Raw genomic sequence first — 135,083 nt, 5'->3', positions numbered from 1 at the left:
TCGAGCAGGGGGTGGGGTTAGTACAGAAAGAACTGATAGATCAGCCATAAGTACGAATAGCAACAAAACAAATTTAAAAAACAAAAAAAATGATATAAATTATATGACCACGAATGCAAGAAGTCTGATTGGTAAAGTGGGTGAGCTTGAAGCGAGAATGACTGATGAAAACTATGATATAGTCGGAATTACGGAAACATGGCTTGATGATAAGTGCGATTGGGCGGTGAATTTGCAGGGGTACAATCTCTTCAGAAGAGACCGAAGGAACCAGAAAGGGGGAGGGGTATGTCTGTACGTCAAATCGAACTTGAAGCCGAGGCTACGGGAGGATATAGGGGTAGGAGACGAACAGGTGGAATCTCTATGGGTAGAAATACAGGGAGGAAAAAATAACAAAATCCTGATAGGGGTCTTCTATAGAGCACCAAAAGCAACAGAAGAAACTGAAAACTTACTACTAAGGCAGATAGAAGAGGTGTCAAAGCGAAACAAAGTAATTATCATGGGGGACTTTAATTATCCAGATATAACACGGGAGAACGAAACCTGCAAATCTCACAGGGGTGATAAATTCTTGAGAGTAACTAAAGACAATTACCTGAACCAACTTGTGCAGGAACCAACAAGAAGGAGGGCCATTCTGGACCTAGTACTAACCAACAAACCGGACCGTATAAAGGGGGTGCAGGTTGAGGGGCACTTGGGGAACAGTGACCACAATATAATCAACTTCCAGCTGTCAATCAATAGGAAGCCTTATCAGGGAGTGACAAAGAAACTAAACTTTAGTAAAGCAAAATTTGATGAGCTTAGAACTATCGGTAACATTAATTGGGACAGCATCCTCAAAAATATCAGTACGGAGGACAAATGGGAAAAGTTCAAAAGAATCCTAATCGCCTCATGTGAACAGTGCATTCCCTTTAAAAATAAAAGAAACTCAACTAAAAGGAAACCAATGTGGCTCGACAAGACGGTAAGCGGGGCAATAAACGAAAAAAAGAAAGCGTTCAAACTACTAAAGCAACAAGGCAGCGAAGAAGCGCTAAAAACATACAGGGAAAAAAACAAAATATGCAAAGATACGATCAAAACTGCCAAGGAGGAAGCAGAAAGACGGATCGCCAAAGAGAGCAAAAACAACCCGAAGCTATTTTTCAACTACATTAACAGCAAAAAGATTTGCAGGGAGAGCGCTGGCCCTTTAAAAAACAATGCAGGAGAAATCATTGATGATGACGAAGGGAAAGCAAATCTACTAAACAGTTTCTTCTCAAGTGTATTCACAAAAGAAAAGGAAATGCCACACGAGATGCAGGGGAATAAAATGAACCCCTCACAAAAGATCTCATACCTAACGCAGGAGGAGGTGCGGAAGCGGCTAAAGAAAACTAAAATTGATAAATCGCCGAGCCCAGATGGATTACACCCAAGGATACTAAGGGAACTAAGTGACGAGATAGCTAGGTCACTATATCTCATATTTCTAGACACTATCAAGATCGGTGTAGTACCATTGGATTGGCGCATTGCCAACGTGGTTCCAATTTACAAAAAAGGGAGCAAAAGTGAGCCTGGTAACTACAGGCCAGTAAGTCTCACTTCAGTAATGGGAAAAATTTTCTAGGGGATTCTGAGAGACGCCATCGATGAGTACCTCAAGGAGAATAAGGGAATAACTCCTCACCAGCATGGATTCATGAAGGGTCGCTCATGTCAGACAAATCTGATCAGTTTCTACGATGAAGTAAGCTCTAAGCTGGACCAGGGAGAATCTATTGATCTTGTATATCTGGACTTCTCTAAAGCCTTTGACACCGTGCCACATAATAGGCTAATATACAAAATGAGGCAGCTCGGACTAGGCGAAAACGTGTGTAAGTGGGTAAAAAATTGGCTCAATGATAGAAAGCAGAGGGTGGTAATAAATGGTGCGTACTTTGATTGGACCACAGTCGCTAGCGGGGTGCCACAGGGTTCAGTATTAGGCCCCACTCTGTTCAACATATTTATCAATGACCTGATAGAGGGGCTGCACAGCAAAATATCAATATTTGCAGATGACACAAAATTATACAACATAATTAATGCAACGGAGGACAATGTGCGGCTACAAATGGACCTGGATAAGCTAGGGGCTTGGGCAGAAAAATGGCAAATGAAGTTCAATGTTGAAAAATGTAAGACTATGCACATGGGCAGGAGAAACGGATGTCACAAATATTCACTTAATGGGGTACCACTAGGGAAAAGTGATATGGAAAAGGATCTGGGGGTATTAGTGGATAATAGACTAAACTGGAGTAACCAATGCCAGTCAGCTGCTGCAAAGGCAAATAAAGTCTTGGGGTGCATTAAAAGAGGTATAGAGGCGAAGGACGAGAACATTATCCTTCCATTATATAAGGCACTTGTCAGGCCTCACATGGAATACTGCGTACAATTCTGGTCACCGGTGCTCAGGAAAGATGTCACAGTGCTTGAAGGGGTTCAAAGAAGGGCAACTAAACTAATACATGGAATGACGGGACTGGAATACCCAGAGAGGCTATCCAAATTGGGACTATTTACTCTAGAAAAAAGAAGGTTAAGAGGCGACCAAATAACCATGTATAAGTACATGAGGGGACAACACATGGATCTCTCCCGCAATCTGTTTACACCCAGGACCACGACGGTAAGAAGAGGACATCCGCTACGATTAGAGGAAAGTAGGTTTCATCACCAACATAGAAGGGGATTCTTTACTGTAAGAGCAGTTAGACTGTGGAACTCTCTACCGGAGGAAGTGGTGATAGCAAAATCCATAGAGGAGTTTAAAAGGGGACTTGATGTCTTTCTGGAGAAGAAGGATATTACAGGATATAAATATTAGGTTAAGTGTCAATCCGGGTATACAGGCAGGTAGGAACTATTAGGGGTTGATCCAGGGAACAGTCTGATTGCCATTAGGGAGTCGGGAAGGAATTTTTTCCCCAAAAGGGCTAATTGGCTTCTGGCCTTGGGGTTTTTTGCCTTCCTCTGGATCAACACAGTAGGATAGACAGGCTGGACTAGATGGACATTGTCTTCATTCAGCCATACATACTATGTTACTGTGGAGAACACGGACTACTGGGGCCACTGTGGAGAACACGGACTACTGGGGCCACTGTGGAGAATACTTACTACTGGGGCCACTGTGGAGAACACTTACTACTGGGGCCACTGTGGGGAACACTTACTACTTAGGGCCACTGTGGGGAACACTTACTACTTAGGGCCACTGTGGGGAACACTTACTACTTAGGGCCACTGTGGGGAACACTTACTACTTAGGGCCACTGTGGGGAACACTTACTACTTAGGGCCACTGTGGGGAATACTTACTACTTAGGGCCACTGTGGGGAACACTTACTACTTAGGGCCACTGTGGTGAACACTTACTACTGGGGCCACTGTGGGGGGGGGGGGGGGGTCACTATTACTGCAGAAGCCACTATGGGGGGTCACTATTACTGCAGAAGCCACTGTGGGGAGGGCACTATTACTGCAGAGGCCACTGTGGGGGACACTATTACTGCAGAGGCCACTGTGGGGGGGAGGGGGGGGTCACTATTACTGCAGAGGCCACTGTGGGGGGGGGGGGGGGAGGGTCACCATTACTGCAGAGGCCACTGTGGGGGGGTCACTATTACTGCAGAGGCCACTGTGGGGGTCCCTTTGGGGGAACACTACTACTGCAGAGGCCATTGTGGGGGTCCTTTTGGGGGAACACTTACTACTGGGGCCACTGTGGGGAACACTTACTACTGGGGCCACTGTGGGGAACACTTACTACTTGGGGCCACTGTGGGGAACACTTACTACTTGGGGCCACTGTGGGGGGGGGGGGTCACTATTACTGCAGAGGCCACCTCTTTAAGACTCATCACATCCCCCATGTACTGTCTGCTGCTCCTCATCACATCCCCCATATAATGTCCTCTCACCTTATCCCATCCCCAATATACTGTCCTCTTCCTTCATCACATCCCCCATATACTGTCCTCTCCCCTCATCACAGCCCGCATATACTGTCCTCTCCCACTCATCACATCCCCCAAATACTGTCATCTCCCCCTCATCACATCCCTCATATACTGTCCTCTCCCCTCATCACATCCCCCATATACTGTCCTCTCCCCTCATCACATCCCCCATATACTGTCCTCTCCCCTCATTACAGCCCCCCATATACTGTCCTCTCCCTCATCACATCCCCCATATACTGTCCTCTCCCCTCATCACAGCCCGCATATACTGTCCTCTCCCACTCATCACATCCCCCAAATACTGTCATCTCCCCCTCATCACATCCCTCATATACTGTCCTCTCCCCTCATCACATCCCCCATATACTGTCCTCTCCCCTCATCACATCCCCCATATACTGTCCTCTCCCCTCATTACAGCCCCCCATATACTGTCCTCTCCCTCATCACATCCCCCATATACTGTCCTCTCTCTCATCACATCCCCATATATTGCCCTCTCTCTCATCACATCCCCCCATATACTGTCCTCTTCCCCTCATCACATCCCGAATATGCTGCCCTTTCCTCATCACATCCCCCATATACTGTGCTCTCCCTGATCACATCCCCCATATACTGTCCTCTCCTCCTCAACACATCCGCCATATACTGTCCCATTCCCCCCATCACATCCCCCCATATACTGTCCTCTTCCCCTCATCACATCCCGCATATGCTGCCCTCTCCTCATCACATCCCCCATATAGTGTCCTCTCCCTCATCACATCCCCCATATACTGTCCTCTCCTCCTCAAGACATCCGCCATATACTGTCCTCTCTCATCACATCCCCCATATACAGCCCTCTCCTCCATCACAGCCCCCATATACTATCCTGTCCCCCACATCACATCCCCCATATACTGTCCTCTCCCCTCATCACATCTCCCATATACTGTCCTCTCCCCTCATCACATCCCCCATATACTGTCCTCTCCCCTCATTACAGCCCCCCATATACTGTCCTCTCCCTCATCACATCCCCCATATACTGTCCTCTCTCTCATCACATCCCCATATATTGCCCTCTCTCTCATCACATCCCCCCATATACTGTCCTCTTCCCCTCATCATATCCCGCATATGCTGCCCTTTCCTCATCACATCCCCCATATACTGTGCTCTCCCTGATCACATCCCCCATATACTGTCCTCTCCTCCTCAACACATCCGCCATATACTGTCCCATTCCCATCACATCCCCCCATATACTGTCCTCTTCCCCTCATCACATCCCGCATATGCTGCCCTCTCCTCATCACATCCCCCATATAGTGTCCTCTCCCTCATCACATCCCCCATATACTGTCCTCTCCTCCTCAAGACATCCGCCATATACTGTCCTCTCTCATCACATCCCCCATATACAGCCCTCTCCTCCATCACAGCCCCCATATACTATCCTGTCCCCCACATCACATCCCCCATATACTGTCCTCTTCCCCATCACAGCCCTGTGTACTTCCTCCTCCCGCGCTCCACCGCCCTGCGCTCTTGTTCTCTGCGGGCCTGATAAAGAGGGTAAACACCACAAGAACAAGCAATGCACCAATTACAGAGCCTCCAGTCAGCGCTCCCCATGTACTGAAGGAGCTAAGCAGTGATTGGCTAGCCTCCTGTCAGCTCTCCCCCATGTACTGTACGAGCTGTGCAGTGATTGGCCAGCCTCCAGTCAGCGCTCCCCTTGTACTGCGGGAGTTGAGCAGTGATTGGCTACGGCTCGGCCTGTCAGCGCACGGCTTATTTCCCGCTCCTCAGCGGCCAGTGCTCTCCGGGCCTCAGCAGAAGAGAGCCTGCGGAGGAGATAGTTGGCTGCTGTAGGCGGAGCCTCGGGGCTGGACGCCCTGGTGCTTAGTCCCCCTTCTCTGTCCCTGCTGCGTGCTGTGCAGTTACTGAGTGCCCTCTATTCACTGATATACTCATGCTGGGCAGTAATCACACAGGGCAAACAGATCCAGGACCGCCTAAAATGCACCAGATGTCTCCCAGTGAGGGCGGTGTCACATCTGAGCTAAGGGCAGTGGCGTAGCAAGCTGGGTGCAGGATGCCCCTGGTGCTATCAGTGAGGGGGTGACAGCTCAGCCATTTGGCGGGTGAAGGAGCTACTATTGGAGCTGCTGCAGGAGAACCAGCGCCTACTGGCCGTCCTGTCCTCCCTCTGCCCGATGCGACGTGTGACTGACTGGCTGCAGATTAGCTTCCCGCACAGCCCAGTCTGCCATAAGCCTCTCACAGAGCCCACACTACCCCCTAGCGCCGACTAATCTTTTCTATTCAGTCCTGACATGAGGGAAGGGGGGGGGGCAGAATCATGTGATACCCTGTGTGGGAGGAGTGAGGGATCACATGACCATGGAGATCAGTGGATTCAGGACTATGGTGTGTGTGTTGGAGCTGTGGGGGTCGGGATGGATGGAGTGGGTGGAGCTGTGTGTGTGATGTCTGGGGATCAGGATGGATGTAAGCTGTGTGTGTAATGTCTGGGGATCAGTATGGATGTAGCTGAGCTGTATGTGTGTGATGTCTGGGTATCAGGATGGATGTAGCGGAGCTGTGCGTGTGTGATGTCTGGGGATCAGTATGGATGTAGCTGAGCTGTATGTGTGTGATGTCTGGGTATCAGGATGGATGTAGCGGAGCTGTGTGTGTGATGTCTGGGGATCAGGATGGATGCAGCGGAGCTGTGTGTGATGTCATTGGACATCACACACACAGCTCTTTCCTCCATGTCACACAGTATGCCCCTAATAGTTCTTCCCCTCTTATCATACAGTGTTCCCTTGACACTCCCCCTGCCTTATCCTACAGTATGCCCCTAATATTGAAAAAGGGCCAATGCTGTCCCTATCTTCAAAAGGGGAAGAAGGTAGATCCAGGAAACTACAGGCTTGTGAGCCTAACATTTATAATTATTACACAGCATGTATGCAAGTACTTGGATAAAAATAGAGTAATTAACCAGAGCCAGCATGGATTTGTAACAAACAAGTCATGCCAGAAAAATCTAATTTCCTTCTATGACAGAATAACCAAGTGGGTTGATCAGGGAAATGCGCTGGATATAGTATATCTTGACTTTAGTAAAGCATTTCTCATACCATACTTATTGAAAAAATGACCAAGTATGGGATTGATAAGGCAACTGGTAGGTGGATTCACAACTGGCTGAGTGATCGTACTCAAAGAGTGGTCATAAATGGCTGCACATCCAAGTGGAAGAATGTATCAAGTGGGGTACCACAAGGCTCTGTCCTAGGCCCAGTGTTGTTCAACATTTTTATAAATGATCTGGAGAAGGGAAATAATGGTAAACTGATCAAATTTGTTGACGACACAAAGCTAGGAGGGATAGCTAACATTGGGGAAGAGAGAGAGAGTATTCAAAAAGATCTAGAATAGCTTGAACAGTGGGTGGCGACTAACACAATGATATTTAACGAGGAGAAATGCAAAGTCCTGCATCTGGGCAAGAAAAATAAAAATAGCACATAAAGAAGGGGAGGAATTGGGCTAAGCAGCAGCACATGCCGATATTCACTCAGCTGCGGTGCTAATCCCGGCGCACACTGTGACGTTAATGTGCAGCCGGGATCCTCCTCTCACCTCCCCTGACGTTTCCTCTTAGGTTCCGCGAGAGCAGGGAAAGGAGGCTTCCGGCAGCGTACACTGAGGTCAGACTGTGCACCTGGGATCAGCGCCGCTAGCAGTGCCAAGCAGAGGAGCAGCAGCGCCTCATGAGGAGGAAGGGGTAAGTATATGGGTCTCAGGAGGGTGCTATAACTACTGGGGTCGCTGTGGGATGTCACTATTACTTCTTGGGGCGCTGTGGGATGCCACTATTACTACTGTGGGCCGCTGTGGGATGTCACTATTACTACTGAGGACTGCTGTGGAATGTCACTATTACTCTTGGGGCCACTGTGGGGTGTCATTATTACTACTGGGGCCGCTGTGGGGTGTCAATATTACTACTGGGGCTGCTGTGGGGTGTCACTATTACTGCTTGGGGCCGCTGTGCGATGTCACTATTACTACTGGGGCCGCTGTGGGGTGTCAATATTACTACTGGGGCTGCTGTGGGATGTCACTATTACTACTGAGGCCACTGTGGCATATCACTATTACTACTGGGGGCCGCTGTGGGATGTCACTATTACTGCTACTGGCTGCAGTGGCATGTCACTATTACTACTGAGGCCACTGTGGGATATCACTACTACTGCTGGGGACTGCTGTGGGATGCCACTATTCCCAATGCCGGACTATCACAAGTCTTTGTGATTGAGTGAACCCACCGGGTGCCCATGAAGCCGCCCATACCAGGCGCACCACCTAGACCCTTGCTGGTTAAACTACTCAACTCTCGTGATAGAGATATAATTTTACAAGCTGCTAGAAAAAGAGGACCTCTGCGATATGACAACGCCACAGTTTCCATATTCCCAGATTTCTCAGCGGACCTCCAAAAACAGCGAGCATCGTTCTTGGGAATTAAAAGGCAACTTCGAGACCTGCAGCTCCCGTACTCCATGATGTACCCGGCACAACTATGAGTGACAAACGGAGACCGTGCCCGCTTCTTCTCTACCCCATCCGAAGCAGAAGAGTGACTGGCTACCAGACGTCGTTCAGAAGGGCCGTAATGTATACATAACCCCACTCATTTCTTCCTCCAGGTGCCAGGACTCCCGTGTAAACACACGAACATACCTTTAAAAGCCACATGATTGCGCATCAGAAACTGTGCCCCAGACATACCGAGACCATATCTGAGACTGAGACACAGGACTGAGACTCCTGCAAACTATTGTGGCTGCTCGACTTGCTCCCCCCCCAAGGATGGCGGTGAGCCGTCCTCTCCCTTGGTACCATTAATCCCCCCCCCCCCCTTCCTTCTGACCTATCATATACCTCCTCCCCCCCCCCCCTTCTCCCCCTCCTGTCTTCTGCTCCGGGCATAGCAAAATTTATCATTTATATAGAGAAAGGTAACATGGAAGTGCCCAAAGAGGAGAGATCCCCCCCCCCCCCCGCAAGGGGGCCCACCTAGATGATGCCCACCAGGCTAAAGTCGGCCTCTATTATTGATCTATATAACAGTATCTCAAGTATAGCCCATATTAAAGCTATGCTAAGTAGGTTCCCCCTAATACCAGTTCGCCACGCATACTATCTCAACAGAAAAAGCATTTAAAGTTTGTTCCAAAATAAGCTGTTTAAGTGTTAAGTTGGTAGTATACTACCGTAATGTTAACAAATTGTACGCATCAAGAGCTCCATGATGATCTTAAAAATGCACTGAAATACTGCTGCATGATGTATAATAAGAATGTAACCGAGTGTCGGGGTGGGACTCCTGACGGTCGGAACAATATAAAGAAATTCATCCGGACCCGATCGACTCTCCCCAGACTATGGCGGGGATAGTTTTTGTGTCCTGGAATGTCAGGGGCATGGGATCAGCCAGAAAGCGATCAGCAATAAATTCTTTAGTACGCTCCTGGCAACCACATGTGCTGTGCCTGCAGGAGACCCACCTGACACCTGAAACTACAAAAGTCCTGTCGAAACCGTGGATACAGTGGTCTGCCCATTCATGCCACACATCCTACTCCAGAGGGGTGTCTCTATTAATAGGAAGGTCGCTCAGATGGGAGATGGAACAACTTAGGAGAGACCCGGAGGGTAGATACGTCTTTGTGAGAGCCAGAATCAATAACGACCCATACGTCCTTTTGTGCTGCTATAACCCACCTCCGGCGACAACAGCCATCTTAGCAGACGGCATCCAATGCGCATCATTCTCGCCAGACGCAACGATCGTCTGTATGGGAGATATGAACATAGTAATGAATCCCACTATTGATAGATTCGAAAGTGGTGCTCGGAGGGAGGGAGACACAATATGACCCGCGTAGCCTCTATTATATCAGTGACGGGCTGGCTAGATCTATGGCGCATATTCCACCCACAACAAAATGAGTTTACTTGCCACGCAGCCCACAACCATGCACTTAGTCGAATAGACTATATATTTGGGTCCCCCTCACTATTTCCCAAAATTGAATCCATAGAGTTCCTCCCTCGAGGGATCTCAGACCCCTCACCAATCCGCATGGCTCTTAAAAACCCAGGCCCGGCCACAATTACGAGACTAAAGGTGCATCCATTCTGGCTCTCGCTATTTGGCCCCAAAGACTGCATACCGGACCAGATCCAGATATACTACGAAGCGCACTAGGCACACACGGATATAATGCTAGTGTGGGAGGCATTCAAACCGTACCTTAGAGGTTGCTTTAGATCCTCAATCTCCTTTATTAAAAAAGCCACCGCAAGGAAAGGAGAACTCCTAGCAGAGCAATGTCAACAACTAGAAAAGGAATTTGTCGCTGACCCTACAGATACCAAAAGAGGTAGATGGCTACAGACAGGTAGAGATTACTTAATATATCTAAAAGAAAAAGCCCAGAGAAACCTCGTCTTTACTCGGCAATCCTTTTTTGAATTAGGAAACCAGTCCAGCAAATTACTAGCCTACATGGCAAGACAGGAGACCGCCCCACCGTCTGTTCTAAGAATTAAATCAGCTGAAGGAATAACGCTCACAGACCCAAAAGACATCCTAGACAGGTTTCAGCAGTTCTATGATGACCTCTACCAATCGCGAACAGACTACTCACCTGCAGAACTAGAGTCTTACCTAGCCGACATAACATTCCCAGTATTGCAAGATACCTCTAAGACCCTATTAGACTCCCCCATTACAGAGGAAGAGATAGAGGAGGCAATAAATGATATGGCAAAAAATAAGACACCGGGTCCAGATGGACTCCCAGTGGAGGTCTACCTACACTACAAAAAGGAAATAATGCCGCACCTGCTCTCCCTATACACATATATATTCGACAAAAACCAACTCCCAGAATCAATGTTAGAAGCCAATATAGTCCTTATTTTAAAACCAGATAAAAACCCAGAAGATTGTGGTTCATATAGACCAATTTCCTTATTAAATACAGACTACAAAATCCTCACTAAAATATTGGCCTCTCATTTAAACCAAGCCATTAAGGAAATTATACACCCTGATCAATCTGGCTTTATCCCAGGAATGTCTACATCAGACAACATCAGAAGGACGCAGGTGATTACACAGGTGGGATGGAGGTGGAGGTCAGATTGGGCCTTGGCCTCACTAGATGCGGCTAAGGCATTCGATTCAGTTGAATGGCCATATTTTTTTTTTTTTTTAAACTTTGTCTTTATTAAGCGGGTCTGGACAAACATGTAACATTACAGTATTTTTGCAGGTTCTTTTTTCCGTATCAGTCTTGGTTGTCCCAGCCTGCATTTTTTATATTATTTATATTAAACTAAACAAAATAAAACAAAACATTGAAACAGACAGATTATATACATGAAATCTAACCTTTGACCCATTTTGACCACGGATATTTTTGGTCTACTGACCTGTATGTTGAGGATCTTCAAAGTTTTCGGAGGCCCCGCAGGCTATGGCACGATTTGTAGATCACCCTAAATTAGTGTGTCTCCCATTGCTATCTGTTCCTGGAACCAGCAGGTGTAGTAGAAGCAGTTTCTTAATTTGTCTTTTACCCTTTGTGGTAATAATTGAATGAAGCTCCACCAGGTTTCAAAGAAGGTTTGTACCTTCTTTTCTTTGAAAAGTGAAGTTTCCGCCCAATCCATCTGGAACAGGAACGCTAGCTTGTCCAGGAACAGTCTGAATGGGGGCCCTGATGGTTGTATCCATGTTTGTAAAATGGCTTTTAATCCCGCTGCTGCTATGAAGTGCAGTAGTTTTCTAACGCCTCTCGAGCAGTGGTAGACTTCAGAGTCTAAGTAGCCAAATATTGCCCATGTTGGTTCTTGTGGGCAGAAGTTCGTCAGGTGTGTTTTTGTGTACTCTCCTATCCGTGTCCAGAAGTCCTGTATTGGGGGGCATGTCCATAGGTTGTGATATAAGTTTGCATATGGCGCCTGGCATTTGAGGCAATTTGGGGTGTCGTAAGTTCCTATTTGAAATCCCCTACTTGGGGTTATGTATGATCTGTGGGCATTTTGCAGTCTCATCTCCAGAAATCTGGCTGATGGTAAGTATCTGTGTGCTGAGGTCAGAGACTTCATTATCAAGGTTGGTGTGAAATCAGGATTGTCCCTGGCCCACTTACCAACCCCCGAGTCAATGTCATCTTGCTCCCTCATATTTCTTATTATCCTGTACAGCTTGGAGATCATTCCCTGTGGGCCTGTTTTCCTAGCCGTCCATATGTCATTTGCTTGTACCCAGTCAGGTTCTCGAAGTCGTGGTATGAGTTCTGTGATATAGTGTCTGACTTGAAGGTATGAAAATAGTGGGATTTGGATCTCAGGGTATTTTTGTTTCGTTTCGTCATATGTTAGGATTCGTTTTTCCTCTGTGTGCAGCAGTCTGTCTATTGTGTGTATTCCTTTGGTCTCCCATTCCGCGAATATATTATGGGGATTACCGTCTTGAAAGTTGGGGTTGTTCATTATCGACAGGTATGGCGATACTTGGGGTGATGTTTGGTTATCTTTGCGCAGTTTATTCCATGTTTTCCAGGCCGTTAATATCAGGGGGTTCTTTTTGATTTTTCCTGGGAGTTCTGCGTATGAGCAGTGGAGGATATTCTGGAGTCGTGTTGGGCCGGCCATTTCTTGTTCGAGTGGTTTGTTTGTGAAGTGTGACTTGGAATGAATCCAGTCATGAATGATTCGTGTTTGTGCCGCTAGGTTGTAGTCTCGTATGCTGGGTAAGTTGGTTCCTCCGTTCTCTCTGTGCTTATGTAATATTTTGAGCGCGATGCGTGGTCTTTTCCCTCCCCATATGAATCTCCTGTACAGATAGTTTATTTTCTTTATGTCTTTTAATTTTAGGAATATGGGTAGTGAGTGTAGGATGTATAATAGACGTGGAAATTCTATCATTTTTAATAGGCTCACCCTTCCCAGAAAAGAAATCGTGAAGTTTTTCCATGTGCTTAGGGTCGCTTCTAATTTTTTGATATGGGGATCTATGTTTGTGTTATATAATTTGGAAGGGTTTCTTGTGATTTGTACTCCCAAGTATTGTATTGCGTGTTTTTCCCACTTAAATGGATACTGCATTGCCCATGGGGGTTTGGCCTGTCCCCTAAGAAGTAAAGCCTCTGTTTTGTCTAGGTTTAAAGTGTAACCCGAGAGTTTGCCGATTTTTTCCACGTCCTGTAATAGGGGTGTTAGTGTTTCCCTAGGGTTGTCTATCACCAGTAAAAGATCGTCTGCAAATGCTTCTACTTTTATCTTTGTCCCTCCGCATGTGGCTCCTGTAAATAGCGTTGTTTGTGTCAAGTATCTAAGCAGTGGATCTATTGATAGATTAAACAACAGTGGTGAAAGGGGGCAGCCTTGTCTAGCCCCTCTAAAGAAGTCTATGTTGGGAGTATTAAGGCCGTTGACTGTGAGAGTCGTGGTGGCCCTTGTGTGCATGGTGTCTATATAGTTCATAAAAATCTGTCCAAAGCCTCTTTTTTCCAGCAGTCTGTTTAAATATGGCCAGGCCATTTTATCAAAAGCTTTTTCTGCGTCCAGACTCAGCAGCATTGTAGTCTGGCTCTCGGGGTTTTGTGCTATGACCGTCGCCGCTATGGCGGCTCTGATGTTTTTTAAAGCACTTCTCCCTTGTGTAAAGCCTTTCTGTGCTGGATCTAGTATGGACGGGAGGATTAGCTGGAGTCTGTCGGCTAGTATTTTGGACAGGAATTTATAATCGCAGTTTAACAGCGCTATTGGTCTGTAGGATTTTGGTTCTGTCTGGTCTTTGCCCGGTTTGGGGAGTAGTATCGTTCTTGATACTCCAAAGTCCTCTGCTTGTGTGTCGTTTTTGTATATTGTGTTGTACAGTTGGGTCAGTACTGGCACCATATCTGTTATTAGTATTTTATAATATTCCGTCGAGAATCCGTCGGGGCCTGGTGTTTTTCCCCCTAGTGCCCTCGAGATCGCCCCTCTTACTTCTTCCTCCCGTATGTCAGCGTCTAGTAAAGATGTTTGTTCTTCTGTTAGTTTTGGTAGGTTCACAGATTCTAGGAAACTGTTTATGTCCTGCATGTTTGTTGGTTCATTTTTGACACCTCTTGTTCCACCAGTGTTCCACCATTTTTCATGTTGGTGCATTTTTGACACCTCTTGTGCCACCAGTGTTGCCTGGGTTATGTCCATGTTGTTATTCATTGGTTGGTCATTAGTTTGTATGGCGGAAGTGTCCATTGTCTCGTGGTCGGTGTCTGGTAAGACCGTGGTACATGGTGGGGGGGGTTCTTCGAAGGGGATGTAGGTTGGTGTGTGCTTTTGCTTTCTCTTTCTTTGATGTTTTTGGCAGCTTTGTTCTTTTGTTGTCCTCCCATAGATGTTTTGTCTGTGTTTGGCTGGCGTGTTGCCCTTGTTGAGGTGCCCGCGTTTTTTTCGTTTAGATATTTGTCCATGTTTTTTTTTTTTGTTTTTTTTTAAGTCGAGTGGTTATGCGGGTTGATTTGCTGAGATGTCTTCCCTGTTCTTGAGGTTTTTCTGGTTTTATTGCAGTTTAATTTTGTTGTGGATGTGGCTTATCTTTCATTATCTATTGCTCCATCTCTGTTTGTCTGGGGTCTTTGGTTCGCTCCGCGACTAATGTTCCTGCTGGTTTCGTTTTGTCGCTTTTATCTCCCCCACTCCTGTTTTTGGTGTACTTTAATTATTCTGTTTTGTGCTGTCTGTGCTTTCTCTCCCCTCTTTTCCTTATTTCCCCCCCCCCCCCCTGTTGCTGTTTTGTTCTTTAGGGATTTGTCAGGGGTTAAATTCGAATGATAGTCCCTTGGGATCTTTTCTGTGGTATGTACTGGGTTTTGTGTTTTTCTTGAGGTTGGGATGGGGCTCGTGTGGTAGTTATGGTTGGCCACTGTTCTTGGGCTGTTCCCCCCCCCCTCTCTCTCTTTGAAGGGGATCTCTGTGCCTCTGTTGCGTTCTGGGGCCCTCTCTGCAGCGTTGGTGTGGCTGTGTGGTGTCTTCACACTTCTTTGCTGCCTCTCGGCTCCTTCCCCTGCCTGGTGTAATGGGCGGGGCTTATTGTGGGCGTCGCTGTCGAAATTTAGGCCGTGGCTTCTGCTGCCGCTAGGCCGCTGCGTCCCCACAGGTTTTCGGGGGGGGGGGGGGGGGGGGGGGGTCGCCGGTTCAGGGGGGGGGTTTCTCCTTACCAAAGTATTATTCTTTGCCCGCAAAGCAATAGCCCTACGTTGGATGGACAGACGTCCTCCGACACTCTCGAAATGGCAGAATATTATTAACACCATTTTGCCATACGAAAAATAGTATATAAAATAGAAAATGCCCTGAAAAATTCAATAAGGTTTGGGAAAGATGGTGCGGATCAACGTACACAGTATTCACGCAAGATCGATTACAGGACCTGCTGAGGGCAACGATACCTAGGAATGCTCGGTAAAACGAACGAATGTTACCGCCTTCCACTGATACCATGAGAAAATGTACTGACGCACTGTATTCAACTACTGCATATATCAATGTAACGTATTCAAGTTTTGATGACATGAGCACAAGGAGCCTATGATGTATTCAAAGTTATTTATTCATGTATTGTACAAAATACATACTGTTCAATAAAACGAGTTTAAAAAAAATATATATATCACAATGCCGCTTATATTTAGATATGGATTGCCTGCAGTAGTGCTGCAGCCGCTTGTATCGTCGCAGCCATGGCATAATATATTGATTGCCTGCAGTAGTGCTGCAGCTGCTTTTATTTGCTTAATAATATATGTAATTAGTTGTGTAGTTTTCATATTCAAAAATACTATATGTTACAACTATTTATATTTAATGTTTCCCAAATCCGCAACATTTTAACAACCTTATACATTAGACCAGGGATGGACCATATTAAACACACTGCTTTAATCATTAATGCTGTACAAACAACAACACTACATTTTTTCACTCTCAGGATGGCTACCTAGCTAAGAGATATACACACCCCGCTGGAACGCACCCTTTGGAGCACATGACACTCGAGGGAGGCCATCCAATGTCCAGTGGAACGGGCGCTGGAACGCAGCGCCCGTTCGGGATAACGTTTCACATAGCTAATATCCCTAGTTACATCACAACTAGGTGCCGTGACAGCACCCGGGCGAGCGAGCTCAGGGAGACACCACGTTACTATAAAGCTGGCAGTGACGGACGCCAGCGTTATGACGTGTGATGTCATCGATGTGGGCCTTACTGTGAGAACAGCGCCAGTACACTGCTCCTCTATGAAGGGAATACCACCTAGTATAAAAGGAAGTCCTGATACCCTGTTTACTATGCTTTATAAAAGGCCACATACCGTCCTGAAACACGTTGCACCATCTGTTTTATTACCTGTGCCCAGTGATTTGTCTACCTACCTGTATTTATTGCTATTTGGTCAATTAAAATCCCCCCTTTTTGGACGACAACTGTTTTGGATAAACTTACCCAGCCTGGAATCCATTTGGGGAGGTCTCAAGGACATGAGAGCTCCCATCTAAGTAAGTTTTCCATTTATCAGATTGTTTTTATGTAATCCTTATGAGCGCAGGACAAAAACCTATTCTTGAATCTGTATAAACTAAATTATAGTGCTCACAGGGCAGGTTCCAAGGAGTCCGGGGATGTAGTTTTTAAGCTCACCCGGCTCATTCCCACACCATCACATGTGAAAGGATGCGCAAGTGGACTCACGTCTGCAGGCTGTGCAGGAAAATACATATTGCGCTCTATGGAAGCGGACACACAGCTGTAGAGATGAGTCCTCTGCTGCCGACCTCCGTGGGTGACCGCGCGGGAATAGAGAGACAGGTAATCATAATAACATTCCTGAACCCCTCAGAACCTGCCCTATGAGCAGTAGAGCTTAGTTTATGGTGCTCTCAGGTGGTGACAGGTTCCCTTTAAAATGCGCCCATACACATTAGATCAACAGCAGCTGAACACACTGATTTTGGTAGGACCAGATTACCATTTCATGTGTACAGGGATGTTCCAACTGTGTCAAAAGGAATAGCTGTCACCCAAATAACTATTTGGCCGACTGCTATCTAATGTGTGAGACCAGCAATAGACTTTCTTATAAAGACATGCAATGCACATAATTGATTTGCAGACATGAAGAATATGCAAACTTTCCACAAGAAATTAAAGAACTCACCAGCCACCGAAATCCGGGGATCCAGATAGTTCAGCTTGAAGGAACTCAAGGCCATCTGTTTCTTGTCTTCTCAGTCAGTCTCCTGCACCTCCAAGTTCAGTTGCCGTTCTTCTGTTCTTATGACAGCTTTCTTCTTGCTTTCCACAAGTCTAAGACAAAAGGAAGACATCATATACCACATCCATAGAAAGAGTTCCCCAAGTGACTGTTACGGTAAAGCCGTACGTTGTTACAGATCTGACACTAATTTTTTGCAGTGGCAAAATCTGCCCCAAGTGGTGCGAAGGTTACGTGAAGTCGCATCTGCATTGCTTGTACTGTGACACATCGCTGATTTACCGCACACAATTCTGCGGCGGTAGATGCGTATTCTACATCTGGCCTTACGCTAAAGGTGGTTTCCCACACAGCGCTTTTTGGAATAACTCCACTGCAGTTCTTTGAGCCAAACCCAGGAGTTGATTCCAGCAGAAAGGAGGAGTTTAAAACCTTTGTTTAAAGGAATTGTACCAAGAACTAAAATTATCCCGTATCCACCAGATAGGGAATAACCTTATGATCAGTGGTGATCCAAACGCTGGGACTCCCACCAATCCTGAGAAAAGAGTTCCTGAAAGTGCCTAGATAAATGGAGAGGAGAATGCGCATGTGACCGTCGCTCTATTCATTCAATCACAATGCTGAAATTGTACAAACTCCCAGCAATCTCCAGTGCTGTCATTTAATTGATTTGAGTGGCAGTAGGCATGCGTTATGTCTGCTCCATTCATGGGGAACATCTCAGAATATCACTTCACCTACAGTAGTCTACTCGCAAAGGGAGAATTTCAATAAACTTTGTGCAAGGAAAACTGGCGCAGTTACCCAAAGCAAATAGATTTCCACTGACCATTTTTCACCTGCACCAGTTTTGATGAATTTTCCTGCCAGCATCACATCGTCATTACACCTCATATGAACTGACCATAGTGGTAGCTGATATATGGAATCCGAAGGATTAATACACAGGGGGATCTGGAAGGAAAAAGTCCCCCAGCAATAGCTGCACGCTCATTTACATGGTGCACACCACAATGCTAGTCCTATTAAGATGACATTTAGGGCATCCTACATACTACACCAGCTTCTCCGGGTTGTTTTCTTTAGCTTCTTTCTTCTCTTCATTCAGCTTCTTCTTTATGAAATCTGCTCTTTATTGGCCTCAATCTGGAGAGAAATAAGAGAAGACAAAGGGGTTGTCCAGTTATAAACCATTGATGACCTGTCCTTAGAATAGATGATCAATAGGAGATCAGTGGGGTCTGCTTTCCAGGACCCCCAACACTCTGCTGTTCGCTGGGCCGCTGCACTTGCACACTAGCTAATCTCTACAAGAAGCAGACAGCTCTGTTCCCACAGCAGTGGTCCGGTCTCATATTGCAGGGTAACTTTCCATTGAAGTGAATGGCCTGTAATACCAAGCCTCACCAGTGCGGGAACAGAGCTGCGTGCTTCCTGCAGAAGTTATATAAGTGAAGGTGTGCACCGACCGCTGAACAGCTGATCGGTTGTAGTAGTGCAAGTATATTGTTAGGGTTTTATATAAATTAAGCTTCAATTATATAAAACACTAACAAAATACTTGTACTACTACATAAAGTGGTCTGTGATATGTAACTCCCATCACACTGCGGTCACAGAACAGCTGGAGAGCCGTCGGCTGCAAATCACTGATCCACCATCTTATTGGTGACTGCGAGTGACATTATATTTCTTGCCCACCTCTGATCTCAGATTAGCCATGGATGATTGAATGTTTAGGGGTTCCTGCTGATGCAAAGTATAGCAACCGCACTGTTAGCTCTGTTATAGGACAGGATCGTACCTGGGCCGTGTCCTCCGCTGGGAAAGAAAAAGCTGAAATTTACAAGTATTCAGAATTAATGAAGGAAAGGAAGTAAACGAAAGGGGGAAGAAGAACCCATCATCTGACAGTACGTCTCCTTGATCACACATATATATATAGTCACATGTATGATATACAATATATACGATTCAACAACCTATCTACTATATACTCTCCTTAAGAAGAGCCTCATGTCAGTCAGGCAGTGAATGAGAAGACATTCCTTACTTCAGGTGCTGCAGATCCTCTTTAAGACTCATCACATCCCCCATATACTGTCTACTGCTCCTCATCACATCCCCCATATAATGTCCTCTCACCTCATCCCATCCCCATACGCGTCTGGTCCAGAGATGTGTATACCTGGCAAATTTTAAATATGTCTAAATAAAGGAAGATTATACATTTTATTCTGCAAGCAAGCGTGGATGACACTTTTTCCTGCATGGAATTTTCTGCTGTTTAAGCCCAGGACCGGGGGCAGGTGAAACCGCTTGAGCAAGCAGTGGATCGTGAGACATATGAAGTGAGCAAGCTGACAGCACAGCACACTATTTTCAAGTGTCTTTTTCTTTGGAATTACCTGGCCGCTGTTGCTATGAATAACTTGTTCTGAGGAGACTATGCACAGCACCAAATGCAAGTATACAAGGATTGAGGTAAATTCTACCCATATTTATAAGTGCAGTATCTCCATTATTTTTGGACATTTGCTCACGATACTCACACTATTTGTAAATGAAAATTTAGCCACTAAGGTATACCATCTATTATTAGTACGTTTTATGGGACTCTAATGTACCTATGTTAATTTTTATTGGTGTTTTCAACAAAGTATGATGGCTGAACAAGAAACAGTTGTCCGGGCCAAGATGCAAAAATTATCCAGTCTGTTTCAGGACAATATACAAAGTATGCATCCTGACACAAAGGGGTTAATCCAATCATTAACCAAATATAAGAAATCAGAATTACAGACTTGGTGGGACCAACACTCCCTGAATAAATATTTGGATCTTACAATGATCCCAAGAGGATTGTGTTTGAAAAAATACCAACAACAATTTATGATGATGATTTTCTGTCCAGTTGGAATGATATCTTCTCCGATTGCTCTGATGAGATTGATAGTTGATAATGAGCAATTAAAATTAAATAAATTGCAGAAAGACATACAAGACATTGAACATAAATTGAGAGCAACTTAGAATTCCACAGAATGGGATAATCTAATACAAAAAGAGGATATGGAACTACATAAAATGGAAGAAAAGATAATTCACATAAAAAAAACCAAACTGGAAAGAGACAGACGCGATTACCAAGATGACAAAGTTTACAACTGGAGTTCCAAAAGGATTCAAAAACCCAAATCAATTCTCAAGAAACAATCAATGAGAAGTCATACAGGCAATTTGAATAGTGTCACATTCTCCTCCTCAGAGTGGGAAGGGGACACATCCCATGTATCATCAGATGTCTCCAGTGGTGACCCTCAGGTATTTGAAGAACCAACACAAAGAATGCAGACTATGGGGAGACTGTCAAAAAACAAGGCACCGAGAGGGGGCCATATGCCAAGAAGGAGATACCCCAGCCGCAGACCAACCATTCGGAATTAGCGGACAATATAATTTTTTTCACACCCCGTATTCTCTCTAACCAGCAATTGGAAATTATCAATAAGGGTAGGAATTTTGTACCTGACTGCACGTTTGACCCTTTCAATACTATGCTGGACCTAAACAAATTTGTTCGGGACCTCATTGTAAAGAAGTATTTCTGCGAACAAACCAGAATCAATGGGGCAAACAGAACAGCTTCTTAGGAGTCTGCAAAACAAGACGACAAACATGGAGACCTAACAACAAGGGACACTGCCTTTCTCTGGGATTTAGAACAACTAGAAAAAGAACAGATGGACACTGATATGGCACCAGATTCAATTCCAATGCCATCAGATATGAGGATTCCCAATCCCTCTTTTTACCCCAAACATCTCAGAACTAGATGGCTGGATGATTTTCAAAACAGTATGGAAAGAGATCTTAATGACCTATATAGATCCAGTCAGAAGAAAGATGCATCCAAATATTAAAATGTTAACATCTCAGTGTCCCAGAGACGTGACTTACAGAATCTCATTAACGATACTGATTTAATAATTCAGCAATCGGACAAAGGGGGCACCATTGCCATAATGGATAATGCATTATACAGTTTATGTGTTGAAAAAATACTCAATGATGATAAAACTTATAGAAAATTAGAGATTGATCCCACCGTAACATTCACCCATTCATTGTCTGATTTGATTACCAGAGGGGGCTCAATGGGGGTATTAAGTGACAAAGAAATGGCTTATCTAGTTCCCAAAAATCCTATTCTTGCAAATTTTTATGGGATTCCCAAGTCTCACAAAAATGTATTTCCACCTCCCATGCGCCCAATAGTTTCGGGACGAGGATCCCTATGTGAGAGACTCAGGCTGTAATTTTCTACCTACCCAATTGCTGTGGTAGTTCAAATCCCCGGATATATTCCTAATAGCAATAGTGTCATTCAAATATTAGCAGGACACAAATGGGGGGCAGATAAAACCTGGGTAACTTGCGATGTCAAAGCATTGTATTCCTCTATCCCTCACCATTTGGCGCTACAGGCACTTGCATTTCACCTTAGGTCTCATGCACAATATAATGATTCTCTAAGAGCCTTTTTGATGGAAGCAACATTATAATGAATGCAAACTTGGGACAACCCCTTTTAAGATCAGGCTTCATAGGCAATCTGCAATGGAAGCCCTGGGAGTGTGCAGAAGGCCCCCAGCTGCCATTGTAACCGTTAGGGACCTCCAAACTTCGATCGGAGCATTTAAAGGGTTAATATGTTGCAGGCGGGTGTCAGCTATACCAGACAGCATTGTATAGAGTAGGATCGGCCCAGAACCCATTCCATACAAAGCCCAAACCTCCATGACTTAACAGTACATCATGGAGCATTAAGGGGTTAATGTTGTGCATAATTTATATGCGACCTTTATGGTCCCATCCACTTTGCATGTAGTGATGCGACCGCTTTCATCATCATTTGCGATATAACAAGATGGCGGCCTGTGGAGCACTTATTGTGACATCATAGGATGAGAGAATTCTAAACATTGTGACATCACCGCATTCCAAGCTAACCCTGCAGCGTGGAAAGCCTGGAGCTCTGATCACGAGGCGAGGACGAAGAGAGAGGATCCAGCGCAGGTAACACCATCACTTTCCGGAAGTCGCAGAGCTGCTGGCTACCAGGCAATGTGCGTGAGGAACGGGCCAACCTAGACGGACGGGAAGCAAGACCCGAGTTCATGGCATCCAGTGAAAGATTAAGGAAGATACTGAGGAACTACCCAACACCACACGCTACCAACCCGCCAAGCATGGACGATCTGTGAGTAGCCCAGCCCATGCCCAGCCTGCGCGCCACCACACAGCGCCCTCACCCTGCAGGCAGCCTCACAGCGCCCTCACCCTGCAGGCAGCCTCACAGCGCCCTCACCCTGCAGGCAGCCTCACAGCGCCCTCACCCCGCAGGCAGCCTCACAGCGCCCTCACCCCGCAGGCAGCCGCACAGCGCCCTCACCCCGCAGGCAGCCGCACAGCGCCCTCACCCCGCAGGCAGCCGCACAGCGCCCTCACCCCGCAGGCAGCCGCACAGCGCCCTCACCCCGCAGGCAGCCGCACAGCGCCCTCACCCCGCAGGCAGCCGCACAGCTCCCTCACCCCGCACGCAGCCGCACAGCGCCCTCACCCCGCAGGCAGCCGCACAGCGCCCTCACCCCGCACGCAGCCTCACAGCGCCCTCACCCCGCAGGCAGCCGCACAGCGCCCTCACCCCGCAGGGAGCCGCACAGCGCCCTCACCCCGCAGGGAGCCGCACAGCGCCCTCACCCCGCACGCAGCCTCACAGCGCCCTCACCCCGCACGCAGCCGCACAGCGCCCTCACCCCGCACGCAGCCGCACAGCGCCCTCACCCCGCACGCAGCCGCACAGCGCCCTCACCCCGCACGCAGCCGCACAGCGCCCTCACCCCGCACGCAGCCGCACAGCGCCCTCACCCCGCACATCGCCCTCACCCCGCACGCAGCCGCACAGCGCACACACCCCGTATGCGGCCACGCAGCGCCCCCCAGCTCTACAGAGAGATGCTGCAATAAAGCAAGCATTATCCTCCATTTGCTGTGACAACAATTCTGAATGAATGAAGGCTGTAATTCTGGAAGTACTGATCATGCGACCATGACCTGACAACCAGGATCGCTCATTCATCCACTGGAACAGCAAATGATTCTTCCCTTGGACGGGTGCAGTCACACAGCGTCCCACCCTGCGCCCCGTCACACAGCGCCCTCACCCAACAGGCAGCCGCACAGCGCATTCACCCTGCACGCAGCCACACAGCGCCCCCCGGCTCTAAGGAGAGATGCTGCAATGAAGCAAGCATTATCCTCCATTTGCTGTGACAACAATTCTGAATGAATGAAGGCTGTAATTCTGGAAGTACTGATCATGTGACCATGACCTGACAACCAGGATCGCTCATTCATCCACTGGAACAGCAAATGATTCTTCCCTTGGACGGGTGCAGTCACACAGCGTCCCACCCTGCGCCCCGCCACACAGCGCCCTCACCCAACAGGCAGTCGCACATCGCATTTACCCTGCACGCAGCCACATAGCGCCCCCCAGCTCTACAGAGAGATGCTGCAATAAAGCAAGCATTATCCTCCATTTGCTGTGACAACAATTCTGAATGAATGAAGGCTGTAATTCTGGAAGTACTGATCATGTGACCATGACCTGACAACCAGGATCGCTCATTCATCCACTGGAACAGCAAATGATTCTTCCCTTGGACGGGTGCAGTCACACAGCGTCCCACCCTGCGCCCCGCCACACAGCGCATTCACCCTGCATGCAGCCACACAGCGCCCCCCCAGCTCTACAGAGAGATGCTGCAATGAAGCAAGCATTATCCTCCATTTGCTGAGACAACAATTCTGAATGAATGAAGGCTGTAATTCTGGAAGTACTGATCATGTGACCATGACCTGACAACCAGGATCGCTCATTCATCCACTGGAACAGCAAATGATTCTTCCCTTGGACGGGTGCAGTCACACAGCGTCCCACCCTGCGCCCCGCCACACAGCGCATTCACCCTGCATGCAGCCACACAGCGCCCCCCCAGCTCTACAGAGAGATGCTGCAATGAAGCAAGCATTATCCTCCATTTGCTGTGACAACAATTCTGAATGAATGAAGGCTGTAATTCTGGAAGTACTTATCATGTGACCATGACCAGACAACCAGGATCGCTCATTCATCCACTGGAACAGCAAATGATTCTTCCCTTGGATGGGTGCAGTCACACAGCGTCCCACCCTGCGCCCTGCCACACAGCGCCCTCACCCAACAGGCAGTCGCACAGCGCATTCACCCTGCACGCAGCCACACAGCGCCCCCCAGCTCTACAGAGAGATGCTGCAATGAAGCAAGCATTATCCTCCATTTGCTGTGACAACAATTCTGAATGAATGAAGGCTGTAATTCTGGAAGTACTGATCATGTGACCATGACCTGACAACCAGGATCGCTCATTCATCCACTGGAACAGCAAATGATTCTTCCCTTGGACGGGTGCAGTCACACAGCGTCCCACCCTGCGCCCCGCCACACAGCGCCCTCACCCAACAGGCAGCCGCACAGCGCATTCACCCTGCACGCAGCCACACAGCGCCCCCTAGCTCTATAGAGAGATGCTGCAATGAAGCAAGCATTATCCTCCATTTGCTGTGACAACAATTCTGAATGAATGAAGGCTGTAATTCTGGAAGTACTGATCATGTGACCATGACCTGACAACCAGGATCGCTCATTCATCCACTGGAACAGCAAATGATTCTTCCCTTGGACGGGTGCAGTCACACAGCGTCCCACCCTGCGCCCCGCCACACAGCGCCCTCACCCTGCAGGCAGCCGCACAGTGCATTCACCCTGCACGCAGCCACACAGCGCCCCCCAGCTCTACAGAGAGATGCTGCAATAACGCAAGCATTATCCTCCATTTGCTGTGACAACAATTCTGAATGAATGAAGGCTGTAATTCTGGAAGTACTGATCATGTGACCATGACCTGACAACCAGGATCGCTCATTCATCCACTGGAACAGCAAATGATTCTTCTCTTGGACGGGTGCAGTCACACAGCGTCCCACCCTGCGCCCCGCCACACAGCGCCCTCACCCAACAGGCAGCCGCACAGCGCATTCACCCTGCACGCAGCCACACAGCGCCCCCCAGCTCTACAGAGAGATGCTGCAATGAAGCAAGCATTATCCTCCATTTGCTGTGACAACAATTCTGAATGAATGAAGGCTGTAATTCTGGAAGTACTGATCATGTGACCATGACCTGACAACCAGGATCGCTCATTCATCCACTGGAACAGCAAATGATTCTTCCCTTGGATGGGTGCAGTCACACAGCGTCCCACCCTGCGCCCCGCCACACAGCGCACTCACCCAACAGGCAGTCGCACAGCGCATTCACCCTGCACGCAGCCACACAGCGCCCCCTAGCTCTACAGAGAGATGCTGCAATGAAGCAAGCATTATCCTCCATTTGCTGTGACAACAATTCTGAATGAATGAAGGCTGTAATTCTGGAAGTACTGATCATGTGACCATGACCTGACAACCAGGATCGCTCATTCATCCACTGGAACAGGAAATGATTCTTCCCTTGGATGGGTGCAGTCACACAGCGTCCCACCCTGCGCCCTGCCACACAGCGCCCTCACCCAACAGGCAGTCGCACAGCGCATTCACCCTGCACGCAGCCACACAGCGCCCCCCAGCTCTACAGAGAGATGCTGCAATGAAGCAAGCATTATCCTCCATTTGCTGTGACAACAATTCTGAATGAATGAAGGCTGTAATTCTGGAAGTACTGATCATGTGACCATGACCTGACAACCAGGATCGCTCATTCATCCACTGGAACAGCAAATGATTCTTCCCTTGGACGGGTGCAGTCACACAGCGTCCCACCCTGCGCCCCGCCACACAGCGCCCTCACCCAACAGGCAGCCGCACAGCGCATTCACCCTGCACGCAGCCACACAGCGCCCCCTAGCTCTACAGAGAGATGCTGCAATGAAGCAAGCATTATCCTCCATTTACTGTGACAACAATTCTGAATGAATGAAGGCTGTAATTCTGGAAGTACTGATCATGTGACCATGACCTGACAACCAGGATCGCTCATTTATCCACTGGAACAGCAAATGATTCTTCCCTTGCACGGGTGCAGTCACACAGCGTCCCACCCTGCGCCCCGCCACACAGCGCCCTCACCCAACAGGCAGTCGCACAGCGCATTCACCCTGCACGCAGCCACACAGCGCCCCCCAGCTCTACAGAGAGATGCTGCAATGAAGCAAGCATTATCCTCCATTTGCTGTGACAACAATTCTGAATGAATGAAGGCTGTAATTCTGGAAGTACTGATCATGTGACCATGACCTGACAACCAGGATCGCTCATTCATCCACTGGAACAGCAAATGATTCTTCCCTTGGACGGGTGCAGTCACACAGCGTCCCACCCTGCGCCCCGCCACACAGCGCCCTCACCCAACAGGCAGCCGCACAGCGCATTCACCCTGCACGCAGCCACACAGCGCCCCCCAGCTCTACAGAGAGATGCTGCAATGAAGCAAGCATTATCCTCCATTTGCTGTGACAACAATTCTGAATGAATGAAGGCTGTAATTCTGGAAGTACTGATCATGTGACCATGACCTGACAACCAGGATCGCTCATTCATCCACTGGAACAGCAAATGATTCTTCTCTTGGACGGGTGCAGTCACACAGCGTCCCACCCTGCGCCCCGCCACACAGCGCCCTCACCCAACAGGCAGCCGCACAGCGCATTCACCCTGCACGCAGCCACACAGTGCCCCCCAGCTCTACAGAGAGATGCTGCAATGAAGCAAGCATTATCCTCCATTTGCTGTGACAACAATTCTGAATGAATGAAGGCTGTAATTCTGGAAGTACTGATCATGTGACCATGACCTGACAACCAGGATCGCTCATTCATCCACTGGAACAGCAAATGATTCTTCCCTTGGACGGGTGCAGTCACACAGCGTCCCACACTGCGCCCCGCCACACAGCGCCCTCACCCAACAGGCAGCCGCACAGCGCATTCACCCTGCACGCAGCCACACAGCGCCCCCCAGCTCTACAGAGAGATGCTGCAATGAAGCAAGCATTATCCTCCATTTGCTGTGACAACAATTCTGAATGAATGAAGGCTGTAATTCTGGAAGTACTGATCATGTGACCATGACCTGACAACCAGGATCGCTCATTCATCCACTGGAACAGCAAATGATTCTTCCCTTGGACGGGTGCAGTCACACAGCGTCCCACACTGCGCCCCGCCACACAGCGCCCTCACCCAACAGGCAGCCGCACAGCGCATTCACCCTGCACGCAGCCACACAGCGCCCCCCAGCTCTACAGAGAGATGCTGCAATGAAGCAAGCATTATCCTCCATTTGCTGTGACAACAATTCTGAATGAATGAAGGCTGTAATTCTGGAAGTACTGATCATGTGACCATGACCTGACAACCAGGATCGCTCATTCATCCACTGAAACAGCAAATGATTCTTCCCTCGGACTATAAGGGGGGTGCAGTCACACAGCGTCCCACCCTGTACCCTGCTGTACAGCGCCCTCACCCTGCACCCCGCCACACAACACCCTCACCCTGAACCCCGCCATACAGCGCCGTCACCATGCACCCCGCCACACAGCGTCTACTAGCTGTACACCCAGCCAGCAACTTCATTTGGACACCCACACAGCGCCCCACCCCAGCTCTACATGTACAATGCCCACCACCATCACACTATCATCAGCGGCTCTGATCCAGGGTTCTAGGACTGATCGCCTTTTCCCGGGGTCAAGAAGGAATTTTTTCCCTGTGACACAAATTGGCTAAAAGTGTCGAGGGATTTTTCGCTTTCTTCTGGATCTGCAGCCTTAGGGAAGCCATAACACTAAAATGTTGAAAACCTTAAATAAATAAAGTCTTTTATAATTGACACTTCTCTTAAGTTTTTATTTTGGAGCATGCGAGAATTTATTTTCTGGTGTCTAATTTCTGGTGAAGGCTGATTTTAGACAATACTTTCTAAATAAACCATTTCTTAAATTTATGGAATTGAATCCAAATACATATGGGTGAGAAAATGGTTGTTTGCAGCAAAGTTGTAGCTAGACGGAGGTCAGGGAGGGATCAGAGGGGGCATGTGCCCCAGGTGCCAGGGGGGGGGGGCCTTGGTGAGGTATGTAAATGAGGGATGAGAAAGGGCATGTGCCCCAGGTGCCAGGGGGGCCTTGATGAGGTATGTAAATGACGGATGAGAGGGAGCACGTGCCCCAGGTGCCGGGGGAAGCCTTGGTGAGGTATGTAAATGAGGGATGAGAGGGAGCACGTGCCCCAGGTGCCAGGGGGAGGCCTTGGTAAGGTATGTAAATGCAGGGCAAGTGCAACAAACTGAATATTTGCCCCATGTGAAGGCAATTACAGCTCTGGTTTCCACAAAGATATGAATATTAACACGTAAGCCACAAACTGCAGTGCAGCCTGTACGGCAAGCCCAAGGGAAGATATTGTATGTGTAAACCCAGGATCAGAGACACTTGAGATGATCACAGATCCTGGGCATAACTAGACAACCAACCCATCATGTCCTCCTTCCTGATGTGAAGCGATACACTGATTAGTAACATGTAGGGTGGTGAATCCCAAGTGGTTCCCCATTAAGAAAACAACTGCAACCACATTTAGTGTAAACAACGCAACTTTACTAAATGCAACCGCCAACAAGTGGTACAGAAACCTAAAGAAAAGCTTAAACGTTGCAAGCTTATAATACGAGAAAGACTGTTTGTTCTCCTCTACTCTGTTCCTGCTTACTTCACAGGAGCCCCCGTAGAGCATGTTGCTTCATAGAGGCCTGATTGTCCTATAATCCCCAATAGTGTCCACATCCCTAAATTAGGCCACTCCCACTAGCCAATCAATCCCATGATACAGCTCTTCCCCAGCACGCATGCTCGCTATCTCTGGCAGTTCCATAGGGATGTAGAAGAAGCAATGTGTATGCTTTACCGCCACTCCATTCATCCATGAAAAACAAAGGACCCCAATTCTTTTCATTGGTAGGTGTACTAGCAACTGGACCTTCACTGATTAAACACTTATTCCCTCATCCTGTGTATAGGGGATAAGTTATAATCTTGGTAGAACCCCTTTAAGGCCCTGGGACCAGAACTGAACTTCATGTGTAGCAGTAAGGAGAGCTCTAAGGCCTCATGTCCACTAGCTAAATGGAATTGCGGAATCCGCAGCGGATTTTGCCCATAGGGAATCATTGGCCATCCACGGTCCGTTAAATTGAATTTTGCACCTGCGGATGGCATTTTAAAAGAATTGCATTTTTCATGCGCGGGAGAAAAAAAGCGGCATGCTCGATTCTGCCGCGCATTCCGCACGGATCGGCAACATTGCTATCACATTGATAGCAATGTGTGCGGATATCTGCATGCAAAAAAAATACCACTTAAAGCAAATCCGCGGCAGATTCTGCGCGGATTGTATTTTTCAAGTGGACATGAGGCCTTAGGGCTCATGTCCACGGGCAAAATGTGATTTAAAATCCGCAGCGGATCTCCCGCGCGCGGATCCGCACCCCATAGGGATGCATTGACCACCCGCGGGTAGATAAATACCCGCGGATCGTCAATAAAAGGCATTTAAAAAAAAATGGAGCATGAAAAAATCTGGACCATGCTCCATTTTCCTAAAATAGGAATTAAAAGCATTTACTCACCCGCAGCGGGCCGCGAAGCTCTGCTCTTCCTCACGGCCGCATCTCCCTTGCTTCGGCTCGGCGGATGTGCCCGGCGCATGCGCGCGGCACGTCGAAGACGTGCCGGCGACAGGAATTCATCCGCCGGCCGAAAATGAAGATCCGGCCGTGAGGAACAGCTGACCTTCGCCGCCCGCTACGGATAGGTAAATGCTTTTAAATTTCTATTTTCAGCGCTCATGTCCGCGGGGCAGGAGGGACCCGCTGCAGATTCTCCATGTAGAATCTGCAGCGGATCTGATTTTCCCCGTGGACATGAGGCCTTAGGCTTTGTCCGACACTTCTATGTACCCAGTTGTGTGTCCGCATGGCCTCAGCTGGGGTGGTAGAGATGGCCATAAACATTATATATAAGACGTTTAGTTCAAATTAGTTTTCCATACTAAAGCATTTCAACCTTTTTAAAAGTTACCTTATCTTAACATTTCTCACCTGAACCCATAAAAACATTAAAAGAAGTGCAGGGTAGTTCTGTTGCTGAACTGGAAATAGCTGAACCCACAGAAGCCCTGTGCAACATATAATCACTTTGGTCAAAACTCCCTAAACCACTTAGGGGCACCTCACAGTGTGAAGTGAAATACATTTGAACCCGTTCTTCTACCCTAAACCACCAGGAAAACTAGGAGATAAATGTACGAGGCTGGGAGACCGACCACCGGGACCTCCAGTGATCACGAGAATGGCAGTACCCTAGCCCCCTTGTGAATGGAGTTATACTGCTAATGTGTGAGCACGGCTCTATTTCCATGGAACTGATAGATAGCCAACCATTTACTACCTTGTTCAAGCTGCAATTGATAAAATATCAATATATATAGAATATATACATCAAAAGTATATGTAAGGAATATGTTGGCAATTAAAGGGTTATTCCGTGCTTTTACCATTGATGACCTATCCCCAGGATAGAGCACCAACAGTCAACCAGCGGGGATCCGCCGCTCAGGATCCCCGCTACATTAGTTTATCCTCTGGCTCACTGTCAGTACAGCGGGCTGGATATAGTCATTGGTAGTCAAGGCTAGAAATGCAATAGATGGCTTCCCCCCTCACCAAAACCAACAGGAGCGATGCCTCCCATTTCACCTTTGGCTCTGACTGCAATGAGAATCCGGAAGTGTAATTGAAAGCATCACTCCCACTGGTCTCAATGGGAATGAAGCCACCCACCACACTCCTGACCCAGACCACCAATGACAATGTCCAGCCTGCTGCACTGACAAGCCGGACAATCAGCTGATCGGCGGCGAATCAAAGTGGCGGACCCCAGCTGGTCAACCACTGACAACCCATCCCGAGGACATCACATCCTCAGCATTAGCCTGCAATACCCCCTTATAGTGGAAGGATTGATTTTGGGACCCACTGACACAAGAGAAAGGACAATAAAGAAGACCGAAGTATTAAAAACAAATAAAAAGGTCCCTTCCATTTCTGGTCTATAGCGGTCCCCAAAAACTGCCATCGCTCTAGAGACCCAGAGCCCATTGTAAATGAAGCCCTGGATTTCTATCGAGGCAGGAGTCACGTCAAATCAGGGTAAAGGTCCCAGGCATCTCATCAGATCCATAGGCGAGCCTGCTGCCCATATACTCTCAGCCCGTCTTATATACTATTTACAAAAATGGTCTACACGCTCGTGTGCACATAGACATTTTATTGTTCATCGTGCTGACTCATCTTAATTCACTATTACCACTGGGGCCGCTATGGGGGGTTGGGGGGCACTATTACTACTTGGGCAATTGTGGGGGTCGCAGTTACTGCAGAGGCCACTGTGTGGGGGGTCACTATTACTGCAGAGGCCACTGTGGGGGGGGGTCACTATTACTGCAGAGGCCACTGTGGGGGGGGGGGTCACTATTACTGCAGAGGCCACTGTGGGGGGGGGGGGGGGTCACTATTACAGCAGAGGCCACTGTGGGGGGGGGTCACTATTACTGCAGAGGCCACTGTGGGGGGGGGGTCACTATTACTGCAGAGGCCACTGTGGGGGGGGGGGGGTCACTATTACTGCAGAGGCCACTGTGGGGGGGGGGCACTATTACTGCAGAGGCCACTGTGGGGGGTCACTAAACTGCAGAGGCCACTGTGGGGGGTCACTAAACTGCAGAGACCACTGTGGGGGGAACACTTACTGCAGAAGCCACTGTGGGGGTCCCTTTGGGGGAACACCATTACTGCAGAGGCCACTGTGGGGAACACTATTACTGCAGAGGCCACGGTGGGGAACACTATTACTGCAGAGGCCACTGTGGGGTACACTACTACTGCAGAGGCCACTGTGGGGAACACTATTACTGCAGAGGCCACTGTGGGGGGGGGGGGTCACTATTACTGCAGAGGCCACTGTGGGGGGGGGGGTCACTATTACTGCAGAGGCCACTGTGGGGGGTCACTAAACTGCAGAGGCCACTGTGGGGGGTCACTAAACTGCAGAGACCACTGTGGGGGGAACACTTACTGCAGAGGCCACTGTGGGGGTCCCTTTGGGGGAACACCATTACTGCAGAGGCCACTGTGGGGAACACTATTACTGCAGAGGCCACTGTGGGGAACACTATTACTGCAGAGGCCACTGTGGGGAACGCTATTACTGCAGAGGCCACTGTGGGGAACGCTATTACTGCAGAGGCCACTGTGGGGAACACTATTACTGCAGAGGCCACTGTGGGGAACACTATTACTGCAGAGGCCACTGTGGGGAACGCTATTACTGCAGAGGCCACTGTGGGGAACACTATTACTGCAGAGGCCACTGTGGGGAACGCTATTACTGCAGAGGCCACTGTGGGGAACGCTATTACTGCAGAGGCCACTGTGGGGAACGCTATTACTGCAGAGGCCACTGTGGGGAACGCTATTACTGCAGAGGCCACTGCGGGGAACGCTATTACTGCAGAGGCCACTGCGGGGAACACTATTACTGCAGAGGCCACTGCGGGGAACACTATTACTGCAGAGGCCACTGCGGGGAACACTATTACTGCAGAGGCCACTGCGGGGAACACTATTACTACTGGGGCCACTGCGGGGAACACTATTACTACTGGGGCCACTGCGGGGAACACTATTACTACTGGGGCCACTGTGGGGAACACTATTACTACTGGGGCCACTGTGGGGAACACTATTACTACTGGGGCCACTGTGGGGAACACTATTACTACTGGGGCCACTGTGGGGAACACTATTACTACTGGGGCCACTGTGGGGAACACTATTACTACTGGGGCCACTGTGGGGAACACTATTACTACTGGGGCCACTGTGGGGAACACTATTACTACTGGGGCCACTGTGGGGAACACTATTACTACTGGGGCCACAGTGGGGAACACTATTACTACTGGGGCCACAGTGGGGAACACTTACTACTGGGGCCACTGTGGGGAACACTTACTACTGGGGCCACTGTGGGGAACACTTACTACTGGGGCCACTGTGGGGAACACTTACTACTGGGGCCACTGTGGGGAACACTATTACTACTGGGGCCACTGTGGGGAACACTATTACTACTGGAGCCACTGTGGGGAACACTATTACTACTGGGGCCACTGTGGGGAACACTATTACTACTGGGGCCACTGTGGGGAACACTATTACTACTGGGGCCACTGTGGGGAACACTATTACTACTGGGGCCACTGTGGGGAACACTATTACTACTGGGGCCACTGTGGGGAACACTATTACTACTGGGGCCACTGTGGGGAACACTATTACTACTGGGGCCACTGTGGGGAACACTATTACTACTGGGGCCACTGTGGGGAACACTATTACTACTGGGGCCACTGTGGGGAACACTATTACTACTGGGGCCACTGTGGGGAACACTATTACTACTGGGGCCACTGTGGGGAACACTATTACTACTGGGGCCACTGTGGGGAACACTATTACTACTGGGGCCACTGTGGGGAACACTTACTACTGGAGCCACTGTGGGGAACACTTACTACTGGGGCCACTGTGGGGAACACTTACTACTGGGGCCACTGTGGGGAACACTTACTACTGGGGCCACTGTGGGGAACACTTACTACTGGGGCCACTGTGGGGAACACTTACTACTGGGGCCACTGTGGGGAACACTTACTACTGGGGCCACTGTGGGGAACACTTACTACTGGGGCCACTGTGGGGAACACTTACTACTGGGGCCACTGTGGGGAACACTTACTACTGGGGCCACTGTGGGGAACACTTACTACTGGGGCCACTGTGGGGAACACTTACTACTGGGGCCACTGTGGGGAACACTTACTACTGGGGCCACTGTGGGGAACACTTACTACTGGGGCCACTGTGGGGAACACTTACTACTGGGGCCACTGTGGGGAACACTTACTACTGGGGCCACTGTGGGGAACACTTACTACTGGGGCCACTGTGGGGAACACTTACTACTGGGGCCACTGTGGGGAACACTTACTACTGGGGCCACTGTGGGGAACACTTACTACTGGGGCCACTGTGGGGAACACGTACTACTGGGGCCACTGTGGGGAACACGTACTACTGGGGCTGACGCCAGGAGCAGCGGCACGAGACGGAGGTACGAGCGGGGGGCTGAAGGGGACAGCGGAGCAGCTCAGCAGCCGATACCAGCGCCGAAGCAGGTGCGGGGGCAGCAAGGAGAAGACCGGAGCGCAGTAGCCGGCGCCAAGAGGCCACCAGGAGTCCAGCGCCAGCAGCAGCGGAGGGGACCAGAACGGAGCAGCTGAGACAGGAGGGCAGAGTGAGCGGCCGCCGGGACAGCGGGTGACGTCACCAGGAGGAGTGGAGGAGCTGATAAGTATCTTCTGTGTGTGTTTGTGAGCTAAGTGTGTGTCTTCTGTGTATCTGGTTATTTGTGTCTTCTGTGTGTGTGTGTGTCTGGGGGTCTAAGTGTTTGTGAGGGGGGTAAAAAAAAATAAATTTTGTGACCGGTTGTGCATAAGTCTCAGCGGGTAAGAGGTTGCGTGAGAGCGGCAGCGTGAGTAGTTGCACAGAGGCAGCAGCGTGTGAGCGGTTGCAGCAGCGGGTGAGCGGTTGCAGCAGCGGGTGAGGGGTTGCAGCAGCGGGTGAGGGGTTGCAGCAGCGGGTGAGGGGTTGCAGCAGCGGGTGAGGGGTTGCAGCAGCGGGTGAGCGGTTGCAGCAGCGGGTGAGCGGTTGCAGCAGCGGGTGAGCGGTTGCAGCAGCGGGTGAGCGGTTGCAGCAGCGGGTGAGCGGTTGCAGCAGCGGGTGAGCGGTTGCAGCAGCGGGTCAGCGGTTGCAGCAGCGGGTCAGCGGTTGCAGCAGCGGGTCAGCGGTTGCAGCAGCGGGTCAGCGGTTGCAGCAGCGGGTCAGCGGTTGCAGCAGCGGGTCAGCGGTTGCAGCAGCGGGTCAGCAGTTGAGCGGTTGCAGCAGCGTGTGAGCAGTTGTAGCAGCGTGTGAGCGGAGAGTGATCAAGTCTATCTTCACTACTTCCACAAGTAAATTGTAGATCCCCATTAGGATGAGCTCCATGTCTGGCAATGTCATCCAGTGTGCTACTTGTGCAATGTATGCGGTCCTTGATCAGCCGATCGAGGGGGGCATACTGTTGCGCAAGATGCGTGCACGTCGCACATTTAGAAGCCCAAATTCTGGATCTAAACGGGCAACTGGCAACACTGAGAGCCATTGACATCCTGGAAAGGAGTTTGGTGCTCACTGAGCAGACACTCGCTGGGGTAGAGGCGGGGGCAGATGGTAGTACGGAAGTGCAGGGGGAGCAGGCAGTCAGCTGGGTGTCAGATAGAAGGAGGCGTAGAGGGAATAGATCCAGGGAGGCTGGTCCTGAACTGGCACAACCCAACATGTCTGCAACGTTGGCAGATGAGGGCGATGCCATTACAGAGCCAGCACCGCTGCAGCACGACATGCCCTCTGAACGCCAGGGGGATGACTGCTCCAGTGAGACGGGGATGGGGAGCGCAGGGCAGGCTAGACAGGTTCTAGTGGTGGGGGACTCAATTAGGGGGACAGAGAGGGCAATCTGCCATAAAGACCGGGATCGTCGAACGGTGTGTTGTCTTCCTTGCGCTCGAGTTCGACACATCGCGGATCGGATTGACAGATTACTGGGAGGGGCTGGTGAGGATCCAGCGGTCATGGTGCACGTTGGCACCAATGAACAAGTTAGAGGTCAATGGAGGGCCCTCAAAAATGATTTCAGGGACTTCGGGTCCAAGCTTAGGGCGAGGACCTCCAGGGTACTTTTCTCGGAAATACTACCTGTACCTAAAGCCACACTAGAAAGGCAGCAGGATCTTAGGGAGGTAAACAAGTGGCTCCGGAGTTGGTGTAAGAAGGAGGGATTTGTGTTCCTGGAGAACTGGGCTGACTTTGCTGTCGGCTACAGGCTCTACCGTAGGGACGGGCTGCATCTTAATGGGGAGGGTGCAGCTGTGCTGGGGGATAAGATGGCTAGAAGGCTGGAGGAGTGTTTAAACTAGGGACTGGGGGGGGGGTAAAATGAGAAATAGTGGGGTAGCCAGTGTAACTAGCGATCCGGGTCCAAGCAAAGGGAATGGGGGGGGTCGAGCAGGGGGTGGGGTTAGTACAGATAGAATTGATAGATCAGCCATAAGTACGAATAGCAACAAAACAAATTTAAAAAACAAAAAAAATTATATAAATTGTATGACCACGAATGCAAGAAGTCTGATTGGTAAAGTGGGTGAGCTTGAAGCGAGAATGACTGATGAAAACTATGATATAGTCGGAATTACGGAAACATGGCTTGATGATAAGTGCGATTGGGCGGTGAATTTGCAGGGGTACAATCTCTTCAGAAGAGACTGAAGGAACCAGAAAGGGGGAGGGGTATGTCTGTACGTCAAATCGAACTTGAAGCCGAGGCTACGGGAGGATATAGGGGTAGGAGACGAACAGGTGGAATCTCTGTGGGTAGAAATACAGGGAGGAAAAAATAACAAAATCCTGATAGGGGTCTTCTATAGAGCACCAAAAGCAACAGAAGAAACTGAAAACTTACTACTAAGGCAGATAGAAGAGGTGTCAAAGCGAAACAAAGTAATTATCATGGGGGACTTTAATTATCCAGATATAACACGGGAGAACGAAACCTGCAAATCTCACAGGGGTGATAAATTCTTGAGAGTAATTAAAGACAATTACCTGAACCAACTTGTGCAGGAACCAACAAGAAGGAGGGCCATTCTGGACCTAGTACTAACCAACAAACCGGACCGTATAAAGGGGGTGCAGGTTGAGGGGCACTTGGGGAACAGTGACCACAATATAATCAACTTCCAGCTGTCAATCAATAGGAAGCCTTATCAGGGAGTGACAAAGAAACTAAACTTTAGTAAAGCAAAATTTGATGAGCTTAGAACTATCGGTAACATTAATTGGGACAACATCCTCAAAAATATCAGTACGGAGGACAAATGGGAAAAGTTCAAAAGAATCCTAATCGCCTCATGTGAACAGTTCATTCCCTTTAAAAATAAAAGAAACTCAACTAAAAGGAAACCAATGTGGCTCGACAAGACGGTAAGCGGGGCAATAAACGAAAAAAAGAAAGCGTTCAAACTACTAAAGCAACAAGGCAGCGAAGAAGCGCTAAAAACATACAGGGAAAAAAACAAAATATGCAAAGATACGATCAAAACTGCCAAGGAGGAAGCAGAAAGACGGATCGCCAAAGAGAGCAAAAACAACCCGAAGCTATTTTTCAACTACATTAACAGCAAAAGGATTTGCAGGGAGAGCGCTGGCCCTTTAAAAAACAATGCAGGAGAAATCATTGATGATGACGAAGGGAAAGCAAATCTACTAAACAGTTTCTTCTCAAGTGTATTCACAAAAGAAAAGGAAATGCCACACGAGATGCAGGGGAATAAAATGAACCCCTCACAAAAGATCTCATACCTAACGCAGGAGGAGGTGCGGAAGCGGCTAAAGAAAATTAAAATTGATAAATCGCCGGGCCCAGATGGATTACACCCAAGGATACTAAGGGAACTAAGTGACGAGATAGCTAGGCCACTATACCTAATATTTCTAGACACTATCAAGACCGGTGTAGTACCATTGGATTGGCGCATTGCCAACGTGGTTCCAATTTACAAAAAAGGGAGCAAAAGTGAGCCTGGTAACTACAGGCCAGTAAGTCTCACTTCAGTAATGGGAAAAATTTTCTAGGGGATTCTGAGAGACGCCATCGATGAGTACCTCAAGGAGAATAAGGGAATAACTCCTCACCAGCATGGATTCATGAAGGGTCGCTCATGTCAGACAAATCTGATCAGTTTCTACGATGAAGTAAGCTCTTAGCTGTACCAGGGAGAATCTATTGATTTTGTATATCTGGACTTCTCTAAAGCCTTTGACACCGTGCCACATAATAGGCTAATATACAAAATGAGGCAGCTCGGACTAGGCGAAAACGTGTGTAAGTGGGTAAAAAATTGGCTCAATGATAGAAAGCAGAGGGTGGTAATAAATGGTGCGTACTTTGATTGGACCACAGTCGCTAGCGGGGTGCCACAGGGTTCAGTATTAGTCCCCACTCTGTTCAACATATTTATCAATGACCTGATAGAGGGGCTGCACAGCAAAATATCAATATTTGCAGATGACACAAAATTATACAACATAATTAATGCAACGGAGGACAATGTGCGGCTACAAATGGACCTGGATAAGCTAGGGGCTTGGGCAGAAAAATGGCAAATGAAGTTCAATGTTGAAAAATGTAAGACTATGCACATGGGCAGGAGAAACGGATGTCACAAATATTCACTTAATGGGGTACCACTAGGGAAAAGTGATATGGAAAAGGATCTGGGGGTATTAGTGGATAATAGACTAAACTGGAGTAACCAATGCCAGTCAGCTGCTGCAAAGGCAAATAAAGTCTTGGGGTGCATTAAAAGAGGTATAGGGGCGAAGGACGAGAACATTATCCTTCCATTATATAAGGCACTTGTCAGGCCTCACATGGAATACTGCGTACAATTCTGGTCACCGGTGCTCAGGAAAGATGTCACAGTGCTTGAGGGGGTTCAAAGAAGGGCAACTAAACTAATACATGGAATGACGGGACTGGAATACCCAGAGAGGCTATCCAAATTGGGACTATTTACTCTAGAAAAAAGAAGGTTAAGAGGCGACCAAATAACCATGTATAAGTACATGAGGGGACAACACATGGATCTCTCCAGCAATCTGTTTACACCCAGGACCACGACGGTAAGAAGAGGACATCCGCTACGATTAGAGGAAAGTAGGTTTCATCACCAACATAGAAGGGGATTCTTTACTGTAAGAGCAGTTAGACTGTGGAACTCTCTACCGGAGGAAGTGGTGATGGCAAAATCCATAGAGGAGTTTAAAAGGGGACTTGATGTCTTTCTGGAGAAGAAGGATATTACAGGATATAAATATTAGGTTAAGTGTCAATCCGGGGATACAGGCAGGTAGGAACTATTAGGGGTTGATCCAGGGAACAGTCTGATTGCCATTAGGGAGTCGGGAAGGAATTTTTTCCCCAAAAGGGCTAATTGGCTTCTGGCCTTGGTTTTTTTTGCCTTCCTCTGGATCAACACAGTAGGATAGACAGGCTGGACTAGATGGACATTGTCTTCATTCAGCCTTACATACTATGTTACTATGTTACTGTGGAGAACACGGACTACTGGGGCCACTGTGGAGAACACGGACTACTGGGGCCACTGTGGAGAACACGGACTACTGGGGCCACTGTGGAGAACACTTACTACTGGGGCCACTGTGGGGAACACTTACTACTGGGGCCACTGTGGGGAACACTTACTACTGGGGCCACTGTGGGGAACACTTACTACTGGGGCCACTGTGGGGAACACTTACTACTGGGGCCACTGTGGAAAACACTTACTACTGGGGCCACTGTGGAAAACACTTACTACTGGGGCCACTGTGGAAAACACTTACTACTGGGGCCACTGTGGAAAACACTTACTACTGGGGCCACTGTGGAAAACACTTACTACTGGGGCCACTGTGGAAAACACTTACTACTGGGGCCACTGTGGAAAACACTTACTACTGGGGCCACTGTGGAAAACACTTACTACTGGGGCCACTGTGGAAAACACTTACTACTGGGGCCACTGTGGGGAACACTTACTACTGGGGCCACTGTAGGGAACACTTACTACTGGGGCCACTGTGGGGAACACTTACTACTGGGGCCACTGTGGGGAACACTTACTACTGGGGCCACTGTGGGGAACACTTACTACTGGGGCCACTGTGGGGAACACTTACTACTGGGGCCACTGTGGGGAACACTTACTACTGGGGCCACTGTGGGGAACACTTACTACTGGGGCCACTGTGGGGAACACTTACTACTGGGGCCACTGTGGGGAACACTTACTACTGGGGCCACTGTGGGGAACACTTACTACTGGGGCCACTGTGGGGAACACTTACTACTGGGGCCACTGTGGGGAACACTTACTACTGGGGCCACTGTGGGGAACACTTACTACTGGGGCCACTGTGGGGAACACTTACTACTGGGGCCACTGTGGGGAACACTTACTACTGGGGCCACTGTGGGGAACACTTACTACTGGGGCCACTGTGGGGAACACTTACTACTGGGGCCACTGTGGGGAACACTTACTACTGGGGCCACTGTGGGGAACACTTACTACTGGGGCCACTGTGGGGAACACTTACTACTGGGGCCACTGTGGGGAACACTTACTACTGGGGCCACTGTGGGGAACACTTACTACTGGGGCCACTGTGGAGAACACTTACTACTGGGGCCACTGTGGAGAACACTTACTACTGGGGCCACTGTGGAAAACACTTACTACTGGGGCCACTGTGGAAAACACTTACTACTGGGGCCACTGTGGAAAACACTTACTACTGGGGCCACTGTGGGGAACACTTACTACTGGGGCCACTGTGGGGAACACTTACTACTGGGGCCACTGTGGGGAACACTTACTACTGGGGCCACTGTGGGGAACACTTACTACTGGGGCCACTGTGGGGAACACTTACTACTGGGGCCACTGTGGGGAACACTTACTACTGGGGCCACTGTGGGGAACACTTACTACTGGGGCCACTGTGGGGAACACTTACTACTGGGGCCACTGTGGGGAACACTTACTACTGGGGCCACTGTGGGGAACACTTACTACTGGGGCCACTGTGGGGAACACTTACTACTGGGGCCACTGTGGGGAACACTTACTACTGGGGCCACTGTGGGGAACACTTACTACTGGGGCCACTGTGGGGAACACTTACTACTGGGGCCACTGTGGGGAACACTTACTACTGGGGCCACTGTGGGGAACACTTACTACTGGGGCCACTGTGGGGAACACTTACTACTGGGGCCACTGTGGGGAACACTTACTACTGGGGCCACTGTGGGGAACACTTACTACTGGGGCCACTGTGGGGAACACTTACTACTGGGGCCACTGTGGAGAACACTTACTACTGGGGCCACTGTGGGGAACACTTACTACTGGGGCCACTGTGGGGAACACTTACTACTGGGGCCACTGTGGGGAACACTTACTACTGGGGCCACTGTGGAGAACACTTACTACTGGGGCCACTGTGGGGAACACTTACTACTGGGGCCACTGTGGGGAACACTTACTACTGGGGCCACTGTGGGGAACACTTACTACTGGGGCCACTGTGGGGAACACTTACTACTGGGGCCACTGTGGGGAACACTTACTACTGGGGCCACTGTGGGGAACACTTACTACTGGGGCCACTGTGGGGAACACTTACTACTGGGGCCACTGTGGGGAACACTTACTACTGGGGCCACTGTGGAAAACACTTACTACTGGGGCCACTGTGGAAAACACTTACTACTGGGGCCACTGTGGAAAACACTTACTACTGGGGCAACTGTGGGGAACACTTACTACTGGGGCCACTGTGGAGAACACTTACTACTGGGGCCACTGTGGAAAACACTTACTACTGGGGCCACTGTGGAAAACACTTACTACTGGGGCCACTGTGGGGAACACTTACTACTGGGGCCACTGTGGGGAACACTTACTACTTGGGGCCGCTGTGGGGAACACTTACTACTTGGGGCCACTGTGGGGAACACTTACTACTGGGGCCACTGTGGGGAACACTTACTACTGGGGCCACTGTGGGGAACACTTACTACTGGGGCCACTGTGGGGAACACCTACTACTGGGGCCACTGTGGGGAACACCTACTACTGGGGCCACTGTGGGGGTGGGGTCACTATTACTGCAGAAGCCACTATGGAGGGGTCACTATTACAGCAGAAGCCACTGTGGGGGGGGGTCACTATTACTGCAGAAGCCACAGTGGGGGGGGGGGTCACTATTACTGTAGAGGCCACTGTGGGGGGTCACTATTACTGCAGAGGCCACTGTGGGGGGTCACTATTACTGCAGAGGCCACTGTGGGGGGTCACTATTACTGCAGAGGCCACTGTGGGGGGTCACTATTACTGCAGAGGCCACTGTGGGGGGTCACTATTACTGCAGAGGCCACTGTGGGGGGTCACTATTACTGCAGAGGCCAATGTGGGGGGCCACTATTACTACAGAAGCCACTGTGGGGGTCCCTTTGGGGGAACACTATTACTGCAGAGGCCACTGTGGGGGTCCCTTTGGGGGAACACTATTACTGCAGAGGCCACTGTGGGGGTCCTTTTGGGGGAACACTTACTACTTGGGGCCACTGTGGGGAACACTTACTACTGGGGCCACTGTGGGGAACACTTACTACTGGGGCCACTGTGGGGGGGGGGGTCACTATTACTGCAGAAGCCACTATGGGGGGTCACTATTACTGCAGAAGCCACTGTGGGGGGTCACTATTACTGCAGAGGCCACTGTGGGGGGTCACTATTACTGCAGAGGCCACCTCTTTAAGACTCATCACATCCCCCATGTACTGTCTGCTGCTCCTCATCACATCCCCCATATAATGTCCTCACACCTTATCCCATCCCCAATATACTGTCCTCTTCCTTCATCACATTCCCCATATACTGTCCTCTCCCCTCATCACAGCCCGCATATACTGTCCTCTCCCCCTCATCACATCCCCCAAATACTGTCCTCTCCTCCTCATCACATCCCTCATATACTGTCCTCTCCCTCATCACATCCCCCATATACTGTCCTCTCCCCTCATCACATCCCCCATAACCTGTCCTCTCCCCTCATCACATACCCCATATACTGTCCTCTCTCTCATCACATCCCCATATATTGCCCTCTCCCTCATCCCATCCCCCCATATACTGTCTTCTTCCCCTCATCACATCCCGCATATGCTGCCCTCTCCTCATCACATCCCCCATATAGTGTCCTCTCCCTCATCACATCCCCCATATACTGTCCTCTTCCCCTCATCACATCCCCCATATACTGTCCTCTTCCCCTCATCACATACCCCATATACTGTCCTCTCCCCCTCATCACATCTCCCATATACTGTCCTCTCCCCTCATCACATCCTTCAAATACTGTCCTTTCCCCCTCATCACATCCCCCATATACTGTCCTCTCCCCTCATCACATCCCCCATATACTGTCCTCTCCCCTCATCACATCCCCCATATACTGTCCTCTCCCCTCATCCCATCCCCCATATACTGTCCTCTCCCTTCATCCCATCCCCCATATACTGTCCTCTCCCCTCATCAACCCCCCTATATACTGTCCTCTCCCCTCATCAAATCCTTCAAATACTGTCCTCTCCCCCTCATCCCATCCCCCATATACCTTCCTCTCCCCTCATCACATCCCCCATATACTGTACTCTTCCCTCATCACATCCTTCAAATACTGTCCTCTCCCCCTCATCACATCCCCCATATACTGTCCTCTCCCCTCATCACATCCCCCATATACTGTCCTCTCCCCTCATCACATTCCCCATATACTGTGCTCTCCCCTCATCACACCCCCTATATACTGTCCTTTCCCCTCATCACATCCTTCAAATACTGTCTGCTCCCCCTCACCACATCCCCCATATACTGTCCTCTCCCCTCATCACATCCCCATATACGTCCTCTCCCCTCATAACATCCCCCATATACTGTCCCCTCCCGAATCACATCCCCCATATACTGTCCCCTCCCCTCAGCACATCCCCAATATACTGCCCCCCTCTCATAACAACCCCCATATATTGTTCTGTCTCCCCCTCATAACATCCTTCATATACTGCCCTCTCCCTCCTCATCATAGCCCTCATATACTGTCCTCTCCCTCCTTATCATAGCCCCCATGTACTGTCCTCTCCGCTCATTAGAGACCCCATATACTGTCCTCTCCCCCCTTATCACATTCCCCATAATCTGTCCTCACTCTCATCACATTCCTCATATACTGTCCTCTCCCCCTCATCACATCCCCCATATGCTGTCCTCTCCCCTCATCACATCCCCCATATCCTGTCCCCTCCCCTCATCACATCCCCCATATACTGTTCCCTCCCCTCATCCCATCCCCCATATGCTGTCCTCTCCCTCATAACATCCTCCATAGACCGTCCTCCCCCTCATCACATCCCCCAACTACTGTCCTCACCCCCCTCATCACATCCCCCATACACTGTCCTCTCCTACCCTTATCACAACCCCCATATACTGTTCTCTCTCACCTTATCACATCCGCCATATACCATAATCTCCATTCATAATATCCCCTATACTGTCCTCTCTCCCCTTATCACATCCCCCATATACTTTACTTTCTTTCTTATCACATCCCCACATACTAACCTCTTCCTTCATCACATCCCCCATATAGTATGCTCTCTCCCCTTATCACATCCCCTATATACTGTCCCCTCCCCTTATCACATCCCCCATATACTATCCTCTCCCCTCATCATATCCCTTATAAATCACAATTATCATATACTGTATTTTCCTTTCTCATCACATTTCGCATATACTGTCCTCTCCCCTCAATTACAGACCTCTCTCCCCTTATCACATCCCCTATATACTGTCCCCTCCCCTTATCACATCCCCCATATACTATCCTCTCCCCTCATCATATCCCTTATAAATCACAATTATCATATACTGTATTTTCCTTTCTCATCACATTTCGCATATACTGTCCTCTCCCCTCAATTACAGACCCCATGTTGTCCTCTCTCCCCTTATCACATCCTGCATATACTTTCTGGTACTGATTTACTTTGAGCCACTGGAAGTGGTGGATGTACACCACTGCTAGGCTGCTTGACAGCCTCATCACATCTCCCATATACTGTCGTCTCCCCTCATCACAGCCCCCATATACTGTCCTCTCCCCCTCATCACATCCCCCAAATACTGTCCTCTCCCCCTCATCACATCCCCCAAATACTGTCCTCTCCCCCTCATCACATCCCCCATATACTGTCCTCTCCCCCTTATCACATCCCCCATATACTGTCCTCTCCCCTCATCATATCCCCCATATACTCTCCTCTCCCATCATCACATTCCCCATATACCGTCCTCTCCCCTCATCACATCCCCATATACCGTCCTCTCCCCTCATCACATCCCCCATATACTGTCCTCTCCCATCATCACATCGCTCATATACCTTCCTCTCCCTCATCACATCCCCCATATACTGTCCTCCCTCATCACATCCCCCCCATATACTGTCCTCCCTCATCACATCCCCCCATATACTGTCCTGCCTCATCACATCCCCCATATACTGTCCTCTTCCTTCATCACATCCCCCATATACTGTCCTCTCCACTCATAATATCCCTTATACTGTCCTCTCTCCCTTTATCACATCCCCCATATACTGTCCTCTCCACTCATAATATCCCTTATACTGTCCTCTCTCCCCTTATCACATCCCCCATATACTTTACTTTCTTTCTCATCACATCCCCACATACTAACCTTTTCCTTCATCACATCCCCCATATAGTATCCTCTCTCCCCTTATCACATCCCCTATATGCTGTCCCCTCCCCTTATCATATCCCCTGTATACTATCCTATTCGCTCATCATATCCCCTATACATCACAATTATCATATACTGTCTTCTCCTTTCTCATCACATTTCACATATACTGTCCTCTCCCCCCAATCACAGACCCCATGTTGTCCTCTCTCCCTTTATCACATCCTGCATATACTGTCTGGTAATGCTTTACCTTGACGCCACTGGAAGTGGTGAATTTACACCACTGCTAGGCTGCTTGACAGCCTCATCACATCTCCCATATACTGTCCTCTCCCATCATCACAGCCCCCATATACTGTCCTCTCCCCTTCATCACATCCCCCAAATACTGTTTTCTCCCCCTCATCACATCCCCCATATACTGTCCTCTCCCCTCATTACATCCCCCATATTCTGTCCTCTCCCCTCATCAGTGAACAACTGGACGATTCTGATCCAGTCGTTCATTTTCTGCTTGCTTTTACATGGAACGATTATCGTTCAAAACCCCGCGGGAGAAAGCAAGCTACTTCCTAGTTGTAAGAGGCACAAGCTACTTACTATTGACATCGTGTGACATTAGGCCAGTCTGTTGGTTGAACGCAGATCTTAGGAGCGAAAATGTCCAAGTCACCTAAAAATAAAAATAAAAAGTGTTAGAATGGGAGTACACAGCTTTATTTTTGTGTATTGGATGTGGATTTGGAGCCTTCCTTAGCAGCTCCTACCATTAACAATGGTTTACTGTCTTTTGCAGGTCACTTGGAATACCATTCACTGATCATACCTATGAAGACTGCAGACTAATGCTAACAGCTAGAGACCTGACTTTACCCATGGAGGCTGGGCTTGTGGAGTTCACAAAAATCAGCCGGAAGTTAAAGTGAGAAGCAGTTGTTCCCTTTTTTTTGTATAAAAGTTGAATTTGAGTTCTCATTACTTGACTCAATTTGAGCTAGATGATGAGCGCAGGTCATCAAGATCTGCGCTCATTTAAATAGTCTTTACACAGGCCAATGCAGATTGTATGGGAGATGAGTAATCCTTAATACTACCATTCGACCCAAACACACTTTCATCATTGTCGCCACCTATTGATGCATGGAGGTGTGTTGCTGATTGATTTTTGTTAAAGGCTTCTGCAGGCGAGCGCAAGCGCAAATATGCATGCTCCTGCGCAACGTATTCGGGCAATGAAAGGCTTACATATATTTTTTTTGTTCATGCGCTAGCAATACTTCATGCTGTCATCAGTCACCCAGCCCCCAGTAATCATCCATAAATAGTCCATATGTGTGGCCAACAAAATTGCACGACATCTGTGCACTGCGAGACACACCAATCTCACAAGAATATGAATTGCAGTGTGGGAAAAAAATCGTGGCATGCTCTAACTCCTCACACTCCTCAGAATGCATCGTCACAGCTTTAATGCCTCGCATTGCTCTTGCATTACATGCAATGTGCATGCGAGTGCGATGCAAGGTTGCCATTTAAATCAATGGAAAACGCTTCCGATCCTCTATCGCACCTGAAATTCGTGCAAGAGGATCGGAACTTCACCAATGTATTTATGCCTGAGCAATGCCTCATGAGCGCGGTATCGGGCAGCTTCATGGCCCGACGTCTCACTCGTCCTTGTGTAGGAAGTCTAATGCAAAAAAATAACATGGAAGTTTAAGCAAAGCCACAGGTTTCTGAAAAAGTTTTTTTTTGTGCCGCTTGACTTTTCTTTTCAGTGTACAGATGCCTTGGTCTTAAGCTTGACTCTTAGCGCGGCACACCGTCATCACGTTGCATTATCAGGGTGGTTTACTGACACTTGGAATTGATTCTAATGGGTTTTGTTGTGTTAAGATAAGAGAACAATAGGTTTGTCATGGGCAAAAACTTCCCAAATCTTTGAATAAGCTCTTTGCTTTAGACCGCCTTCACACTGGCGAGAAAATCATGCGAGACGCACAAATATAAATCCCGTTCTTTTGAATTGAGTCCTACACATGAAGGATGTTTTCCCGCATGGCACCACAATGCACTGCAGGTAACCAACTGCAGCATGTTCTATCTTGCTGCATAAACTTACATAGCAGTCCCATTGTTTTCTATGGGGCCGGCGGCAGCATCGCACCACATGCTAGGCGCACACGATGCAATGCGAGGTCTCCCATTGAAAACAATGAGAGAAACTCTGCGATCCTCTGCCACGGCTATTAGCTATCCTCCGGCACGGCTACTTACCCGAAGTGATGCGAGGCGGTTTTGAGATAAAAATGCCTCACATCCGCGGGGAAATCGCATGTCGGTGAGCGAGTGATTCACGGCCCGATATCGCACTCGTCCGTGTGTTGTTAGCTTTTTTTTTTTTTTTAAACTTTGTCTTTATTAAGCGGGTCTGGACAAACATGTAACATTACAGTATTTTTGCAGGTTCTTTTTTCCGTATCAGTCTTGGTTGTCCCAGCCTGCATTTTTTATATTATTTATATTAAACTAAACAAAATAAAACAAAACATTGAAACAGACAGATTATATACATGAAATCTAACCTTTGACCCATTTTGACCACGGATATTTTTGGTCTACTGACCTGTATGTTGAGGATCTTCAAAGTTTTCGGAGGCCCCGCAGGCTATGGCACGATTTGTAGATCACCCTAAATTAGTGTGTCTCCCATTGCTATCTGTTCCTGGAACCAGCAGGTGTAGTAGAAGCAGTTTCTTAATTTGTCTTTTACCCTTTGTGGTAATAATTGAATGAAGCTCCCCCAGGTTTCAAAGAAGGTTTGTACCTTCTTTTCTTTGAAAAGTGAAGTTTCCGCCCAATCCATCTGGAACAGGAACGCTAGCTTGTCCAGGAACAGTCTGAATGGGGGCCCTGATGGTTGTATCCATGTTTGTAAAATGGCTTTTAATCCCGCTGCTGCTATGAAGTGCAGTAGTTTTCTAACGCCTCTCGAGCAGTGGTAGACTTCAGAGTCTAAGTAGCCAAATATTGCCCATGTTGGTTCTTGTGGGCAGAAGTTCGTCAGGTGTGTTTTTGTGTACTCTCCTATCCGTGTCCAGAAGTCCTGTATTGGGGGGCATGTCCATAGGTTGTGATATAAGTTTGCATATGGCGCCTGGCATTTGAGGCAATTTGGGGTGTCGTAAGTTCCTATTTGAAATCCCCTACTTGGGGTTATGTATGATCTGTGGGCAATTTGCTGTCTCATCTCCAGAAATCTGGCTGATGGTAAGTATCTGTGTGCTGAGGTCAGAGACTTCATTATCAATGTTGGTGTGAAATCAGGATTGTCCCTGGCCCACTTACCAACCCCCGAGTCAATGTCATCTTGCTCCCTCATATTTCTTATTATCCTGTACAGCTTGGAGATCATTCCCTGTGGGCCTGTTTTCCTAGCCGTCCATATGTCATTTGCTTGTACCCAGTCAGGTTCTCGAAGTCGTGGTATGAGTTCTGTGATATAGTGTCTGACCTGAAGGTATGAAAATAGTGGGATTTGGATCTCAGGGTATTTTTGTTTCGTTTCGTCATATGTTAGGATTCGTTTTTCCTCTGTGTGCAGCAGTCTGTCTATTGTGTGTATTCCTTTGGTCTCCCATTCCGCGAAGCGAATATATTATGGGGATTACCGTCTTGAAAGTTGGGGTTGTTCATTATCGACAGGTATGGCGATACTTGGGGTGATGTTTGGTTATCTTTGCGCAGTTTATTCCATGTTTTCCAGGCCGTTAATATCAGGGGGTTCTTTTTGATTTTTCCTGGGAGTTCTGCGTATGAGCAGTGGAGGATATTCTGGAGTCGTGTTGGGCCGGCCATTTCTTGTTCGAGTGGTTTGTTTGTGAAGTGTGACTTGGAATGAATCCAGTCATGAATGATTCGTGTTTGTGCCGCTAGGTTGTAGTCTCGTATGCTGGGTAAGTTGGTTCCTCCGTTCTCTCTGTGCTTATGTAATATTTTGAGCGCGATGCGTGGTCTTTTCCCTCCCCATATGAATCTCCTGTACAGATAGTTTATTTTCTTTATGTCTTTTAATTTTAGGAATATGGGTAGTGAGTGTAGGATGTATAATAGACGTGGAAATTCTATCATTTTTAATAGGCTCACCCTTCCCAGAAAAGAAATCGTGAAGTTTTTCCATGTGCTTAGGGTCGCTTCTAATTTTTTGATATGGGGATCTATGTTTGTGTTATATAATTTGGAAGGGTTTCTTGTGAGTTGTACTCCCAAGTATTGTATTGCGTGTTTTTCCCACTTAAATGGATACTGCATTGCCCATGGGGGTTTGGCCTGTCCCCTAAGAAGTAAAGCCTCTGTTTTGTCTAGGTTTAAAGTGTAACCCGAGAGTTTGCCGATTTTTTCCACGTCCTGTAATAGGGGTGTTAGTGTTTCCCTAGGGTTGTCTATCACCAGTAAAAGATCGTCTGCAAATGCTTCTACTTTTATCTTTGTCCCTCCGCATGTGGCTCCTGTAAATAGCGTTGTTTGTGTCAAGTATCTAAGCAGTGGATCTATTGATAGATTAAACAACAGTGGTGAAAGGGGGCAGCCTTGTCTAGCCCCTCTAAATAAGTCTATGTTGGGAGTATTAAGGCCGTTGACTGTGAGAGTCGTGGTGGCCCTTGTGTGCATTGTGTCTATATAGTTCATAAAAATCTGTCCAAAGCCTCTTTTTTCCAGCAGTCTGTTTAAATATGGCCAGGCCATTTTATCAAAAGCTTTTTCTGCGTCCAGACTCAGCAGCATTGTAGTCTGGCTCTCGGGGTTTTGTGCTATGACCGTCGCCGCTATGGCGGCTCTGATGTTTTTTAAAGCACTTCTCCCTTGTGTAAAGCCTTTCTGTGCTGGATCTAGTATGGACGGGAGGATTAGCTGGAGTCTGTCGGCTAGTATTTTGGACAGGAATTTATAATCGCAGTTTAACAGCGCTATTGGTCTGTAGGATTTTGGTTCTGTCTGGTCTTTGCCCGGTTTGGGGAGTAGTATCGTTCTTGATACTCCAAAGTCCTCTGCTTGTGTGTCGTTTTTGTATATTGTGTTGTACAGTTGGGTCAGTACTGGCACCATATCTGTTATTAGTATTTTATAATATTCCGTCGAGAATCCGTCGGGGCCTGGTGTTTTTCCCCCTAGTGCCCTCGAGATCGCCCCTCTTACTTCTTCCTCCCGTATGTCAGCGTCTAGTAAAGATGTTTGTTCTTCTGTTAGTTTTGGTAGGTTCACAGATTCTAGGAAACTGTTTATGTCCGGCATGTTTGTTGGTTCTGCCCTGTATAGGTTTTCAAAGTATTCGTGTAGTATTTGAGTCACTTCTTCTTGTTTTGTTGTGAGGTTATCTCCATTGGCGTGTCTTAGTGCCAATATTGGTTTGTGTGGTTGTTTTTGTTTAGCCAGGTTGGCTAGCAAGCGACCTGTCTTGTTGCCCCACCTGTAGAACTTGTTTTTTGTTAGTTGTGTTTGCCAGTGTGCGTGTGTATGTACGAATGTGTTTAGTAAATGTTTTGCTGTGAGGAAGGTTTGATATGAATTATCGTCATGGGAGTTCATATGTTCTTTTTGTGCCTCCAGGAGGGAGTGATGTAATGTCTCGAATTCTGTTTGGAATTTTTTCCTCCTATGGGACAGGTAGCTTATGATATGGCCCCTCATCACTGCCTTCGAAGCTTGCCAAAATAGGTTTATGTCCTCTATATGGGCCCTATTGTCGTCTGCGTAATTATTCCAGTTTATTTTCAGGTATGCCCTGAAATCCTCTGATTCCCACAAAAATGAGGGGAATCTCCATATTTTGGTTAGCCTTCGCGGGGCTATCAGTTGTAGTTTCATTGTTATCGGTGCATGGTCACTGAGGGATATTGGGTGGATTATTGATTGGTGGTGATATTCAAAAGTGCTGTTTGATATCAGGAGAAAGTCTATGCGTGAAAATGAATGGTGTGCATTGGAGCAGCACGTGTATTCTTTATTGGTGGGGTTCAGGAGTCGCCACGGATCACATAAGCTGAGTTGTTCTTTTAGCGTTAGTAATGCATGTGTGATTGAGGTTGTTTGGGTGGATGGCCCTGTTCTGTCCAGTATTTCGTCTTGTACGCTGTTAAAGTCTCCTCCCATGATTATTCTATCGTTTAGATACGGTTGTAGTTTTTCTATTAGCGTGGCACAGAATGCCGGTTGATTTGTGTTGGGGCCATATACGTTCACCAAGGTATATATTTGTTCTTCCATTTTGATTCTCATTATTAGATATCTGCCCTGCGGGTCGGCTATATTTTGTAGTATTACATGTGGTGTGTTTTTCCTAATCAAAATGGCTACTCCTCGTGATGCTGATGTATGGGAGGCTGTATAACATGCGTCTATCCATGGTGCTTTTAGTTCCCCTTTTCCCTCTTTTTTCCAGTGTGTTTCCTGTAAAAACACTATATCTGGTTTATATCTTTTTAAATGTGTGAGTACTTTTTTTCGTTTAATGGGTGTGTTTAGTCCGTCTACATTCCAGGACAGTATTTGTATCGTGGAGGGTGTTTGATATTCAGTTGTCTCTAAGTCTGTGGGCATATTGGTATGTGTCGGTTATAATTACCGTGGTTTTTGCCTCTTTGTTGTCGTCACATCCTTCGGTCCCAGCGAGCCGTGGATGCAACTGGGTGTTGATTGTGCCATGCCTGCGGGGCTCTCCGATCCTCCTTTCGGTCCGTTTTCTAAAGGTCAAATGGGTCAGAAAAAAAATAGAAAACATAAAAAACATGAAAAACATAGTTATAAACATATAAACTTTCAGTATTGAATTATTTTTCTTTTGCATAACGGGTGCCACATCCACGATGTTTCGAACAGGGTCATAATAAAGAGCAACTATGCAGTTCCTTTTTTCCCCATCTTTCTCATCCCTGTTCTCCGTCTTCTTCCATGCGCAGATGTCTTCTGGCTTCCTCCGGGGTGTTGAATATTAGAGATTTATTGCCATCTTGGATTCGGAGCTTTGCCGGATATAGCAATTGGAAGCGTGTGTTTTGTTCATGTAAGGCCTGGCAGATTGGGGTAAATAGTTTGCGTTTTTGTGATACTGCCACTGAAAAGTCCTGGAACAGTAAGATCTTTGATCCTTGTATTATTAGTTCTCCTTGTCGTCTGTAAGCTTGTAAGATTGTTTCTTTTGTTGCCCAATGCATGTATTTTGCTATCACTGGGCGAGGTCTATTTCTGTTGTTACGCCCCTCCCCCGGGGGGCCAATTCTGTGAGCTCTTTCTATTGTTAGAGGGTCTTTAGGTATGTCGAGCTGGAGTACTTGTGGTAGCTCAGTAGTTAGGTAGGTTATAAGCTGGTTATTGGTTACTGTCTCAGGTATTCCCACAAAGCGAAGATTATTACGGCGATGTCTATTTTCTAGGTCGTCGATTTTCTCCCGAAGCATTTCGGTTTCTGACTGATTTCTTTGTAGCGAGGCTTCCAAGCTTGCTATGGTTTGTTCTGTATTCTGGGTTTTCGCTTCTAATTCCGTCAGCCTTTGGGTGTTGTCCGTGATTTGGGATAATGCTGAATTTATGGATTTATGCAATGCCTCTAATCTGTTATCAAATAGGGGGAGAAGCATTTTTGACACCTCTTGTGCCACCAGTGTTGCCTGGGTTATGTCCATGTTGTTATTCATTGGTTGGTCATTAGTTTGTATGGCGGAAGTGTCCATTGTCTCGTGGTCGGTGTCTGGTAAGACCGTGGTACATGGTGGGGGGTTCTTCAAAGGGGATGTAGGTTGGTGTGTGCTTTTGCTTTCTCTTTCTTTGATGTTTTTGGCAGCTTTGTTCTTTTGTTGTCCTCCCATAGATGTTTTGTCTGTGTTTGGCTGGCGTGTTGCCCTTGTTGAGGTGCCCGCGTTTTTTTCGTTTAGATATTTGTCCATGTTTTTTTTTTTTGTTTTTTTTTAAGTCGAGTGGTTATGCGGGTTGATTTGCTGAGATGTCTTCCCTGTTCTTGAGGTTTTTCTGGTTTTATTGCAGTTTAATTTTGTTGTGGATGTGGCTTATCTTTCATTATCTATTGCTCCATCTCTGTTTGTCTGGGGTCTTTGGTTCGCTCCGCGACTAATGTTCCTGCTGGTTTCGTTTTGTCGCTTTTATCTCCCCCACTCCTGTTTTTGGTGTACTTTAATTATTCTGTTTTGTGCTGTCTGGGCTTTCTCTCCCCTCTTTTCCTTATTTCCCCCCCCCCCCTGTTGCTGTTTTGTTCTTTAGGGATTTGTCAGGGGTTAAATTCGAATGATAGTCCCTTGGGATCTTTTCTGTGGTATGTACTGGGTTTTGTGTTTTTCTTGAGGTTGGGATGGGGCTCGTGTGGTAGTTATGGTTGCCCACTGTTCTTGGGCTGTTTCCCCCCCCCCCCTCTCTCTCTTTGAAGGGGATCTCTGTGCCTCTGTTGCGTTCTGGGGCCCTCTCTGCAGCGTTGGTGTGGCTGTGTGGTGTCTTCACACTTCTTTGCTGCCTCTCGGCTCCTTCCCCTGCCTGGTGTAATGGGCGGGGCTTATTGTGGGCATCGCTGTCGAAATTTAGGCTGTGGCTTCTGCTTCCGCTAGGCCGCTGCGTCCCCACAGGTTTTCGGGGGGTCGCCGGTTCAGGGGGGGGGTTTCTCCGGTTGTCCGGGTGCTCTCCCGGGCTATTCTCCCCGTGCGGAGCTGGGCTATGTCTGTCACGGCCCGGGTGTTGTGGCGCGATGCCCGCTGCTGCCCGCTTTGGTGTTCCGGTGGGGTATCTACTCTCGGGGGGTCTCCCCTAGTCCTCTATGGCTTCCCGAGGTCTTCCCCCCTCTCGCGGCTCTTACCGGGCTTGGTCGCGGTTCTCGCGGCCGGAAATTTAGTCCGCGGCTTTGGGCGCGTCCAGGCCGCAGTGTCCCCGACGCTCCCGGTATGTCTTGGGCGGGGGCCGATGGGTCTGCAGACCTTACCGGAGATCTTCGGCGGAGGTAAGGTCCCGGCTGGCTATGGGTTGGGCGTCCCGTTTCCTCGCCTCTGTGCCCCGGTTCTCCTTTCCCGCGGTCCGCGTTTGGAGGTTCACGGAGGATCTTCCGGGCCCCTTGCCGGTGTTGGGACTTCTGCCTAGCAAGCAGGGGAGATGTCCGTCCCTGCAGCTGCTTTTTTGTGGGTCACTAGAGGGTCCCGGTGTCTCTGGGAGTTGTGTCACGCAGGAGCTCTGAGAGACACGTCCTGCTTCCTCTGTGTCCTGGGCGGAAGTCCGTGTTGTTAGCTTTTATAGTCGGGGGATAGTTCTGGTATACACGCTGACTTTTATAGTCGGAGGGATAGTTCTGGTATACACGCTGACTTTTATACTCGGAGGGATAGTTCTGGTATACACGCTGACTTTTATACTCGGAGGGATAGTTCTGGTATACACGCTGACTTTTATAGTCGGAGGGATAGTTCTGGTATACACACTGACTTTTATAGTCGGAGGGATAGTTCTGGTATACACACTGGCTTTTATAGTCGGGGGATAGTTCTGGTATACACGCTGACTTTTATAGTCGGAGGGATAGTTCTGGTATACACGCTGATTTTGTAGCCTAGATGAGCTGTGAATTGAGGTGAATATATATTTTGGCAAGTAAGTCAATGGACCTAAAAGAGGAGTCAAGGCAGGAATTACCTACTTGGGGCTAATGCCCACGGATGGATTTCTGCCGCGTTTCATGAACCCAATAGCTTACTGCCTTTAAATGTTCACGCAGCATGAAAGAAATCGTGGCATGTTCTAATTGCGGAAAAACGCGCAGCCGGCGTCCATTGCAGTCAATGGAAGCCATGCATCACGTGATACTTCCGCTGTGAGCACAGCGGAAGTATCGCATGATTACGCGGTTTGTTTTTTTTTCAGCCTCACTGCGGCTGTAGATCGCTGCGCCTATGTGAGTCCTAAAGAATATTTAACATTAAGCAAAAACTAGTGCCAGATTCTTGACAAGCACACACGCCAGCGCTAATCTCTGCGCCAAAACTATCCCAAATGATTGTGCCCCAATACGTTTACCTTACTTATATTTGTTACTGTATTACTTACTTTCAGCAATTTGTTTTCAGCCTAAAATGGAACAATTTTGAGAAACAGCTGGAAGTGTACGCATCTATTGCCGACTTGTCAAAGGGAGGAAGGATTGGAATAGAAGAGTTTGCCAATCATCTCAAGCTGCCGGTGTCGGATCTACTAAGAGAGCTGTTCGCACTGTTTGACCGGGTAAGTCTTATATTATAAGGCTTACTATAAGATGTCACAACTTGAGACGTGTAACTTTTGGGAACTTGGTAGCATATAGTGTTAGGCTGAAAAATGACTTGTGTCCATCTAGTTCAGCCTGCTATCCTGCAATGTTGATCCAGAGGAAGGAGAAAAACCTAATGAGGCCGAAGCCAATTATACTCACTTTAGGAAAAATATTCCTTCCCAACTCCAATCTGGCAATCAGAATAATCCCCGGGTCACCGACCCTTCTGAAGTAATCAGTGACTATAACATATTATATTGTAACACCCAAGAAAGGCGTCCAGGCCTCTCTTGTACGCTTATCATGTTCACCATCACTACATGCTCAGGCAGAGAGTTCCATAGTCTCACTGCTCTTACAGTAAAGAACCCCCTTCTATGTCGGTGTAGAAACCTTCTTTCCTCTAGACGTAGAGGGCGCTCTGTTGGCACAGTCCTGGGTATAAACAGATGATGGGAGCGATCTCGGTATTGTCCCCCGATATATTTATACATAATTATTAGGTCGCCCCCCCCCCCCCCCCCCCAACCGTCTTTTTTGCTAAACTAAATAACCCCAATAATAAAACTTCAGTCTTGTGCAAAACTCCACACTGATCATGATCATATTATATCTGTTTAATGGCCGAAGCTCATTTTTCCTGATATAATGCTCCAGTCCCCCTCTATAGACAGACATTGTCCTTGTATTCGGTAATTTCGGTGTTGTCATTGAAATGAATGGAATGCATGCATGTCCTCCATTTCTGTGGGGACAGTCAGGACCGCCATACTCAGGACTCGTGGGAACCCCAGTGGTTACACCCCACTGATCATAGAGTTACTCCCCATCTTCTGAGTAACTTTAGATCTCTTTATATCTTGGTACAACCCCTTAAAGCACATCCTCTGGTACTGGCCAAACAATGATGGCTGGACCGCTTTTTCGACTACCTGATGCATACTGTGTGCATGCAGATCTCACTGGCCAGAGCCGCTCATGTGGGCAGCACTAGTCAATCACAGCAGGCGTAGTGTCTTAGGGATCCGGCACACGGACGTATTAACACGTGTGGATAAAATGTACATGTGCAAAATGCAGAGACGCATGGGTTCGTACACATTATCCTTTTTTGCGTGAGCAGAAGTCTATGCGGGGTGGACAAATGTACAATGGGATCCGTGAAAGAATGCGCATTTAAATCAGGGCGGGCGTGTATCTTGTGCCCATGTGAAGATGCTCTGTGCATGCAAACACGCTCACAAATGCCTTGTGCTAGCAAAAACGCATACGCCCGTGTGAAGCCACCCTTAGACTCAGGCCTCATTCACACGGGTGTATTTGCGCTCCAGATTACGCGCTTAAGGGTGCCCACCCACTAGCGTTTTTTTACTGCGAAATTCGTAGCGTTTTTTTTTTTTCTGCAGGGGTCTTTGGGCTATGGGACATGCAAAGCTAAAATCGCAATCGCGATATCGCGGTAAATCGCGATTTTTACATTACAAGTCCCATAAACCCCCTGCAGAAAAAAAAAACCTGCGAATTTCGCAGTGAAAAAAAACGCCAGTGGGTGGGCACCCTTATACGGATAGCATAAACGCCATTGATTTGTATTAGGGCAATCAGACTTGTGTTTTTCACACGTGTATTTTACATGCGTGAAAAAAAAAAAACGCAGTACGTCCGGTTATGGTCTGTATTACTGATCGAAATTGTTCATTCAAATCAATTAAATTCAGTGAATCTGTGTGAGATTTTTGCGCTTTTTTTTTTTTGTGTGTGTGTGAAAAATTGTAGTTTTATACACCTGCAAAGAAAACCACAAGAAAGACCAAATACAGAGTGAGGGCGGTTCCAGATGAGTGCGGGCACAACTACACTCGGCAGTACGGAGCTGCGGTGCGCCTGAACGAGGGGAATTTCTTCCCATTCGTTGGGTTTTCAAACTCCGCATCCGAGTGCAGGAGTTTGAAAATAATCACGAGAAGTCTGATGATGGTTTTGTGGTGCGACTAGCTTCCCCCCTCATGTGAAAGCTCCCTAAGGGCTCCTGCACACTGGCGATCGCGATATCGTGGCAAAATCGCTACTTTTTTCCCCGCAATTTTTTTGAGCATCAGCGCTGCTTTTTTTCCCAAAAACATGGCTGCCGTTCGCGATTTATGAGTCAATTGGACTTTCTAATGTTAAAAAGTCATCGCATGGAAATCACAAGTTGGTGCTTTGCAATGTGATAAAAAGGAGGCGCCATAGGGAAACATGGGAGATAAAGCGCAGAAAGATAGAACACGCCGCTATTTTTTTTTCTTGCAACATCGAATGAGTGAAAACATTGAAAATGTTCTAATTTTGACGCCACATAGACTTTTATGGGAGACTATGCGAGCCAACCGGCAAAGGGAGGGGGGACGGTGTTTAACATCCCTGTGGGGATAAAGGGAGTCCCTACGGGGATGTTAATCTTTCCCCCTTCCTTTGCCGATGAAGGTCGTCCCAAGCTGCAGGGATTCCCTTCATCCCTGCGGGGATTCCTTTCAGTGAGGTAGATGGGAGATGCGATGCGAGAGCTCACCCAAAGATAGGACGTGCCGCGATGCGGGAAAACATCGCTCATGTGTATGAGCCCATTCAAAAGAATGGACTTCACATCCGTGCGTGTTTTGTGCGCATTGCATCACACAGAAATTGCACAAGTTTCTCGTTCGTGTGAATAAAGCCTTAGGCCTCATGTCCACGGGGAAAATCAGGCCCGCTACGGATTCTCCATGTAGAATCTGCAGCGGGTCCCTCCTGCCCCGCGGACATGAGGGCTGAAAATAAGAATAAATGAGAATTAACTCACCTCCCATCCGCTCCGTTTCTTCTCTTCGCCGCGGTGTCATCTTCTCTGCGTCGCGGCCGGATCTTCTTTCTTCGGCTCGGCGGATGCGCATGATGACGTCGGTGACGTGCCCCGCGCATGCGCCGTCCCGAAGAAAAAAGATCCGGCCGCGACGGAGAGAAGATGGCGCCGCCGCGAAGAGAAGAAACGGAGGGTGTGAGTAAATTCCGAATTTTGTCTCCCGCGGATCCGGACGGCTTCCATAGGCTTCAATAGAAGACCCGCATGAAAATGGAGCATGGTCCAGATTTTTTCATGCTCCATTTTTTTTTTAATCACTTTGATTGACGATCCGCGGGTATTTATCTACCCCGCGGGTGGTCAATGCATCCCTATGGGGTGCGGATCCGCGGGCAGGAGAAGAGTTAAAATCCGCTGCGGATTTTAATTCTTATTTTGCCCGTGGACATGAGCCCTTAGAGATCAGTGAGGGCTCTTTCACACGAGTGCTTTTGCGCGCTGAGAATCGGCCGTGGGAACTGCAACCACTGGTCAATTTTCACCGCTGGTTGTGTCCCTCTCAGGTGTGAACAGGGCCGCCAGTGCAGAAAAGGACACTTACCTGCGCAGGAACGCTCACAAGACGAAGTGATTGCGCTCCATTTTAGAGTGAAAATGCGTCACACACTCGCGTGATTGCGTCACGCGCGTGTGAAGGAGTGCTAAGGGCTTTACATGGGCGTATGCGTTTTTGCACGCAGTGAACAATTTTTTTTTTACGTGTATTTTACTGTCATTTCTGTGTCACAGGGCCTATTCATTTGCGTGCTGCAAACGAGCCCTCCCCGACTTAAATGGTTATTTACCCTAGTGAGTTCCAGGTGTGTTATTTTTCTCGTGGAATTGAACAGCGTATTGCACGCACATTTGCGCACTCCCTATAGACTTTAAATGCACACAAAAGTAGAGCATGCAGCGGTTTTTTCGCATTTGGGCAAAAAAAAAAAGGAAATGAAAACCAATCCATTGAAATCAATGGGTTTTATTCTCTGCGTATTGTGCTCAGAAATTTTGCGCATGCTAACACACGCGTGTAAATGTCCATGTGCAGGAACTCCTGGCTTCACATGGGTGTGTTTGCGTGTGCATTTACGCAGCGAATAGAACCCTGTAGATTTCAATGGGTTTGTTCACAAATGCGCGTTTTCACAATTCACGCAAAAAAATATGCAACATACTCTATTTTGCGGCATTTTTGCACACCAAAAGTCCCCATAGAAGTCAATGGGGATACACAAATATGCATGTGATATGCCAGGAGGTGCGTGATACGCTGCGTAATTGCGCAGGAAAGGAACGCATCCAGAACTCGTTAGACTAATTTCAATAGCTGGGAGCAGCGGTGGGTATTTTTCTGAATGCACAAAAGCCAGCAAAATATCTGCAGATGCGAATACACATACGCGGGCAAGCGCAATATCGCTATTAGAAAATCGGACTGATATCGCACTCATAAAGCTGCTTTCATACAAATGTTTTCTCGCAGATAAACGTCGCCCACAAATCGCCGCCATGTGAAGCATTGGACTGCAATGCATTCATTCACACGGGCGATTATTACCTCCCCTCCTCCCCCTCCCGCACAGCATCAAAATATGGGCCATGACCTATCTTTTGCCGAAAATCGCAGAGAGGGGGAAGGAGTTTACCGCCGCTTGTTGCAGAAGACGGCTGGTTTCTATTTAGCTATTAAGGCTTAATAGAAGCCATTCTGCCGAGCGCGGCAGCGGAGTCCATTTACGCGATGCAGCCCTGTGAATGGACGAGACAGCGCTAATTCCAAAAGGGATTAGATTGCAGCAATGCTGCGCTGCCGCATTTCTTCCACGCGATGCTTTTGCGTATAAATGCAACCCTTGTGTGAAAGAGGCCTAAAGCTGCGCTTTTTCAGCTATTTTGTATATACTGTGCACGCTACTTTCACGCGAGTGAAAAAAAATCATATATTGCTCCAATATGACAGAAAAAACGCATCGCATATAAATCACTTGCCAAGCCAGTGAGACACAATTTTTCTTTTCATGCACACAGAATTGAAGGCTTATTCACACGGGCGGATTTTTTATCAGTATTTTGTGAGCCAAAACCAGAAGTGGAGAGAAAGTCTAATTGGGAAGAGTTTCATTTCTTCCGTATTTTGGGCCGTTCCTGGTTTGGCTCACAAAATACTGATGTAAAATTCGTTGTGTGAATAAGGCCTAAGGCTTATTCAGACTGGCACAGGCGAAACTACGCTCGGCGGCACGGGCAAATCATGCGTACAAATCACGGGCAGGAAAGGAGGTGGTGAAAACAAAACCACTGAAATCCCATAGAGATCCGCGGTTTTGTTTTTTCCCTTTATACGGTTGTGATTATAAGGGGACTAAAGTACATTCGTGTGAAGGAGCCGTCGGCGCAATTTTATGCATATGAGAGCGCATTTGCTTACCCCCCTAGACTCTAATAGAATATCAGGAGCACAAATGCACGTAAAAATCATTGCGGTTTCTGTGACCGCTTTTCTGCACAGAAATCAGCGTGCTAAATCGCCGTGTGAAAGAGGCCCTAGGGCTTCGGCAGACGAATGTACGCGACAAGACGATTGTCGCAGTGGAGCGTATTTGTGCATAAACAAGGTTTACAGTAATCGGGTTGCACTCACAATGCCAGTTCACACGCACGATACCTCCTTTCCGTGGCATACAGTGGCGATGGTCATCTTCTCGCTGCGACGTCCGCTGGGTCACAACCCTTCCCTGTCATGCAGAAAGATGAGGTGAGAAACACGCTTATGAGAATGAACCTATGGAGATCACAGGGAGCCGTGCGGGTGTCATGGCAGCCAGGGGCCTTCTGAAAGGCCCCAGGACTGTCAAAGCAGAATGCTTATCCAGGCATTCTCGTGGGGTGGCTTGGTAGACTGCCTGTCAATTCGCAGTATGATGTAAGGCTATGGCATTTCATCATATTGCAAGAGCGATCAGAGCATCACACGCTCATGTTCACTCTGGGACAAAAAAAAGTGAAAATAAGTTTTAAAAAGTCTTACTAATTATATAAAAAAATAAAAGGTTATTTTAATTATTAAATAGAAAAAAAACAACTGTGCTTCCGTAAATGACCAACCTATCAAAGTAGCACATTATTTACCCCGCACAGTGAACGTCATCAGGAAAGAAAAAAAAACAACACCAGAATTTTGCTTTTTGGACACCCCGTCTTTAAGAAAAAAATGTAATAAAAAGGGATGAAAAAGTCACATGTGCTCCAGAATGGTACCAACGGAAAACTACAGGATATCCTGCAAAAACAGAGCCCTCACACAGCTGCGTCAACGAAAAAATAAAGAAGTTATGGCCGTCAGAAAATGGCGGCAGAAGATAATTAAAAAAAATTAAATATCTTGGAAAAAATAAAAGTAGTACGGCGAAAAAAGAAAAAAAACTACATAAATTTGGTAACATAGTATTCGTACTGACCCATAGATTAAAGCTATCATGTCATTTCCGTTGCAGTGTGTACACCGTAGAAACAAGACGCACCAAAAGATGGCGGAATTTCATTTTTTTTTCCACTTACAATTTTTTTTCAGCCTGCAAAAAACGAGCCCTCAGACAGCGACGGCGACGGAGAAATACAAGTTATGATTTATTAGAACGGGGGAGCAAAAAACAAAAGGGCCCGGTTAAGGGCTCATTCACACGAGGACCTACGTGTGCAAAAATCACGCACGTAAAAAAACCTGCAGCTATTGGAACCGACGGTTTTCTATGCGAACGTTCAGATAAAGAAATGTTACATGCGCAAAAAACATCTGAACGATCCCGTAGGAAACCATTCCTCCTAATAGTCGCGTGATTTTTCTGCGGTGATTTTTGCACGCGTAGGTCCGCATGTGAAAGAGGCCGTAGCCTTTACTGTGTCATGAAGCCCATTGTTCTCTATGGCCACGTAATTTACGCTATAAATACACAATTACACTGCGCATGTGCGGCGTTTATACGCGCCATTGCAAAGCGACAGAGCTTGAAAATTAAACAAAACCAGGAAGTCTGCGCACGACAGTGTGAGCGAGATACATCGTCATGCGCAGTGCAAAACCGCTGCCATACGCAGCGATAGGCCGGCTCCACAGCGGCAACGTGCAGCGTTTTACGTTTACGGTCGTGTACGCCGGACTTATAAATCAGATCATATACAGGCCGATTCCCTTCCTGCAAAACCCACACGTGATAAAATCATGCAATTTTTGCGCCATGCAGGAGCTAGTAAAAATGCAGAATTATGATTTTTAATGCTTTCCTTCACATCTGCAATGTTTTTACTCATGCGATGTTGCGTGAAAAAAAAAAATCACGGGATGCCCTATCTTTCTGCGTTTTGCGTTTTTTCCCTATACTGGCTCCCTTTTACCGCATCGCAAAGCACGACCGTGCAATGCATTTTTAACATTACAAAGTCTTATTGACTTTTACGCAAAAATTACTACAAAATTGCGTGAAGAAAAAAAAAAAATCACACGAGAAAATCTTAAGCGACATTGATCTTTTTGTGAGAGAAAGCAGCACTGACGCTCAAATTGTGGGAAAAAAGACGCGATTTTGCCGCAATTGCCAGTGTAAAGAAGCCCTAAGACCACCTTCACACGACCGTATGTGTTTAACGGTCGCCCCAGATGAATGAATCAAGTCCTGATCTGTATTCGCTGCCGTTTGAATGTAAAAAAAGCACGCAGAAGCGATGAAACCAGCGATCGCTGTAGAATCCTCAGAAGGTCGATAAACGCCTAGTTGGGGTGAGCCTCCTTCTTTTCCCTGCGTTGTACGCCAGTAACTCCCTGAAGACCTGTCTTTTCACGTGACATATAAAATGCACGACTGAAAACGGGCGCGTATGTCCTATTTTTCAAGGCGCAATATTTTAAGCGTCAAAAAATTGTTCGTCAGACCGAACACCTTGGAATCCAGCGCTTCGCGGGGTCGCGTTTCATGTTTTTTTTTCTTTTCTAACAGCACTAAAGGTCGTCTAAATAAGCCCGTAAACAGATGAACGCGGTTGTGGAGCTTTTTGCGCACGCACAACATGATGAAGCATAGTTATTGATCTTAATGGTTTAATTCTGACGACCGTGTTTCTCGCGTGCGAGAAAAGATAGGCCTTGTCCGCTTTCTTTTTTTTTTTTAACGCACGCGATTACACGGGTTTGAACAGTAAACAAGACTTCTAACGTGTTCATGCACCAACACCCTCCATTGCGGTGAGCATATTTGTGCATCCGCTTGTCTGTTTAAGCCCTAACTTTGTACTCTTTTGCCTCATTCCCTCTGAAGAGTGCAGAAAATGGCGCCTGCAGCATCCATGACCTTTTGTATGTGAATCTGCATATAGCCGGCCATCTGCTAGTGTGACACCAGTGATGGCGGCAGCCTCCCGCCATATCACGTCTCTGAGGCTAGTTACACACAGGCGGGCGCAATTTTTGGCCCGATATCACGCTTATCAACTTTTTACTCCGCGGCTGCGAGGCGACTTTCAGCCAAAAACGCTTCATATTGCTTCTGTGAAATTCCGATCCTCTGGTGCGAGTCTCACACATAAGAGCGGATCAGAAGTGTTTCTGGTTGATTCCAATGGGAATCATCGCATCGCACGAGAGCCATGCAACGTATTTAAGGTCCCATTGAAATCAATGGGCGAGGCAGACTGAGGAACGCGGGAAAAAAATACGACCTGCTGCGTTTTTGTTTTGTTTTTTCCCCCTCACAGCATCGCTCGTGTGTATGGACATAATACATAATTCATATTCACACAAGTTTTGCGCGTCTCGCAGCCTTCATAGATATATTCTGACACTGATTAAATGGAGCCGTTTGCCACGAGATGCTCACCGGAGTACATGTCTGTGGCGCACACCTGTCTAGCGGTCGTGTCACGACGTCAGGGGAATGGCGCACGTTGCTGAGAGTTGATGGTCTGACAGACATGGCGGGAGATTTATGAAGGGGGCTAAAACAAAAACTGTCCTAAACCAGAGCTGAGGGAAAGCGAAAGCTGCTCTGTGATTGGTTGCCGGGGGCAACAGCCTGCGGGCCGCCTCAGGCATCAGCATCTTCCTCATGAGGAGCCAGACAAAAATGGAGAAGTTACTGAGGAACATTCGGGTTTCCTAGCGAGTGAATCGCTCTGTAGTTCTTAATAGTTCACAGTACAGAAGGCCGGCAGACGCCATCTTGTTATATAGACCCTTCTATTCCACTGATTATGGCGATCGGCGGCCATTGTCTGACAACAGGGGAGAAGCAGTGTTAGGGCCGCTCCCTCACAAGCGGTTTTATACCATGTATTACGCACGTTTTTCATGCCCGCGTACTACTCTGCACTGAAGCTCTACATATTTCATGGGGCCTCACATTAGCGTTTTTGCACCATATTTTACACGCAGCGTGTCCCATTTTCGGCGTTTCGGCACATATTTCGCCCACTAAATCGCCCTTTGAAATGAATAGGGGGTGTAAAAAACGTGGCGACAACATCCTATTGTTACTGTACAAAATGCGTCGTAAAAACGCGGGCAAACGCGCACAAAAACAAAATGCATAAAAACGCAGCTCTGCGAGCAAAACACTTGATAAAAGACGCTCCGTTTTTACAGACACTTGTGTGCGCCCCCGAGGGCTCCGTCACATAACGTGTTCACGCCTGCGAGAGCTTGACGTCATTGCGCTCTGAATAGAGTGCTACCACATCCTCTCGCGAGTGTAACCGCGCTCCTATCCGGTACTGTTGTGTGAATGGCATGAAATACGCAAATAACGTCCGAGTCTCAATCGTGGCAAATCTGCGATAATACGGTGCGTACGGGCGAACGTAAAAATGCATACGGTCGCGTGAAGGCGGCCTAATTAGACATTTCAATAAGTGTGAATTTTTTTGCAGATGGGGGGGAAGCATAATTTGTTCCACAAATACACGGCGCTAATGCGTGCACAAATACGATCCGTAAACGATGTGGGCTGTTGTGCGAAAATGTGCACATTCTAATGTACTTTCCACATTGCCTTTCCAGTTCACATTGGCGCGGGATACACCCGTGATGGTATTGAGCTGGCTGGGCAGCCTAATTAGTCTCCGATGTTCTCGTATAACACCGCAAAAATCGCACGATTTTCGCATGAGGCATTAAAGGAGATGTCCCGCGCCGAAACGGGTTTTTTTTTTTTTCAACCCCCCCCCCCCGTTCAGCGCGAGACAACCCCGATGCAGGGGTTAAAAAAACCACCCGCACAGCGCTTACCTGAATCCCGGCGGTCCGGCGTCTTCATACTCACCTGCTGAAGATGGCCGCCGGGATCCTCTGTCTTCGTGGACCGCAGCTCTTCTGTGCGGTCCACTGCCGATTCCAGCCTCCTGATTGGCTGGAATCGGCACGTGACGGGGCGGAGCTACACGGAGCCGCTCTCTGGCACGAGCGGCTCCATAGAAGACTGCTGAAGACCCGGACTGCGCAAGCGCGGCTAATTTGGCCATCGGAGGCCAAAAATTAGTCGGCACCATGGAGACGAGGACGCCAGCAACGGAGCAGGTAAGTATAAAACTTTTTATAACTTCTGTATGGCTCATAATTAATGCACAATGTATATTACAAAGTGCATTATTATGGCCATACAGAAGTGTATAGACCCACTTGCTGCCTCGGGACAACCCCTTTAATAAAAAAAGCACATTTTGAAACCAGTGAGCCAGTGAGCCTGCGTTTTATCGTGTTGCGATGCGATTTTAACATTAGAAAGTCCCATTGACTTTTGCGATAAAACGTTGCGTCATTTTATCGCACGCGGCAGCAATTCAATGCGGGATTTCTCTCTAGAAAAAAATGTACACGCGATTTTGTAGCGCCAATAGTGCTATCACCAGTGTGAAAGGGGCCTAAGGGTGCCATACATTGCCTCGCCAACTATATTGCCCAGCATGCTTCCTATGTCTCTACACACCAAGCGGCTCTGTAACAACACAAGGATAACGTTTGATTTCTTAAACCCTGTCACACTGAAGGGGTAGTCCGGCTTCAGAAAATAAAGGTTATTTTCTGTATAACAAAAGAGTTATGCAATTTTCCAATATTTTTTTCTGTTTCTCACATATGTCAAGATCTCTGCTTGCTGTCACTCAATTGAAACTTTTTTAGGGGGTAAAAATCTGGTTATGTGGTGGTGGGCACACAAGTGTATGGCAGATACAAGACACATAACTGTACGGACGTTCATCACATGACCTGGAATGTTTCTTATTAAAATGACAGCAAGCTGAGTTCTTAAAATCTCTGAAGATCTGATACAGAAAGTATATTGTGAAGTTGCACAACTTTTCACTATGCAAAGAATAGCATTCATTTTCTGAAACCAGAACACCCTTTTACAATAGTAAACATGGATGTGAAGTGTTGAAAATGTCAAACCGTTTCATTTAACCCCTTCCCACCCCATGATATATATATATATATATGTATGTCACGGTAGGGATGGGGTTCGCACGAAATGCCGTACGTGTACCATAATGAGATGGCGAGAGCTCAGGACTGAGTCAGCGCCAACTGCAGGGCAGTAACGGATAGCGGAAATACCTCTATCATAGGAATTACAGAGAACTTTGATTTCAGCTGTTAACTAGAGATAAGCAAGCATACTCGCTAACGGCAATTGCTAGAGTGAGCATTGCCCTTAGCAAGTACCTGCCCGCTCGAGACACAAAGGCAAGACTCCAATCAGGCTCTCATGTTGGAAGTAGGCCCGGCTCATTTAAGAAGGCTCTCAGTACATCTCTCTATTTCCTGGATGCAAGGAATTTGTACTGATTTCTGACTAAAACAACAATCTGTGGATGAGAGCGGCACCATATGAGCCCTCATGTCGGTACCCACACCGCTCCCTTTACTTTGATTCCCATTAAATGTAAAACCCACCCCCCTTCTCGCATCCCAGATACTGCGGTGCCCCGATTTATAAAAAATGTTTGTTTCCTCTGGTTATCATCATTCTATTCTGATTCTTTATATGAAAGTAACAGTTATAAAATAACAAGTAATTATAAAACCGATCTGATTAACAGCAGCAGCCGCCTCAACCACAGACCCCGTGCCGTGGTTACCTCAGAGGTGACAGACCCCGTGCCGTGGTTACTTTAGAGGTGACAGACCCCGTGCCGTGGTTACTTTAGAGGTGACAGACCCCGTGCCGTGGTTACTTTAGAGGTGACAGACCCCGTGCCGTGGTTACTTTAGAGGTGACAGACCCCGTGCCGTGGTTACCTCAGAGGGTGACAGACCCCGTGCCGTGGTTACCTCAGAGGGTGACAGACCCCGTGCCGTGGTTACCTCAGAGGGTGACAGACCCCGTGCCGTGGTTACCTCAGAGGGTGACAGACCCCGTGCCGTGATTACCACAGAGGTGAGGGACCCCTGTGCCGTGGTTACCTCAGAGGTGAGGGACCCCCGTGCCGTGGTTACCTCAGAGGTGAGGGACCCCCGTGCCGTGGTTACCTCAGAGGTGAGGGACCCCCGTGCCGTGGTTACCTCAGAGGTGAGGGACCCCCGTGCCGTGGTTACCTCAGAGGTGAGGGACCCCCGTGCCGTGGTTACCTCAAAGGTGAGGGACCCCCGTGCCGTGGTTACCTCAGAGGGAACGGACCCCCGTGCCGTGGTTACCTCAGAGGGAACGGACCCCCGTGCCGTGGTTACCTCAGAGGGGACGGACCCCCGTGCCGTGGTTACCTCAGAGGGGACGGACCCCCGTGCCGTGGTTACCTCAGAGGGGACGGACCCCCGTGCCGTGGTTACCTCAGAGGGGACGGACCCCCGTGCCGTGGTTACCTCAGAGGGGACGGACCCCCGTGCCGTGGTTACCTCAGAGGGGACGGACCCCCGTGCCGTGGTTACCTCAGAGGGGACGGACCCCAGTGCCGTGGTTACCTCAGAGGGGACGGACCCCCGTGCCGTGGTTACCTCAGAGGGGACGGACCACCGTGCCGTGGTTACCTCAGAGGGGACGGACCACCGTGCCGTGGTTACCTCAGAGGGGACGGACCACCGTGCCGTGGCTACCTCAGAGGGGATGGACCCTCGTGCCGTGGCTACCTCAGAGGGGACGGACCCTCGTGCCGTGGTTACCTCAGAGGGGACGGACCCTCGTGCCGTGGCTACCTCAGAGGGGACGGACCCTCGTGCCGTGGTTACCTCAGAGGGGACGGACCCTCGTGCCGTGGCTACCTCAGAGGGGACGGACCCCGTGCCACTCCTGGTTCTGGCCCACAAAAAAACAAACACAAAAAGCGGCGAGCGGATCGCCCCCAACTGGTTAAACAAGTCCTTATATGCACACGTACCAGGTATACCACCTGGGTACCAGAGATCTCACCAACTTGTAGAGCTTCACCTGTACGCTGTGCCTGCAGCAGCACAGGACTTGGTTTGTCATCTAGTGGGCACTGTTCCCGCTGGTGTTGTCATCTGGTGGGCACTGTTCCCGCTGGTGTTGGCATCTGGTGGGCACTGTTCCTGCTGCTATGTCTCAGTTGCCTCCGATCGGATGAAGGTAAAAGATGTCTCTCTCCTTCCACATTCGTTTCGCTGGTGGTATTCTACTGACAAGTCCTCCTCAGATACAAGCGTTCACACAATGTCCTCTGCCTGTTCTGCTCCTCCTGGCCGGCGCTGCTGACAAGTCCTAAGCTGAAGCGCAGGGAATTCCAGACATCTGTGAAACTATTCCTCCCCATCCAAACAGGGATCTGTTACTTGGGTGCTGCTTCCTTTCCAGATCATGGCCCCACATCTCTGCACCTCCATATCTCACTGCTGCTCCTCTGTTTGTTCCTCTGGGCCAATCACCAGCCACGGTCAGGCCACCTGATTCTGCCTGACAACCACAGCCATTTCCCGCCATTTTTCTTCAGCCAATCATCTGCCGCTGCCAACCAGTCCATCACTGGGCAGAACTCACTCTCTTCCATCTCATCTGACCCAGTAATGACCTTTGTAACATATCTTGGTTAACCAGAAAACCTCCTCCATGGAGGGTGACATATCATCCATCCATCATGTACATAAAGCTCCCAGATCCCATGAGGCTTTCCCTCCTAACTGTCCCTTAAGCCTTACAATATAGTCTATGTACCGAAAAAAATGGCACTAATAAAAACTAAAGTGCGCCACGCGAAGAACAAGCCCTTACACGGCCGCGTCGCCGAAAAAATAAAAAGCTACGGCTTTTGAAGAATGGAGGTGAAAATCAGCCAAAAATCGTTACGTCCTTAAAGCTCCATCCATGGGGAAAAGGTTTTCATTGTGAAAAACCCTAAAAAAATTATAATTTTGATATTGTGGTAATTGTATCGACCTGCAGAAAAAAAAGCTGTGTTAGGCTAACTTCACACGGGCGAGTGCGATATTGGGCTGTGAATCATGGTCCAATATCGTACTCGCCAACATGCGACTTTTTCGCAGATTTGAAGCGTTTTTATATCAAGACCGCGGCGATGGATTGCGGAGTGTCTACCATTGTTCTTAATGGGGAGACCACACATCGCCCTGCGTGCACCTAGTACGTGGTGTGTTGCTGCCGCCGGCCCCATGTGATGAGAGGGCACGCCCAAAGATAGGACGTGCCGCGATTTGTTTCCCGGGATCTCATCGCGGTGCAATGCGATGCACGATAAAATCGCTTTTGGTTATGACCCCATTCAAAAGAATGGGGTTCATATTTTTGTGCCCCGCACTGCACAAGTCTTTGCTTGATTCTCTTGGCCATGTGAAAATGGCCTAATTTATACTAGATAGTGAATGCCATAAAAAAGGCTGATGTGTTCTTTTACTCTATCCCCTACCAAAAAAATTAATAAATTATAGAATACGTAAGTACCCCAAAATGGTACCAATAAAAAAAAAAACTACAGCTTGCCATACAATAAACAGGCCCTCAGGGCTTTTACCCACTAGCGGTTTCTTTTTCTCACTGCAATTTCGCTGCATTTTTTTTCCAAATATCAATGGGAGTTTCCAATGTTAAAATCGCAAGTTTGCGTTGTTGCGATTTTTGTGCGATTGTGATTTTAACATTAGAAAGTCCCATTGACATTTGGAGAAAAAAAAACGCTAGTCTGTAAAAGCCCTCATACTGCTATATGCCGACAGAAGAAAAAAAATATGGCTTTTAAAATAGAAAATCCCAAAGAACCGTTGTGTCTTTAAGTATCGAACAAGGCTGCGTCCTTTACGGGGTTAACTCAACTGTATTTAATTTCTTCTTTTCTCTGTTACAGAACAAAGATGGCACCATAGACTTCAGAGAGTATGTGATCGGCATAGCAATCCTCTGCCATCCTGCCAATTCTGAGCATACTATCCAAATGGCATTTAAGGTACGTTATTTTATCTTGTGCAACGGTAAAAATGATTTCTATTTTTCAGTACTTTAAATAATGTATTAAAGCTAGAAAAGATATTATTGAAGAATCTTCTACTTTCACCACAGTCTGAGTCTTTTTGCCCTTCAATGAAATATTTGGAAAACTCTTGAATTCATTAGCATTCTTGGGCTTTCCTTCATCAGAGGATAGGGGTCATCGTCTTATGTACTCAGTAAGCATAAAATGTGACTATGAGAGTGTTGTGGTGGGCCAGGCATTGGTTCAGGATGGGCACAGTCCCTGGGAGGAGGGTTGCCCAGTTGGAGTAGTGTTTGTTCAGACTCAGCCTTGGCTTGACATCCGCGTCTCCATCCTTTCTGGGGAATCCGAATCTCCCAAACCCAAAACTCAGAAGTAAGGAAAGTCACTCTATTTTGGCCGGTCCCACACGGATGGGTCGGATTTCGCATGCGGGTGCCTGCTGCGGAATCCGGCCCTGACCGCAGCCAGCATCCGCGAATACCTTTTCTTATCGTCGTTTATCTGTACTGCAGGTGGCTGCCGCGAGCTGCCGTCGGTCATGTGCAGCACAATTTTTTTTTCAAATGTTTGTTCTTCCCGCGCCGTCACTAGGCGATGACGCGGGTACCAGTGACCTATTCGCAATATCTATTCGGATGGGCTGTGGGTCGGACGTCTTCCATTGACTTCAATGGAAGCCATCCGTGTGGAATTCACACAAGAATGGATCGTACTTCGATTTTATTTACGCTCATGTGAATGGACATGCTACTGCTCTATTCTTGTTAATGGATGCGGAATACCGCAGATCATCTGCGTGGGTGAGTATTGCGCATTCCGCAATCTAAATCCGGTCATGTGAGACCGACCTTAGGATGCCTGAGGCTCGATACAGGAATTCCGGTTCTCCAAACCTTCCTTTCTTATAGCTGGCTCAGCGATATTTAGTTTACCACCAGCCCTTTTGAGAATAACCGTTGTCGCTGGGTATGGGTAATGCCTTCCAGAGGAGAGGCGTACAGCATGTCCACCATGTCTCACTCTTTTTGTCTACTTTTGCCCAAAGATAGTGCAACTTCTCCTTCCTGTGCGCTACCAAAATGACTTCCCTCCCTTTTGAGGCCTCCTTCAAATGACGGTATTTGCGAAGGCATTTCCGCACACAAAAGTCGCACAAATAACGCGAGTAAGCAATGCATTTGCGTTCAGAGGAACGTCTTTTTTTCCGCGCAAAATATTTACGTGAGAAAAAATAAGACGTCCTCCATCTTTCACGGCCGTATATTTTATACTTTCGCTGTGTAACACAGCAAGCTGCCATAGATGGAAAAGGGGGGGGGGGGGGCAGTTACCCTGCGTACAACGCTTGGAAAAGACAGCTCGCCCTAATTAGGCATTTCATTACCATTCCGAGCATTTCTTCCAAATGTTGCCAGCAATTGCTTCAGCGTGTTTTTTACATGCGTGCTGCAGTGTCCGGGGTGAATATCTTTAAAAATGCCAATAGAAGGCGGGAGTCCATTGTGTCAAAAATTCATTCATGCAAATATACGTTGCGTACAGGCGAACGTGTATACGCATACGCTCGTTTGACTAACCCCATAAAGTCATAAACCCATCACAGGAAACATCATAAAAGGAGGTGAGAATCACACTTCTAAAAGGGTAACTTGGAGGGAAAACCCCCTCGGGCTAGTTCCACACGGGCGAGTGAGATATCGCCACGAAAATATCGCGGCAATATTGCATACGTGCCCATGAGATGATTAAGCATCAGCGATGCTTTTCCTGACAAATAATCTCACATTGCATCGCTGCCGCTTGCAATTTTCTCTTGCGGTAGACAACAGAAGTGTCTAATGTTAAAAACGTATTGCATCACACAAAAATCACAAGTTCGTATGTTGCAATGCGATAAAACGAAAGCTCCATTGGGAAAAAAAAGATAGGGCAGGCAGCAAATTCTAAATCTTGCAACATCGCATGAGAGAAAACATCACAGATGTGAATGAAACCATTGAAAAGCATGGGTTTCCTAATTCTGCGTTTTCACTCGCATTGCGCAATTTTATCGCCCATGTGAAAATAACCTTTAAAAAAGTGTAGTGGAGAGGGGAGATGGAGCAGGACAGTGGTTTGTATGCGGCCAGTGACTTGAGTAACACAGGGACTCGTCTCCAAAGCATTTAAAATGGTCGACTGTGGTTGTATCTTTCTTATCACACTTAGGGCTCATTCCCACGGGTGTATTGTCACTGTGTATTACGCACGCATATTTCCTGTATGTAACACACGGTGAACGGAGGCAATAAAAATCTATGGACTTTCACTCTTCCATTCACACCTGCGTGTGGTCACTGCGTATTGACACGCAGGAGAAATTGCAACTTGTTCTATTTCTCCGCGTATCAAACGCAGTCCTTGAATTGGGTGCATATGAAACGCTGTCAATACAGAACAGGGCGGGTATTTCAAAAGGAAAAATAAAAACCACACTGTACATGTCCGTGACATCAGATTCGCAGCCCTACACAATCTCTGCCAGCAGAGTGTATGGGCGTACAATTTTGGAGTATACTTGCAGTGTTGTACGCATATGCCCATGTGAATTAGCCCTAATAGCGCGATGACAGCTCTGGAAAAAAAACTACTAAGAATCTACATAGATTCAGGCCTTGTTCACACGAGCGTGGTTTTAGTGCAGAATAGGCGCGTGGAAAAAAAACCTCATGTAATAGAATCAATGGTTTCCTATAGAAGCGTTTAGCTGAAGGAAATCTAGACACGCAACAAACCTTTAAAAATAGGAGATGCACCGTTGCAATACACGCATCTAAGGTCTGTAGTGCGTGAAAAGATAGGACTTGACCTATCTTTGGTGCGTGATGTATGGGAGTTTCCATAGACTCCTGTGGTAGCTGGATAACACGCAACACGCAGCTCCAATCGTGTGAATGGGCAATTTCACTGCTAATTAAGCTGGAGACTTGATAGCTGGAAATCGCCCGTTCACGCTATTTTTTGAGCAGTTAGTCGCAATTTTTTTACGCGCCTTATCTGCACTAAAACCACGCTCGTGTGAACGAGGCCTAAGAACAACATTGCCTTTGTTATTTTAGCAGGGATGAGTGGGTCTAAGTATACATCAGGGTCATCAGTAATACCTACCGCGTTTCCCTGAAAAGAAGACCTACCCCAATAATAAACCCTACCCAGATTTTATTTTTGGGAGGCAAGGGGGTTGTTTGAAGTATAATCCCTCCCTCGAAAATTAATCCTAGCTACAATACATGGGGGGAAAAAAAGCAATATTCACCTAGTAGACGGCATTTGGGTCCCTCTTGCTGGGCTGCAGCGCTGTTGCAGGCTTTCGTGTAGTCCTGAACGCCGCCAGAGCATTTCTTCCTGGTAGCAGGGCTTGAATACTCCGCCTCCAGCCAGTGATTGCTCTGATTGGTTCATTGAGCACCGCATCAAGCAATCAGAGCCGGCGTTCGATTAACCAATCACAGCCATTCAATGATGTCATTCAATGAATGGCTGTGATTGGCTATAATCAAGTGCCAGCTCTGATTGGCCGACGTGGTGCTCGATGAACCAATTAGAGCAATTGCTTGCTAGAAGCGGGGTATTTAAGCTCCGCTACCAGGAAGTAATGCTCTATCAGTGTCCAGGAGTCCACGGAGGCCTGCAGCAGGGCCAGAGACCAGCGTGAGGGACCCGAACACAATCTACTAGGTGAGTATTATAAGACACCCCCTGGAAATAGTGTGTCTTTTGGGGCAAAAATTATATAAGACAGTGTCTTATTTTGGGGGAAACACGGTACATATTCTGTTTTATACAGTTGCATCATCACTAATGTAAAGATATAAAAAGTCAATCTAGTATGACCAATTATCATGGAGTGTTTGTAATGTCAGAGAAGAAGGCAAAAATGTTATTCTGTGAGGCAATTACAATAAGAGTCTTTTTACTATAATTTATATGGCAAGAAGAATATAGCCATTAATTAGTTACCTACTAGAGATGAGCGAGCATACTCGTCCGAGCTTGATACTCGTTCGAGTATTAGGGTGTTCAAGATGCTCGTTACTCGTAACGAGTACCACGCGGTGTTCGGGTTACTTTCATTTTCTTCCCTGAGAAAGTTGCGCGCTTTTCTGGCCAATAGAAAGACAGGGAAGGCATTACAACTTCCCCCTGCAACGTTCAAGCCCTACACCACCCCCCTGCAGTGAGTGGCTGGCGAGATTAGGTGTCACCCGAGTATTAAAATCTGCCCTCCCGCGGCTCGCCACAGATGCCTTCTGACATAAATCAGGGAAAGTGCTGCTGCTATAGGGAGACCGTTAGGAGTTATTTTAGGCTTCAAGAACCCCAACGGTCCTTCTTAGGCCATAGAAATCGCAGATCGCACCTATGTGCGATCTGCGATTCCTGTTCTCTTCTCTATATGCGCTTAATGGGGCCGGTGGCAGCAGCGCCGACCCCATTGAGAACATATAGAAGACAAATCATTCTTCTCTGCCACAGCTGTAACAGCTGTGGCAGAGAAGAACGATGTTTGCCCATTGAATTCAATGGAGCCGGCAATACAGCAGGTTCCACTGAAAGCAATGGGCTGCCGGCGATCGCGGGATGAATTGTCGGGAAGGGCTTAAATATATAAGCCCTTCCCTGCAATTCATCCAGAAATGTGTTACAATAAAAATATATACCGGCGTATAAGGCGACGGGGCGTATAAGACGACCCCCCAACTGTCACCTTATACGCCGGGAATACAGCAGAGCAAAGAATAAAAATCATTACTCACTTCACCGGTGCTTCTGCGGTGCTCCTGCAGGCTGTCGCTCCCTCCTGGTCCCCGGCAGAGCATTGCTTTCTCTACGAAGGGCTTTAAATCCCCGCCTCCAGAAACACACGTGCCTTCAGCCAATCACAGCCAATGACAATGATGTCATTGAATGGCTGTGATTGGCTGAAGGCACGTGTGTTTCTGGAGGCGGGGATTTCAACCACTGCGTCCAGAAAGCAATGCTCTGCCGGGGACCAGGAGGGAGCGACAGCCTGCAGCAGCACCGCAGAAGCATCGGTGAAGTGAGTAATGATTTTTATTCTTTGCTCCGCTGTATTCCCGGCGTATAAGGTGACAGTTGGGGGGTCGTCTTATACGCCCCGTCGCCTTATACGCCGGTATATATTTTTATTGTAACACATTTCTGGATGAATGAAAACCTTAGCGAGCATCGGCGATATACAAAAATGCTCGAGTCGCCCATTGACTTCAATGGGGTTCGTTACTCGAAACGAACCCTCGAGCATCGCGAAACGTTCGTCCCGAGTAACGAGCACCCGAGCATTTTGGTGCTCGCTCATCTCTATTACCTACGCAAAGTATTGCGGATAATGTATTACTAAGACAAAGAAAGGTAAAACTATGCTCTCATTACTAGGCCTGTTTAGTACATCCCATGACTTTTATTTTGCTTGGCAGAAGCCGCCTGGCATTGGTTGCTTCAGTTCAGCTATTTTCTACTTTCACAAAGCAATTTCCATGTTTTTTTATTAATAATAATTTATATAGCGCCAACTTCTACTGCAGCACTTCACAAGCTGTAAAACTAAATCAAAATTGAATAATGACTGAGGGCGCTGCTCTCAAGACTTACAATCTATAAGAAAATTGGGGTGACACGAGGAAAAAGTGTTTGTTCTGTACAATTGTCCATGTTCTTCCAAATAGTGTAGTATAAATAAAGCTGTATGGGCCGATCACCAGCCGGTATCTGCATATCCATGTGGCAGCAATAATGCATTGGCACGCTGTTTTTTTTTTTCTATCACTGAGAAAAAAACTATTCATATATACAAATCTAAATTGTCCACGGTGTTGCGGTATCCTGTGGCGAAGCCCTGCCGCGGGAGCCGCCGCCCGAGAGCAGGGGCTGCTGCCGAATCTCCGCCGGTCAGCCCTATCTGATAGATAGGCTGACTGCGGAGAATCGAGCCAATTCACAGCATGCTACGAATTGCCCGCCGCGAGCAGAGAATCGCAATGATTCTCCGCTCGTGGACAGGGGGCCGGCGCTTTCCATAGCAGTGGCTATGGAAAGCTTCAGAGGACGTGATTCACCGGCAAATCACGTCCGTGGACAGGCACCCTAAATCTCATTAAAATATTGTAGTCCGAGCCAGTGTTGAATGCTAACACAAGGATGGATGGACACTGATAACAAAAACATTAGAAACAATTGGCTGAAGGGAGAGAAAGTACTCGTACTCAACAAAAATAGGAACTCTTCCTCTTCTAACCCAATCGTCACTAGCAAAAGTCCAAAAACCCAACAGATCACATTGCATTCTCATTCACACCACATGGCATGTGAGTGTAAGACCATTTTTTTAACGATCTCATAGAAACTAATTGGTGATTCCATGTGAGGAATTGTCCAAAGATTTCTCAATCTCGCAGCATCGCTGAGAGAAAAACACATTGAAACCAATGCGCACATTGAATAATACACATGAAAATAGAACATGCTGTATATTTTTTTAGGGGGAAAATGAAATGCGCACGCAAAATACACTTGTGAGCGAACCCATTAAAATCAATGGGTTCTATTCACTGCGTGTTGCATACACTGCGCAAATGTGCTTGTGTGAATAAGCCCTTAGTTTGAGGAACTAAATATACTGTAGACAGAGGGGACAGGACTGAAACCTTTAATTACATTAAACAGGTTGTGTTGCCGTGACAACATCCTTTAAAATGAAAATGGCGCAGTGATCCGGTTTGCCTTCTGAAACCCCCAGTGATCCACAGTTAGCTCTAGGGGAAGTTGTGGCCAGCCATATAGGTCCTTCTGTAGTATTACGACCAGCGTAGTTCGTACTGCTCTGCTTTGGCCCATTAGTGAGGGCTGTCACAAGTGGAAGGTCCCCATTTTATGATGTCCCGTAGGACATACGGGAAGGCTCCAACCAAACCCTTGAAGGGATTGAATGATAGTTGGTTCTCTTTCTACAGCTGGTAAACCAAAAATAAGGGGGGGGCACAAGGTAACTTTAGAAGATCAGAGAAAATTGTTTTACACTGAAAAAAACAGCTTCCTCCCCATGTGATAAGCACTTTACCAAGGGTGTAAAAACATCAATGACAAACCCATCAAAAAGGACAGAAACCAAATCACAGGACTGATGGGGAAAACGGGGCAGACTAGTTGGATTCTGCAGCTGTATTTCTCTTCTGGCTAATCTGTGTGTTGGAGTATTTTCTGTATATTTCATGGCTACGGTTTCATGTCTATTAAAAAGTCCATGTTTAGCCTTTTTACCCAATCCCCTTGCTTTAATCCATTCGACTTTTAGTTTTATTTAGAGCGATATAGCTTTCTATTTATGGAGAGTCCGGCTGCTTTTTCCATATAATATACCTAATGATAACCTGAAGGTTTGGGTGACCTTTGTTTCTAATGTGGTAATACCTGTTTAATCTGGACCTTCCATCTGTTGTCTGGGCAACCTTCACACATTGCTTTAGGCCTTCAGGCAGGTAGGTTTTTTTCCTTCTAGGTAATGTGCATTTCCTTTTCTTCAAGCATTAGAGACATACCGAGTCGCGCACTGAAGTATCAGGCGGGCATAAATTCCATAGTGCAAAAAGAATCCTAGACTGTGATGCACAAGGTAGGACTGACACCTTTACATAAGGCACACGGCTGAAAGTGTCTGTATGTAACTCATGGGTACGCCCATCCTATGCACAGGCCCTATTGGAGTGTAATGGGGGTCTGACCATGTAGACTGGGTGGTGGATGGAACTGGGTCCAGAAGTAGGAATATTCCAGAGGTGGATAAAACATACCTGCAGATGGCAGGGGCTCACTGAGCAAACTTTAATTGCTGCAGGCAGGTAATCACGTTTCGGTCAGGCTGACAGCCAGGGAAACGCTTTCATCTACCTCGGTAGGATGAAGATACAATCACCTGGTACACTTAATAAGGCCGGCTGCACAACCGTATTTGAATCGCGGAATCCGGAGCAGGCATCTGCAGCAAATAACTTCCATAGCATGTTATGGAAAAGCGCTTTTTCTGCACACGAGCGGAAATCAATTGTGATTTGTTTCCGCTTGCGGTGGAAAATTTGCAACATTCTCTATTTTTAAACAGATTGTGCGCGAACGGCTTCCATTGAAGACGGCGAGCCATGCGGGCCATCCGCTGTACAGAAGAGAAGAAGAAATGAGAGGTACGTGTGAACGCTGGCCGGGAACAGGGTGCCCGCAGTGGAATCCGCAGTACAGAAGAGAAGAAATGAGGTACGCGTGGATGCCAGCTGGGAACAGTGTGCCCACAGAGGAATCCGAACTGCAGAAGAGAAGAAATGAGGTACGTGTGGATGCCAGCTGGGAACAGGGTCTCGGCAGCGGAATTCGCACTACAGAAGAGAAGAAATGAGAGATACCCGTGAATACTGGCCGGGAACAGGATGCTCGCAGCGGAATCTGCTGTACAGAAGACAAGAAAAAAAAGAGACTTGCGTGTGGGTGCCAGCCAGGAACAGGGTGCCCGCAGCAAAATCCACAGTACAGAAGAAAAGAAGGAATGATGGGTACCCGCAGATGCCGGCTGGGAACAAGGTGCCCGCAGCGGAATCCGAGGTACAGAAGAGAAGAAGAAATGAGACGTATGCGTGGATGCCAGATGGGTAAAGGTTGCCCACAGCAGAATCTGCAGTACAGAAGAGAAGAAGGAATGATGGGTACCTTTAACCCTTTCCAATCCACTGTCTGACATCTGAAGACATTATGATTTAAGGCTATACAGCTCCGATGTTGAAAGACGTCAGTCGGGGTTGTCTTACTGTATATTGCCAGCCCTTTCTGCTGTCGGAGCCTATCCAACATGTCAACTAATTCAGTACTAGCTTTAGCCAGCAGATAGCGCCGTTTATATAACGGCAGAAAAAGAGTAAGCAACCTAGGAAAACCAGGATACAAATTGGATTGAAAAGGGTTAAATGCCAGCTGGGAACAGGGTGCCCGCAGCAGAATCTGACCCGCTCGTGTGCAACCAGGCTAAGTCATGACTCTGCGAAGCGACACATAAAGAGGTCAGGTCTGCTGGACTTCACGCCGGACTACTGCAAACAGCAGTGCGTCTTCTCTATTTACACTACTGCATACTTTGCGAAAAGCTTCACTCCTAGAAACTCAGTACCCCATGCTGTGACGTCCGCCCCACTGATATACCTCGCCGGGCAACGCCAAGTCTCTTAAGTCCTGGACTCTTCTCAGCTACATGTAAAGAGGTCTGCTGGACTTCACGCCGGTCAACCACAGGCAGCAGTGTGTCTTGTCCTCCATGTACATTACTTTGTACTTCGCTAAAAGCTTCACCGAAAGAAACTCCCCATGCTGTGATGTACATCTTCCTTATATACCCCACCGGGCAACAAATTCAACTTCCTTTTCACTTACAGCAGGGTCTCGCCAGCCTGCAATATTACATTACCACATAACAAAACTTATTAACAGGATTGTCAAACCTTTTGGCATCTCTGGGGCAGAGAAGAGGAGTTGTCTTCGGGCGAACAGTAAATACACAATCACTAACAAAATCTGATAAACAAAACAGATCTGTGCATAATTTTCGTGATATCTGCCATCACAGATAAGTAAAAAAATCCTCCCATAATAATCCTAATCTTCAGTCATCCTAACAACCCCCATCATCCTCCACATAACTCCCATAGTCCTCCACAGTACTCCATACAGCTTCCATCAACCTCCACACAACCCCAATCATCCTGCAAATAACCCCCGCTGCTGCAAGGCCATGCATGCAAGCCTAGACACAGAAGCCTGTGCAGACTCGCATGCAGTTTACAGCCATGGGCCCATTTCTGACAACAGGGAACACAGCGTTGGCCGTCCACTATGAGACCACGTCTCTCGTCCTCACCTTATTACTGGATTGGCAGCAGTCAAGACTTGGAAGGACAAGGAGAATCACACTGGACCTGGAGTGATTCAGTCACAGCAAATGCCAGGTACCGCAATGCCACTGCCAGGTACCACCTGCGGCCTCGCCTCCTCCAGATGCAGCCTCCCCTTTGTGTGCCACATTAATAGCCATCCTGGGCCACAGATTCTACACCCCTGCCTTATAACCTAATGCTACTGATAAACACCAGACTTTATAGTAGTCATGCACTTACCTTGAAAGGTAGCAATGCCACCTGTTAGATTTGTTTGCACAATCATAAGGAAAACAGTAGATCTTAAAATGGTTATCCAGGGTTAGAAAAGATGTTGTGTCCCCCCCCCCCCAAACAAAGCAAAACAAAAACAAAACAGCCCATTCATTGTCTATGACCCTGCACTATGACTGATACTGTAGATTAGGCCCATGAACTTGAATGGGAATGCACTGCAAAACAGACAAGAGTGGTGCTGATTGGAAATAAAGTGGCCTTCTTTCTCTAAGGGTGCGTTCACACAAGCGCATAAACGGCGCGTTTTTGCGAACAAACGTATATACGTGACCATCTGAGGCAATGGTTTCGAATGTATTCGTTCACATGGGCGATTTTACGGCGCGTAAAAACGGCAACCCGAAAAAAAAACGGAACATATGCGACCGAAATACGCGCCAACGCATATTCGATGGCCGAAAAGATAGTTTGCAAAGTAGGAACAACCGAAAATACGCTTTCTAGCTCTGGTCGTGATCGGTGAAAAACGTTCTCTCGGGCGATTATACGTTGCGCTCGTGCGAACGTAAATACGCCTACGCTCGTCTGCCCGCACCCTAACCCTTGCTAGCCTTAGGTCCTGTACACATTCTCCAGTCCCCGGACTTGGATGTGACTGCAAGACGCTGATCTATCCCTCAATCTTGCACTCGCCTTACATTCAGGATGCAAACTGAGCATAAAATGCCCCTCAACACACCCCAAGATTCTTGCTGCCATCATTTCTGATGCCAGCACACATGACTCTCCAGCAGACAGGGGCTTAACACATCAAAGGCGATAGATTCAGAGCCACGAGGACTAAGCTTATTAAAGTTATCACATGGGCACGAGTGCAATTATGTGCGCATTTACGCCACATATTTGCAGAATTTATGTTGCATACTTGTATGTGCAAATGCATGTCTTACTTTACTACTTGTGTGCACAAATTGTGTGCATTTGCGCAGCAAAACCAACATGCAACCATACTCCTATTCATTGAAATGGGTAATTAAGTCTAATAGTTCTATATCTGCTATTTGCCTGTGCAAATCCACAGGAAGATAGAGCATGCAGCGGATTTTGTTTGAAAATTTGCACGCAAGATATGCGCACGTGACGAACCCATTGAAATCAAGGCGTTCTATTCATTGCATATTGCGCACAAAGAAAACATGGCAGGGTGGGTGAAGATTCTGGGTCTCTGGTTTTTGCACTCACCTGCCAGGTTGTTCTTCTCTCTCCCCCATCTCACAAGCAACTCTACTCTGACTGGTGCCTGGCGTCTGGCTCCTCCCACATTCCCGGGGATTGTGATGCCTTGCAAAAAACTGCTAGAATTTAGTTTTGCAAAAACTGATGCACTCTGCAAAACTTGCTGAAGATCTGCTTGGTAAAATCACATCTCTTCTGTACAGTTTAAAGGGGTTGTCCCGCGAAAGCAAGTGGGGGTATACACTTCTGTATGGCCATATTAATGCACTTTGTAATGTACATCGTGCATTAATTATGAGCCATACAGAAGTTATTCACTTACCTGCTCCGTTGCTAGCGTCCTCGTCTCCATGGAGCCGTCTAATTTCAGCGTCTAATCGCCCGATTAGACGCGCTTGCGCAGTTCGGTCTTCTCCCTTCTGAATGGGTCCGCTCGTAGCTCCGCCCCGTCACGTGTGCCGATTCCAGCCAATCAGGAGGCTGGAATCGGCAATGGAACGCACAGAGCCCATGGTGCACCATGGGAGTAGACCTGCGGTCCACCGTGGGTGTGTGATAGACATGATAATTATTTAGTATAAAATGTCTATCGCTATTTGTATATAACCCAAATGTATTTTGCTATTGTAATGACTTTCAGCTCTGAGGAGTTCAAAGGACACACACACAATCTAATCATAGTATTTGCTCTAAGTACATAGAAGTTGCTCAACCAGTTTCTAAGAGTTAAAGGGCCATAGTGTCGTGTATATCCTGTGTTTAATACTGAGTGTTTGTCTAGCCCCCTTCCACTCCTCATCCTGAAGCTAGGTAAACAATGATTCATCACTACACGGAGATGACTTCAGCTAGAGGACGAAGTCCATACCACCTCAACACTTGGAGGGGGTGGGCAGAGAGGTGGGGGATTCTATATGAACCGACAAATGAGAATCTTATATGTTACTGATGTAATCTCTTGCACGCCCATTGAAGGGCGGTTGTCATGTGTTATAATAAAAGGCTTGAGCCTCTACACATTGTAGAGACTCTCCCAGTTTTAGACCAACATTGGTGTCTGATTCTGGTTCGATGATGTGTGCACACGATACTCAATTTGGAAGCGACAAAATACCCCAAAAGCCTGCTGGAGAAATCATATTCCAGAACAGTGGAGTCCCTGGGTGAGCGAGTGGATCTGTGAGGTCACAGCCTGGAACGTACAGAGATCGGCAGATGGCACGCAGAACTCAGGGGCCCGAAAATCTACAGAACACGGTAAGATTGCTTTATGTAAATCTACCGATGTGATCTGGGTTCTGACTGCTTTTCTGCCTGTTCCTGATCCAGACTGGACCTTCACTGAAAGACAGGTAATAACTCTAGTTCTGTCCACTCGGAAAAATCACCACGTTACCTGTCTAGGGGTATTTTGTATGCTGTGTATATTATGTCTGAGACGGTTAAAAATTGTGTATACAAGACCAAGAGATAAATTCTGTGAGGGTTAATGTGTCGGGAGGGCGGACTCGGCTGTTTAAGTCTGAGGGAACACGCCAGTGACACGTGCTCCTAGGTAAAACTAGTGTGAGGTTAGGAAGATTTATGATACGTATACTTACCTTTTATGATTGAGCGTGTTATGTTCTCATATGTGGAAAGGTATATACTGTGAAGTATAGTCGTGCTTTGTGACGGCTGATTTCTCCAGAATATTATTGAGGTTTTGGTCATTGAAAATAATCGTCAGTCTCTGTGTATAGCTAAATGTCCTGTCTAGATCGTGTACAAGGAGTGCTCTTGGGGATTACTAGTATACGGTGGGCTGTTATAAAGGTAGATGAGATATATACCTTGAGCCGTTGTGGGTATTCTCCAGTAATCCCGTCTGTCTGCTATTATAGAAACAATGTGCAGTGTTGATTATTGGGGGAGGGGTGCTGGTAAGAGAGTGAACTGAAAGCTTTTTCAATTAACCCTTTCTGTTTCCTTTGTCTTTTCTGAGTGGGAAAGAGGGGTTATATGGGAAGGATTTGAAGAAAGCAGATTTTACAAGAGAAACACTATTGTGTCCAGAAACTTTGAATAGAATAGAATAAGCAGGTAGCATAAAGTTGAGCAGATTGAGAAGGTTCAGGCATAGACGCAGGTTGTTTAGAGAATGGGGAGCAAAGTGAGCAAGGACAAAGGTCATAGAGCTTGTGATTTGGTTACTGAACAATGGGAAAGGATCAGGAAAAGTTGCAGAAAGAAATACCAGGTTATAGACAGATAAGATAGATTGTAGAAAGTTTTCAGAAGATGAGCAGGAAGCCTAGCAGAAAGAAATGTGTTTTTAGATTGCTAGGAGGAGGTATAACATAGTTGAGAGATTGAAGAGGGGAAAGCATGTAGGGGGGTATGTGTATTGCTAATGAACAATGTAATGTCTTTGTGTTGACTACAGCCCCTCCCTGTAATGGCGGCCGCGCTTGCAATGTTTACAATCCAACATAGTGTGACTCTGCAGAAAATGTAGTGAGGCCTGCCCCCACCCTGAAGTTACTTCCCCCCCCCCATGTGCTCGCTTTCAGGGTGTGTGATGTTACTTCCGGTCCCTCCCCATCCGGGACAGGACCTGGCCCCGCCCCTTCCTCCTCCAGCGGCCATCTTGCCTCACCTGGAAGTGCTGCTACTCAGCAGCCATTTTGCCTCACCTGGGAGTGCGGCTGCCCCTGGCCCCGCCCGTTCCTCCGGCAGCCATTTTGCCTCACTTGGGAGATTTGTAGCCCCGCCCCTTTCTGCCTCTGGCGGCCATTTTGCTGCATTTGGGAAGCCTATATTTCCCAATGCCACTGTATCCAGTGCTAACATCATGATTGTCTGAAGTAAGGTTTTGTTTGACCAGACTTTGTTACGCTCCAAGATGTGGCCACTTTGGATGTGTGATAAGTTCAGGGAAACAAACCTTTGTGGAGATGCAGCTTGGGACATAGTAGATGACTAAGCTGGTTTATAGTGCATGGAAGATTGGAGTTGATGCATGGGGGACAGAGGCCAGGAATACATGACAGGGGACGCTCTCTCATGTTCCCAGGGGCTCTGTTTTCCACTGCCCGCTTCTCCAATGGATACTCAGACCGATGATGTTATGGAAGGCTCCTACAGATGAAATAATTTCCCTATAGTCACCCAGCAAACTTTTTCATGCAATTTGGTGAAGTAATTTTACTTTTTATGTGAAGAAAGAGGGACTGAATTGCCCAGAGTAGGATGTTAATTCATCCGTATTCTTTAGTTTTTTCTTTAAGTCTTTTGTATATTCTAGTGTCAGTTTACACTGAAGCTATAATTATATTCCGACAGGAGAGTAAAAGCTAAACGCTGGCCATACCCTGAAATACTATTACACTGGGTGACGTAAAATTTGAATTGTGTGGCGCCCCCTTGTGTTAAAAAAATACTAACTGCGACCTGAAAGGGAAAAAAAGAAAAACATTTTTTTTTAAGGAGATTTTCGCTCAGACTTCGCTGCATACAATGTCACCTTGACCTACAAAGTGCTTGTTTTTGTGCCTCTTGGTTTACTAGTTTGAACGCAATGACTCTTTTTCCATTGAGTATTGCGGTTCAAAAGGGGGGAGGCATAGGTGATCTGGGTCATAGATGACCTAGGTGTTGTAGATCAGCTATTGGGTTTGAAAAAAAAAATAAATAAATGATTTTGTGCTACAAGATTCCGAGCCATGTGAAATAGAACATCAGAACGATTATTTAGTACTAATACAGTAAGAAACTGCAGGTATGCAAACAGTTATCAGAACCTCTGTTGATAATGCATATGTTGAGCTTTTTGTAGATGGTACCAGGGTGAGGATTGATGACTCCACATCGGATATGCAGTGGTCACACAACAAGATGTCCTAGAAGCAGAAGCTCTGCCTCCGCATGTCACAGTACAAGAAGCGGAATTGGAGGCCCTCACTGAGGCGTGTAGAGTGGCGAGAGGTAAGACGGCAACCCTTTACACTGACTCCTGGTATGCATTTGGCACAGCTCATGATTACGGCCCAATATGGAAGGCCAGACAGTTTTTACCTTAGCAGGACAACCAATTGAGTATGGTGCAGCGGTGCAGAGTCGCATGGAGGCCCTGCTTCTACCTGACAAAGTTGAGAGTTCGCACCGAGTCCTACACTGGAGAGGCGAGAGACGACACCCTCGCTGACAGCGCAGCAAAGGCAGCGGCCCTCAAGCCGTGGAAGAAAGAAGAAAGATACTGACAGCATGAGTCAGTGGTAAAAAAACTTTGGACATTGACAAAAATTTGGACTTTGATATGCTAAAGACTTTTACAGTTACAAGCCAGCAAGGAAGAAAAGAATAAATGGACTAATATGGGAGCAGCAGAAACAGGACAGCGTGTGGTGAACAGTCAACAGCACTTGCCCACCACAGTTCCTGTATCCCATGATGGCCCAGCTGATGGACGCAAAGACCCACCTAGTAAAGCAGTAATGACGACGACGCTTGAAAGAGGTTGGGCGACTTCTGGGTTCTCTGTAGCTGCTGCATCATTTGTCCGGTTTAGCATGATCTATGCCATGGGTAAGTCAGGGCAGAAGTAAATTTGCCACACCACACTTGCCGGGACCACTCTACCCATTTCAGGGATTGCAAATTGACTACGTTCAGCTCCCACTTGTTGGGAAGTATGACTACGTGCTTGTTGTTGTTGATGTCTTTGCAGGTTGGAGGCCGACCCTGTTACCAAGGTAAACAAGTAGGTAACCGCAAAGAAGCTCATGAACGAGGTAAACTGTGAATATGGGGTACCAGAGGTGATTCAGAGTCAGACAGAGGTATAAACTTCGCAGGTGAATGTAACATGTCATGTCTGCTCTGGGTGTATCCCAGGCCTTTTACATACTCTACCATCTTTAGAGTAGTGGAAAGGTGGAGAGACGTAGTGGCACGCTAAAAAGTAAGATACTTAAAAATTACGCCACTTTGGAAAGACTGTCATCCAATAGCCTTATACAGTGTTAGATATGAACCCAGGGGGGATTATACATTATCTCCCTACGAGATTGTTTGGGCTAGCCCCAAGGCTAGGTCGTTACTATCCTCAGTGGTTACAATTACAATCTGATGTGTTGACTAATTATGTGATTTCCGTTGTTAAAGAACTAACCAAAGCCTATGCACAGGTGTTCTCTTCCAGACTCAGAGGCAGACACTGGGACACATATCTTGCAGCCTGGGGATTGGGTGTGCGTCAAGAAGTTCCTCAGGAAGCACCCTCCTGAGCCCCGATTTGATGGCCCCTACCAGGTGCTTCTGACTACTGCCACAGCTGTGAAACTAGCCGAAAGACTTACATGGATCCACGCTTCATACTGTAAGAAAGCTTCAGATCCGGGAGACCAGTCTTAGTTGTGCCAAAGACGTTACTCTGGTTAGGGCTAGTGAGAGAGGAGGGTGGCAACTGGAATCCTTAGTCGGAAAAATATGAGGGTATGGTTACCTTCTAGTATAACTCGTCCAATGCTCAAGTAGCCGCATATTCCTTCGACTATTGTACTGTGGTCCCGTGTCTAGGCGCAAGATCCCACCGCAGGCCAGATTTAGCTCAGTCCGGCTGGTTATATGACTTATATACCCGGGGAATACAATATGTTTGCGCCACTGATAACGTCTGGGGAGAAGACTGCCGTTATTGGGGATTAGTGGGATGTAACACAGGAATAGACTGGTCCTATAAACCGCGAAGTGCCTTAAATAAGAAAGATAAGAGCGGGAAATCCCTAATTAGTCGTATAACCCTCCTTGAGAATAATAAGGACAGCAGGTATTGGAAGGCTGAACTTAGTATGTTGCTTGGTTTTAATGCGGTTTTTACATTAACCATGGGAGATCCAAGCCCGGGGGACGGGGAGACTTATAGTCTGGGGACATACCGGTACGGGAGGACAGATCCCTTAGGGAAGTTTAAAATAAGGGGTATGGTAGATGCAGCCGAATGGAAGCCTTCACTTAGTCCCGTGCCCATAATTAACCCCCTCCGCCGTAAGATAAAGACCTTGACGAACATGATGATCATAGCCAACCCTACCTTTGAGGACACCTTGACAGTAGCGACTGGCTACTCTGACCAGAATCTCTGGTTGGAGTTGATGAGGTACAATGCTAACAGGAGCAACAAGTCTAACTGTTGCATGTGCGGTAGTGCCCGACTACACTCGGGGATGGTCCCCCTAAATCTCCCTGTAGATGCTGAAGAGTGGTTTATTAGTCTCTTCACGAACATTTCCGCTAATTTCACTGTCCGTGAGAAATGGAAGAAGGAATACTCTATAACTACTTAAGTGTTTTGCACCGGAGAGAGTATTACTGACTACCCTGGAAACTACACCTGCCGGGCAAATAGGCAGGGTGGAGGGAGATTTTTGGGGAACTCACCAACGGGTATTGCTCCTCCTACAGTATGATAGGAGGGGAATAGATGCAGAATCAGGTCCAGTCCTTAGGAGACGTTTACTGGCTTTGTGGAGACATGAGGTAGAGGACCCGCCTGGAGGGTAATTGGACAGGGGAGTGTGCCTTAGTAAAGCCCTTATGCTCCTCCACATCCTGTCAGACACCAACGTTTCCCTTGCTTGAAAAAGATGAAGAGCCGGTTCCGATAATGCCAACCACATACGCTACCAAATAAAAGGAGAAATGTACTAGTACTGTGCCTGCCCCGATCTCCTAAGATGGATTGTCAGTGGAATTCCCATTTGCCTAGGGATAGTGCAGAAGACCTTAGGTTCCGGCGAGGGCACACCCTGTGGGGTGTTAACTTGTACAGATAGAGGGTATGGATGCCCGTAAATGAGCCCAGGGAATCCATGGCCTCCCTCTGAGGTGAGGTAGGGATCCCCCCCTCCTAGGAGTAGGGACTTACGGGCAGTGGGAAAACCCTGACGCAAGGGTGAGGCGACTTGGACGTGTTCACCATTAGGACTATCTCCAGGAGGGACATTGGTGTGGGTGAAGATTAGGGAGTCCCACGCCGTGCGTACCTGTGCACGCTACTAGTATTGTAACATTATACTAGAGCGAGAAGAGAGACCCCTGGTGGTAGTTTTGATCTACACGTATACATTGACATCATAGGATAGCCAAGGGGGGTACCTGACGAGTTTTAAAAATTAGAGACCAAGTTAAAACTAGATTCGAGTCCATTTTCCTGATCATTAGGGTAAATAAATGTTGACTGGATTAATTATGTTTATTATAATTAGCAGTGGTTTATAAATTATACTAGAGACGCCTTATAGGGACTAGTCGACCAATAGGACCTACCTCGACTATGACTTTTTTAAAAATAGAGTGACCTTAGATATGACTTTAGCTAAAAAGGGGAGTGTCTGTAAGATGATAGGGGAGACTTGTTGTACCTACATCCTAGACGACACGTGACCCGCGGGTAAAAACGCAGTTGCCATTAAGAAGCTGACCGCACTGACTAAAAAGAGCTAACTTTTGGGACCAGCACTCGCCTTGGATGAGCGGGTGGTAAAGGATCCTGGCACAGACGGGCGTCGCTGTTGTATGTGAACTGATGGTTACCTTTTCTGTTCTAGTCTGCTGTGTTATTCCCTGTGTCAGAGAGACCTGTGAAACTGATGCTGGAAAAGCCGCTCCCACCATGAGTTTGCTGAATGCATCCCCAGAAGGAGTGGACAAGTCCTACACCCCCTTGAAGACCCTAAAACGAACCTTCAACGCGCTCCGGTTATAGGCTCATGCGCAGAAGACTGTGAAAATTAGATAAAGAATTAGAGGATAGACATTTTAAGGGGGGATTGTGATAGACATGATAATTATTTAGTATAAAATGTCTATCGCTATTTGTATATAACCCAAATGTATTTTGCTATTGTAATGACTTTCAGCTCTGAGGAGTTCAAAGGACACACACACAATCTAATCATAGTATTTGCTCTAAGTACATAGAAGTTGCTCAACCAGTTTCTAAGAGTTAAAGGGCCATAGTGTCGTGTATATCCTGTGTTTAATACTGAGTGTTTGTCTAGCCCCCTTCCACTCCTCATCCTGAAGCTAGGTAAACAATGATTCATCACTACACGGAGATGACTTCAGCTAGAGGACGAAGTCCATACCACCTCAACACTTGGAGGGGGTGGGCAGAGAGGTGGGGGATTCTATATGAACCGACAAATGAGAATCTTATATGTTACTGATGTAATCTCTTGCACGCCCATTGAAGGGCGGTTGTCATGTGTTATAATAAAAGGCTTGAGCCTCTACACATTGTAGAGACTCTCCCAGTTTTAGACCAACATTGGTGTCTGATTCTGGTTCGATGATGTGTGCACACGATACTCAATTTGGAAGCGACAAAATACCCCAAAAGCCTGCTGGAGAAATCATATTCCAGAACAGTGGAGTCCCTGGGTGAGCGAGTGGATCTGTGAGGTCACAGCCTGGAACGTACAGAGATCGGCAGATGGCACGCAGAACTCAGGGGCCCGAAAATCTACAGAACACGGTAAGATTGCTTTATGTAAATCTACCGATGTGATCTGGGTTCTGACTGCTTTTCTGCCTGTTCCTGATCCAGACTGGACCTTCACTGAAAGACAGGTAATAACTCTAGTTCTGTCCACTCGGAAAAATCACCATGTTACCTGTCTAGGGGTATTTTGTATGCTGTGTATATTATGTCTGAGACGGTTAAAAATTGTGTATACAAGACCAAGAGATAAATTCTGTGAGGGTTAATGTGTCGGGAGGGCGGACTCGGCTGTTTAAGTCTGAGGGAACACGCCAGTGACACGTGCTCCTAGGTAAAACTAGTGTGAGGTTAGGAAGATTTATGATACGTATACTTACCTTTTATGATTGAGCGTGTTATGTTCTCATATGTGGAAAGGTATATACTGTGAAGTATAGTCGTGCTTTGTGACGGCTGATTTCTCCAGAATATTATTGAGGTTTTGGTCATTGAAAATAATCGTCAGTCTCTGTGTATAGCTAAATGTCCTGTCTAGATCGTGTACAAGGAGTGCTCTTGGGGATTACTAGTATACGGTGGGCTGTTATAAAGGTAGATGAGATATATACCTTGAGCCGTTGTGGGTATTCTCCAGTAATCCCGTCTGTCTGCTATTATAGAAACAATGTGCAGTGTTGATTATTGGGGGAGGGGTGCTGGTAAGAGAGTGAACTGAAAGCTTTTTCAATTAACCCTTTCTGTTTCCTTTGTCTTTTCTGAGTGGGAAAGAGGGGTTATATGGGAAGGATTTGAAGAAAGCAGATTTTACAAGAGAAACACTATTGTGTCCAGAAACTTTGAATAGAATAGAATAAGCAGGTAGCATAAAGTTGAGCAGATTGAGAAGGTTCAGGCATAGACGCAGGTTGTTTAGAGAATGGGGAGCAAAGTGAGCAAGGACAAAGGTCATAGAGCTTGTGATTTGGTTACTGAACAATGGGAAAGGATCAGGAAAAGTTGCAGAAAGAAATACCAGGTTATAGACAGATAAGATAGATTGTAGAAAGTTTTCAGAAGATGAGCAGGAAGCCTAGCAGAAAGAAATGTGTTTTTAGATTGCTAGGAGGAGGTATAACATAGTTGAGAGATTGAAGAGGGGAAAGCATGTAGGGGGGTATGTGTATTGCTAATGAACAATGTAATGTCTTTGTGTTGACTACAGCCCCTCCCTGTAATGGCGGCCGCGCTTGCAATGTTTACAATCCAACATAGTGTGACTCTGCAGAAAATGTAGTGAGGCCTGCCCCCACCCTGAAGTTACTTCCCCCCCCCCATGTGCTCGCTTTCAGGGTGTGTGATGTTACTTCCGGTCCCTCCCCATCCGGGACAGGACCTGGCCCCGCCCCTTCCTCCTCCAGCGGCCATCTTGCCTCACCTGGAAGTGCTGCTACTCAGCAGCCATTTTGCCTCACCTGGGAGTGCGGCTGCCCCTGGCCCCGCCCGTTCCTCCGGCAGCCATTTTGCCTCACTTGGGAGATTTGTAGCCCCGCCCCTTTCTGCCTCTGGCGGCCATTTTGCTGCATTTGGGAAGCCTATATTTCCCAATGCCACTGTATCCAGTGCTAACATCATGATTGTCTGAAGTAAGGTTTTGTTTGACCAGACTTTGTTACGCTCCAAGATGTGGCCACTTTGGATGTGTGATAAGTTCAGGGAAACAAACCTTTGTGGAGATGCAGCTTGGGACATAGTAGATGACTAAGCTGGTTTATAGTGCATGGAAGATTGGAGTTGATGCATGGGGGACAGAGGCCAGGAATACATGACAGGGGACGCTCTCTCATGTTCCCAGGGGCTCTGTTTTCCACTGCCCGCTTCTCCAATGGATACTCAGACCGATGATGTTATGGAAGGCTCCTACAGATGAAATAATTTCCCTATAGTCACCCAGCAAACTTTTTCATGCAATTTGGTGAAGTAATTTTACTTTTTATGTGAAGAAAGAGGGACTGAATTGCCCAGAGTAGGATGTTAATTCATCCGTATTCTTTAGTTTTTTCTTTAAGTCTTTTGTATATTCTAGTGTCAGTTTACACTGAAGCTATAATTATATTCCGACAGGAGAGTAAAAGCTAAACGCTGGCCATACCCTGAAATACTATTACACTGGGTGACGTAAAATTTGAATTGTGTGGCGCCCCCTTGTGTTAAAAAAATACTAACTGCGACCTGAAAGGGAAAAAAAGAAAAAAATTTTTTTTTAAGGAGATTTTCGCTCAGACTTCGCTGCATACAATGTCACCTTGACCTACAAAGTGCTTGTTTTTGTGCCTCTTGGTTTACTAGTTTGAACGCAATGACTCTTTTTCCATTGAGTATTGCGGTTCAAAAGGGGGGAGGCATAGGTGATCTGGGTCATAGATGACCTAGGTGTTGTAGATCAGCTATTGGGTTTGAAAAAAAAAATAAATAAATGATTTTGTGCTACAAGATTCCGAGCCATGTGAAATAGAACATCAGAACGATTATTTAGTACTAATACAGTAAGAAACTGCAGGTATGCAAACAGTTATCAGAACCTCTGTTGATAATGCATATGTTGAGCTTTTTGTAGATGGTACCAGGGTGAGGATTGATGACTCCACATCGGATATGCAGTGGTCACACAACAAGATGTCCTAGAAGCAGAAGCTCTGCCTCCGCATGTCACAGTACAAGAAGCGGAATTGGAGGCCCTCACTGAGGCGTGTAGAGTGGCGAGAGGTAAGACGGCAACCCTTTACACTGACTCCTGGTATGCATTTGGCACAGCTCATGATTACGGCCCAATATGGAAGGCCAGACAGTTTTTACCTTAGCAGGACAACCAATTGAGTATGGTGCAGCGGTGCAGAGTCGCATGGAGGCCCTGCTTCTACCTGACAAAGTTGAGAGTTCGCACCGAGTCCTACACTGGAGAGGCGAGAGACGACACCCTCGCTGACAGCGCAGCAAAGGCAGCGGCCCTCAAGCCGTGGAAGAAAGAAGAAAGATACTGACAGCATGAGTCAGTGGTAAAAAAACTTTGGACATTGACAAAAATTTGGACTTTGATATGCTAAAGACTTTTACAGTTACAAGCCAGCAAGGAAGAAAAGAATAAATGGACTAATATGGGAGCAGCAGAAACAGGACAGCGTGTGGTGAACAGTCAACAGCACTTGCCCACCACAGTTCCTGTATCCCATGATGGCCCAGCTGATGGACGCAAAGACCCACCTAGTAAAGCAGTAATGACGACGACGCTTGAAAGAGGTTGGGCGACTTCTGGGTTCTCTGTAGCTGCTGCATCATTTGTCCGGTTTAGCATGATCTATGCCATGGGTAAGTCAGGGCAGAAGTAAATTTGCCACACCACACTTGCCGGGACCACTCTACCCATTTCAGGGATTGCAAATTGACTACGTTCAGCTCCCACTTGTTGGGAAGTATGACTACGTGCTTGTTGTTGTTGATGTCTTTGCAGGTTGGAGGCCGACCCTGTTACCAAGGTAAACAAGTAGGTAACCGCAAAGAAGCTCATGAACGAGGTAAACTGTGAATATGGGGTACCAGAGGTGATTCAGAGTCAGACAGAGGTATAAACTTCGCAGGTGAATGTAACATGTCATGTCTGCTCTGGGTGTATCCCAGGCCTTTTACATACTCTACCATCTTTAGAGTAGTGGAAAGGTGGAGAGACGTAGTGGCACGCTAAAAAGTAAGATACTTAAAAATGACGCCACTTTGGAAAGACTGTCATCCAATAGCCTTATACAGTGTTAGATATGAACCCAGGGGGGATTATACATTATCTCCCTACGAGATTGTTTGGGCTAGCCCCAAGGCTAGGTCGTTACTATCCTCAGTGGTTACAATTACAATCTGATGTGTTGACTAATTATGTGATTTCCGTTGTTAAAGAACTAACCAAAGCCTATGCACAGGTGTTCTCTTCCAGACTCAGAGGCAGACACTGGGACACATATCTTGCAGCCTGGGGATTGGGTGTGCGTCAAGAAGTTCCTCAGGAAGCACCCTCCTGAGCCCCGATTTGATGGCCCCTACCAGGTGCTTCTGACTACTGCCACAGCTGTGAAACTAGCCGAAAGACTTACATGGATCCACGCTTCATACTGTAAGAAAGCTTCAGATCCGGGAGACCAGTCTTAGTTGTGCCAAAGACGTTACTCTGGTTAGGGCTAGTGAGAGAGGAGGGTGGCAACTGGAATCCTTAGTCGGAAAAATATGAGGGTATGGTTACCTTCTAGTATAACTCGTCCAATGCTCAAGTAGCCGCATATTCCTTCGACTATTGTACTGTGGTCCCGTGTCTAGGCGCAAGATCCCACCGCAGGCCAGATTTAGCTCAGTCCGGCTGGTTATATGACTTATATACCCGGGGAATACAATATGTTTGCGCCACTGATAACGTCTGGGGAGAAGACTGCCGTTATTGGGGATTAGTGGGATGTAACACAGGAATAGACTGGTCCTATAAACCGCGAAGTGCCTTAAATAAGAAAGATAAGAGCGGGAAATCCCTAATTAGTCGTATAACCCTCCTTGAGAATAATAAGGACAGCAGGTATTGGAAGGCTGAACTTAGTATGTTGCTTGGTTTTAATGCGGTTTTTACATTAACCATGGGAGATCCAAGCCCGGGGGACGGGGAGACTTATAGTCTGGGGACATACCGGTACGGGAGGACAGATCCCTTAGGGAAGTTTAAAATAAGGGGTATGGTAGATGCAGCCGAATGGAAGCCTTCACTTAGTCCCGTGCCCATAATTAACCCCCTCCGCCGTAAGATAAAGACCTTGACGAACATGATGATCATAGCCAACCCTACCTTTGAGGACACCTTGACAGTAGCGACTGGCTACTCTGACCAGAATCTCTGGTTGGAGTTGATGAGGTACAATGCTAACAGGAGCAACAAGTCTAACTGTTGCATGTGCGGTAGTGCCCGACTACACTCGGGGATGGTCCCCCTAAATCTCCCTGTAGATGCTGAAGAGTGGTTTATTAGTCTCTTCACGAACATTTCCGCTAATTTCACTGTCCGTGAGAAATGGAAGAAGGAATACTCTATAACTACTTAAGTGTTTTGCACCGGAGAGAGTATTACTGACTACCCTGGAAACTACACCTGCCGGGCAAATAGGCAGGGTGGAGGGAGATTTTTGGGGAACTCACCAACGGGTATTGCTCCTCCTACAGTATGATAGGAGGGGAATAGATGCAGAATCAGGTCCAGTCCTTAGGAGACGTTTACTGGCTTTGTGGAGACATGAGGTAGAGGACCCGCCTGGAGGGTAATTGGACAGGGGAGTGTGCCTTAGTAAAGCCCTTATGCTCCTCCACATCCTGTCAGACACCAACGTTTCCCTTGCTTGAAAAAGATGAAGAGCCGGTTCCGATAATGCCAACCACATACGCTACCAAATAAAAGGAGAAATGTACTAGTACTGTGCCTGCCCCGATCTCCTAAGATGGATTGTCAGTGGAATTCCCATTTGCCTAGGGATAGTGCAGAAGACCTTAGGTTCCGGCGAGGGCACACCCTGTGGGGTGTTAACTTGTACAGATAGAGGGTATGGATGCCCGTAAATGAGCCCAGGGAATCCATGGCCTCCCTCTGAGGTGAGGTAGGGATCCCCCCCTCCTAGGAGTAGGGACTTACGGGCAGTGGGAAAACCCTGACGCAAGGGTGAGGCGACTTGGACGTGTTCACCATTAGGACTATCTCCAGGAGGGACATTGGTGTGGGTGAAGATTAGGGAGTCCCACGCCGTGCGTACCTGTGCACGCTACTAGTATTGTAACATTATACTAGAGCGAGAAGAGAGACCCCTGGTGGTAGTTTTGATCTACACGTATACATTGACATCATAGGATAGCCAAGGGGGGTACCTGACGAGTTTTAAAAATTAGAGACCAAGTTAAAACTAGATTCGAGTCCATTTTCCTGATCATTAGGGTAAATAAATGTTGACTGGATTAATTATGTTTATTATAATTAGCAGTGGTTTATAAATTATACTAGAGACGCCTTATAGGGACTAGTCGACCAATAGGACCTACCTCGACTATGACTTTTTTAAAAATAGAGTGACCTTAGATATGACTTTAGCTAAAAAGGGGAGTGTCTGTAAGATGATAGGGGAGACTTGTTGTACCTACATCCTAGACGACACGTGACCCGCGGGTAAAAACGCAGTTGCCATTAAGAAGCTGACCGCACTGACTAAAAAGAGCTAACTTTTGGGACCAGCACTCGCCTTGGATGAGCGGGTGGTAAAGGATCCTGGCACAGACGGGCGTCGCTGTTGTATGTGAACTGATGGTTACCTTTTCTGTTCTAGTCTGCTGTGTTATTCCCTGTGTCAGAGAGACCTGTGAAACTGATGCTGGAAAAGCCGCTCCCACCATGAGTTTGCTGAATGCATCCCCAGAAGGAGTGGACAAGTCCTACACCCCCTTGAAGACCCTAAAACGAACCTTCAACGCGCTCCGGTTATAGGCTCATGCGCAGAAGACTGTGAAAATTAGATAAAGAATTAGAGGATAGACATTTTAAGGGGGGATTGTGATAGACATGATAATTATTTAGTATAAAATGTCTATCGCTATTTGTATATAACCCAAATGTATTTTGCTATTGTAATGACTTTCAGCTCTGAGGAGTTCAAAGGACACACACACAATCTAATCATAGTATTTGCTCTAAGTACATAGAAGTTGCTCAACCAGTTTCTAAGAGTTAAAGGGCCATAGTGTCGTGTATATCCTGTGTTTAATACTGAGTGTTTGTCTAGCCCCCTTCCACTCCTCATCCTGAAGCTAGGTAAACAATGATTCATCACTACACGGAGATGACTTCAGCTAGAGGACGAAGTCCATACCACCTCAACACTTGGAGGGGGTGGGCAGAGAGGTGGGGGATTCTATATGAACCGACAAATGAGAATCTTATATGTTACTGATGTAATCTCTTGCACGCCCATTGAAGGGCGGTTGTCATGTGTTATAATAAAAGGCTTGAGCCTCTACACATTGTAGAGACTCTCCCAGTTTTAGACCAACATTGGTGTCTGATTCTGGTTCGATGATGTGTGCACACGATACTCAATTTGGAAGCGACAAAATACCCCAAAAGCCTGCTGGAGAAATCATATTCCAGAACAGGTGAAGATCCCGGCGGCCATCTTAGCAAGGTAAGTAAGAAGTCACCGGAGCGCGGGGATTTGGGTAAATACTATCCGATTTTTTTTTTTAATACATGCATCGGGTTTGTCTCGCGCCGAACGGGGGGCCTATTGAAAAAAAAAAAAAAAACCCGTTTCAGCGCGGGACAACCCCTTTAACCCTTATAATTGCAGAACCTTGCATAAGCTCAGGCTATGATGAAATATAAGTACAAACAACATTCTGCAATGCAAAGTACAAGCTATATATACTATTATGCATGTGAAAAATATGCCTTATGCAACCAAACGGCAACTACCATAGTAATAGTGACCCCCCCAAAGTGGTCTCAGTAGTAATAGTGACCCCCCTCTACAGTGGTCTCAGTAGTAATAGTGACCCCCCCCCCCCCTAGTGGTCTGAGTAGTAATAGTGACCCCCCCCCCCCACAGTGGTCTCAGTAGTAATGCTGACCCCCACTACAATGGTAATAGTGACACCCACCCCCACTACAATGGTAATAGTGACACCCACCCCCCCAGTGGTCTTAGTAGTAATAGTGCCCCCCCAGTGGTCTTAGTAGTAATAGTGGCCCCCCCACAGTGGTCTCAGTAATAATAGTGACCCCCTCCCCCAGTGGTCTCAGTAATAATAGTGACCCCCTCCCCCAGTGGTTTCAGTAGTAATAGTGACCCCCTCCCCCTCCCACAGTGGTCTCAGTAGTAAGTGACCCCCCTCAGTGGTCTCAGTTGTAACAGCGACACCCCGCCTCCTCAGTGGTCTCAGTTGTAAGAACGACCCCCCCCCCCCCGCGCGCGTGCAGTGGTCTCAGTTGTAATAGCGACCCCCACCACAGTGGTCTCAGTTGTAATAGCGACCCCCACTCGCAGTGGTCTCAGTAGTGTCAAGTGTGTGTGCCTGGAACACTTCCTCCCTTCTCCTCTAATTTCACATGAGTATTAAGGGTGCATTTACGTTTGCTTATACGAGCATAAATGCACCTTTAATCAGAACTGAGAGCATCATAAGGCTGCCTTCCACGGGCGAGGATCCACTTGTGATAAATCGCCCGCGGATCACGCTATGAAAAGCTTTCCATAGGCTAACTATGGAAAGCACAGCCCGACATCTACGAGCGGAGAATCATAGCGCTTCTACGCTTGCGGGATTGAAATTGTGGCATACTACAATTTGCCGCAATTCTACACGGTGAGCTTATCTATTAGATAGGCTCATCGCAGAGACCTGTCAGTGCTCCCCCACCCCCTCCTCCCCTGGAGCGGAATATCGCTAGCGATATTCCATCACGGCCGTGGACAGGCAGCCTTAGACCCTCTGAATTTAGGGTAGTAGACCTGTAGAAAGGCTGGAACAGTTGTCTATCTTACGGGAGCATAAAGGTACCCACAGTGTGCTTCTATGAAACTGGCCGTAACGAGATTTTCTGCTCTATATACAATTAACTCTTAGTCACCCAATAAATAAAAAGTTCTAAAACTTTACAATGTAATTTCTCACCATTTACAAGATATTAGTTTGCTGTCGGTGAATGAGAACTCTTTTGTGTACATTAGAAGGAAGCAAAGCTGTCCATGACCATACATTGCCTCTATTGGATCAGATGATGTTCTTAGTCTGTAAGGGTTTTAGCAGGCCCAGAACAGTTCTACTTGTTATCAATGTCACCACAGAGGGCTATTTTGCCCTCTCTTTGGAGTTCCTAATGTACAACAAAGCTTTTTATGACCTCATAAAGGAAAATTGTGTGCAAATTTTTTTTCTATAAAAATTAGTAAACACATCTAAAATCTACAAAGAAAACCCAAAGTTACTATTGGGTTAAAATAAAAAACCTGCCAACCCAAACCATAACCCGACACTATATGTAGATACTTCAAAAATCAACCTTCACACATTGCTTTAGGCATTCAGGCAGGTAGTTTTTTTCCTTCTAGGTAATGTGCATTTCCTTTTCTTCAAGCATTAGAGACATACCGAGTCGCGCACTGAAGTATCAGGCGGGCATAAATTCCATAGTGCAAAAAGAATCCTAGACTGTGGTGGACAAGGCAGGACGGACAGCCTTACATAAGCCACCACGTCTGAAAGTGTCTATATGTAACTCATGGGTACGTCCATCCTATGCACAGGCCCCATTGGAGTGTAATGGGGGTCTGACCATGCAGACTAGGTGGCAGATGGAACCGGGTCCAGAAGTAGGAATATTCCAGATGTTGATAGAACATACCTGCAGGTGGCAGGGGCTTCACTGCGCAAGCTTTAATTGCTGCAGGCAGGAAATCACGTTTCGGTCAGGCTGACAGCCAGGGAAACGCTTTTATCTACCTCGGTAGGATGAGGGGCACAAGCGGGATGAAATTACAATCACCTGGTACACTAAATAAGGCCGGCTGCACAACTGTATTTGAATTGCGGAATCCGGAGCGGGCATCTGCAGCAAATCACTTCCATAGCATGTTATGGAAAAGCGGTTTTTCCTGCACACGAGCGGAAATCAATTGTGATTTTCTGCTCGTGGAGGAAAAAAATCGCAGCATTCTCTATTTGAGATGGCTTCCATTGAAGACGGTGAGCCATGCGGGCCATCCGCAGTACAGAAGAGAAGAAGAAATAAGAGGTACGTGTGAACGCTGGCCGGGAACAGGGTGCCCACAGTGGAATCCACAGTACAGAAGAGAAGAAACGAGAGGTACGTGTGGATGCCGGCTGGGAACAGGGTGCCCGCAGCGGAATTCGCAGTACAGAAAAGAAGAAATGAGGTACACGTGGATGCCAGTCGGGTATAGGTTGCCCACAGCAGAATCCACAGTACAGAAGAGAAGAAGGAATGATGGGTACCCGCAGATGCCGGCTGGGAACAGGGTGCCCACAGCAGAATCCGCAGTACAGAAGAGAAGTAATGATGGGTACCTGTAGATGCCAGCTGGGAACAGGGTGCCCACAGCCGACTCCGGCTCGCTCATGTGCAACCAGGCTAAGTCATGACTCTGCTAAGCAACACATAAAGAGGTCAGGTCTGCTGGACTTCACGCCGGACTACTGCAAACAGCAGTGCGTCTTCTCTATTTACACTACTGCATACTTTGCGGGAAAAGCTTCACTCCTAGAAACTCAGTACCCCATGCTGTGACGTCCGCCCCACTGATATACCTCGCCGTGGTAGGCGGGAAAGCGTTTTCACGCTATCCTCCGCTGTGTTACAGCAGGAGATAGCGTGAACGGACGGCTTCCATTGACTGCAATGGAAGCCGTCAGCGCGTACACCCGCGGCAAATAGAGCATGCCGCGGGTGAGAACGGGAGATTTCACGGTGCGGAATTCCGCGGTGGAATTCCGCACCGTGTGCCCTGAGCCATTAGGTTCAATAGAACCTAATAGCTGCGGGCAACGCAGCGGATTTTTGCTGCGAATTACGCAGCGGAAATACGTTCGTGGGAAGGAGGCCTTATAAGCAAACAAAACAGATATGTGCATAACTATAGGGATATCTGCCACCACAGATGAGCAAAAAAAATCCTCCCCTAATAATCCTAATCCACAGTCCTCCTAACAACCCCCATCATCCTCCACATAACTCCCATAGTCCTCCACAGTACTCCATACAGCTTCCATCAACCTCCACACAACCCCAATCATCCTGCAAATAACCCCCACTGCTACAAGGCCATGCATGCAAGCCTAGACACAGAAGCCTGTGCAGACTCGCATGCAGTTTACAGCCATTCTGACAACAGGGGACACAGCGCTGGCCGTCCACTATGAGACCACGTCTCTCGTCCTCACCTTGTTACTGGATTGGCAGCAGTCAGGACTTGGGAGGACAAGGAGAATCACACTGGACCTGGAGTAACTCAATCACAGCAAATGCCAGTGCCAGGTACTGCCTGCGGCCTCGCCTCCTGCAGATGCAGCCTCCCCTTTGTGTTGGGCCACATTAATAGCCATCCTGGGCCACAGATTCTACACCCCTGCCTTATAACCTAATGCTACTGATAAACACCAGACTTTATAGTAGTCATGCACTTACCTTGAAAGGTAGCAATGCCACCTGTTAGATTTGTTTGCATTTCTTTGCAAAATCATAAGGAACACAGATCTTAGAATGATTATCCAGGGTTAGAAAAGATGCTGTCTCTCCCCCTCCCCCCCCAAAAAAACCCAGCCCATTTTTTGTCTATGACCTTCCACTATGACTGATACTGTAGATTAGGCCCATGAACTTGAATAGGAATGCACTGCAAAATAGACAAGAGTGGTGCTGATCTGAATTAAAATGGCCTTTTTGTCTAATCCTTGCTAGCCTTATGTCCTGTACACATTCTGCAATCTCAGGACTTGGATGTGACTGCAAGAGGCTGATCTATCATTTAATTTTGCATGCACCTTACACTCAGGAAGCAAACTGAGCATAAAATGCCCCTCAACACACCCCAAGATTCTTGCTGCCACCATTTCTGATGCCAGCACACATGACTCTCCAGCAGACAGAGGCTTAACACATCAAAGGCGATAGATTCAGAGCCACGAGGACTAAGCTTATTAAAGTTATCACATGGGCATGAGTGCAGTTATGTGCACATTTACGCCACATATTTGCAGAATTTATGCTGCATATTTGCATGCGCAAATGCATGTCCTACTGTACTTTTTGTGTGCGCAAATTGTGTGCATTTGCACAGCAAAACCAACATGCAACCATACTCCTCTTCATTGAAATGGGTAATTAAGTCTAATAGTTCTATATCTGCTATTTGCCTGTGCAAATCCACAGGAAGATAGAGCATGCAGCGTATTTTGTTTGAAAATTTGCGCGCAAGATTGCGCATGTGAACGAACCCATTGAAATCAAGGGGTTCTATTGATTGCATATTGCGCACAAAGAAAACATGGCAGGGCGGGTGAAGATTCTGGGTCTCTGGTCTTTGCACTCACCTGCCAGGTTGTTCTTCTCTCTCCCCCATCCCACAAGCAACTCTACTCTGACTGGTGCCTGGCGTCTGGCTCCTCCCACATTCCCGGGGATTGTGATGCCTTGCAAAACTGCTAGAATTTAGCTTTGCAAAAACTGATGCACTCTGCAAAACTTGCTGAAGATCTATCTGCTTGGTAACCAAAATCACCTCTTATCTGTACTATTTAACCCTTATATTTAAGCATAGCCTCAGCTTATGCAAGGTTCTGCAAGTATAAGTACAAACGATATTCTGCAATGCATACCGTACTACAAACAATATATATTATTATGCATGTAAAAAAAATGCCTTAGTCCCCCTGCACATGGGCAGAAATTCCACGGCGGGATTTCCGGCAGAATTTCCGCCCGTGGAAGCTGCCATAGGATTGCGTTAGAAAACACGCAGAAAACAAATCAAAATGTATTAGAAAAATTGCATAAAATATAGCAATTGGGCCATATCTGTCTGTTTTAATAGCCTTACAAATGGCGAAATTGCAGAAAAAAGTATCATTAATGGACCTGTTAACGCTTATAGAACAAAACTGGTAGTTCTTAGATAAATGACATTCTGTAAAACATTTGTAAGTCATATGAGTATTACTGCTGTGCTTACATAAGACATACGGGGGGGTGGACAAAAATATGGAAACACCGTACAAAATGCATGTTTAGGATTATAATCCATATTTCAATAAGACATATAGAGACCAATTTTAAGTGGAGGTAATAGGACATATATGCTGCTGGGCAAAAGTGAACATCTGCCTGAGCAACAAGGTTCCTTTAATCAGGAGTTTGAGCCACTCAGCTTCTGTTACCAGCTGGCTCCCAAAACCACCCAGAGCAGGGCAAGAGGTAAAGTAAACACAAATTTAGTGGAAATCTCTCCACTAAGCAGGGGCCGATAGGGCAGCTCAGTGCTAATGATTAAAATCCTATGCATTTCGTTCAGTGTTTCCATATTTTTGTCCACCCTTGTACATGTGGTTGATCAGACGTTCGCTCAAACCCTGGATCCAGTTTATTTGTGTAAAGCACTTGCTATAGGCTTGTAGATGATGAGTCCTGCAGTTGTTTTTTTCTCTTAGGCCGAGGCGAATCCACTTGCGGACGGTAATCCCGGGATTAGCCAGCCATGTGGACAAGATTTTTCAGAAATCTTGTCCACATGGGAAGGCAAATTCATTGCAGCAAAGGTGGCAGAAGCAAGTGCTGTGGCGCAGATTCACTGGCCACAGCATGTCCATTCTTTTATTTTTTTCATTGCGGCCGCGCTCTCCTCTAAGTGCCGCGGGTTTTGAAGTAGCGCTTTGCAGGCGGAAATCTCGCGGTTTTTCGCTGTGGCCAAACTGCGATATTTCCGCCAGGAATACGCCGTGTGGGAACCCAGCCTTAGGGCTCATGCCCACGGCCGTGACTGACTCCGCCAGCGGAATATCACGGCGCAGTCCGCCACGCCCCCTGCACCCCACCACAAAACCTCCATACTTACCGCTCCGGATCCTCTGTACACGTCCCGCATGGAGGGCCAGCAGGCATTCACAGTACAGTGCATGACGTGCCGGCAGTGTCAGATGACGTGGCCAGCGGTGGGCGGGGCCATGTATTTACAGTGGGCAGGGCCACGTATTTACAGTGGGCAAGGCCACGTTGTCTACAATGGAAGCTGGCCACGCATATTCCTGTGGCATTTAAAACTCCGCTGCATGAACATTAAGCTATTAGGTTCAATAGAACCTTATAGCTGCAGGGCAACGTCGCGGAGTTCCGTGGGCATTAGCCCTTATTACTTTTCTCTGTCTCTGTACAGGTATAATAATCACATACAGCTGAGTCTGAAGTAATTACAACATATATCACATGCCATTATAATGTTTTGCTTTACCCTAGTTATTTGATATTGATGGCGATGGCAGCATCACAGAAAATGAATTCAGTTCCCTGTTAAGATCTTCACTTGGCGTTCCAGACCTTGATGTTTCCAAACTTTTCCAGGATATGGATGCTGATGAGTCAGGAAAACTCTGTTATGGTAAGAAAGACCAGAACTAATACATTATCATCACAAAATGACACATTCAAAGGGGATCTGTCATTAATAAGGAGGAATCCCTCCTACTGGCCATGTCTGTGAAGAATGGAAGACCGGACAGTAGTATAAGCATGTGAGGGGAGTTGTCCCACTGTGCAGAAGTCTTGAGAGATGAAGCACATTTTGCAGCAAACTATAACAATGTTTACTTTAAGTTGTACACAATAAACATACAGACCCTTTAAGGGTTGATCCAGTGGTAGGCTTCTGATGGTCTGTCCTCAAGATGGTTATCAATAGTAGACTGGAATGGGCCTGCTGCATGGGATTCTCACCAATATGCTGTTCTCTGGGCTGGTGAGTTTGTACACTGAGCTGATATTACCAGGAAGCAGACTGCTTCGTTCCCTGGCTACTGCAGTGGAAAAGGGGCTGTCTGCTTCCTGCAAAAATTGGCTCAGTGCATGAGAGCAGTGGACCAGAGAACAGATGATGAGAGGTAGTCCCAGGTGGCAGACACCCACGGATCTGCTATTGATGGCGTTTCCTGAGGATAGACCTTCAATAGCTTACAATTGGACACCCCCTTTAAGTAGCATATGTTTTCAAATGTTGTAATACAGTTTTAAATCCTTTGTCAATATAATTCGGAACACTCAACTACACAGGCTTAGAAATCTTTTTAATGCTGTATTTGCTAGCCAGTCTTTGTGGAATCAACCCCTTAGTGACCAAGCCTGTTTTCGCCTTAATGACCAGGCCAAATTTTGCAAATCTGACACGTGTCAATTTAGCATGGAAAAACACCAGAAAGGTTTTGCATATCCAAGCGATTCTGACATTGTTTTTTCGCCACATGTTGTACTTCATTTAGGTGGAAAAAAAGACCGATAGAATTTGTGTTTATTTATTAAAAGCGCCAAAATTGGGAAAAATTTTTAAAAATAGTCATTTTTTCACATTTCCAACTGCAATATCTCAAATATGTGTAAACATAATATAGAAATTTTTGCTAAGATATATATTTCCATCCGTTTACTTTATTTTGGGCGCACATTGGAAAAACTTTCGTTTTTTTTTTTAACCATTTAGGAGACGTACAAATTTAATATTACTTTTCAGCATTTTGAGGAACAGTTTGTTTTTCTACACCAAGCCAAGATTGGAAAGGCTCATAGAAGTCAAAATGATAGATACCCCCACAAATGACCCCATTTTTAAAACTACACCCCTTAACGTATTCACTAAGGGGTGTTATGAGTGTTTAAACCAAACAGGTTTTTTTTAGGAGTCAATGCAATTTAGAAGAGAAAAACTAAAATTTCATATTTTTGCAAATATGTCATTTTAAAGGCAGGAATTATTTCTATAGTACACATGAAAATGAGGATTTGCACCCCAGAATGGATAAGCCTGTTTATCCCGTGCTCAGAAACATACCCATTGTGGCCCTAGTATTACGCCTGTATGCACAATGGGGCCCAAAATGAAAGGAGCAACCGGTGGCTTTCAAAACAGAAATTTTGCTTGAAGGAGATTTAGGCCCTATTGCACACTTGTAGAGCCATTGAGTGACCAAAACGATGGAGAACGCCCACAAGTGACCCCATTTTGAAAAGTAGACCCCTTAACGAATTTATCTAGGGGTACGATGACAAACGCAATCCTATGCAGACGGCCGCAGTTTGGCCGCGCGGCAAATAAACCGCGGCATGCTTTATTTCTGTGCGGGGCTCGTAGAGCAGAAACGTCACTGTCCGGCCACCGGCTCTGGTCTGCGCATGCACCGGCTGCCCAGCAAGCCGGCACATCAAACAGCTGGAGCCGCGGGCGCAGGTGAGTACGCGCCGCTCTCTGCAGGCGCTCGGGTCGGATCCCGCGGCGAGAAACCTCGCAGCCGGATCCGACCCACCCATCTGCAGGCGGCCTAACACAGTCAAGTTACTGGTCTACTTGCAGTCTTTATGATGCTAGTCTATCTCTCATGGACTGCTCAAACCAACAAGTCCCAGTTCAGAGCTACGGTACCATGGTCCAAACTGTCTATGCATTCTCTTCCTCAGGACAAGAGGTTCTAGTAAATTTTCTCACTCACATTGTTTACCAGTATTAGTGTAGTATGTCTTCATCAGAAGTGTGGGCGTGACCGGGCTGAGCTGCAGGTAACGGCTAGGTCACGCCCACAGCTCCCGATTGGCTGTGGCACACATACACCTTCAACCTGGGGTTAACAATGGGAGTCACTGCTCTAATGCACCCTGCAGCTGATGCAGCAGGAGGCTAGCTATCACTGACAGCTGGCTCCCGCTGCCAGAGCTCGTCACTGTGGGGGCTGATAGCAGAACAGGACGCCTGTATCTGGAATCCTCTTGCCATAACAACCCATCGGCAGTACACGATTTTTATCTCGGGGGTCCGATGACAAAAACAGAGGGAGCTGCCTCCCTCTAAGAAAACCCTTAAAGGGGTTGTCCCGCGCCGAAACGTTGTTTTTTTTTCCCAATAGCCCCCCCCCCCCCGTTCGGCGCGAGACAAACCCGATGCAGGGGTTAAAAAAGAAAACCGGAGAGTGCTTACCTGAATCCCCGCGCTCCGGTGACTTCTTACTTACCTGGTGAAGATGGCCGCCGGGATCTTCACCCTCGGTGGACTGCAGGGCTTCTGTGCGGTCCATTGCCGATTCCAGCCTCCTGATTGGCTGGAATCGGCACGTGACAGGGCGGAGCTACAAGGAGCCGCTCTCCGGCACGAGCGGCCCCATTCAGAAAAGAAGAAGACCGGACTGCGCAAGCGCGTCTAATCCGGCGATTAGACGCTGAAAATTAGACGGCACCATGGAGACGAGGACGCTAGCAACGGAACAGGTAAGTGAATAACTTCTGATAACTTCTGTATGGCTTATAATTAATGCACAATGTACATTACAAAGTGCATTAATATGGCCATACAGAAGTGTATACCCCCACTTTGTTTCGCGGGACAACCCCTTTAACAGCGTCTCTATGATGCACCGAGCTTTTGGCAGCTCGGTGAAGGTGTGTATGCCACAGCTAATTGGGAGCTGTGGGCGTGACCTGGGCATTACCTGTAGCTCAGCCTTGTCATGCCCACACTTCCGGTGTAGACATACTACACTAATACCCTGTTTACCTTCACCCAGCCTCTTCCCCACAGCAGGCGTCACAGAACTTCACTTGTGACTAATGACTATAGGTTGCATCAACTTCTGTTTGAATCTCACAATTCTCTTGCGCACTTCATCAGCACAGAAAACGCAACCCTCAGCTGTGCACCACACCCTGCCTATCATACCCCAACAGGCACCTTCCCACAGAATCAGACTTGATCCACTATTCATCCATCCAACACACATACTCTGCGCAGCACGATACCCGGGGAGAAACACCAAAAAAATGACTGGGATACAAACTAATCCTATGACGTCCATGGAGGCTATGACAGAGACTATCACACTTTCTAACTGCATGGTCACAAACAATACTCATCATCAGTCAGGCAGTAATCATCAGCCGAACTCTCATGTCAGCAATTACATCAAACAGTTGTATAATACACAATTACAATATCCAATATACCTCTGTAGTTATGTAATAAACAACACAGTATTTGCTATGATAAACCTGAGTATTTCCTTTACTAAACACTAACATCTGTGTAATAAACCATATTTTTCCCATTAAATATAACATTAGTATCACTTTTCTTCATATACATTAGTGTTTGCATTAGTTTCTTCACTTTTAGCATTAACATCACTCCTCTAACTATGCTCCATTCAACAACATCATTTCTACAAAAGCATTCTATCTAGAGATGAGCGAGCATACTCGATAAGGCAAACTACTCGAGCGAGTGCCTTATGCGAGTACCTGCCCGCTCTTCTCTAAAGATTCGGCTGCCGGCGCGGGTGACAGGTGAGTTACGGCGGTGAGCAGGGGGGAGGGGGGGGGGGGGAGGGGGAGAGAGATCTCCCCGCTCTTCCCCGCAGCTCCCCGCCGGCACCCAAATCTTTAGAGACGAGCGGGCAGGTACTCGAATAAGGCCCTACTCACTCGAGTAGTTTGCCTTATCGAGTATGCTCGCTCATCTCTAATTCTATCACCAATGACATTTGACTATCCAGTCTGCGTTACCTTTTCACATCCCACTTACATACAAAGCATTAGAGGTCATACAGATCATACACATTTTCCAAATGTGTATAAAAGAAGAGGAATATATGGCAAGGACAATACATATATTTTCATTAATCAAATGCCTCCCTCTGCAAAACCATTCCCCACACAATTCTCTCCCCAGGGGATATAACCCAGCCTAACACATGTGATTATTATATACTTACTAATGGAGGAGTTCAGTGTCTTGTAATTTCATGTCCCTCTCTACTTAGTATGCCAGTTCTTTACTTTTATAGACCTTCAAATGTATCTATGAAAAACATTTTATTTGGAGTGTTAAATGGTGAGAGCTTTAAAATCCCTTATTTTGGAGGTGTGGTAGACATGGGAAGTATTCAAATGGATGCCCATATATTGCAAGATTGCCCCATTTGTCTGGCTTTAAAGAGGACCTGTCAAGAGGCCCGACATACCCGTTTTGGTAAATAATTGTATTCCCCATTATTGTCGCGACCTTGGAGCAGCTTTACTTATAGCTCTTTGTTGTACTATTCCTTTATTGTTCCTTCCACTTCTATGGTATGAATAGCTTGACCACTTGGTGTTACTAGTTGGGGGTCGTGTCCCTAGACATTCTCACACTATCCAATCAGTGCTTGACAGAGTCAGGTTGTGTAGAGCAATGGTCCCCAACTCCAGTCCTCAGGGACCACAAACAGGTCATGTTTTCAGGATATCCTATAGAAAGAACACCTGTGCCAATGTCTGAGGCACCAACAATAATTACATCACCTGTGCATCACTGAGGAAATCCTGAAAATATGACCTGTTAGCGGTCCCTGAGGACTGGAGTTGGGGAACCCTGGTGTAGAGACACACCCGTTTCACAAGAGGAATAACAGAGGAACAGCACAACACAATGTTATAAGAAACTATGTTCTAAGATGTTTCATGAAGAATAATGCCTCCTTCCCACGAACGGATTTCCGCCGCGTAATTCGCGGCGAAAATCCGCTGCGTTGCCCGCAGCTATTAGGTTCTATTGAACCTAATAGCACAATGCTCACGATGCGTAATTCCAGCGCGGAATTACGCACCGCGATTTCTCCCGTCCTCACCCGCAGCATGCTCTATTTTCTGCGGGTGAGGACGGGCTGTACGCACTGACAGCTTCCATTGCAGTCAATGGAAGCCGTCCGTTCACGCTATCTCCCGCTGTAACCAGCGGGAGATAGCGTGAAAAAACGCTTTCCCGCCCACCGCCGCGCGTCATATGACGCCTTATGACGCGGCCGGCCGCGTCACGTGACACGGCCGGCCGCGTCACGTGACACGCTCGGTGACGCGGCGGCGGTGGGCGGTGACGGGCGGTGACGCGGCGGTGGTGGGCGGGGAAGCGATTTCACGCTATCTCCCGCAGGTAAGTATAGGGGCTCTGGGGGGCGCCGTGACGGGCTTCACTGCGTAATATTACGCGGCGGACCCCGTCACGCTCGTGGGAAGGAGGCCTAAAAGTATTAACTAAAATGGACAAGTCAGGAGAGCTAACAGGCCCCCATTAACCCCTTAGTGACCACTCATATGTGTTTTTACATCCTGGGTTTCCGGGCTTTAATCCCCAGGGCTGTAAAAACATGCTTGCCCTGGATATTAAGGCCCCGAGGTCTGTGTGGGTGACAGCTCCCTGCTAAAGGTTGCCAGAGGTTGCTGATAGCCTGTAGTTGTGATGGGTCACACGATTGTGATTATGCAATAATGGCGATCGCATAAAAGTAAAAGAAAAGTTGGAGAAGGTTAAAGTTTCATGTCCCCACACGGATTGGATCCATAGGAAGAGCTGAGAGTCCTTCCAGGACCTGACACAGTCTTCTGCACATGTGCGTCGGTTTTCAAAATGGGGTAATTTGTGGGGTTTCTCCATCATTTTGGCCACTCTAGGGCTCTACAAATGGGCAATGGGGCCTTAAACACTTTCAAGCAAAATTTCTGTTCTGAAAGCCACCAGCTGTTTCTTTCGTTTTGGGCCCCATTGTGCATACATATATAAGATTAGGGCCACAATGGGTATGTTTTCGAACACAGGACAAACAGGGGTATCCATTTTGGGGTACAAATCCTCATTTTCATGTGCACTATAGAAAAAAAAACTGTCTTTAAAATGACATATTTTCAAAAATATAAAATTGTTGTTTTTTTCTCCTCTAAATTGCATTGACTCCTGAAAAGAAACTGTGGGGTCAAAATACTCAAAACACCCTTCGGTGAATATATGGGGTCAAGTGTGAGGGTATCTGTCATTCGGACACCTATGAGCCTTTGCAATCTTGGCTTGGTGTAGGAAAACAAAATGATTCTCAAAATGTTAATGTTAAATTTTGTATGTCTCCTAAATGGTTAAAAAAAACAAAGGTTTTTCCAATGTGCTTCCAGAATAAAGTAAACAGATGAAAATATATATCTTAGCAAAAAAGTGTACAGTATGTTTGCACATATTTGACATATTGCATTTGAAAATGTTAAACTGACAATTTTCTCAAAATCTTCCCAATTGTGGTGCTTTTAATAAATATACACAAATTCTATTGGTCTGTTTTTACCTAAATGAAGTACAATATGTTGCTAAAAAACAATGTCAGAATTACTTGGATATGCAAAAGCTTTTCGGAGTTTTTCTATGTTAAAGTGACACGTCAGATTTCCAACATTTGGCCTGATCATTAAGGCACAAACGGGCTTTAACACTAAGGGGTTGAACTATCAGCCAGTTTTCTAAACCAGACAACCCCCTTATACACTGTATGCCTTCAACCAAACCAAGTCTTTTAAATTTACTGCTGTCATAAATTAATGTCAGATTAATGGTGTTGTCCAACTGGAAACTATTGATGGCCTATCTTTATCCAATAGCAGATTGGTGGGGTTCCGCTGCATTGTATTCCACCAATCACTCTTTGCGGGGCTGCTTTGTTCAAGTACTGAGCTGATTTCTAAAATAAGCAGATAGCTTCAGTTTCACTGTAGTGGACCAGCTTGGTATTACAGAAAATGTTTCTAATTACTTTAATGGGAACCTTGGCTGCAATACCAAGCCTCACCACTACAGTGGGAAAGGAGCTGTCTGATTGCTGCAGAATTCTGCTTATTGCATTAGTGCACTGGCTTGGCAAACAGCTGATGGACAAGGATCCTGGGCGGCAGACACCCATTAATCTACTATTGATGGCCTATCGTAAGGATAGGCCAACAATAGTTTACAACTGGACAACTTCATTAACTATATATGCACCAACCTACAAATCTAGAAATACTAGAAGTACAGTAGGCAAAATATGTAACTTTATTATAAAAAATAAAGGTAGTACAGGTATGCTGAAAAGCAGTAGCCACGGGTAAAAATCAGTGTATTTTTTAGCTCTGTCTTCTATGGAATACCATGTTTGTCTGCCTCATGTACATGAGATGCTGCAATAATATGTTTATGGTTGTGCACCAAAATTCTTCATGGCTTATTTTAATTCTATTTCTATTTCTTGTAGAGGAGTTTAAAAACTTTTTCCTGAGTCATCCAGAATATTCAAAATTGTTTACAACCTACCTTGACCACCAGAAATATTACTTGCATGTACTGCAGCAAGAGGAAGAGGAAGACAAGAATTTAGAACCCTTCATAGCCGGAAACCAGGGCACCAACAGCAGCATAGAGGAAGCTACTAGTTCATCAGACAAAAAAGTAGACTGAATGAGACTAAAAAGAATAAGGATTTTTAAATAAAGTTGTGCTTTATATCTGTGTTAGGACGCAGGGGGCTTTTCCCCACTTTTTGCCTGTGTGATACATTACTCATTGAAGATGATTATCATAGTTCGCTGGTTTATATTTAGTTTCTCCTTTTTTGAAATTTAGGGAACCATGTCCACAATTAAAACCATAAGTTTTATGCAGAGCCCAATGCATGGGGCCTGTATGGTAGTGCATGAAGGGCAGGTAGGTCCTTAGTATGGAGTCGCCCCACCTCTGAGCACTGTCATTCAGTCTCAATCAGACTCCCTATGTAAGGAGAAATAAGCTAAGGCAAAGCTATAGTAGAAAATCTCTGCACAAAAATCCATGTAATTTGGTTTGATTGTTCCTGCAGTATGTGCATGGGGCTTTTAGAAACCAAATTCACCTGCGGAATACATTTTTACTGCAGAAAATGTTCTGCAACAGATCTACCTCAAGTGAGCATACATTTAGGAGCCGATTTTTCTTTTTGAGGAAGGGAGGGGCAAAATAAGAAGTCACCAGCAAAACACACCAAAACAGGGCTAGGTGAGCAAGACCTTAATTGGCTGTCTCATTACGAGTACCCCTTTCGTTACGCCCTTTTTACTCTTTCTAGGCATATGGTTTTCTCTACTGGAGTTGTTCCAGATTATTCAAGTATTATATGGATGGCTCTGCATTTTAACGGCTTTAATTGAAAATATACAACAAGCCATAGTTCCTGGGGCTGGCCTCAGTCTAAATTCTTTTTTTAAGTGTTCTAATACACCTGAAACTAAAAGCAAAGGAACTTTGCATAAATTTAAAGGGGTCTTCCAGGAAGAATACTACTGATGATCGGTGATGATCGGTCATCAATAGTTGATCAGCTGGGGTCCGTAGCTTGGGGCCCCGACCGATCTGCTAAGTGGGCACATGCTGCAAATACAGAGATCGGAGCGGAAGTCTCTGAGCCGACCTCTGTGTAGTGGCTGGCACTTGTAACTGCAGTCACAGCTCACATTGATTTCAATGAGAGCCATGCCTGCAGTTACGAGCGCCGGCCACTAGACTGAGGTTGGTGCGGAGACTTCCACTCTGACCTCTGTGTATTTGCGACGCTGACAGCATGCGCCCGCTCAGCTGAACGGTCGGGGTCCCAAGCGGCAGACCCCAGCAGATCAACTATTGATGACCTATTAAAAGGACAGGTCAGCAGTAGTATTCTCCCTGGAAAACTCATTTAAACATTTCCTACCATTTTGTTTCTGCAGCTCCTATATAGTTCTATGTGTCTCTATGGTAACAGACTACAGATATGCTCTGTGTAGTCTGATCCAGTTGTCATACATTTTTTCTGTCCCTTTTGTCATGATTATCTACTGAATGTACTTTACCAAGATTTAGCGGACATATATAAGGATGTATGGCATCAACAGAAACATCAGACAACGTAGGTTGTATTTGTTGTTTGTTACAAAGGGGAAGCATAGGTCTACATAGGAGCTGTAGAAAAACATTGTTTGCCAAGGTGGACATAGCCTTTTAGCACAACATAACCTTATGTCTGAACCCTACCAAATATTTCTCATTGTACTGTGAGGTTGACCCTAGTGAAATACATCATGTTTTTTTAAAATAAAAAGTGATTAAAAGATGTAAGTAAAGTGAATATTTCTGCATATTTTGTAAATTTACTGTGTAAAAGTATGATTCTCCTTTAACGTTATTATTAGAGATGAGCGAGTATACTCGTTTCGAGTAATTACTCGATCGAGCACCGCGATTTTCGAGTACTTCCGTACTCGGGTGAAAAGATTCGGGGGGCGCCGGGGAGCGGGGGGAGGCATGGCGGCGCAGGGGTTAGTAGCGGGGAACAGGGGGGTGCCCTCCCTCTCCCCCTCACTCCCCGCTGCAACCCCCCAGTCACCCACGGCGCCCCCCGAATCTTTTCGCCCGAGTACGTAAGTACTCGAAAATCGCGGTGCTCGGGCGAAAAAGGGGCGTGGCCGAGTATGCTCGCTCATCTCTAGTTATTATTCATGGTGCCATGGTCCAAACGAAAGTTCACAAATTCCATACCAAGTTTTCAGCTCACAGTATCCGAATAGAGCGCTGGATCTGGAACCTATACATTTCTTCATACCATGGTCCAAAGCCTCCCATAGCAGCCATCAATATAAAAAACAATCACAGTTCTTTCAAATGGAGAATATTTACATGCAATATCTATCTACACCAGCGATCTAATTGACTGACAACTGCCGCCCCAGCCTCATATATTTCACATCTGCTTTAGGGCTTTAGTTATAATTTCATTCCTCTACTCCATTTTTTTTGGAGCATAGAAGCGGAATTAAAACAGAAACTGATTCATTTTTTTCCACCATTTTAATAGGGCTTTTAAAAATGGAAAGAAAACTGAAAGCTTTTGTTTGCTTCCATTACATTAGGGCTCTGTTTTTTAAACAGAGCAGATAACGCTGCTCTATTTGTTGCATTTAAAAAAGGAACAGACGCAAATAGCAGCTATTTTTTGCTTTCAGTTTTTAAAAACCCCATTAATATCAATAGTTGAAAAAACAGATCAGTTCATTTCCGTTTTAATTCCATTTCTCTGCTCCAAAGACTGAGAAGAGAAACCAAATTATAACTGAAAACCTAAGGCCCAGCTCACACAACCATTCAGATTCTGCATGCTGTGAGCCCGGCCATTGACCCTGCGTACGGAACTAACCTGTACTGCATATGGCCTCCTAGGCTTGGAGGCGGTCATGCGTAGTACAGCGGGGGGGGGGGGTTGTTTGTATTTCTTGGGCAATCGCTTAGTGGATTAATTGCATGGGCTGCGGGTCGAACACCTCCATTGACTTTAATAGAGGCTGTCTGTGCAGAGAGCATGCTGCGATTTTTCTTCTGCTTGCAGAATACACAATACGTATGCATGAGTGTGAGGGAAAAGAAAATCGGAACCACATGGCTTTCAATGCCTGTGTTTTGCTGCGGGAATCCACGCAAGCGACAATCGCGGAATCCGCATTTCAAATTTGGCTGTGTTAGGCAGGCGCACATAAAAATGCCAACGGCCATGTGAATAAGCCCTTTAATAAACAAACCAAGGGGGCAGTTTTTTAATTGGCTCAAAAAAATTTTTTTATTGTCCCTATGTGCATCCTCTAGTTATGATATCAACTAAACACCTAGTAAGTAATATTACTGTTATATAGTATATAGTTTGTAAGACTGAAAAGAGACATAAACCGACCATAATATACTATAGTGCTGATCCAAACTAAAGCAAAGACCCCCATGAGTCAAAAGCTATTTTTCATCTTGCCCCATGGAAACTGTTGCAGACTTTGCTGTTCAGTGAGGTTGTCAAGGGTTAATCGCTTCATTGACCTCTTGCGCACCAATGGTATTCAAAAATTGAGAGCCGCCTTGAAGTACAGTAATGAGGAAAAAGAAAAGTTTAAAACATGGTGCGTTAGGGCTTAAACAGGTGACAGTGATTTTGTCCAGCGTTGTGGTGTGAAAATCACACATGCAAAACGGAACGAAACGAAGTCATTGATTTCAATGGCTTAGTTCTCACAGCCGTGTTTCTCGAGTGCAGGAACTGCGTGTGAGAAAAGACTTTTATTTTATGCCTAAACATGTCTGTCACTGACTCCCAAAAGGGGTATACTGTACATTGCTAAAGTTGTAGGTAGCTGTGAAAAAAGGTTGCAAAGTAAGAAATACTTATGCTAGAAATTAATTGATTTGGCACGAGCATTTCTAAATTTGATACTTTCCCAGAAGAAAAAGTGTACAAAGTGTGTTATTTTTTTTCTAGAATGTTTGCAGAAGACAGCAATGGATGCTCCAAAACAGCTCAGGAGGGTTTTAGCTACATAGATTTCAGGGCACTATAGAATTCCCAGCCCTGTACTACAGTGAATCTCACTGAAGCCTGCACCATCACTCACCATATGCCAGCCCTGACTGACCTTCGTAACCTGCCTCTTCTTTACTTTCAAGGCAGGTTTCAAATCAGTGGACTGGTGCGGGAGAGCCCAGTGTGACGCGGCATGTCTACTCCTTACATTGTCTTAGCTGTTAGGGCGACTTGGTTCTCTAGGCCGCCATTCTGTAGGACCCAGGGTGCATTCAGGGAGAGCTGCCTGTGATTGGCTGAGCACATCAGCCAAGCATATTCAGCTCTTTCAGCAGGCGGCGATTTAAAATCCCCGACTGCTGATAGATCAGCACCACAGTGCAGGGGACAGGAGGAGAGGCAAGGTGAGTATCTATTTTTTTGTTTTTTAAACCACTTTCACTTGATTTTCAGGAAAGGGCTTATATTTAAAGCCCTTCCCTGAAATCAATTGCTGGCAGCAGAATCCTCTACCGCAGCGGACATGTGTGACAGCTGCGGTAGAGAATTGAAGAATTCCTCTGCTGCATCTGCCACAGATGTGGCAGATGTAGCAGCAGGGAATTCTTTTAACTAGTGGGGATGAAGAAAACATCTGTCGCATGTGGCAGATGTATTCTTCATCCGTGCAAGGGACACAGCAGCGGCGGACAGGTAACTAATATTTTTTTTTTACACTAAAATTTTTCTTTTTCAGGGAAGAGCTTATATGGAAAGCTCATCCCTGAAAAACAGTTCAGTGGTGCCAGCAGACCGTTGTCTCCAATGGAACCACCGGGAGCAGCACCGGCTCCATTGAAGAGAATGGCTGCATTTTTTTTATTTTTACACTAAAATTTTTCTTTTTCAGGGAAGAGCTTATATGTAAAGCTCTTCCCTGAAAAAGAATGCAGGGAATCGGTAGGTCATTGTTTTCAATGGAGCTGCCGGCAGCAGCCGCGGCTCCATTGAAGACAATGCGTGCATTCAAAGTACGGACATGTGCAAAGTACGGACATGTGCAAACACCATAGGGAATGCATTGTTCCAAATAGAAGTGTGTTTTTGTGCATGCAAAATGTGCGCACAAAAACACGCTCGTGTGAACGCCCCCCTAGGGTGGGTTCACACGAGCGTGTTTTTGTGCGCACTTAGGTGCGTACATACGGGCACACCTAGGTACGAGCAAAAACATGCATAAACACAGCTGCGTGCTTGTTGCCAATGGAGCCGCGGCTGCTGCCGGTGGCTCCATTGAAAACAATGCTCTGCCGGCCCTCTGCATTCTTTTTCAGGGAAGGGTTTTACATATAAGCTCTTCCCTGAAAAAGAAACATTTTAGTGCAAAAAAAAACAAACTTACCTCTGCACCACTGCTGTGACCCCCGTGGGCATGAAAAACACATCTGCCGCATGCAGCAGATGTTTCCTTCATCCCCACTAGTTAAAAGAATTCCCTGCTGCTACATCTGCCACATCTGTGGCAGATGCAGCAGAGGAATTATTCAATTCTCAACTGCAGCTGTCACTGCGATAGACAATCCTGCTGCCGACATCTCGTCAATGGCTTTTCAGGGAAGGTCTTCATAAGCCCTTCCCTGAAAAGCCATTTAAAAAAGTGTATAAAAAAAAAATCAATACTCACCTCCCTTCAGCTGCTGGGGCTCAGCCGCGACTTCTGGCGCTGTCCCCGGCTCTGTAGTTCTGAGCTATCAGCAGCCGGTGATTTAAAATCCCCGCCTGCTGGTAGCTCTGATTATGATTGGCTACCAGAGATACCAGCAGGCAGGGATTTTAAATCTCCGCATGCTACTAGCTGAGAACTATACAGCTGGGGACAGCGGCAGAAGTCGCCGCTGAGCCAGGGCATCCCCGTCAATGACTTTTCAGGAAAGGGCTTCATAAGCGGCGAACAGGTAATTTTTTTTTTTTACACTAAAATTATTGTTTTTCAGGGAAGGGCTTATGTTTAAAGCCCTTTTCTGAAATCCAATGACAGGGAGCAGCAGGATCCTCTACCGCAGCTGTCATGTGTGACAGCTGCAGTAGGGAATTGAAGAATTCCTCTGCTGCATCAGTCACAGTTGTGGCATATGTAGCAGCAGGGAATTCTTTTTACTAGCGGGGATGAAGGAAACATCTGCTGCATGTGGCAGATGTGTTCTTCATCTCCGCGGGGGACACGGCAGCGGCGGAGAGGTAAGTTTATTTATTTTTTTTATTACACTAAAATTATTGTTTTTCAGGGAAGGGCTTATATGTAAAGCCCTTTCATGAAAAACATTTAAGGTGCCCGCGGCTCCATTGAAAACAATGCAGAGCATGAGTCACCTTGAAAAATGCTCGAGTCTTCCATTGACTTCAATGGGATTCGTTACTCGAAACGAGCTCTCGGGCATTACAAAAAGCTCAGCTTGAGTAATGAGCACCCGAGCATTTTGGTGCTCGCTTATCTCTATTGCTAATTTTTAAAATACTGAACCCAGCTAGTCTAGCATACTAGAGAACAGTGGAGACAATGACATGCATAGCAAAGGATGTCTACAAATATCTGAAGGGCTGTCACAGTGCAGAGGGATCAGACCTATTCCTATTTGCACAAGGAAAGACTAGAAGCAATGGGATAAAACACAGATTAGATATTAGAAAAAACTTTTTGACAGTCAGGGTGATCAATGTTCTGCCTCTATTCACTGAATGACTATCAGTCCTGTAAGAAAGCAGGAGCGATAAGTCTGGGGATGATTGTTTGGCACTCATGCACCTGACAGTCATCCCATGTAAAGTAACTTTAAGATCCATAGTCCATGACCTCAATCTGAAGAGAAGTGGGAACATGCAACAAGACAATGACCCAAAGCACACAGGTACATCAACTAAAGAATGGTTAAAAAATTAAAAGATTGTTTTCCACTGCTCATAGTCCGATTTTCACTCTCTTTTTTCCCCTGAAGTCTCACTCTTCTGCCTCTCTTAGGGTTCCTCCACACGGGCACTGCGATGTTCGCTCACGACTGCAGCGTAGCCAAAAATCGCATGGAAGGGAGGCAGCTGTGACCACGTCACGGCTGCATCTCCTGTTTATGCGCCCGTTCAGACTGCCTAGGTGTGGTGAGTATATGCTGCACCCAGAATACCGCCAGGTGGGGAAGAGAGTTTAGCTCCGCTAAAATTCCTCCCCCTTTTTGCCCCTTGATGGCTGTTGGCAAAGGGAGGGGGCAGGATCTAATGTGCTAATCTCCCATCCCGCCCCCTCCCTTTGCCAACAGCTGGCAAGGGATGGAAGGGGGAGGGAGTTTAGCAGAGCCACTGCTATAGGGAGAGTGTTAGTGTCTACAAGAACCACAACGGTCCTTCTTAGGGCCACAGCTCACCTAGTGCATTACTGTTGTGGCTGCTGTGAGCAGTTTTGCCCTTTTTTTTTTGTGTATCGGCCGTGCAGGCTATAGCGTTCTCAGGCTGCAGTCTGCACTACGTAGTATAGGGGCAGTATTGGTCAGGCAGGGACAGTGGTAGTGTAGAATCCTGTCTACAAAACCCCAATGGTCCTTCTTAGGGCTACCTGTGACCGTGTGCATTTAACTCCGTGGTTGCTTGGGGTTGTAGTACCTCAGTATTGCACAGCAAGGCCTGCGTGCATCCTTCATTTAAATATTTTTCTGGGTGCAGTTAGCGTAACGTAAGCGCTGTCTGCCTCCAAGTGCACGCCAAGAAACCACAAATTTTTTACAGTGCTCTGTGTTAGCCCTCAGCTGCCTTCACAGTGTACGGTGTCAGACACACATAGAGTGAAAGTCCAATACACACTGCATAGCCTGCATTGCATAGAAAAAATATATAATAAATAAAGAAATCCTTTTTACGGCTACCGGTGACCCAGTGCATTTGACTGCGTGGCCAGTGGGACTTCAGGTGCATCACAATTGCATATTGCACAGCTAGTCCTGCTTGCATCCTTCCTGATAATTTATCTCTGGCTAAAATTTTGCATTATATAACCGCTGGCAGCCACCAACTGCGCGGCAATAATTCACAAAAATGTTTACACCGCTCAGTGTCTGCTCGATTCTTAATGCACCATGCTGAGGGGTAGGGGTAGAGGACGTGGACGCGGTCGAGGATGCGGAGTTCCACGTGAGAGTGTGGGCATAGGCCCAGTTCCTGGTCCAGGTGAGAGGAAAGTTTCTGGGGTCCCCAGCTTCATATCACAATTTTTGGGTCCACGTCGTAGACCTTTATTAAAAAACGAGCAGTGTGAGTGGGTCCTGTCGTGGATGGCAGAAAGTGCATCCAGCAATCAATCGACCACCCAGTCTTCTACGCCGTCCACTGCTGCAACTCTGAATCCTCTCGCTGCTGCTCCTCCTTCCTCCCAGCCTCCTCACTCCATGAAAATGACACATTCTGAGAAGCAGGCAGACTCCCAGGAACTGTTCTCGGGCCCCTGCCCAGATTGGGGAACAATGATTCCTCTCCCACCTGAGGAGTTTGTCGTGACCGATGCCCAACCTTTGGAAAGTTCTTGGGGTCCGGGGGATGAGGCTGGGGACTTCCAGCAACTGTCTCAAGAGCTTTCAGTGGGTGAGGAGGACGATGGGGATGAGACACAGTTGTCTATCAGTGAGGCAGTAGTAAGGGCAGTAAGTCCGAGGGAGGAGCACACAGAGGATTCGGAGGAAGAGCCGCTGGACGATGAGGTGACTGACCCCACCTGGTGTGATAAGCCAACTGAGGAGAGGTCTTCAGAGGGGGAGGCAATTGCAGCCGCAGGACAGGTTGAAAGAAGCAGTGGGGTGGCCAGGGGTAGAGGCAGGGCCAGAGCGAATAATCCCCCAGCTGTTTCCCAAAGGACCCCCTTGCGCCAAGCCACCGTGCAGAGACCAAGGTGCTCAAAGGTGTGGCAGTTTTTCACTGAGAACGCGGACGACAGACGAACACTGGTGTGCAAGCTTTGTCGTGCCAAGATCAGCCAGGGATTCACCACCATCAGCATGCACAGGCATATGATGGCCAAGCACCCCACAAGGTGGGACGAAGGCCGTTCACTGCCTCTGGCCTGCACCACTGCCTCTCCCCCTGTGCCCCAACCTGCCACTGAGATCCAACCACCTCTCAGGACACAGGCACGAGTGTCTCCTGGCCTGGACCAACACCCTCACCTCCGCTGTCCTCGGCCCCATCCAGCAATGTCTCTCAGCGCAGCGTCCAGCTGTGACTAAGAGAATCATTGGAGCGAAAGCGCAAATACGCCGCCACGCACCCGCACGCTCAAGCTTTAAATGTCCACATAGCCAAATTGATCAGCCTGGAGATGTTCCCGTACAGGCTTGTGGAAACGGAGGCTTTCAAAAACATGATGGTGGCGGCGGCCCCGCGCTACTCGATTCCCAGTCGCCACTATTTTTCCCGGTGTGCCATCCCAGCCCTGCACAACCACATCTCCCGCAACATTGTACGCGCCCTCACCAACGCGGTTACTGGCAAGGTCCACTTAACAACGGACACGTGGACAAGCACTGGCGGGCAGGGCCACTATATCTCGCTGACGGCACATTGGGTGAATATAGTGGAGGCTGGGACCAAGTCAGAGCCTGGGACCGCTCACGTCCTACCCACCCCCAGAATTGCGGGCCCCAGCTCGGTGCTGGTATCTGCGGCGGTGTATGCCTCCTCCACTAAACCTTCCTCCTCCCCTTCCTCCTCCTCCTACGCAACCTCTGCCTCGCAATCCAGATGTGTCAGCAGCAGCACGTCGCCAACAGTCTGTGTCATGCGGCATGGCAGCACAACGGTGGGCAAGCGTCAGCAGGCCGTGCTGAAACTACTCAGCTTAGGAGAGAAGAGGCACATGGCCCACGAACTGTTGCACGGTCTGACAGAGCTTTCGCCGCTGAGCCTCCAACCGGGCATGGTCGTGTGTGACAACGGCCGTAATCTAGTGGCGGCTCTGCAGCTCGGCAGCCTCACGCACGTGCCATGCCTGGCCCACGTATTTAATTTGGTGGTTCAGCGGTTTCTGAAAAGCTACCCACACTTGTCAGACCTCCTCGGCAAGGTGCACCGGGTCAGCCCACATTTCCACAAGTCCAACATGGACGCTGCCACCCTGCGGACCCTGCAACATCGGTTAAATCTGCCAGTGCACCGACTGCTTTGCGACGTGCCCACATGGTGGAACTCTACGCTCTACATGTTGGCCAGGCTGTATGAGCAGCGTAGAGCTATAGTGGAATACCAACTCCAACATGGGCGGCGCAGTGGGAGTCAGCCTCCTCAATTCTTTACAGAGGAGTGGGCCTGGTTTTCAGACATCTGCCAGGTCCTTGGAAACTTTGAGGAATCTACCCAGATGGTGAGCGGCGATGCTGCAATCATTAGCGTCACCATTCCTCTGCTATGCCTCTTGAGAAGTTCCCTGCAAAGCATAAAGGCAGACGCTTTGCGCTCGGAAACGGAGGCAGGGGAAGACAGTATGTCGCTGGATAGTCAGAGCACCCTCATGTCTATATCTCAGCAGGTTGAGGAGGAGGAGGAGGGGGAGGAGCAGGAGGGAGAAGAGACAGCTGGGCCCACTGCAGAGGGTACCCATGCTGCTTGCCTGTCATCCGTTCAGCGTGTATGGCCTGTGGAGGAGGAGGAGGATCCTGAAAGTGATCTTCCTAGTGAGGACAGCCATGTGTTGCGTACAGGTACCCTGGCACACATGGCTGACTTCATGTTAGGATGCCTTTCTCGTGACCCTCGCGTTAGATGCATTCTGACGACTACGGATTACTGTGTGTACACACTGCTCGACCCACGGTATAAGGAGAACCTTTCCACACTCATTCCCGAAGAGGAAAAGGATTCGAGAGTGATGCAATACCACAGGGCCCTGGTGGACAAACTGATGGTAAACTTCCCATCCGACAGCGCTAGTGGCAGAAGGCACAGTTTCGAGGGCCAGGTAGCAGGGGAGGAGCGGAGATTAGGCAGCATGTTCAGCGCAGGCAGGGGAACACTCTCCAAGGCCTTTGCCAGCTTTAGGGCTCCCCAGCAAGACTGTGTCACCACTCCCCAGTCAAGGCTGAGTCGGAGGGAGCACTGTAAAAGGATAGTGAGGGAGTACGTAGCTGATCGTACGACCGTCCTTCGTGACGCCTCTGCTCCGTACAACTACTGGGTGTCAAAGCTGCAACTGCAGATGGAAGCATTGTTCTCTATCACCGTAAAAAAAAAAACAGGGACCTTTACCTTTATCAATCTGTGTACGATATTTGTCCTCCTCCTGCTCCTCCTCCTGAAACCTCACGTAATCACCCCGAACTGGCAATTTTCCGGTGGCCCAAAAGGCTCATATAACTTTTGTAAACAATATTTATACGTTTCAATTCTCATTAAAGCAATGAAACTTCCACCTGAACCAATTTTTATTTTAACTGGGCTGCCTCCAGGCCTAGTTACAAATTAAGCCACAGTAAGCGAAGCGATTAATGGGTTTCACCTGCCCTCTGGGTTGGACATGGGCAATTTTTCTGGGGTACATTTGTACTATTGGTACACCAATATTTTGGGCCCTCGCCTACAATGTAATCCAAGTAATTTTTATGGACTTCGCCTGCACTCATGGTACACCAATGTGTTTGGGGTTGGCCTACACTTTTGCTACATAAATGTAACTCTGTTCTGCCTACCTATACTTCTGCCACAGTAATGCTAGAGGGGTCTGACTATACTTCTGCAACAGAAATGTTACTTCGGTCTGCCCATAATTCTGCTTCTGAAATGTTACCTTGGTTTGTGTATACTGTTACTACTGTAATGTTACTAATACTGGCCTCTGGCTATACTGCTGCAACGGAAATGTTACTGGGGTCTGTCTATACTGCTACTACTAAAATGTTACAAATACTGTGCTCTCCCTATACTGCTGCAACAGAAATGTTAATGTGCTGCTTTGCCCTTACAGTTGCTACGGAAATGTTACTGGGGTCCGTCTGTACTGCTACTACTGAAATGTTACAAAGACTGTAATCTCCCTATACTGCTGCAACGGAAATGTTACTGGGGCTGTCTATACTGCTACTACTGAAATGTTACTAATACTGGGCTCTGCCCATACTGCTGATATGGAAATGTTACTGAGGGCCTGTCTATACTGCTACTACTGAAATGTTACAAAGACTGTAAACCTCCATATACTGCTGCAACGGAAATGTTACTGGGGCCTGTCTATACTGCTACTACTGAAATGTTACTAATACTGGGCTCTGGCCATACTGCTGCTACGGAAATGTTACTGGGGCCTGTCTATACTGCTACTACTGAAATGTTATAAAAGACTGTAAACTTCCTTATACTGCTGCAACGGAAATGTTACTGGGGCCTGTTTATACTGCTACTACTGAAATGTTACTAATACTTGGCTCTGGCCATACTGCTGCTACGGAAATGTTACTGGGGGGTGTCTATACTGCTACTACTGAAATTTTACTAATACAGGGCTCTGCCCATACTGCTGCTAAGGAAACGTTACTGGGGCCTGTCTATACTGCTACTACTGAAATGTTACAAATACTGTGCTCTCCCTGTACCGCTGCAACGGAAATGTTAATGTGCTGCTATGCCTATACAGCTGCTATGGAAATGTTACTGGGGCCCGTCTATACTGCTACTACTGAAATGTTACTGATACTGGGCTCTGCCCATACTGCTGATACGGAAATGTTACTGGGGCCTGTCTATACTGCTACTACTGAAATGTTACAAAGACTGTAAACTTCCTTATACTGCTACAACGGAAATGTTACTGGGGCCTGTCTATACTGCTACTCCTGAAATGTTACTAATACTGGCTCTGGCCATACTGCTGCTACGGAAATGTTACTGGGGGCTGTCTGTACTGCTACTACTGAAATGTTACTAATACAGGGCTCTGCCCATACTGCTGCTAAGGAAACGTTACTGGGGCCTGTCTATACTGCTACTACTGAAATGTTACAAAGACTGTAAAACTTCCTTGTACTGCTGCAACGGAAATGTTACTGGGGCCTGTCTATACTGCTACTACTGAAATGTTACTAATGCTGGCTTTGGCCATACTGCTGCTACGGAAATGTTACTGGGGGCTGTCTGTACTGCTACTACTGAAATGTTACTAATACAGGGCTCTGCCCATACTGCTGCTAAGGAAACGTTACTGGGGCCTGTTTATACTGCTACTACTGAAATGTTACAAATACTGTGCTCTCCCTATATTGCTGCAACGGAAATGTTAATGTGCTGCTCTGCCTATACAGCTGCTATGGAAATGTTACTGGGGCCTGTCTATACTGCTACTACTGAAATGTTACTAATACTGGGCTCTGCCCATACTGCTGATACGGAAATGTTACTGGGGCCTGTCTATACTGCTACTACTGAAATATTACAAAGACTGTAAACTTCCTTATACTGCTGCAACAGAAATGTTACTGGGGCCTGTCTATACTGCTACTACTGAAATCTTACTAATACTGGCTCTGGCCATACTGCTGCTACGGAAATGTTACTGGGGGCTGTCTGTACTGCTACTACTGAAATGTTACTAATACAGGGCTCTGCCCATACTGCTGCTAAGGAAACGTTACTGGGCCCTGTCTATACTTTTACTACTGAAATGTTACAAATACTGTGCTCTCCCTATACCGCTGCAACGGAAATGTTAATGTGCTGCTCTGCCTATATAGCTGCTATGGAAATGTTACTGGGGCCTGTCTATACTTCTACTACTGAAATGTTACTAATACTGGGCTCTGCCCATACTGCTGATACGGAGATGTTACTGGGGCCTGTCTATACTGCTACTACTGAAATGTTACAAAGACTGTAAACTTCCTTATACTGCTGCAACGGAAATGTTACTGGGGCCTGTCTGTAAAGCTATTACTGAAATGTTACTTATACTGGCTTTAGCCATACTGCTGCTACGGAAATGTTACTGGGGCCTGTCTATACTGCTACTACTGAAATGTTACTAATACTGGGTCTGCTCATACTGCTGATACGGAAATGTTACTGGGGCCTGTCTATACTGCTACTACTGAAATGTTACAGACTGTAAACTTCCTTATACTGCTGCAACGGAAATGTTACTGGGGCCTGTCTATACTGCTACTACTGAAATGTTACTAATACTTGGCTCTGCCCATACTGCTGATATGGAAATGTTACTGGGGCCTGTCTATACTGCTACTACTGAAATGTTACAAAGACTGTAAACTTCCTTATACTGCTGCAACGGAAATGTTACTGGGGCCTGTCTATACTGCTACTACTGAAATGTTACTAATACTTGGCTCTGCCCATACTGCTGATATGGAAATGTTACTGGGACCTGTCTATACTGCTAGTACTGAAATGTTACAAAGACTGTAAACTTCCTTATACTGCTTCAATAGAAATGTTACTGGGGCTTGTCTATACTGCTACTACTGAAATGTTTCTAATACTGGGCTCTGGCCATACTTCTGCTACGGAAATGTTACTGGGGCCTGTCTATACTGCTACTACTGAAATGTTATAAAAGACTGTAAACTTCCTTATACTGCTGCAACGGAAATGTTACTGGGGCCTGTTTATACTGCTACTACTGAAATGTTACTAATACTGGCTCTGGCCATACTGCTGCTAGGGAAATGTTACTGGGGGCAGTCTATACTGCTACTACTGAAATTTTACTAGTACAGGGCTCTGCCCATACTGCTGCTAAGGAAACGTTACTGGGGGCTGTCTGTACTGCTACTACTGAAATGTTAATAATACAGGGCTCTCCCTATACCGCTGCAACGGAAATGTTAATGTGCTGCTATGCCTATACAGCTGCTATGGAAATGTTACTGGGGCCTGTCTATACTGCTACTACTGAAATGTTACTAATACTGGGCTCTGCCCATACTGCTGATACGGAAATGTTACTGGGGCCTGTCTATACTGCTACTACTGAAATGTTACAAAGACTGTAAACTTCCTTATACTGCTGCAACGGAAATGTTACTGGGGCCTGTCTATACTGCTACTCCTGAAATGTTACTAATATTGGCTCTGGCCATACTGCTGCTACGGAAATGTTACTGGGGGCTGTCTGTACTGCTACTACTGAAATGTTACTAATACAGGGCTCTGCCCATACTGCTGCTAAGGAAACGTTACTGGGGCCTGTCTATACTGCTACTACTGAAGTGTTACAAATACTGTGCTCTCCCTATACCGCTGCAACGGAAATGTTAATGTGCTGCTCTGCCTATACAGCTGCTATGGAAATGTTACTGGGGCCTGTCTATACTGCTACTACTGAAATGTTACTAATACTGGGCTCTGCCCATACTGCTGATACGGAAATGTTACTGGGGCCTGTCTATACTGCTACTAATGAAATGTTAGAAAGACTGTAAACTTCCTTATACGGCTGCAACGTAAATTTTACTGGGGCCTGTCTATACTGCTACTACTGAAATGTTACTAATACTGGGCTCTGCTCATAATGCTGATACGGAAATGTTACTGGGGCCTGTCTATACTGCTACTACTGAAATGTTACAAAGACTGTAAACTTCCTTATACTGCTGCAACGGAAATGTTACTGGGGCCTGTTTATACTGCTACTACTGAAATGTTACTAATACTGGCTCTGGCCATACTGCTGCTACGGAAATGTTACTGGGGGCTGTCTGTACTGCTACTACTGAAATGTTACTAATACTGGGCTCTGCCCATACTGCTGATACGGAAATGTTACTGGGGCCTGTCTATACTGCTACTACTGAAATGTTAGAAAGACTGTAAACTTCCTTATACGGCTGCAACGTAAATTTTACTGGGGCCTGTCTATACTGCTACTACTGAAATGTTACTAATACTGGGCTCTGCTCATAATGCTGATACGGAAATGTTACTGGGGCCTGTCTATACTGCTACTACTGAAATGTTACAAAGACTGTAAACTTCCTTATACTGCTGCAACGGAAATGTTACTGGGGCCTGTTTATACTGCTACTACTGAAATGTTACTAATACTGGCTCTGGCCATACTGCTGCTACGGAAATGTTACTGGGGGCTGTCTGTACTGCTACTACTGAAATGTTACTAATACAGGGCTCTGCCCATACTGCTGCTAAGGAAACATTACTGGGGCCTGTTTATACTGCTACTACTGAAATGTTACAAATACTGTGCTCTCCCTATACCGCTGCAACGGAAATGTTAATGTGCTGCTCTGCCTATATAGCTGCTATGGAAATGTTACTGGGGCCTGTCTATACTTCTACTACTGAAATGTTACTAATACTGGGCTCTGCCCATACTGCTGATACGGAGATGTTACTGGGGCCTGTCTATACTGCTACTACTGAAATGTTACAAAGACTGTAAACTTCCTTATACTGCTGCAACGGAAATGTTACTGGGGCCTGTCTATACTGCTACTACTGAAATGTTACTAATACTGGCTTTAGCCATACTGCTGCTACGGAAATGTTACTGGGGCCTGTCTATACTGCTACTACTGAATTGTTACTAATACTGGGCTCTACTCATACTGCTGATACGGAAATGTTACTGGGGCCTGTCTATACTGCTACTACTGAAATGTTACTAATACTGGGCTCTGCTCATACTGCTGATACGGAAATGTTACTGGGGCCTGTCTATACTGCTACTACTGAAATGTTACAAATACTGTGCTCTCCCTATACCGCTGCAACGGAAATGTTAAAGTGCTGCTCTGCCTATACAGCTGCTATGGAAATGTTACTGGGGCCTGTCTATACTTCTACTACTGAAATGTTACTAATACTGGGCTCTGCCCATACTGTTGATACGGAAATGTTACTGGGGCCTGTCTATACTGCTACTACTGAAATGTTACAAAGACTGTAAACTTCCTTATACTGCTGCAACGGAAATGTTACTGGGGCCTGTCTATACTGCTACTACTGAAATGTTACTAATACTGGCTTTGGCCATACTGCTGCTACGGAAATGTTACTGGGGGCTGTCTGTACTGCTACTACTGAAATGTTACTAATACAGGGCTCTGCCCATACTGCTGCTAAGGAAACGTTACTGGGGCCTGTCTATACTGCTACTACTGAAATGTTACAAATACTGTGCTCTCCCTATACCGCTGCAACGGAAATGTTAAAGTGCTGCTCTGCCTATACAGCTGCTATGGAAATGTTACTGGGGCCTGTCTATACTGCTACTACTGAAATGTTACTAATACTGGGCTCTGCCGATACTGCTGATACGGAAATGTTACTGGGGCCTGTCTATACTGCTACTACTGAAATGTTACAAAGACGGTAAACTTCCTTATACTGCTGCAACGATAATGTTACTGGGGCCTGTCTATACTGCTACTACTGAAATGTTACTAATACTGGGCTCTACCCATACTGCTGCTACGGAAATGTTACTGGGGCCTGTTTATACTGCTACTACTAAAATGTTACAAAGACTGTAAACTTTCTTATACTGCTGCAACGTAAATTTTACTGGGGCCTGTCTATACTGCTACTACTGAAATGTTACTAATACTGGGCTCTGCTCATACTGCTGATACGGAAATGTTACTGGGGCCTGTCTATACTGCTACTACTGAAATGTTACTAATACTGGGCTCTGGCCATACTGCTGCTACGGAAATGTTACTGGGGGCTGTCTATAGTGCTACTACTGAAATTTTACTAATACAGGGCTCTGCCCATACTACTGCTACAGAAACGTTACTGGGGCCTGTCTATACTGCTACTACTGAAATGTTACAAATACTGTGCTCTCCCTATACCGCTGCAACGGAAATGTTAATGTGCTTCTCTGCCTTTACAGCTGCAACGGAAATGTTACTGGGGTCTGTCCATACTGTTACCACTGAAATGTTACTAATACTGGTCTCTGCGTATACTGCTGCAACTGCAATGTAATGGGCTCTGCCTATACTGCTGCTACGGAACTGTTACTGGGGTCTGACTATACTTATACTACTGAAATGTTACTGGGGTCTGTCCCTACTGATGCTACTGAAATGTTACTGGGGCCTGTCTATACTGCTACAACTGAAACGTTACTAATACTGGGCTCTCCCTATACTGCTGCTCCGGAAATGTTACTGGGGTCTGTTCATACTCTAGCCACTGAAATGTTACTAATTCTGTGCTCTGCCTATACTGCTGCTACTGCAATGTTACAGGCTTGTGGAAACGGAGGCTTTCCAAAGACATGAGGGCGGCGAGGCCGCGCTACTAGGTCCACTGTCGCGACAATTTTGCACCAACACGGTTACTGGAAAGGTGCATATAACCACGGACACGAGGACAGGACATGTACTGCCTCAAAAACATCCCCCTCCACCATGTCTTGCCCAACTCCGCACAAAGTCATAGATGAATTCCAAAAACAAATGCTACATTTTGTGTGGGGAGGAAAGAGACCCAGAGTTGCGGCAAACATTCTTTATCTTCATCGTAGACAAGGGGGCTTGGGAATACCCAACCTGTGGTCTTATTATCAAGCAATAAATGTAAACCAATCAACACTATGGTTAGAAAACTCACAGAAACCACCATGGAGCTTTATGGAAAAACAACTAAATGATGACAGACCTTTAGACTCCCTCCTCAAGGCCTCAATTCTCAGCATTTTATACCCAAACCTCCCTATGTCCTTGGACATGCATAACCTGTCACCTCCCATCCTGACATCTCTTCAAGCCTGGAATCTTTTGGCTTACAAATATAAAGATAATCCGGAAAGAAAATCCTTAACACTTCCTTTAGAGATACTCTCGTATTTTATCCCTAATTTGCCTATACAAAATTGGTCCAGACTTGGGATTAAATGGATTTCTGACTTAACAGTTGATAACAAGCTTATCCCTTTCCAAGCTCTTATAGAGACATTCCATCTCTCCCAAAATGATTTCTACCTATGGTATCAGATACAATCCTTCTTAAACAAATCTCAAATTTTGGAGTGTACGTTTCCAAATAAATTGATCTCCTTTTTAACCAAAAACCCTACAACCCAAAAAGCTATAACACGGAAATGTTACAATTAGACATGAGCGAGCACCAAAATGCTCAAGTGCTCGTTACTCGAGACGAACTTTTCGCGATGCTCGAGGGTTCGTTTCGAGTAACGAACCCCATTGAAGTCAATGGGCGACCCGAGCATTTTTGTATATCGCCGATGCTCGCTAAGGTTTCCATTTGTGAAAATCGGGGCAATTCAAGAAAGTGATGGGAACGACACAGCAACGGATAGGGCAGGCGGGGGGCTACATGTTGGGCTGCATCTCAAGTTCACAGGTCCCACTATTAAGCCACAATACCGGCAAGAGTGGGCCCCCCCCCTCCCAACAATTTTTACTTCTGAAAAGCCCTCATTAGCAATGCATACCTTAGCTAAGCACCACACTACCTCCAACAAAGCACAATCACTGCCTGCATGACACTCCGCTGCCACTTCTCCTGGGTTACATGCTGCCCAACCCCCCCCCCGCACGACCCAGTGTCCACAGCGCATACCAAATTGTCCCTGCGCAGCCTTCAGCTGCCCTCATGCCACGCCACACTCATGTCTATTTATAAGTGCGTCTGCCATGAGGAGGAACCGCAGGCACACACTGCAGAGGGTTGGCACGGCTAGGCAGCGACCCTCTTTAAAAGGGGCGGGGCGATAGCCCACAATGCTGTACAGAAGCAATGAGAAATCCAATCCTGTGCCACCTCCATCTTGAGCTGCACACGTGGGCATAGCAATGGGGAACCTATGTGCCACACACTATTCATTCTGTCAAGGTGTCTGCATGCCCCAGTCAGACCGCGGTTTTTTATAAATAGTCACAGGCAGGTACAACTCCGCAATGGGAATTCCGTGTGGACCCACGGCATGGGTGGCTCCCTGGAACCCACCGGCGCTACCTAAATATATCCCATTGCAGTGCCCAACACAGCTGATGTAATGTCGTGCTTAATGCAGGTGGGCTTCGGCCCACACTACATGCCCCAGTCAGACTGGGGTTCTTTAGAAGTGGACACATGCAGTTACAACTCCCTGTGGACCGACAGCATGGGTGGGTGCCAGGAAGCCACCGGCGGTACATAAATATATCCCATTGCATTGCCCATCACAGCTGAGGTAATGTCGTGCTTAATGCAGGTGGGCTTCGGCCCACACTGCATGCCCCAGTCAGACTGGGGTTCTTTAGAAGTGGACACATGCAGTTACAACTCCCTGTGGACCCACGGCATGGGTGGCTCCCTGGAACCCACTGGCGCTACCTAAATATATCCCATTGCAGTGCCCAACACAGCTGATGTAATGTCGTGCTTAATGCAGGTGGGCTTCGGCCCACACTGCATGCCCCAGTCAGACTGGGGTTCTTCAGAAGTGGACACATGCAGTTACAACTCCCTGTGGACCCACGGCATGGGTGGCTCCCTGGAACCCACCGGCGCTACCTAAATATATCCCATTGCAGTGCCCAACACAGCTGATGTAATGTTGTGCTTAATGCAGGTGGGCTTCGGCCCACACTGCATGCCCCAGTCAGACTGGGGTTCTTTAGAAGTGGACACATGCATTTACAACTCCCTGCAACGGAAATGTTAATGTGCTGCTCTGCCTATACAGCTGCTATGGAAATGTTACTGGGGCCTGTCTATACTTCTACTACTGAAATGTTACTAATACTGGGCTCTGCCCATACTGCTGATACGGAAATGTTACTGGGGCCTGTCTATACTGCTACTACTGAAATGTTACAAAGACTGTAAACTTCCTTATACTGCTGCAACGGAAATGTTACTGGGGCCTATCTATACTGCTACTACTGAAATGTTACTAATGCTGGCTTTGGCCATACTGCTGCTACGGAAATGTTACTGGGGCCTGTCTGTACTGCTACTACTGAAATGTTACTAATACAGGGCTCTGCCCATACTGCTGCTAAGGAAACGTTACTGGGGCCTGTCTATACTGCTACTACTGAAATGTTACAAATACTGTGCTCTCCCTATATCGCTGCAACGGAAATGTTAATGTGCTGCTCTGCCTATACAGCTGCTATGGAAATGTTACTGGGGCCTGTCTATACTGCTACTACTGAAATGTTACTAATACTGGGCTCTGCCCATACTGCTGATACGGAAATGTTACTGGGGGCTGTCTATAGTGCTACTACTGAAATTTTACTAATACAGGGCTCTGCCCATACTACTGCTACGGAAACGTTACTGGGGCCTGTCTATACTGCTACTACTGAAATGTTGCAAATACTGTGCTCTCCCTATACCGCTGCAACGGAAATGTTAATGTGCTTCTCTGCCTTTACAGCTGCAACGGAAATGTTACTGGGGTCTGTCCATACTGTTACCACTGAAATGTTACTAATACTGGTCTCTGCGTATACTGCTGCAACTGCAATGTAATGG

At 47.0% G+C, this 135,083-nt stretch overlaps 1 protein-coding gene across 1 annotated transcript; it reads left to right on the top strand.

Moving 5' to 3' along the window:
- The first annotated feature begins 22,551 nt into the window (after window positions 1-22,551).
- LOC136581700 (lysophosphatidylcholine acyltransferase 2-like) lies at window positions 22,552-114,750 on the top strand. The gene is made up of 6 exons (XM_066582323.1): window positions 22,552-22,634; window positions 46,952-47,077; window positions 56,265-56,418; window positions 71,601-71,699; window positions 105,709-105,850; window positions 113,526-114,750. Exons 1-6 carry the CDS (start codon window positions 22,552-22,554, stop codon window positions 113,726-113,728), a joined length of 807 nt encoding a protein of 268 aa, XP_066438420.1. The 3' UTR covers window positions 113,729-114,750.
- Window positions 114,751-135,083: the final 20,333 nt, after the last annotated feature.

The sequence above is a fragment of the Eleutherodactylus coqui genome, chromosome 11 (genome assembly GCF_035609145.1).
Source record: "Eleutherodactylus coqui strain aEleCoq1 chromosome 11, aEleCoq1.hap1, whole genome shotgun sequence".
Classification (NCBI taxonomy): Eukaryota; Metazoa; Chordata; class Amphibia; order Anura; family Eleutherodactylidae; genus Eleutherodactylus; species Eleutherodactylus coqui.
Note: the sequence above shows the minus strand (reverse complement) of the source record. Positions and strands in the feature narration are given on the sequence as shown.

What these genes read in the sequence shown, in the direction of transcription:
- LOC136581700 (XM_066582323.1), top strand. Translation starts at nt 22,552, where the DNA reads ATGGCATCCAGTGAAAGATTAAGGAAGATACTGAGGAACTACCCAACA. An exon ending in TGTTCGCACTGTTTGACCGG is followed by an intron (nt 56,419 to 71,600) that starts GTAAGTCTTATA and finishes TCTCTGTTACAG; the next exon opens with AACAAAGATGGCACCATAGA. An exon ending in GTCAGGAAAACTCTGTTATG is followed by an intron (nt 105,851 to 113,525) that starts GTAAGAAAGACC and finishes TATTTCTTGTAG; the next exon opens with AGGAGTTTAAAAACTTTTTC.